This window comes from Chlamydotis macqueenii, chromosome 24 (assembly GCF_036417535.1).
Source record: "Chlamydotis macqueenii isolate bChlMac1 chromosome 24, bChlMac1.mat, whole genome shotgun sequence".
Classification (NCBI taxonomy): domain Eukaryota; kingdom Metazoa; phylum Chordata; class Aves; order Otidiformes; family Otididae; genus Chlamydotis; species Chlamydotis macqueenii.
The window spans coordinates 5,251,565-5,379,266 of NC_141579.1; the positions used below are offsets into that span (position 1 = coordinate 5,251,565).

Genomic DNA, 127,702 nt, shown 5'->3' on the forward strand with positions numbered 1-127,702 from the left:
ATGTTTCCTCTCTTCCAGTCATCGGGGACCTCACCAGACCACCACGACTTCTCAAATATGATGGCCAGTGGCTTGGCAACTTCATCCGCCAGTTCCCTCAGGACGCGCGGATGGATCTCATCAGGCCCCATGGACTTGTGCACCTTCAAGTTCCTTAAATGATCTCGAACCTGCTCTTCGAGCACTGTGGGCGGTTACAGTAATAGTTGGGGTACTAGTTAAAACAAAACAAAAACCAAACAAAAAAAACCACTCCAACTTACTATATTCGCGTGTACTTTTCCCATAACAAAACCAAAAGAAAATCTGAGAAAGCTTCTCATTACCATGGCACTAGAGGGTAGTGTTGTTCAGCTAAGTAGAAGACTTACTGTGAGTAAGAAGTATTAGATGTTGCAAGGCTTGTAGAGAGGGAAGTGTTGAGGTATTCCTTGTTTCTGACAGATTTTAGCCCCTCTGTTCACTAAACTATAAAAAAAATTATATGCTGAGAAACTTGCAACCTTTGGCCAAAACAAAACTTGCATTAAAAAAAAAAAAACAAAACTCATACAATTGTCATAAAGGGCTTACATTCATTCATTTAATTCTGGACCTAAAGACAACAAAACTTTACTAGCAGCATCCTCTGAAAGCTCCATGGTCTCCCTTCTGAGCTTTAGTGCTTCATTGCAATTAGCATTAGTTTGCATAACCATGTTAACCACCTTCTGGTTCTACACATAGGTGCGCGTCATAAGCCTGAAGTGCCCATATTTCCCTACATTCCTTACCCAGTTTGTCCCAACACTGGCCTACCTGTGAAGACAAAACTTCCAGTACTGTGTCCTGAAAAAATGTTTGGTATGGGAGGACTCATGCTAGATCCAGTGACAGAAATAGAAGTTCCAGTGCTCGCGGTCACAATCCATCCTCACACTGGGCAAACACTGACTGTCGGTGGGACATACCTCAATCCTCTTACTGGCATGTTGACACCTTTGGAGATTGGGGGTCCTATGACTGAGCCAGAGGGAGGCAAGATTGTTCCAATACTTGGAGTTGGCTTGGATAGTAACACTGGTAGGTGAATGCTTTTCATGATTCACTAAGTGTCGTATGCACTGTTCATTTAACCTGCCCTTAACTGATTGATTCAAGGCACAGAATGAGCCTAAAAAGTCTTTACGTTCACCTCACACCTTTGCCTTTTGCTGTCAAGCAAACTGTAGAACAGGTGCATAGCTTAGCTTTTACAGACAGTAATCCTTCTCTTTTCTAGTTTTATTTTACAGTTTACCACTTTGAAGGTCAATAAAACTATGCAGAGAAACTGAGACATATTTGAGGTCATCATTCATTAACTATGACACAAACTACTGAAGTTGTTTTGACTCTTAAAGGCGGTCGAATTGCTCTATTAAACTATTAAACTAAAGTAGCATGAAATGCATTATTTAGAGGCAGGGGGTGGGGGGGGGTGCTGAAGCTCTAGCTTTTTAAAAAGCATTTTCACATACCTATATTCTTTATGGGACCCTAAATAGAAGTGGGGACCTTCATCTTTGAAAGCTGAAACTAGAAGGCATATTTAAGAACACTTTGTGAGCCACGTGATTTTTTAAATGACCTCAAACTTCACCCTCCCGCGTGTGTCCCATTAGAGCTATTTCTGCTTCCATTGAAGTAAAAAATCATAATGACGAGTTGCCAGATGATGTTCTGACTCTCATTTCCTGTTCCTTGACTGTAGGAGAAGTTATACCTCTAGGTGGGCTGGTGAGTCCTTCCGGAAATCTAATGCTTCTTGGAGATTCCTTCACCGAACCTCTGAGTGGGAAAATCGCCCGGGTCCATGGAGCTCACCTCCAGCAAGACAAGGTGCTGCCCCACAGTGGAAGTTACCAAGCAGTCCTGGAAGCTAACTGGCTGGTATCACAAACCCATGTGGTGAATGCTCTAAAGGAGTTTCAGGCATCAGTTTTGGAAAATACCTGTCTAGTAGCAGACAGACTAGCAGCACTAAAGGCTTCAATAGAAGATATGAAGAAGTCTTTCACCACTAGGTTTTACCATGCAATACATTGCTTGCAAAGCCTGGAGAAAAAACAGGAAATAGCTTCATGTCTGAAGAGCAACGGTGGTAAACTGGGTAGGTATAAAACAACCAGCCTGTTTTAAGCAGTAAACAGGTGTCATTACACCAAAGGCTACTTCTATCACAAGATTTGGCCATCAGCACTTCAAACTTCTAGGAAGTTTTTTGTCAAAACAGCCAGTCCAGCAAACCTTATGATGTACTCAGAAAGATGTTATTTGGAAGCTGCAGCAGAAATAACAGTCTTGTAAGCCTCTGAATGTGAAAGTAGTTCTTCTCATCACAAAACTATGTTTCTTATCTTTTTTTTTTTTTTTTTTTTTAACAAACTAGGTATGATCAAATACCCTGGCACAGAGATGTGTATCCCTGCAGTTTTTGGAATGAAAATCCCAGATCCTGGTGGGTCCAGTTTGGTGGTGCCAATTCTGGGAATAGACTGTGACTGGAATACTAGGCAGCCTTCCCCACTCGCAGGAACCATGGAAGACAGAAATGGAAAAGGTAGAGCAGGAAATTGAATTGGATGTTGTAAACAATAAAGAGACAAGGACATGTTATTTTCAGAGTAAGGAAATCACCCTGCCAAAACAGATCAGTTTCTACCTCAACACTGAACTGAAAATACCAGTTTTCACAGCGTGTACATTCAAAACAAGCAACACAAAAATAATGGTGAAGGAGAGCTAGAACTGACACAAAATTACATTGTGGCTTTCAGCCCTTCAAAAATTTACTGTACTCTTTAGGAGAACTATTCTGATGTTCTTCTCAATGATGGAGTGGTAAATAGATGCTATCTGAACATGAAGGTCTGCAGTGCCTTAGTCCGACACTTGGTACGTAGCATTTACAGCTCAGGAAGATTCAGTTTGTTTTTCATTAGGCAATTTGAAATCATTGTCAGTTTATTTTGAACTTTAATAAAAGATGCTCACTAGGGCTGCAGCTGGAATTCATTATCTAAATTCTCAGCATTATACTTCATTTTTCTTTATCCACAGGCCTTGTCCCCATTGTTATTGGTGCAAGAACCATAAGTCCGATTACAGGTGAAACTGGGCCTGTTATAGGTGCTCAGACCAACCCCTGGACTCACAATGTAATTCCTACTGTTCAGTCTCTTGGAGCTTTACCAAGAAGAGCTACAGATCCAGATCTGGTAATTGCAGCTACAGCAAATTATCTTTACTTACAGGTTTGATATCTGTGGGAAATTCTTTGCTGATGCTTTTCCACTACTGAGATGAAATTTCACTTCTTTCTATGCCCCACAAATAGTATCTTCTTATAGTGCAAGATGAACTGAAATAAACATATGTCATTTTACTTACCTCTCCTCTTTTTGTTATCTTTTTTTTCTCATTTTACTTATCTCTCCTCTTTTTATTTTCTGCTTTTTCTCTCCCTTCTATCTTTATCTTCTTCTGCTGATCTTTGTACTTCTATTTCATATCCTCCCCCTATCCCGAAATACACATTGCATTTGGACATGAATTGTAACATGCACAGACTTAGGACTGCAAATCATTCATCCCACGTAGCAGCAAAGTTTGATATATGCTGTCAAAAGCATTGAATGGAGATTTCATCACTAGCTCAACAAAGTTTATAACATTCCTTCACCTTCCTGCAAATCTGAGCTATGTCTGTTGTTGCTTTACAGCTAGACTTTCTAGAAAAGGAAATAAATTCAAGGCATATATACTGGCATTGCAGAAGAAAAAAGGAAGAAGGGCTTCTTAAAAAGCTGAACACTCTGTTTCTTCATGTCCTTGATGCTGCAAAAAAGGGAAAGGCGCAGAAGGTATGGCGCATTCATTTTGCAGCTAGCTTCAGGAAAGTTCTTTAAACATTCCTTAAGGAAGCCTTGTTCACACATATCAAATTCAAATATCACTGACGCTGCACCCAGGATGGTGGTGTTCTGAATCCAAGTCAGTTCCCTCCCCAGTAGGGTACAAAAAAGAAAAAATGTAAATGGAGATGTTGCTACTTCAGTGCAACCATTCCCAACATAAGGGAATAGTGTCAGATATCCTAACAGAATGACCAACAGTTCAAATTCAGCATGTGTCTATACACAGCAAGGACAATACAATTAATAGTGGTATCAGTAACAGGATATTTTCAATCAGTTTCTACACAATCAGAATAATTAAAAGACTAGGAAAAAGCAATAACCAAACTAGACAGCTTCTTGCTCTCATCTGTCAGAGGAAAGAGTATCACAACAGGTCACTACCTCACAAGTTTGCAACGTTACTAAAAATTCACTCTTCTCTTCCATTCCTTACAGATAAGATACAAGGAGAAAGTGAAAGACATAGAGGAAATGTGCCATTTTCTTAAAGGGTCCTCTCTGCAGGAAGCTGAGAGACGAACCTCAAAATATTTTAGTAGCCAGCTGGCCACCGAACTATCCCTGCTATTCAAAGGTACAAAGGGTAACTACAACCAGAAGAAAGCAGGCAGGGTCGTACATAATTTTCTATGGTCTTTGCTCCCTGTGACAGGTTAGCTTAAGCATTAAAAATTACTTATGTCCTCCTAAAGCAAGGCAAAACAGAGATGGGATCTGAAGATTGGGTGTTCTAAAAGATAGAGAATGTAGATGTGGTGAAGGCACATTGAGAAGGCATATTACTTCAGATTTGCTCTGTGATTTTCCAGTAGATTATCAGGTGAGTGCTACAGCTAATATTTGCTGTTTATAGCTGACAGAGATGAAAAAGAACAGGAAGTACAGGTTCTGTTGGAGATCAGAAAGGCACTGGAGAAGCTGATGGAGTTCACTGAAAAGATGCAACTAGAAGAACAACAAATATACATGCAGCTGACAGAAAGAGAAAAGCAAAGGAGCCACATCTCAAGTACTGAGACAGTAACAAACCTGAAGCTCAGAAAGGTGAGGTCACTGCTGGATTGGGGCGAACATCCTCAGTCTCAGTCCACAGAATACTCTGGTCTACCTTTTAGAGGCACTGTAAAAATGAAGGCTCTGTAGCCAGTACACTGTGATATTTCCAGTTCCAGAAACTGCTATGTATAAAGAATTTCTCCTTTCCCACCTGGCCTTCTCTCAATCCCAATCAGAAAAAAAAAAAAAAAAAAAAAAAAAAAAAAAGTGGAAAGACGCGTCAATAACAAAAAGAAATGGTGAAAATTCCAGTCGTCCTAGACATCCATCACTCAAATATTTAATGAGAGACTTTTGCTGGTAGCAATGTCTCAAACTGTGTAATAGAAGCTGGATTTCGTTAATGAAAGAAATTCAATGGAATTGTAGAACAATCCCTTCTTGCAGGGACTGCTAATAAATATCTAAAGACTTGTAAGACTTCCACACAGGTAAATCCATATTCAGCCCTTGAAAATATTTTCAGTGTTTCTCCAAATAAGTGTTACCTATTACTACAGAGAATGCATCTGTTTCTGTCCAAACAATAGTACCTGAAGTAACCACAAAGGTTTTTACTGACTGAACAGTTGTCAAATAGACTTTACTGAAATATATTCCCAGGAAGCTTTTCTTTGTCCCTTCTTTACATCATCTGCAGTTTCCATGACGTTTCTTTAAGGGCTACCCAGATACTAGTGCTCTAGAGTAGTTAGAGTTACACCAGCTTGGTAGTGACTTTCTGGATTATGTGTAAGAAAGCAAATTAAAGCTAGGGTTTGCAATTCATTTGAAGCAGATTTATATTTTGTATAATTTCTTCCAGGTCATACTTGCTCTAGCCTCTGAGTCTCAGGAATGTATACTGACACAACAAGCTAGTGTGGAGACTGCGTACACCAAACTGGAATATTTGAGGGACTTGTCAAATATCCAAACGCAGCAGGCAAAGGTACTGATTTCACCTTAAGGCAAATAAAAAGTAGTCACGTTACTTACTTTCTAACAAAAGCACGAGTAGTTGCCATGTTCTGAGAATATCCATCCAAGAATACTGCTGCAAGAAATCAGAGGCCTGTAAAATAACAAAAAGCTTAAATGAGAATTGCAAAAGTTTATTTATAAAGTACATATCAAACATTTTGACACTTGGAAATTTAATTGAATTTCACTTTGAAAGGCAGTTTTTCAACAGCAGGGTTAAAAAAACGTTAGAACAGAATAGCATAGGGTATTTAAGTTGGAAGGGATCTCAATGATCATCTTGTCCAACTGCCAAGTTGTCGGTTTGTCTGTTTGCAGAGAGATATTAAACAGCTGGACACTTGAAGTTCTGTACTTCCTATGGAAGAAGCAAGATACTAGACATTCCACAACTCCTGTGAACATTTTTTTCTGGATGCAAAATTATTTTCAAAAATCCTTGAGTACAGAGGATCACAAGTCCTCCTGTCTTACAGGGCCCTTTCAAATCTCAAACTATAATGTCTTAAGAACTGCAGACTCAAATCCTTTTGACAAGAGAGTCAGTGAATCTTTCCATTAATTAAACAGTCTCAGGATCTGATCCTTACTCTTTGCATTAACTGGTTTCCACATTCAATTTTGGACTACTTACAATAAAAAGATTAAAACTAATGCACTTTCCTAATCCTCTTTCCCGTTTCAGCAGAGTCGTTCCTTTAACATTCCCTGGGAGGTGTCTCTGTCTTCCTCTTCTGCTCTTCGATTCCCATGAGACCATGACTATTAACTAAATTTCAGCTTATTAGTCCAAATGAGATTATTAGACCACAACATTGAACAGAAAGCATTTTATCACATGTATGGCACTTACAAATGGGTTCCAGAGAATCTGAGGACATTAAATACAAGTAATGCAGTTCAAATAACATCTTACAGCTTTTATATCAGCTTGAAGGATGTGTAAAGATCTGGGAGTTGGGAGCTGTGGGACCATAACCATTGCAAAAGGCTTTTAGGCTGCTGAACAGTGCTGTAGCTCCTTATTGAGTCACTGGACAATTTGCTTAGGATGGCTATGAGTTGACAAGATAAGGTTTTCATGAGAAGGCAAAGAATGTCCAGGATGCTTTTTTTCAATGATGTTTTTGACAGACATGAAATGGCCTTTGTCTACTTTGTGCTGTTTCAGGTGCTTTTCTCTGGGGCACAACAGTGTTTTGAAAACTATCAAACAACCAGATTTTATGGCATTAGTGGGATCTCAAATAGTACATGTAAGGCCATCCAACAAAAGCTGGTCCCGCTACTCAAGTCTACAGTTCAGATGCTGGAGGAAAACAGCGAAAGTACTGTATCACCTGAGACATCAGGTAAGAGAAAATATAAAGGTACTGTTAGTTACACTATTTTATTCTGGCCTTGAAAAGCATGTTGTTGGAAACTGTCAGCTTTGGAAATCTGGAAAGAGATTCTCCAATCTGACAGCTGAATATTAGACTTTTGTTCCACTTTGTAAGAATTAAAGATCTCCTGGGAGTTAATGAGCAAACCCTCTGTCATTTGTGTAAACTTGCTGCAGGGTGGGATCTGCCCTGAAATAATTTTTAAGGCTCAAAGTTTCTCTTGCCAGGCCTCACAAAAGTTAATGTATATTTTGCAAAATTATTAATGTCTTTCTCCACATTTAGAGGGTTCCTATAGGTGCAACTTCATTAGACTAACTTGTTACAAGCTGAGAGGTAGCTATAATTCAAAGGGAAGACTGTGAGAAAAAGGTGGCACAGAATTTGATTTCTTGTATTTTCTACGTATCAGATTTGAGCTGGTTTACCTGGCAAACTTAAGCGGGATGCTTTAATCTTTGGAAATAAAAAATGCATTGTGTTTATGCATTGATTTATGTATTGATATGATTATTATGTATTGATTTTCATTTTAGTAATAGTATTTCAGTTCACGTAACTTGACTATTTCTGGCATAACTAAGGGTGAGATTATAATTATAATATTTCCAGTACAAGAAGATGGAAGAAATTGTCAGTTTTATTTTAACTCCCATAGACTAGCATTGGTGATTAGTAAGAAAAATTAAATGAACCAAAGTAGAGAGATGTGCACTTTCAACTTATTTCCTCTAACAAGAATCCCTGTAGAATTCCTACATCAACTGCAGGCATCTCTTAATTTATCTGTCTGGAGAAAAACATGAATTGATGAGTATGGCCTTAATTTTTTTTTCCATCTACTCATTTATGGTTGGGACAGATTCTACACTGGAAATGACTGTCTGGATAAGCAGCAAGAAGATTATATTGAGTTAAAATTTATCTGCTTTTGAAGTTTATTTGCACTTGAAAAGCAACAAGTGGTATAAATCAGGTTTCCTTTCTCAATAAGCAATATAAATAGACTTTCAGAATTCTCATATCCAGATCAAGACAACTATCAAGGAAATATTGATAAAACACACTTTTTGGTTAAAAATATAAAGCTAATCTGGTAAAACACTCTTTTGTGGAAATGTAACTAGAACAGACTATAAATGACTGTTTGGTTTCCTTCCAACCAGGAACACTGCTACTTTAACTACTGAAGAGGGCTACGAAGGTGATCAGAGGGCTGGAGCACCTTTCCCATGAGAATAGGCTGAGACAGTTGGGGCTGTTCAGCCTGGAGAAGAGGAGGCTCCAGGGAGACCTGATAGCGGTCTTCCAGCACCTAAAGGGGGCTGCAGGAAAGATGAGGAGAGACTCTTTGGTAGGGCCTTCAGTTGTGACAGGACTAGGGGTAATGGTTTCAAAACAGAGGCAGGTAGATTTAGATTAGATATTGGGAAAAGTTTTTTTACACTGAGGGTTGCAGAACACTGGAACAAGTTGCCCAGGGAGGTTCCTGGAAACATTCAAAGCCAGGTTGAGACTCTGAGCAACCTGATCTGGTTGGCGATGTCCCTGCTTCTTGCAGGGGGGGCTTGGATATGATTCTATGAATGCTGCAGAGTTAAGAGAAAAAAAAAATAAATCCAAAGAAGTGTGTCATAGGGTTTGATTGTACCCAAAATATAATGATTCATCAATAAATATATTCTCTCATGTTTCTTCTACAGGCTACTCATCAAGGAGTACTTTAAAAGCATCTGCTGCTCATTCAGAGGCATGCAGGGCTGAAGCAAGTCAGGAAACCACTTCAGCATCCATAGTATCACCTGTTCTGCCCACTTCATATTCAGAAAGGATCAGCCACATACAACAATACATACAGATAAGGTAAGAAATCCTTGCTCTGCTTTGTTTAATTGCCTCTGCATTTTTTGTTACAAAAACATATTATTTGCAAGTTTGGAAGATTTTCTCCCCAGAAGCCTTATATTCAGGTTTTGTGTGTGGCTCAACAGAAGATACCTGTTACAGTCTACTGCTTGTTCTCCAGACAACGTATGTATGAATGTGACAAGTGCCTCATAGCAACGAGTATATAAAAAGGAGTAATTTATCTTCAGTCCTGTCTCATGCATATCTGGTTGTAGGTTTTTCTTTGAGAAGCATGCTTGTGAACTGGCACGTCTGGAATTGTCCTTATTGACAGAAGAAATAAATACTATATTTTCCTTTTATGAATCATCCAAGGCTAAGGAAAAGGACTACCATAAAGGAAACTGGGTAAGGTTGACATTGCATCAGCTTAGAGTTCTCAGCTGATACACAAGGAGTGAAAGTTTTCCATTTCCTTTTTGAATTCCTTTCAATTTTCCCAAGTCACTTCATCCCTTCAGAAAAGGAAACTGAAGAAAAAAGTTTATTAAAGAATAAAGAAGTCTTCTGTTCTGACTACTGCAAAGCAAAATAGAAACTAAATCAGTTTTTCTTTCTCAACGTTAAGGCACAAGAAGCAGTGGCCTCACTTTCAGTAACACTTGGGTACTTAATCCCACAGAAAATCAGGCTACTTATGTTACTTAAATGAACATAGACATCTAGTTTCTGTCTGTGTTTTTTAGATCTTGGGCTCAGCATGACTCAATTCTCATTCCTTCGATGTGCTTGATCATGAAGATGTTTCAGTCAGGATCTCTGTAGTTTCAGGGGATGAAAACCAGTAAAGGAACAGAAGCAACTGGCACAAAGGATTCACTTCTGAAAGAACTGTCAGAACACCACCACCACATTGAACAAGCCCTCCGACAGAAACAACTGGAAGAAATCAAGCATTCAGGCCTCAGCTCAGACTTAGCAGTGCCCAAACAGACCCTGCATTTTCTGGAGGAAATTCCACATCAGTTGTCAATTTGTCTCCTTGGTTTACAAATCCCAGATTCTAACTTCATTGAACAGCAAGTGAGTTTACGGCATTTTCTTTATGCTACTCCTGCTATTGTCACCTCACTGCTTTGCAAGAATGAATGTAACCTTCACTAGGTGGTACAAACACATATACTAGCTTTAGGCATTACATGGGTGGCTGTATTATCAGAGCAGCTACAGGTCTCCCTGTACTGGACTACGTATTTTAATGCTCAGTACAAAGGACTTTATGAAAGAAAAACAATACTAAGTTTTAAACTATTATCACACAAGAAAAAATACTCACATTATCAGTATGAAGATGCTGTTTTTCCTCTAACATGTCCTGGGTTTTACTACGACAGTAACACTAAGAGACAGCCATTGAGGCTTTAAAAGTAGAAAACCATCTCTTTTAATAACAATTTTTCCTCAAAATATTTTGAGTTAACATCTCCTTTACACTCGTTAGCTTTCTAGAAGGGCTCACTGCCATTTCTGCAAGCTGAGTGCTCACCGATGGTGGGGCCTTTTAGGTCTTACTACTCCACATACCCACAGATCTCATGTTACTCTCTGACAGAAAAACATTGTTAGGGAAAGTTTAAAAGATGTTTAGGCAACTTTTAGAAAGTACTTCTGTGTGAATGAATGCCACCTTTGAGATACCCTTTCTTATACAGGCAGCTTTCAATATAGCAAGGAGTCATTTTACAGTCACATTACCTAAATCTGTTCCTGGAGCATATGTCTGCCTATCTTTTCTTAAGCTAATGCCAAACTTTTTAACCTGTTTCCTGATTGCACCTAACTTTGCAGGGGGATAGAGGACTTGAAAACAAAGTATTTACAAATTTTACTAAAACAAACAGACAGGTAGAGGAGAAAGACTTTACAAACCCTTCTGAGGAAAAACTGCAGTGTGACTCCATGATTTACTAAGTAGAAAAACTTTCCCTTGGAGCTTCTACAACATAGAGGAAAGACTAGTCCAAATTGACTCGTGCTTCCCATCACAATTTTGTAGGAAATCAGACTTCACTAGTTCTGGTGACCATAGCGCTATTTGTTGGTGTAGAAAATCTCTACTTCTCTTTTGCTTAACAGAAGCTACATTCTTGGGAAGTTGAGCATTCACCAGACTCTCTAACTCAAATACTACAAGTTTCCGCCGTGAAAATAGTGAAGCTGGAAGCTCTGCGGCAAGCATGTCTGTACAGAGTCCTGGATGTCTACAGCAACCTTCAGGTAGAGGCATTGCAGGCCTCACTCCTCCCTGCATGAACCTCACGGTAATTCACAAAACCCATAAGCACACAGATGCCCATCCTGACTAACAACCTACAGGATATGCAAGGCACACAGGCTGAGGCGCATGTGAAGGCACATGGCAAAGTGCAGTTACAGTAACTTCTTACACAAGTCAACCCAGCAGAACTCTGCTATTAAAAAGCCCTGCTAGTTAAGCCCACTATAAACCTAATACTGGAAGCAAGTTCATTTCTGTACACAAAATTTATTTGCTCATATCACTGTGCTTACCCATTTCAGATTCTGACTTGCCCTGAAGGTGTGACAAGGATCCTGAACAGTTTTGACTACAAAAGTAATGGTGAAGAAGTAGCTCAAGAGGTCGCTCAGACTAGAGAGAAAGAGCAAGTAGCAAGAGCAATGGCTTTTCTCCAGAAGCATCACCAGGAAGGGGATTTGCTTAAAGGTTTAAAGGAAGAGTCAGAAGCTGAGCTGAGAAATATGCAGGCACAATTTAGACTAGAACTTCAAACACAGACAGAAGAAAAGGTACATCAGCTAAAGCATTGGTATTGTCATTTGCTAACAGCTATACAGAGGGACAAGATAAAATCTCTGACCGTGTTATTTTAGATTGTAACGTTTCATGTGGTTCACAAGTATTTGACTCACGCTGTCAAGGGAAACTTTCAGAAGTCCCTTTTTAAATGGATGGATTCCATTGCTCTTCAGGGTAGTTCATTTTTTCCCCCTCTGGATTCCTATTGGCAAACCTGCAGTGAGAACTGGAACATTTCCACACTTTCACAAGTCTGCAAGTAATCTGTAAGACTTTGTAATGTTTTCTTCCCAGATGCAAGACAAAGAAATGCAAGTGATCCAGGAGACTGAAGGAGAGAAGTTAGGGAACCTTGTGGCGTATTTCATCCTATCTCAGAGACACCTGCGGCAAACAGTCATTATGCTACAAGACTGCTACAAGATCAAGACAATTGCCTTGAGGTCCCAAAAGGAAAGCACAGGCCTGGGACAGCTTGTTGTAGAAGTAAAATTCTCTTGATAGTTTGGTTTCGAATCTGGAACTCCTCCAGTGTGTTGTTACAAAACTTTAAAGTTTACAAACTTCTCAAGAATTGTGTCTGTTTCTAGCAATGAGATAGCTAACTCCAGATTACAGTATATTATACCATTTGGGTTTTTTTTAGTGCCAAAAAGAATTGAAAGTGTCTTGGGCTTAGCTACTAAAGATCAGACACTTCAGGTCCATTTTTTAACGTAGATTTACTTAAGGCTCCTTTGAGAGTCTTAAATTTATTTTTTGTAGTTGTTGTTTTGTTATTTGGGTATTTGAAAACAACAACAACAAAGGGTGTATAGGACTGCAAAATAACGTTACCTAGCTTCCTTTGATGGCATTTTCAGAAACTCCGACTCTTAAATCTGTTCTCAATGTATTGTATGAGAAATAAGATAAACAAAGAAGATTCACACATTTCATGCTATATTTCACATGACCATTTTATCTTTCAGGAGTTATCAAGTAATGATGATACCAGAGATATTTTGCATCTCCTGAAGGACAACACAGAGTATATCTTTTTAGTGCTGGAATTTATACAAAATGTAAGATTATTACAACTGAGAGAGGCACAGTTTAAAGAAACAGTCAGAAGCCTAAAAGGCTGCATCCAAGAGAAGGTAAAACTAAAAATATATTACCTAGAAATTTTATTCAAAAAATGATAAATAATTTGCATTGCTATTGTTACTTTGCAATGGACTTTGTTGTCCAAGTATCAGTCTTTCCAGAACAATACCAAGATCTTGTGGCTTTTTTTTGTTTGTTTGTTTTTTTTTTCCTTATATATGATCTGTAGTTTGTGGATGAAGCTAACATCATAGCAAATGAACTGAAAAAATTTAGAGAACAGAAAATGAGAAGGCTTGAGGAACAGCTGAAACTCTTCCTGGAAAACAGAAGAACAAAGAAGAATATTTCAAGTAATTTTGATCCATTGCAGGTTAGAACACAGCAAATGCCAAATGTTTTCTAACTGAACAGGTTGTATCACATGCACAGTATAATGCATGAGATCAATGGTACAATGTTAATGAGACCATGACTGCAGCTGTATTGTGTGGATTATGTCCTGTACTATGAGATTCATTAACAGATATATGAAGAAAATGGTTGAATGTAGAGATTAGGAATGTAATACTTCAAGAAGCTGGAAAGGGATAGAAGTACAGTTTTCATAAATAGGCTATCCCTCAACTAAAAGTATAAGGGAACAAGAAAAGAAAGAGCTTAACAGAGTTTTCTTCTTTATAGAACAAAAATGCCACCTCAAAAACAGAAGAAATAACAGAAAAAAGAAAAGACCTCTGGCAGACTTTCCAAGAGAAGCATCCAAAACTTAAAGAATGTCACATATGGCAAATATCAGATGAAAGAGCAAAGCTGCAGGATCATCTGCTCTGTGGAGAACAGAAGAGCACGATGAAGGCTGCAGAGTTCGGTTGTATAGCATGCACTGAGCAGCGTGATAGGGTACTGTGTGACCACCTCCCTTCACACAACTCCGCTCCAGTCTTTTGAGGGTTTATTTTTTTGCCACTTTCTGATCTTCAAGACTTACTGAGAGATTATGAGGACTAGTACTCCAGAAATGCCACATCTAGTACAGAGTGCTAATCATTATAGAGCCGGAGAAAATTTAACAGCAGAAAGCACACTAAACAGCTAATGTCTGCCCTAAATAAACTTCACTCCATAAGGTGACAGTCTGCTGGAGGAGTCTGTATTTGCTGCTTGATATTTTTTCTGGCAATTCAGTAATGTGCAGGAGCAGAACTTTCTAAAATACAGACCCTAAGTTTATGCATGGGGAGGAGTAAAAAAAAAAGGATACATAGAACCAAATATGAAATTTCCATTGTGCTTTTTATAGGTACTTCTTCATCTCTGTACTTTTCCTTGTAGAACTCGATGCAAGAATGCAGTGAAACAAAAGCTTTCTTAGAAAAGGATTTTCATACAGATTTGCAGAAGTTGAGAATTAGACCAGAAAGAGAAAAAAAAGAAGAGATGCAGCAAAACAACAGTCCTCTATCATCCATCACCAAGTCTTTCTGGATTCCAGGGATACATCATAAGGCAGATGACCAGCTCCTGTTGTTCTTGACCAAGAGTAAGTTTGGTTTGTCACAGGGGACTCAAGTGGCCTATGATACTTTTTTGATAGTGATGCATTGCCTGGGGGTATTAATGCATTTTTCAGCTCAGAAGATACCAGTTTTCCACCCTCTCAAGTAAAGGCTATTATCAAAATTCAGATGTAAACCTGAATACTTATATGGGTGTTTACCTCTTCTAGGACGCAAATAAAGTTAAACGTCTTACCTAGATGATGTTTAACCACCTGCAGAGCTGAGCTTATTCTGTCCTGAGGGCTAGCAGGTCCGTAGCGGTTTTCTTGAAATATCAGCAGCTGCTTGAAAAGTAGTAGAATTTCCTTGTCTTTGGATTGAAAAGATTTCATAGGGATCAGATGAACTATCACACATGATCACTTCCATAATGTTTCAGAGCCTTTTCCAGCACCTTCTCTATGAAGTAAACAGCTGTTTATTTACTCATTATCTTGGTGAAGTGGAATAGCAAAATCCTGGAATTCAACTAAGCACAAAGAAATAAAGCAAAAGAAAATTTACAAACCTCTGTATTTTCAAACCTCTTCCAAAAATTAGAAATTTAGTCAAAAAGTACAACTTTTATTACTAACAGTTGATTTTTAAACTGACATGTTAGGCCCAAATACTACACTAATTCAACGTTAGCTTATGGAACAACAAGAGGAACGGACACAAACTTCTGGAATTATTTGCAGTCATTAACCAGCATATACTCTTCTCACAGATATCAAGGTTCTGAAGCAGGCAGAACACCTTATGGCATCCAGAATCATTCTTCTGAATCCACAGTTCATGACACCTTCTCTGTATGGTAAAAACCTTAAGTCACTTTATTGGCTGCTGCTAGAGTGCAGAGTGCACAAAATGATCTCACGAGAGTCTTCTTTTCCTGTTAACTACCTCCTTTTTGCCTGCTTAACAACAAAATACATGAGCCACATGTGATATCTGCGTAAATAACTTGCCTACAACTGTGAAATAGCAATGATGTAGTCCTTATAATAAACCAAATACTGGGCTTAGAGCACTTAAACAGGTAAATGTTGTATTCATTAGCTGGGAAAAAAAAGCTTTCTTCTCTATCAATTCTGATGAGATATGGATTTGACACTTTAAGAGAAAGTTACTATTTATAGAGTTAAGGGCAGATAGAATTTTTTTTTCTCATCAATAAAAATACATTGGTGACAAAGGTGACTTTGTTAGGGAAAATTGCAAGGCCTATTCTGTAAGCAGGCCAAACAAGAACTAAGGGACTGAGAAGTGTTTGGACTTGGGGTTTTTTGTTTTGAGATTTTTGTTTTAATGAAGATACCCTTCTTCCTGTTTAAACAGACTTCCACATAGTATTTGAGGTACATGAAAAAGGAGAAATTTAGTGCATTGGATAATGTAAAGAGTTTCAGAGAGAAAGATATTTTCTCTGCAACGCTAACGTCTTTGCCAATATTTCAATGTCATGCTACAAACAGTAAAACCATTTACCTGTTTCACCTTACTAATCTACATAATTCTAATGTGAAATGTTTGCTCAAAAAAAAAATGTGGTAACAGATGGACCATTTAGGAAAGCAATTTTTTTTATTTTTATTTTTATTTTTTTAAACACAGGTGGTGACAAAACTACATCTATAAAAACCTCTTTTCTTTTTGGTCTTCTGAAAGATGTGAATGATGAGCTCCAAAGTCAAGCAGTGGCAGCTGGACTACTGGAAAGCAAAAGGCTGGACAAAGGTAAATCTCACTTCTGTTCTTTCTTATATGAAAGTCAGAATTTGAGTGTAACATGAAGGTTTCTGTTTCACCATTCAGGTAGCTGTTAGTTGTGTTTATTGTGACAAGGTTTTGCTGGACAGACATCATAAAGTTACTCTCGTCTTTGGAGGGAGTGCTCTACTAGCAAAGGAGAAAGACTCAGAACACAGAATCACCCCTGACTTTGCTACTGATCAGCTCTGAGGCACACAGAAGCAATGTCACTTTTCTAGGCCTATCAGAAATTAGCTATCAGAAATTTCCCTACGAAGAGTGAAATTTGGTGCATTGTGTAAGAGTATTAGGCACTTCATGACTCTTAAAAGAATTCATAATGCATCAGGGCTAAATTTTATATTGAACAATTATATTGTGAGGTGAGAAATGCAGTATTTTATACAGTTGTATTTCAATGCTACCTCTTGAACAAACAAAATGAAAATTGAAACCAATTAGTCTAATGAAATGCTACCATTCTTGCAGAAACAGCAAGTACTTCCCAGGGTATACAGGATGCCTGGAAGATTCAAGAAAAAGAACTAACAGTAGTTGATCCTGCAACCCTTTCTACAAGAGAATTTGTCATATATCAGTATGGCATCTCCATCCTACAGTTTCTCAGATTTCACATTGATGTAAGTTTAAAATACTAATATTTAGTAATCAGTGCTTCCAAAAGACTAGTTACCAAAAAAAATTATTCAGCCAACAGGCTACTTAGTGTTTACCAATTATAAGCTAAGATCAAGTAGAGAATAACCATTGTGCAAACATTAGGAATTGAATTCCATTTATATTTTCTCCACAATGGTGAAGAACTATTTTGAATACAAACCTCTGACCCACAAGATCCACGGTCTGTTCTTACATTTGTTGTGGCATCTTTCTTGAGATCACTTGGTTCTTGCTTTACCTAATACCTGCATACTACATAATATTGTGACAAAACATATTTCCTTCATAACCTGGAGCAAGGATACTCTCATTTTCTTTGTACAGTTCTTAGCACGCTACAGTTTTAGGTTAGGTAAACTCTCCAGGGTCTTTCATAAAAGTATCAAGTAAATAATAATTAAAATCATGGTGACTACAGCCAGAGCTCCAGGGCTGGAGTACACTTTCATTTACTTAATTAGACAACTGACAAGGTGAACTACTATAATTTGCTAGCGTTTTTTTTTAAACTGTCTCCATTTTCATGTGGTATTTGTTGGCTTTGTATACCCCCTGCAAATCAAAGCTGGTGTTTAAATGAACTTATATATCATTAGCCCCTCTTACTTTGCAGATCTGATGTGCGTACACACTTTTTACAGAAGTGTTTCTCCTTTTCTTTGCAGGCTCCAGAAATTAACCTGTGTGTTGCCTCCAGCATACCTCCTAGTAATGCCACAGGCAATGCCTTCAGAAACTCTTTCTTTTATCAGGTTGGTCAACTTCACATCTAGTCAGTATATGCAATACTGTCATATCCATTAAGTTCTGAATCTAGGAAGTAAAATGCAGAAGCGTTTCATACTTTTCAAGTCACAATAAGCTTGATGCTTTCTAGGAAAAAAAAATATTGATATAAGAAATCCTCAAATGTTAATGGTATGCTCCAGATACATCTGAAGACAAACTTAACATTAGAGCACTCTAGGATATTGACTTTGAATATATGTTTAATGTGAGGGTCATACCCAAAGCACATTTATTAAATCAGATCTGATTACCCAGTTTCTCATGTCCAAATTCTACCACTTCCATTTCTACCAAATTCTCTATAGGTCAGCTTTATAAAAGTCAGCAAGTGTATCAGTATTTTACTTGCTATAATTAAATTACAGAATTTGAATATCTAGTATTATTTCTAAAAATCTGGGATGTTGAGAGAGAAGTTTTCTAAAGTTCATGACGTGTAAATATAATAACATCTAGAAACAGAGAATACAAGAGTTCTTTAGATCTGCATCATAGAGTATTAAGTGAAGTCTTATGACAATGCTGCTGTCTGCCCCAGCACTCTAACATGAATCTTAACTTCATTAATATTGAGATAAACCATTGGAAGAGTTTGCATCAGCTGAGCTGACTATTGCTGTGCCCTTGCCTCAGCTCTGGATATTTGTTCCTTCTCAGAATTCAAAGAACAAACTATTCATTCTAAGGGACTGCCTGAGTTCTGTAGGAAGTTTTCTTCTCCTCCTCGTGCACTGCTTAGCTCATATCACTGCTGCTGACTTCAATCATGACGGCAACCCACTCTTTCTAAGGCTTTTTTATCAGGTACATCGATATATTCCAAATGTAATTACACTGTAGCAATGTTCTTTAAAAATTACCGCTTTAAAAGTGATGGGCTTAACACCTAATAAAAGGAGAGATGAAGTAAGATAGTTATCTATTACCTGAACTGCCATTACAGTTACACAGTGACTGTTCACAGAAAGATTCCTATTCAACTTTCAAAGAACACTGCATCACCGTAGTTGAAAAATTCACCATATAATCTATTAACATCCTACCTGCTTACAAACAACACTAAGTCAGAAATATGTGTTTGTTCCAGTATTATTACTACTACTGTTTGATTCTGTCTCCCCTCTCCCCCTTATTAATGTCTCTAGTCAGTGCTTACCTGTAAAGAATTGTGTTTGACTGCTTCCAGGTTTTCAAAAAGGGTTCTTGTTTTCTAGGCACTAAAGGCTTGTCTTAGTGAAACATTCTCTCTCAGACTCCAGCTATCAGCAGTTCTCCAGAGTGATAAATCTCATAGGATAAGTCAGATGTTGCTGAAGGATGAACCATTCTCCAAGGAGGAAATAAATCTCATCTCCCAACTTTTTGAGGTTAGAGTGAAAAGCCCCACAGACACAAAAGCCTTTGAGAAGGTAATAGAAAAGATCATGAGACCTGGTCTGACTAAAAACAAGCCATCCCTATTTTCTTACTTTGTTACAAAATGGCAATTTAAACTGGCTTATAGACGCCTGCCGCTCCAAATAATTGCTTGATAAGGTCAGACTCCTGTGGGATGTCAGCAGAAGCTCTCTACGTTATTTAAGCTCCTGAACTTAGAGGTACTCTTTTTTTTGCTTTCTGCAAAGAGATGTTCATAAGCCATGTAGCCAAAAACCTGCTCAGTCATCCCCTGAGCACCCAGATCTAGGATTAGGTGTCTCATCTGCACAATTATGGTAGAACTATCACGACTCAAACTAGAGCTGGTGAAGAGAAGGGCCATTTCTACCATCAGAAACAGGTGTGTGCTTAAGCATCCTCAGGGATATGGAAACGCACAAGCACTTTGAGCTACTTGCACATAAGGCAACTCAGCTAGGATCAGAAGGGAGACTGCTGCCATCCAGGGGGACCTCAACAAGCTGGAGAAATGGGCTGACAGCAACCTCATGAAGTTCAGCAAAGGGAAGTGCAAAGTCCTGCACCTCAAAAGTAACAACCCCATGCGCCAATAGATGCTGGAGGCCACTCAGCTTGAAATTAGATTTGTAGGAAGGGATCTGAGGGTCACAGTGGACACAAAGTTGAACATAAGCCAACAATGTGCCCTTGCTGAAAAGGTGACTAATGGTATCCTGGGCTGCATTAGGCAAATTACTGCCAGAAGGTCAAGGGAGGTGATCCTTCTATTCTACTCAGCATTAGTAAGGCCCCACCTGCAGTGCTGTGTCCAGTTCTGGGCTCCCCAGTAGAAAAGAAAAACGGACAAAGTGCCACAAAGATGATTAAGGGACTACAGCATCTCCCCTATGAGGAAAAGTCGAGAGTGCTGAGACTGTTTAACCCAGAGAAGAGAAGACTCACAGGGAAATCTATCAATGTATATAAACATGTACAGAGTAAGCATAAAGTAGATCGACCCAGGCTCTTTTCAGCAGTTCCTGGTGACAGGACAAGAGGCAATGGACACAAACTGAAAAACAGGATATTCAGTGTGAACTTTTTTTTTTTTTTTTTTTTTTTTTTTTTACTGTAAGGGTGAGCAAGCACTGGAACATGTTGCCCAGAGAGGTTGTGGATCCTCCTTCCTTGGCGACATCCAAGAGTAATCTGGACATAGTCCTGGGAAACAGGGTCTAGGCAGCTCTGCTTAAGTAGGAGGGTTGGACAAAATAACCTCCAGAGGTGTCTCCACCCTCAACCATTCTGTGATTCTGTGGGAGGCCATAGCCACTGTTTTAAGCACAATGCTAAGAAAACTTTTGCTTGCTTTAATATTTTAAGAGCACATATCCTGAAAAGTGTGCAAGCATCAAAGTGAGCTCCCATATCTTCAGCTGTAGATACTTAGAAAATATAACTGTGTTCAAATGTAAAAGCTACACAAGCAGTTGTTATTTTCATTTGAAAAACTTCGTATCAGGAAAAATTATTTGGATTCATGGCAATCATTAAGATAGCAAAAAAAAAAAAAACAAAAACAAAAAAAACCCAACAGTTCTATGAAAAATACATTTAAAGAGTCTATTAAAAGGCTTAACACTAATATGCTTTCTCCACTTCTGTGCTTGTTCCACAACACATAAAGAACAACTTCTTTGAAGTACCATTAAATGACAAGTTGCTTGTGAAGAAAAAAGAGCATTTCCCTCATGCCTCAAGCACGTACGAGAAGGGCAGCTTTGGATGTATGACATGGTAAGAATGATTTGATAAGAGGTATTATTAACTGCTGCATTAAGACAGCAACAACTGAACAATTTGGGAGGTTTGATGCAAATCACAGCACCACTTCATCATGACCTCACTTTATACTACAAAGCCAATATCCATAACCTCCTACATCTAGGTATGTTGTATAAAGGATAGATCAGATTTGATGCCAGGGTATGTCACAGAAAGACTGATTACGTCTCTGTAAACTACCCTCATTTTTCTCAGTAACGGAGAAGTCCAGTTCCAGTGAAATTTGTCTTTCTGGTTTACTCTTGTGAAGAGTTTACAGATATCACTTTAACAGTGGCATTTCTACTGTCTGATTTTAAGCATTGCTTTCCATTTTTTTAGCTTTGAAGAGGAAACCTGCCCTTACTTCTCCCCTTCAGAACTTGAGGATGAAGTCGATGCGTTAACTGAAGAGCTGGTGCATGTCATAGAAGATGAACACCAGTTTGTAAACAGTAAAGGCAATGAAGACTTGCTTTTTTACTACCTTGAAATAACTAGTTTGGAGAAAGACTGTTTGCTAAAACAAATAAATGCATTAGAAGAGAAAATAGTCCTAGGCAGAAAGTTCTAATGGTACTAAGACGATTTGGTGGTTTGGTTCTACATTAGTCCTTTGCATTTTGTCCTCAGGCTTTAAGCCAAAGTTAATCCTGTATTTTTAACTATAGTGTATTTTTCCATTTCATATTAAAGGCTTACTAAATTAAAAGTGAAAGCAATTCTGTAATTTAAGTTACAAGACTGGCTATATCCAAGAGGTGAAAAGAAACATTGTTGCAGAAGTTCAGACTGAGCATTTCCAGGAACCAGAGCAAAATACAGAATCACTGGTAAGTCTGCTTAGTGTTAGAAAAATACACGTTTCTAAAGTAATATCACTCACCTATAAGTTCTGAAGCCTCTGCAAACACCAGCTGTTACATTTTTTCTTCTGGCTTCATGAGACAGTGAAAGCTATAGATACAGTCAACCCAAGTAACTGTAGCTACATAATTACACATCAAGAGCAAGAGAGAGCTCCACCACTGAAAGCTACTTGCCTGACCCAGACAACCTTTTCTTGTTCTGAAGTCAGTGTACTTCAGCTGCTCTGTAGTATCACCTATACAGGAATGCAGGTCCTGCATTGTCAAAGACTAATCCTGCTCTTAGGCTTGGAGAGAGTCTTTCCTCCTCCCAAATTCAATAACCAAACCCCAAAACACATGAAACATTCATTATTTGCTGATCAATGCAACATTATCTCTTCTCTGACCACCACGGCCTCTGGTTTAGGTAAAAAGCAAGAGGAGAAAGAGCAGAGTCACCTAAGATCCTTCCTTCCCCACCAGTACAAGAATTCACAGAGCCACAGAACGAGATTCAAATTATTTCATGAGTCATTGAATACCCTCAACAGTAATGCAGTTACTTCATTATACATCAAATATTCAACACTGAAGTGGTTGGATTATTATAACTTCACAAATTGTGTAGCCACTCCATTCGCTCAGAATTGCTACATTGATTGCTCGCCTCTTCACCCCACAAATGCTTATTTTGATCTTGCCAGGAAAAAAAAACTCACTATTGATGACAATAGAGGGATTGAACTGCTCAAGTACAAATTCTATTACCAAAATACAAGAATTAGTTGGAAACACTGCTTCTGACTTACAGCAGTGAAGAAGCCTCTGCCCACACCTTATTTACCCAGTTCAATCAACATCCCACAGATATTGCAATAAGTAACACAAAAACAAACTTTAAAGTTAAGTCTCCTAAAAAGGAAATTACCTTTAGCTACAGCAAGTGTAGGATTTTTACTTTTTGCGTAAGTGACCTACCAAACCCTATTAATACCAAGTTTATTGCAAAATTCTTGTGCAAAAGTACATGTGATTGATGGGGGTTTGTTCTGAAGAAATACAGATGAAGTCACGGCAAAGCACGACTATGAGAATAGTCGATTACAGCCCTTGGCCTCCTGAATATTCCCACCCACATCATTATTTTGCACCTACAGTTTAGCACAGCAAATGTTAGCTTTTCACACCTGCTATGAGATTTTAATTAAAATGTATACTATGGGTTTATTCCTTCCTTTTTTGTTTCTGTTGTACAGCTAGCCCTTCAGCAACTGGTTCCTTGATGTTTCCTTTACAGGAAACAAAAACAAACACTTCCCCTCCAGAGCTACTTATTAGCAGGTTTTTTTCCATCATTGCTTATTAGGTTATTAGTCATACTGCAGCAAGTGGAAATGGCTGCAGTAAGTGACAGCCATAGGTATTTTCATGAGCTACTAAGTGTTGGCAAACTAGTTTAGCATTTTTACCAGATTACCAGCAAGACAGAAGCTACCGTCATAACTTCTGTAACCTTTATGCCCCACAGTTTAATCAGCAGGCAATTATCAAGTAGGTGACAAGTAGCCAGTAGGAAGACATACTGCAAGTCAGAGCAAAATTATGTTGATTCTGATCGTCTGAGATCACATTTGTTATTCTGTACTGGAAACAACATCCCAGAGCATAGTTTTGAAGCCTGGTAGGATTCCAGTGAGTCCTTTTCCACTGAAAGTGGAGTCTCTGTCTGGAGTTCTGGACTAGCTAGAAGACAGTTTGGCTCCAGTTGCCCAGAGCTGTGAGGACAGCTTCCTATGGATCACAGTATCACAGACTGGCAGGCTAGACATCCTTTGAAATAACAGCTCCATCATTCCACAAAGTGATGTGTTAGTATTGCAGCTTTCCACAACTGTAAACTAAGTATTCACCTCTTTCTTGCCCCTGAGGCTATGTTTTTTCTGACAGATTAGCTACAGTCTAGACTCAAAAGCCTAGCTGGAGCCACAAGGTAGTCTTTCACAGCTGCGTATACCAAAGTTTCACTCAAGGGGGACGATAGAGGTGATTCTGCTTGTGAGGGGTAGATGTTTTGCTCCCAGTGCAGCTGCCCTTGCTACCTTTGCAAAAAGGAAAGCATTCAAAGCAACTTTGAGGATGTTATTCTCTTCCTTGACTTGCTTGTGTTTTCACCAAAAAGCTTTTTAACTCCCTCTAGGGCAGTGATAACAGATAAGACAGCTTTAAAAAAAAAAAAAAACAAAACCAAAAACATGAGTAGATTTATTGATATATGCATTTCCTTTTTAACTTACAAGTAGACTCTCACATTCATTTTCAATCTTATGTTAACATTAATAAAACATTTAAAAGGTTACAATAAAACCCCAAAGTTGCATATGTACAAAGTAAGAGACAGGGATTAGACAGTAAGTGCTTTTGTTTCTATGAAACTTTGTAGTGCCAGCCTTCATCCCATACCATAGCTCAGTGTTTCAACAGCCTATGACAGGTGCAGCCACAGTTCTACCGCTTGGTATTGATCCAGTGGTATCTATCAACACGCGGTCCTGTGAAAGCAGCTGTTGGCCTGTAGACTTTGTAACCCCTGTGCTGGGCATAGTATGAGCCATCAGTCATGTAAGTCTTCCTATGAAGATACTGAGACCAGGGTTGTATGGGTGCCTTGCAGTAGTCACTGAACTAAATAGCAAGAAATAAGATAATGTTAAAGTGTGTTTTGGAAAGAGGGGAGATTAGTCTGGCCATCAGTTGTTAAGTCTATCGTATTCTGTCATGAGGAAACCTAGAGGGCCGTTGCTAGCTCTTATCAAAAGCCATGTATTATTACTACGCGCTTACCTGGTAGACACTGTTAGGATTGCTGACAGTAGGGATAGCTTTCGGCTCCTTGTTGAAGCTCTCCTCATCTGAAGAAGTGCCTGAATGACAGTCTAGTGCTGCTCTGTCAACAGCATAACTGATCTGCTGAGGGAGCTCTGGGTTCTCCTGTCCTTCAAAGTGTGCAATTGTGAAGGGCCGGTTCTTCTCACCATATCTGAAAGTGACTGTATTTGTATAATGTAGTCTGCACTAGCATTATAGATATTTATTAGTAGTCAGCAGACACTAACACTCTCAGACACTAAGACTCCAGTAAGAGAAACTTAGAGTTGATTGAGTTTGTACAGGGCACTTGACACATGCTAGTCACAGCTTCTCAACTCACCTGCAACACACCTCAAATGGATCAACCCACAGTGTCATCTCTTTTGGCAAACCAAGCTTATTAAAGTCTACATTACTCTCCACACAAGCTTGCTCCAGCAATGGATCTCTTGTCTGGTGTTTGTTTATTCTTATACACCTAGGTACAAACAAGGTACAGTTGGATTTAGAGATTTCCCTTCAACTTTCTGAGTTTTGCTTATAAACAAGTACATTTTAGTTCACTATTTATTTTCTCATTACGTTTACCTGGTTGATACAAGTTCTCACTTATAGTCCCAACCAGCAAGTTAGGCTAACTGGCTAATTTATAATCCCAAGGAAGGTTTTTTAAAAACACATAATACAGCAACTCACTTCAATTATTTTAAAGATAATTAAGAGCAATTATAACAATTCCATCAGTCAGTTTAAGACTACTTGAATTGTGCATTGAAGAAGTCAAGTACTCAGAGGGCTACTCAAGACACTCTGCATAATGTCTTAAGATTTCCACCTCACACATACACTGTGAAACCACTTGCAAAACAGGTGCATCTTTCACAATTAACACTTCTTCTCTCAAGCTTAAGGGATAGCTAAGTGGTTCTCTTTCAATTTTCTGTCACTTATTTCCAATTATGGGCTCCAGGCACTGAAAGGGTACTTGCAGCATACTGAATGCCATGCAAAGGCTCCATTCCCTCTCCTCTTCTCCTAAGGCTCCTCTTACCTGAAGGCTTGTCCTCTGGATGGATTGTCCAAGTACCAATGATTCTTATACTTTTCAAACAGTATTGTTGTCAGCTTAGCTGCAAATTTCTCCATTTTATGCTTGCTCAGCTTGTCTTCCCTTTTCACTAGCCTTGTGATGAAGAAAACCGTGGCAGCAATTTCATCTTTCATTTTTAATTGAAGCGCACAAGGTGCTTTAGCTGTTGGATAGTCATCAGTAGAGATGAGACACTACACTTGAGAGATTTAATAACATTAAAATACTATCAAGTTCCAAGGACAGATATTGCAAAATCTGCATAAGCCATGACAGATAGAGGCTAGATAAGCCCAGTTGCCAAAGAGCTGATAACTTTAGTTCTGGGTAGCAAAACCAATCTAATGCATTACTAGAAGGTACTCACACTAAGCAAGTTAACAAGGTATTTAAAAAAAAAAGTTAAAAAAAATAGTACTCCTTATTACATATCTCATAGTACAGTCAACAATTAGCAGTTCTTACAACTACATAGCTCTTTTACACACAATGAAGACCACAAACATTACCCTCTCAGATCAGAGCTGTCAAAAACCTGATATATGCTTTATAAACACCTTCAAAGAGCCAAAAGAAAACAGACCCAATGCTACTGTATCACTTACACAAGAGAGGAGAAAAAAACCCAACACCCAAATTCTCCCTCACTCTTCTTCTAGTACAGCTTGCTTAGGGCTTATATAGAACAGGAAATCATGTGGCTCTGAGGAATGCAACAATATTCAGGTGTGCACCATTAGGCTAATTAACGTGCTGGTTTCAAAGCTATTTCCAATCCACTTGATTTTATTCCAATATCAGCTCCTTATTTTAGGGTATATTTACTTGATTCAGTACTGTATTCTGTTGTGTCCATCAGTCTATCTCACAAACATCTGTGAAATATTTGTGAAATATGTACCAAGAGAAAAATAGGACCAGGTTTATTAATTAATTATTAATATTGCGCATGACTGCTTCTAGCAGACTTTATGCAACACAGTTACTTTCCTTACAAAGCCCTCATATTTGGTATTATTTATTTTGAAAATTGTATGACTATGTATTTATCATAACATTAATCTTCCTAGTGTCACATTATTAGTATAGCTTTTTTTTCATTTTTGAGGCATTTCATACAGGGAATGAATGGCTCTGTTAAAGAGTTCATACACAAGCAGTCTCTCAAATGTGAGTGCTTCATTGTTTAAAACTTCAGGCAATAATTAGCTGAGGCACATTCAGAGAACAGTTGATGTGTTCTTTTTGCCTTTGCTGCCTCAGGAATTTGTGTCTCCAGTGTCAGATATCAGGAACTTTCAAGACAAAAGAACAAATTAATGTAAAAAGAGCTGAGTATTTAAACTGTTTATTAATTTGACAGTAGATGTTGCAGCCAAGCAATTCAAGTGCTTATATTTCAGTCTTGTGACTAGATTGTGATACAAGACAGAGGATAAGAAATAGAAGGCATGAAGGCACAAATTCACAGAAATACACGTCTTCAGAGAAGTGTACCCTAACCCATGCATTTCTGGCTATTTCTGGGTTACTTTTCTCCTCCACTCACACAGTTAGTTCCTTGCTCTTCACAGTTTCTTTCCACATCACAGAAATAGACAGTTTCATTCTTGACTCACTATATGCCTTATGGTGGATTGTCAGCTCTCTGAACAGCTGGAACAATCTTCAATCCTGACAAGCAATGTCTTGTAACATTCTAACTGCAGGATTTACTCATACCCCTGCCAGAGCTACACATTCCTGAGAAGCATTCCAGCATTCTCCTCTAGCCACCCCTGAGGTCCCCATACATTATTTCCCCAAGAGATCACACTTGCTTCATGAAGTTTCTTAAATGTCTAAGAATTTTCTACCAGAGCTATAAACAAGTAACTCAAGGCTTTGCAGAGGAAAAAGCTAGGGCACACGCAAAGTGTGAGGCAAATGCAATGAACGGATCCCTTTTCTAGTGTCTTTACTTCTAATAAAACGCAGCTGGGAGCAACTACCACAGACCTGGGGTTTTTTAATTCTGCTGACAAAATTGGTGTCCAGGAAAATATCAAATGAGAGCAAGATTTGCCACCTAAAAATGACAGATAATGCACATAATTATAGTTTTTTAAGTTCTTCTCAATAACAGCTTAGTCCACTCAGTGTTTCATGCACAATCACAGACATACAGATTGTGATTCCTCAGGGATGATGCTGTCTTTCTTGGCAAAGCTTAGGAAGTTCCTATTTAGTCTGGTTTCTTTGCCTTCATGTCATTCTTTCACAATATCATATTATAATCTAAAAAAAAAGATATGACTTCTTCCTATAAACTTTGTTTTCCTTTTATTCTTGAGCTAGCAAGGCTAAAATAACCTTCCCACTGCAAAAGAGCAGCAGGTGTCATAGGGAGTCCACCCCCTGCCCTAGACTCCATAATTTCATCCTAGTTTCCATGTGGGATCTGACCCTGACACTGTTCAGTTTCAGGAGTTATCCTGTTACTGTCTTTTCCTCAATAAATGCCAAGTTGGTTTGGATCAGTGGGACACATCAGCTGATGGGACTTTCAACTGTCTCCTGTCTTCCTACTCTCTCCAACTTGTCCAGGCAGGCCTGGTGAGTTAGGAAATTCTGTGACAAGAGAGTGAAGTGACCAGATTCCACAAAGGACAATCAAAGAGAAGACTGAATCCCTACACTACCTCCTTTTGTTGAGTTACTTGTTCCCGTAGTTAACATACAAACTGCAAGGCAGCAGTAAACAAACTCTTCACCTGAGAAACCAGATTATAGCAGCCCAATGAGTCATGCAATCTGGTGCTATTTCCTGGATGTTATGAGGCAAAACCCCAGGCCAAACTGCATTTGTAACAACAAACACAGGAAAACTTAAGAAAAGTTCTTGGCAATTTATCCAGTTGGCTCTAATTATTAAGTTTGTCATCGATACAGAAGTAAGGTTCTGAGAACTTTTTAACTCGGTATTTTTAATATAATGCAGGAGTTCAAAAGTATTTCTGTTAATGACACAGAAAAAGAATAGCAGAGAGTATTTCTGGCTTCTCATTTCAGTGACAAGAAAAACTGGCTTTTTTAATTAGGTAGATTCATTGAACTAAAATCCCTCATAATGCTGTCAGTTGACACTGACTTGAAGAAAATGTAGCCCTGTGTACTCTATTTGGATAATAAGCAGCTAAGAAACAGAATGTCAAATCCAGAATTTAAACAGTCCATCCCAATGTGAGATCTGTTAAATAACAGTCAACAAATTGTGCTCCCACTCATTCCCAGTTGCATCCAAACAGAAACTGTTAGCATCCTAGCAGATTTTGCAAAAAAACATAACGAATTGCCAAGTGTTTGGACTGACATGATGCATGAGATAAATGAGTAGACATGTGCACCTTTTGTTAAATGGTGCTGTTGATTTTAATCCTTATTAAGAAGAGGGAAAAAAAAAGACACTAAAAACCACTGCATTACGGTGCCTGGACATCCATGGGACTGATCCAGAGCTCATTGAAATCAATGGAAATCTGTCCAAAGACTTCAGTGGGATTCAGATCAGGCCCCTAACTCAGCACAAGCATTCTTAGCCAGATTAAATTATGGGTCTCCTGGGTCACCAGGCAAGCCTAGGCATGAACTACAAAGGGAAATAGTCAGACACAGTTTCTCTAGTAACTGCAGGCCAAACCAAGAGCAAACACTGTTTCCCTAAACACACTACTGGCAATAGTCACCTCCGCAGAATTTTTCACTGTTTTATTGATTGAAAGGATTGAGTACATGGAACTAACAAAACAAGGTGCAGCTTACTAGTAGCAATCTTCCCTGTACGAGCCATTTGATTTTTGTGGATGATGGATGACAGACAATTTCTCCAGGTAAGCAGCTGAAGTTCATAACTATTGAGATAAAAATCAGTAAGCCTGAGTTATTTCCGTATGGGAAAACATCCTAGGTAACAATATTTGCAGAGAAAAGCACTTTACATTTGCTTTGTCAGGCTATATACTGTCCTTATAACATTCAGAAGTATCATGTAACAGCAATGAACAAAAAATAGTGGTGCTGCATGAATACAGCACTAATTCAATTGACTATGCCATTATGTCAGAGGGCAGAAGAAACCTCGTATCTGGATGTTAAGAGCTTACACTTTTATTTAAATCATGCAATTTCTGGGCAAATAATTATTTTTGACTGAAACAAGACAGAAACTGACTCCAATCAAAGCCGCACATTAAAATTTTAATATGTTGATTGCTCACAATTTTTCCCTTTTCAACTTATATAAGCAGACACTTTTGGGGCCTGATGGAAGGGCTTACATATAGATATTTCAGAAATTCACCATGTTCCAATTCAGGTTTTCATCTTTACTTGATTACTTAGCTACTCAATGAGTGTTCTGTAAAAACCTAAGTGATAGGTACTTACAGATATTTTTTCTGCTTGAAGATTTTACCATGAGTACTGTATTTTATTATGCAAAGCATGCATGACAGTATAGCAGAGCCTCCTGCCCAAGGAAAACACTCACTCGTGTAAAAGGTCTTTGAAGCAAGGTCTATGAGAACATCCATGTTGTGCAGGTAAGCAGGCAAACCATGACGGTGTGACAAAACAGTGTCACACAGGACAGATGCAGGAGATAAGATGTAACTGCTGAGGAGGTGTATTCCACAATTACTATGAACTGCCGTTGATGGGGCTATGCAGCAATGTTTAGCACTTTCTAATATTTTAATTCAATTCATATTACAATATAGGAATTGGGAAAAGCTTAACTTTGCCTTAAGAGGATCTTAAGTATTTGAGCACCACATATTATGAGAATTTAATTTAAGATCTTTTAATTTAAGTCTTCGGTGATTTAAGCAATAAAATAAACTTAAAAAAAAAAAAGACTGGTGCTAGTCTAGCATGTTCTAAAATTAAATAGCAAAGGAAAGACTGCAAAGCTACCTAGGCTTATTTTATGCCGTCTAAGAGCTATTTCTGTAGCCTTGTAATTTTTTCCGCTAACCTAATCAAGAGTTGATTACTTTTTCAGTTCTTTCTTGCTTCCTATTTGCATGCCATGATTTTCAGAAATTACAAGACATTTGAGCCATCCAGCTGGACACAATTTACATGGGCTTTATTGAGGTATGCAGTTCTCAAAGAGGGTGGGATGCTTAGAAATTTCTAAAGGACAAGCTCTTCAAAAGCATCTCAGGTCAATCAGATACCCTAAACCACTAGACAGTCTTGAAAGTCTTACTCTTACGATGCTTGTGGATCACATCACCAGCCAAGGACCACATCTTGCCACTGTTGCTAACATAGCAGGGAGGAGCATGCTTTTTTTCTCTTGCAGTTCCTCCTCCCGCAAAAAAAAAGAGGCAATGCAGAGCACAAAATGTCTTAACTCCTGCTCTGCCTCATTGCCGGTGTGGCTAGCATGGAGCAAAGGACGGCCTAAGGAGGGAACAGCCAGTGTTGTACCAATCCACGTGGGCTTATCTATCTGCCTTCTGCCCCTCCAAACATAACTGGCAGCAGGATGAGGTTGTGTTGGTGCTAATTTGTGAGTAAGAAAAGAGCAAAAGGTTATTTAGAGAAAAAAGACCTGAAATGCAAGGGAGTGAAATAACTGCAGTGCGCTGAACAGGTTCTATGGTGGGGATCACTGTTGGGTGAAGATGTGCAGCATGTGCCTCCCACTGCAGCACAGTGCCAGAAGCACAAGGCATTCATTCTTTTGAGCTGTTGGTCTGTCTTTTTTCAGGGCCTCCTTCTATGAATAAAATGAGGCTGAAGCCCCAGCATCCAGATACCAGCCTAGAGGTGTATGCCTGGGCTGACATATGTGACACTAAAGCCTGGATCACCTTTGGCATCTGTGACACGACCTGTAGCCATATGTCCACAGGAGCAGGGTGGAAACTCTGTGTGTGCTCTGTATTGACTTTGCCCATAGAAACCTCTTTTGCAACAAAGCTTCCTATGGCAAGAGCCATCTGCATGTTTCAAAGCAACAGTCCAGTCTCCATGCACAAGCCCCAGCTAAGTGACCATGACAACAGAGTGTACACAAAGGTTCCAGGCATGGGGCTGACCCACAGCCCAGGCTGGGGACACTCCAACCCAAGAGCCCCAGGGGAAGAGATGGGGCACCCAGGGGCCACCTAAGGAACCATCTCCAGAGACATACGGTCAGTGAAAGACTGCTGCGTGCTCAGTGAATAGGTTGCTGTGGTAGCCATGGAAAAGGGAAGGACATGAAGAGTGAAGAAGCTAGCTGTCTTTCCCTTTCCATTAAATTTTTTGAAGTATTTTGTTATAAATGCAGTCCTTATCAGTATTATTACAAGGTAAGCTTCTTGAGGGTAAGTCCTGAACTCTTTTTATGCATTTTAACAATAAGGCATTTATGGATGAAAGCTAGCAAAATTGTTTAATTTGCGGACAAGCCGATCCTTGAAAGCTCACAGACTCTGTCTCATTCCTGATTTAGGAATTGCCTGATAAATCTGTGTAAAATAGTTATATCACATTATTAATTCCATACACATGTATTAGACACAAGGCATAACTGATTATAAGTACTTACACATATTCTGTTTTGTTCTGCAGAACGAATTTGCTAATTTCTTTACCTACCACAAATTAGTGTAAAAGGTTTGAGCAGCCTGACACCTAACTACCAGCGTGATCTGCGTCCCTATATTTTTCTTTCTACAAAGCTTTCTGAAGTTCAAGGAATCAGTGAAATGTTACCGTTCTTACTGCTGCTATAGTTACATGCAGTTTCTTCTGAAACCTTTAAATGGAAATTGCACAAAACCTGTGCTGCAGGACATGAACTGAAATGCTCCAACTAGAGAACAAGGATAAGTAGGATCACTGTGACATAAGCACACGCTGTCTTGGCCCAAATTTGCAGCTGTATTTGCAATTCCAACTCTGAATACACTTAGCCTGCATTCATGCAGCAGGGACTGCATGCCAAGGTTCTTCTCATTTCCCATTACTATTTTGGTGCATTAAAATAATTTAAATGTTAGTATTTCATTGCTTTGTCTTTGCACTCCTAAAATTATCTCTGTGATGCATCCACTGCAGTTTTGAATTATTAAGAACAATTAATTTGTGATATAAAGACTTTGGATACAGTAGAATAACACGAAGGGTGATATGACAAATATTTTCCATTATTGTCAATTGCTTGCTGTTATAAGACTGCTTGTGGAGGCAGAGTATGTTAACATAATTATTGAAAGTGCTTTCTTTTTTTCTAGGTTTGAATGCCATGACCCCATCATAAGAGTAGTGCTTGGTTTGTAGGCAGTGTAGTTAAGCTGATTGTATCTGTTGCTTTGCAATCACTAACTTCACTGACATCAAAACAAGGCACAGGATTCCCTGCCACAACCTCAGTACAGAAAACTGCACTAAGGATTATGACATCCTTATTCCTAGTGCAAAATTATTAATGCTGTTTATTCATTTACAACTTTATTTCCAGAATTTTAGCTGTCTAACAGAAGTGTATGGTATATGTTGCCAATATCAAATGAAATCTTGGATTTCTTGAAGTTCGTGCTAAAATCCTTAGGAACTTTCCTGGAGCAAGAATGCTGTCTGTTGTGTTTAAATCCTTAAGCCACATGAAGACTTATTGTATACTTAATTATTTATGCACCAAGATTGGACTAATATTTTGTTGTTGTTGTTGTACCCTTCAGTTTATTTCTAAGGTATTGGGAAGATAATTTTCATTTAGCTTTCATGTCTTATTTAACAAGCTAGCAAGTGAAGGAGACTTTGATCAATGATTAAATATTAAACTCACAGTACACTATAAATGTTTTTTACTCTGACCACTTTGCTTAATGTTCAAGAATGTTAATAATGGAGAAAATACTTAGTAGTGCTAGAACCTTCTCTAAGTGATTTTTATTCACAAAATTCCAGTCTTCATCAAACTAGCAGCTGAAAGGGAACTGTCTCTTACATCAGCCTAGTTACTAGGCAGTGTAGTTAGCTGATTGCCAAAAGCAACAATCACTAGCCACACAGCCAGGTAAAAAGGTTTGGAAGATATCTCATCAGAAATCAGATGTGTGGGAATTTTGACAAGAGAAGCCAGATAGACTAATCTCTTTGCAGAAGCATCTAACAGATAGGCAAGACAGTGAAATAAAACAAGTTAAATGTACTGGATTGCCTCTCATGCATGCAAGAAACATGAATGTATTTGTTGAGCCAATTTAACTGCACCTTATTGTGTGATACACTTCATTCACAACTGATTTGCATACAAAGACACTAAGAAACATGAGAAAAAATCAAAAGGGTTTTTTCTTACCAAAATTTGCAGACATCAGCTCCCATTCTGATTGTGGTCCTCTCAGCCTTTCATTTGTCTAAGGCCACTGTTTTCATGTTCACCTCTGTTTACTCTTGTTGAATAAATAAAATTGAGGCCTGCAGTGGCAGCTATTTCCTTTTCATAGAGAGGCCTGAGGTTAGACTTGAGTGCAGATGGCCTGAAGACACTTGAAATGAGATGTACAATGTGGTCAGCATTATGGTCTTCCATGTTTACTGTGACAGGCAGCGTGCCCCTTACTGTGCAGCTGGGTCCAGGCTCCCCAGGCATGTCTGTGCTGCTGTGTTCCCTCTGACATGGCTTCACACCTTCACTACAGTCCTCCCTCCTGGCACTCAGATGCCAGAGATGGCAGGGAGACGGGAAGGGCCACAGCAGAGACGTCATGGGTACCTACTGTAGCAAGTGGCAGAGACTGGGACGTGCCAGTGGCACAGGCAGCACTGGGGACCTGCCGTCCTCTTGCTAAACCTTTGTTCCCCGGGTTTCTGGGAGGAGTTAGTTCTCAGGAATGAATAATGACTCATGCCAACAAGCTCTGAATGACAGAAAAGCCACAGTCCCTATTGTGCACAACTGAGATATTTCAGCTGATACCTACCGTCTTGGGATGCAGACACTGGGATCACTAACTTTCTGAACAGCCCCAAAGTACACTATGGCTCTGTTGCCCTCTGTGAAGGATGGTGGTAGTAGGAGTACTTGCTCATTTGCCTCTCATTTGTCTTATTTAGAAAGTGAGAAAAATAGTGAGAAAGAGAGACTCTCAGAAACTCAAAGCATGGAGAAAAATAAAGTAAAAGAAAAATATCTTCAGCAGGTAAGAACCACTGATCCCGACTCTTTTTTCATTCATTCACCATGTGTCATTTGGTGGAATACTAAAAACTTTGGAAATAACATGATGAACATTAATGAAAATCGCCTGGATCTGGCCCACTCTGTGGTTTGCATGATGCAACCCATTTCTTGATGGTTAATTTAAACTTATTCCCAATTGGGTCATGCTGGTTTGAGGCAGGGCTGAAAGCAGTAGGCTGTGTACTTAATTTCTTCATGGTAAGCACATGTCTGTTCTGATTTATAGTATCTAAAAGTAGACAACTAAGAGTGCCCAGATTCAAAAGCAGATAATTTGGGGGGGTGGGGTGGGGGAAACACCAGTGCTGCAAGCACTTTTGCACACAAAATCCTGGCATAGAGGTGCTGGAGCACAGCTCAAGTTTATTTCTTAGTTGTCTCACTTATTAATAGATCTCCAATACTCTATGCCCAGCATTGGCTAGTGCAAAGAATTCATCGAGTGAGAGATGCGGGAAATTTGGTAGTGGGCAGTTATTAAATCAGCCTTCATAGAAATGCTTCTGCTTTAGCCTGTCACTTAGGGACGGACAGGTTTAGGTGATATTTTTAGAGAGATTTAATTCAAGAACTGCTACACCAAGCCATTGCAAATTTTGTAGAAACTACTTAGCTGCAGAACAAAACGTAGATTTTAGCAAAAGTCAAAACTGAGTTTATAGTTGTAGTTTATAGTCTTTCCAAAGGAACGTGTCACTGGGATATTGTAGTGCCTTTCAGGTTGGATCCCTTTGGACTGCACAGAGCCTTCTGACTTAGTGGGGTTTTACAACAGCTAACATCAACCCAGTATGCAGCCGCCCACTCAGCACTTTAGTTAACCATTCCTGTAGTCTGCAATTGGTGGATAGGATCAATAAAATTTACCATGCTATGAGGTATAGATACTCATGTTTATGCAGTGACTCACACATTAAATTGGCCATGAAAACAAGCAAAATAAGTGACATGATATCCAGATCACTGAAGTTCATTTCCTGCAAAACAGTGGGATTGGACCAAGTATATAGAGCTTGGGGTTTCTGCTACTACTTTGCCAAGAAAAAGAAGATACAGACAACAGTTTTGCTTGGTGTTGAGACACTGATACAAACGTCCACTGAAGTCCCTATTAATCTAACCAGTGATTTAGTGTTCCACAATACATACCACGAATACAATTCACACAAGTAATGGAAACTAAGACAACTATTAAATACTGTAATAACTTTTTCAACCTGACTCTGTAATTATGCTATTTTTTTTCTCATTTTAGTAAAACACTCCACACTTTTACTGAAGAGCCTCTAGTCTATGTTTGGGAAGCAGGCCAGATGAGAGCAATCTGCAAGAGGGGCAGAAAGGTGCTGAGGTCTGCAAGTCTTTCCTGCAAGTCAGCAATCCTCCTTTTCGAATTAATAATTCCAAAATGCATCTCATCCATTATCATCAATTAGCCTTCCTTCTGAATTCTGGCTGAAGCTAACAACAGTTCCCTGAATCTTCCGTTCATTTTTTTGAAATTCAGTAATAACAGATGATAGCAAGGTTTTGCAGCTTTGGGCATCTAGCAGCCGTAAAGATGACTGATTAATTTCAATTATACTTTATACAACTACAGGACATGCTATAAGCCTCACATAAGTCTAAGAAAATTAAAATCAATGCACTGAATGAAATAAGGATAATGTTCACATTATTATCAGTCATAGGTACCATTTACTGTTCAAATCTAGACTTCAAACTTGATTCAGACATTCAGCTGCTGCAGCATGTCCCCGGGAAGAGCAAAACCTGGAAGCTCTGTTGCGCAGATCTGGGAAGTAAATGTTGTCTCCACAGTGGTATGGGGACAAGATTTTTTAGAAAGAAAGCTTAGCTGCATTAACACTGTTATTTCACAAACTGACAGTGGATTTATTTATTAGAAATGATTGTTTTAATTAGTTAGCTAATTTCATATTAAATAGTAGTGGGCACATGGCAAAAAAGCTGTTGTCTTTTAGACGTTTATTTCACTGGCCTATTCTGTAATTCATTAATCCCCACAAGCTTTACGGGACAGTTTATTATTAACAAATATATTTCAAAATTATAAACACTGCAAATCTGAGTAATCAGTTTAATGCATCTAAAATAGGAATGCTTAGCTTGTATGAATAGATCTTTGCATTGCTAGACATTTTTCCAAACTGGCCACTTTTTCTTTTGATCTTGGTCTTATTTGGCTATCTTTAGTCAGTAATATGCTGAGATGTGCTCCTTTCTGGCATTGGTTGAGGGTTTTCCTGAAATACTTCTTGGAATGTCTGTCTCATAACAAATTGCTAGGAATTTATGAAAACAATTTAATACGCTTTTACTCAGCTTAGACAGTGACATCTCACCGTAGCTGAAAGCTATTCATTTCCATAAGGCAAAAATATACAGTTGTCCTCAGATGTCAGGGAAGCGGAATGCTAAAAAAATTCTCAGTATGAATCTATTCTCCTTAGGAAATTATTTTTTCTTCCAATGTAAAAAGAGATGAGCTTTCACAAGTTCTAGGATGTGTACTTCTCTTCTTGTAGAGAAAAGAACCTAGATCATTGACTGAAAAGAGTAATTAAATGTCGCGTAGTTCAAAACGGGACTAAATTTGATCACCTTTGAAATTATCACAGTTTTAAATCACTTCTACAGGATAGTAGAGATGGCTTAATCCAAAGATGCATACTGAAGACAAAAGTTATCTCTGGTTGCACCTCTCAGATTAAAAGTTTTTTGTAATGAATCATTATGCATATGTGAGTCCTGAATTACCCCAATTTTATAATCTTAAGATGCTACAGTATAGTATTTGCTAAATTTAGTATGTATATTTACCTTGACATTTGGAGTGATTCCTTCTGATTTGAGGAAGGAATGATTATTTCAAACCTCATGTAAACCTACGAAGAGAAGGTTGCTCTCCCATATGGTGTGTTTTCAGGATCTCAGGAAGAAAGAAAAAATCAAAGTACTTTATCCAGTAGCCTGTTACGCCTGTTTTTGCTGTCTGTTCACTCTCATTCTCAGCTACAATGAGAAATTTAAAGTTTACAATCAAGTTAAATATTGGATGCTTTTAATTCATTTTTCTGACCTTACTGTGGAAAATATATTTCTTTTCAGGCCAGGAGAGGAGAAGAAATACTAGCTTTTTGGAGGAAACAGAGGGAATAAAGGATTGCAGTAAGTCTGATTCCTTTTTATTGTGGATGCATCTTAAGGTTTGTGCATGCTGACAAAATAGGCAGCATTCAAAGGACCATAGTCCAGTGTATAAGGGTTCATGAGATGTGGCAAACTATACCATGGTATCAAAAGCACCTCAGTTTGCACTGAGTAAGCACACAGAAAAGTTGGCTTTATTCAACAAATTCCCTAAGCAAAGAGGGTCCTCTAAGCTGTGTAATTCTGAAAGTCTCAGGCCATACAGTAGGAAGCAATAGGCATAGAAGCTAAATGAAGTTTGAGCGAGCTAAACTTATTTGAGCGAGCTAACTTATTGTTATTCGGCAATTTCCAATCTAAAAAACTGCAAAGAGTAAGACAACGATATTATAAATACGTTAAAGTGTTTGAAGGTATAACTGACTGTTTCTTGATGCTACGTTTTATTTTTGTACAGGTATATCTATAATTTAGTCAGCTACAACATGCTGCCTTGATTACCTTCTCCAAGACAGCAGAATAGAAGAGTCGTTGAGAATGGATTGCGTGTCTTCTTGCAAACTGCCTCAGAAGAATGCCTTTGTACATCACAGAAAATGTGAGGATGCTTGTGGGAGGAGCAAGTTTAATACAACTATGTGTAAGAGTCTAAATTTACCAGTTTAATATGCCAAAGAAATCTTCACAGCTTGTCCATTGTTAGTCACTTTGATTTTTTTCATTGTTCTCTCTACATTTTTTTCCACTGAAACACTAAAACTCAGTTTATAACAAAGTCATTAAACTGGCTGCAGGTTTCACATGCTCTGCTTCCTAAAAAGGTCCCATAAACTAAATCTGAGGAATAAAGGAAGAACTCAATTTAGGGGTTTTTATTGTTATCAGTAGTGAACTCCAGATTTACTGATATATAGAGGTTTTGCTTGGTCTGGCCGGATGTTTATCAGGAGAAGAAAATTCAAGAATAAGATGTCTGTATTACATTAAGGCACTTCTTTCCTTCATTCGTAATTCACAAGATACAAAGCAGAGATAGATGAGTTTGTACCACATATAAGGTTAAATGTCTGTCCTTACGAAGAACTACATATCCTTATTAATACAATTTCATTACTCAGTAGTAGAGAGTAGAACTGAAATTTTAAAGCTGATAAGTATAGTGATTTAAGAAGTAACTTAGAAAACAAGATTTCAAAGGATACTTTCAGAAATGACGTATTCATTTTAGACATAAAAGCCTCCTTTTTCTTCCTCCTTATTTAAGCTATTATGTTGGTTCATATTAAGCACTTCCTCTTCTCAAAGTTTATTAAAATACTGAAGTGAGTATATCTGCTTTGTCCAAATTCTGTGCATTAAAGCTAGGCCTGAAACAAAACCTGAGTCTCCTTCCTTCTGACACGATAACTCATGAGTTTTATACTATGGACTACTCAAGTGCTACATTAGCACATTAAAAAAACCCAAACTCTTTACTATTGCTAATGCAGTCTTTTGTTTCAATGTTTGTGTAAAGCTGTCTTCCAGGATAAACAGTAAATTTAGAATGAACTAGTGATAATTAAAAAGTCTTTCTCTCTTTTTAGAAAGAGATAATTTCTCATCCACATAAGCCAAGAATCGAAACTGGTCAAATACATTAAATAAAATACTTAAAGTAAGTTTGGTTTGTGGTTGATCTTTTTTTTCCTCTGTCTAAATAGCTGGGCCCTATTTTGGGAGGTAAAGATGTTCTGGTTTTATTACTATTTTGAAAATAACTACTCAAGTTACAAAGTTACAGTCTTCTCCTGTATTAATACCTATTATTATAAAGTTTAGACATTAAAAGGCTGAAAGTCTGCTGCTACTGTTCCCTAGTCTACTCCTTTACTTTCTATATATGTTCCATTTATTTCTAAATAATGGTTAAGGGAAGGAAGTGGAAGCTTAGACCTTTTTTTATATTATTAAGACTTTAATTTTCCTATTCTGGTTGGAATTCAAAAAGTTAGGAAAAAGACGCATTGTCAAAGTGTTTCCGTTATTTCTGAAAGGGTCAGGAAATACCAGAAAGCCTGTTCCTTTCCAGTGCATGCCTTGGCTGAATGAGAGAAGAAGCACCAGTGTGAGCTTATCAGTGGTATCACACTGTATGGATGCTTTCTTTGGTTATATTCTCCCAAATATTAAGAAGTTTCCTTGTTTATTGCCCTGCTATACATACAAAAATAAGCAACATATTATCTCATCATGTCATGTTGCATGAGATGACTTATTCAAATTATTTGGAAAGTCAGCCTTACAAATACTGACATACAAGTCCAGAGCGAGGGTTTGATTCTGAAAATCCTGCCTGGATGCACTGCAGCATTCTTGTGGAGCATGGTTGAAATTGTCTCTGTCATCATACACATCTGTAAGATACAGCTGGTAAACTAAGCCTTTAGGAATACCTGAAAACTGGAAATATGTGGGATGAAATGACCTGAAGTAGACTTCCCTCAAGTTTAGGCCAGTGACATAAGTGCAATAGTTGCTGAACTAGGCAGTAAAGGGTTCCTTAATTTGTAACAAACGTTGGCCCTGAGAGTGCTGACAATCTAGTTTTGTTATGTCCGACAGTTTCCTTTCTGGCATTTGGCTGTGACCTCCTGAATGCAGACACATGCTGTTATTTTTCACTGTCAGTAAGTATCTATTACAACAAACAAGATCCCCACAGTTGTCAGGTAGGCACTATGCAAGCAGAAACACAAGTTTAAGGTCATCCACGGTTACTGTTATTCTGGGATTGAGAAGAACTGGAAAACTACCACACCAGAACCCCAGCATATTTTGGCTACCTGCAGTGTTGCACTTGTTTTCCCTTTACGCTGTCTTTGCCAAAGGGAATCTCTCTTTTTTTTTTTTTAAATAAAAGGTAGTTTAGTTAACTAGCCTTGTATATGTAAGTCATTTCTCGAATCAGGATAGATAGGATTATTATTTTTAACTAGTGACTAGCTGATTCTTTTCACATTTACTGCTAATACGTTCCACTCCATACTGTGAAGTCGAGGCAGATGCTTTTGCCCATAAAGTACATCAGCACTGCCCTGCCTGTCCCAAAATCTTAATCTCCTTCCTCAAACGTAGTTGTCAGTCAGATGGGAGCTATGAGGGCAGTCCTAGAGGTGTGTTTGGGCCATGGGCCAAAATAAAAAAAAAAAGTTAAAGAGAATAGCTACACTTTTTATGAAGTTGTTCTTTATTCCTAAAAACCACCTCATCTTTGAAAATGCTGACAAGGTACCTCACAGCCCTTGATTCAGCAATTTCTTCCTTTTAATGAATGCTATTTAGATTATTTAAGCGAGGCGGTTTTTCTCACACTGGCACCAGTTTCAGCAAGATGGTGTCATTGAATATCCACAACTTAAAGGCTAAGCAATGAATCTGCAGCTTACATCTTCCTTCCAACTTCACATATGGATGTGAAAGCTGAGAAATGACTGATAACAATTCATTATGAAAGCAAATATCTCAGGAAATACTGGGCCTTAGGTGGAATTAATTTCTAGCATGACTGTTACCTCCAAAGTTAGCTATAAAAGAAAAATAGAAGTATCTGGAACAAGCAAAAAGGCTGAAGGGGTAACGTCCGCTGAGGTGAGCAGCTGCAAGAGTAGGTAGAAGGGAATGACCTACAGAATCCTTCCTTCCATCATCGGGTGCTTACAGAAGGAAAGCTTAAGCTGTCTTGAAGCAGTGCCAAGGACAACTGGTGGAGCTTTTGACCTGAAATGATAGTTAATTGCATAGGGACAGTTAAGATTCATGCTTTATGTAGCAGCTTATGGCCTGTGAAGAAAGCTGTAGTCCAGTTTATTAAACTACTGCATCTTTTCTTTTGAATATTTTAATCTGAAAAATATGCATCACTGTTTACTGAAGCAAACTCACCCAGAGCATGGGGCACTGATTACTGCTGTATTTAATTAGAATAATTGTATTTTTTTAATGGTCTGCTAGCACTCATTACTAGGAAATACGATTATACCCATTTTACTAATGTCTCATAAAATATTTATAGTCTGTCTTGACCAAGACAATCCCTGTTTCCAATGGCAACTCAGATGAATGGCTGAGAAAATATTTCATATTTTGAGAAGAGCTACATTTGTCAAAATATTTTCCCTGGACTCAACACACTCCCTTCCCACTTCTTTTTCCCTTCAGTAGATCCTGTTTTTTCTTGTTGCTCATCTTTTTCCTGATTTCAGCAGACTCATGATTTATGTATGTCTTTTCATAGGAGCTTCACTTTCCAAGTGTTTAAAAATAGAAATAATGATTGCTTCCTTTCCAGTATTTGGGGAAAATAGCTTAAGCAGTTCAGTGCTTTGGGTGTTTTCACTATGTTTAACTATCAGCTTGGGGCTTTCGTAATGAATTTGTGTTGCTTTAAATCCACAAATCAATACAGATCTTTCAATGTAAAGTTATGTGTATTGATAAAAAGAAAAAAAAAACACATTTCCTTAGAGAAATATGTTAAGCTAGTATAAAGCACTTCTATAGTGATATATAATTACATCCCTATTGGGAATTACATTGGAAAAGCTTTCGAAAAATTCCCAATAAGCTACGTATCTTTACCAATATAATTACATGAATGCAATATGTGTGTGTTGAAATGGTTTCAGCCAACTGTTTTGTGCCCAACTGTAGAACTTAGTGAGGAATTTGGAATGTGAATCCTGTGCTGTACTTCACCTGATGAAATGTGATTTCTCTGTTAGTTTGCATGTTGCCTCTGGAGATTTTCTCAGTGAACTTTTCTGTAAGTCCAGATACTTGTAGGAACATGATTTTGTGTGGATTCTCTGAACTAGTGTTCCGTGATTTTTGCTTTCTACAAATATCTAGGCATTTACAAGGCATCTCTGAATTTAGATATCTGACATGATGACATAGACCAGGCTAAAGAACTCTGCACCCTGGCAGCTATTTCACATTGACTCTTTGCTGTAGAACCAGTCAAAAAGTAAAAATCCACGCCATTTTCAGCACATTAGTGTGCCTGTAACCAAAATGGAATTGCTTCACTTTTCCTCCTTTCTCCTCTACAGATTTTTCTGTTCCCTTTCTTCTTCAAGTCTGCTTCATATTGGCTTGTGGTTATGGCCTACTTAAAAATAAGTCCACAGAACAAAACCAAACTTTACGTTTGAGACCACACTGCTGTGTACTTGAATGTACAAATAAAGATGAAAACTTTAATGTGTTTTACTGTACCGTGGAAGAAATTCAGGAGCCAATTTGGTGCCTGCTAACACCACAATACCAAGGCTAGCTAGGATAAAAAATGCTAACCTGTTAGGCGAACTGGTGCGTACTTCAGAGGCTGTCCAGGGCTAGCGTAATTCGATTAATTTCTCTAGTTTGGTAATGCCTGTGCTGAGTGGAAATGGTGATGCTGCAGCGGGGGGGGCAGCACGGACGGCGAGCGGGCACCTCGCGGGCGGGCGGGCGGGAACAGGTGTCGCACGCGACGGCTGCAGCAGGTACGGAGCGCGTGCGCCTCGCGGGCGGGAAGAGGCGCCGCGCGCAGGGAAGCGGGGGTCACCAGCGGTCGCGCGCCTGTGTGAGGAGGCGGGCGGGCGTCTGAGGGGAAGGGGAGCAGGACCCGCCTGGGGAAGGGGCGGGCGGGCGGGGGTCGCCGCCGTCCGGGGAGCGTCCGCGATCGCCTCGGGGAGGGCAGGCGGGCGGGGGCATCGCCTTCGTGGGGAGGGGTCCACAATCGACTCGGGGCGGACGGGTTTTGGCGCCGCTGGGGAAGGGTCCGCAATCGTCTCGGGGCGGACGGGTTTTGGGGAAGAACCGAGCATCTGAGCTGTCTAGACTGAGTTGCAGGACTGATGTCAAGCCTTTACTAAGCCAGCTTTCATTATCTTGAAGCTTCGCTAGGTACATTCTTATGCTGGAGGCTCCAGAGCTGGACGCAGTACTGCAGGTGGGGTCTCTTGAGAGCGAAGTAGAGGGGGATAAACCCCTCCCTCGACCTCCTGGCCACGCTGCTTTTGATGCAGCCCAGGCTGCGGTTGGCTTTCTGGGCTGCAAGCGCAGGTTGCCGGCTCACGTTGAGATGCTCAGTGACGGAGGCGGCTCCCGGCCCCGCGCTTCGGCTGGGGGGCGTCTTTCCCACTGTCATCTCCCACCCGCGTAGGGGCTGCGCCTGGCCCGGCCCCCTGGCCCGCAGCCCGGGGAGGGAGCAGGCGGCGGCTCCTCCCCGCGCCCTCCACTTTCGCCCGGCAGCCGGGCTCCGGCCAGTCGCAGGCGCTGGGCGGTGCAGCGCTCCGGGCGCCCAGCGCACGCCGAAGGATCCGGGGACGATGCTGGGGGCAGCGGCCCTCTGCGCCGCCGCGCTGGGCTGGGCTGCGGGGGCTCGGCTGCTCAGCGGTAAGGCTGCTCCGCGGAGCGGGGTCGGGCGCTGAGGGGCCGGAGAGCGCGGAGGGTCGGGGCACGGGGCTCCCAGCCCGGTCGAGGCTCGTCCCCTGGCTCCGCCGGCCGCTCTTCTCTTCCGCTGAGAGGGTTTGGCTGCCTGGGGCGACAGGCAAGGATGTGCGCGCACTAGCTTGTGCTGTAGTTTTTCCTTCCTGACTCCAGCTGCCAGCTGCGGTGTTGGAGGTGTATTTCTTTTCATGATTCTTTTACTTCTCAGTATAATTGACTCATCCCTAGTCTTGCATTACCAAGACTCACTGAAGTCAGCAGGCTTTGAGGGAGATCCCGTGTAGGTAATGAGGAGACAAGGGGAAAATACGAGGAACCCTTTCAGCATTGGTTAGAGCTACGTGTCCAATTGTCCTCTCTTACCTAAACTATATGTGGAAACATAACTAGCAATGAAGTCTAGACAGTCATCAACTATAATAAGTTTTTCCTTACCTGAAAACAATGACAGCTTTGGCTAATAAGACAGGGATTTTCTGCCAGTTAATGAGGAAAAAAAGTAGAGTTTGTGTATCAGCTAAAAACCCGTGTGCAGTTTGTAACACTATTTCTAGACAGTTGCTGCAGTTTTTTAGTAACAATATGCGATCTGTGTTTTTCTTGTGTCTTTCACAACAGCAATGGACATAACCCTCAGAAGAGGTAAGGTTTTTTTGCCTTTTTCACTAAGCCTGCATGAGTGTTAAGCTACCAAGAGAAACGTGGGTTATGCCTAGAGATGTATTTTAAAATATTGCTTTTGCAGTACAGCCAGTTTTAATTTCTGTGTAAAAATGGTAGCAGACTATCATTCTGAGTACTTAACTGTTCAAAAAATTCAGTACAAAAGGTGTTCAAATTCTCACTCTTAAAATGGCCATGCAGGAACATGTAAGAATAAAGAAAAGCCATCATATACCCCGTGGAGGGGTTTATAATGACCTGTCCTCACATTCCATTTGTTCTGAGTATGTTACAAATGTTGCTATTTTTTTTCTTCTGTAAAAACATGTAGGTTAGCAGATTGTGTCTGTAGTGTGTTTGAAAAGAAATATTTACTGCGTAAAACAAAACTGTTTGTTTCCACAGTCTAAATATTGGGACTCTTGTGCTGAGAAACATACAAGTGCATAATTTTAGATTATGTATCTTTTCGCTTTGATCTTTACTTTCCTTGTAATCAAAATAAGCCATGCTGCTTCATGCATGAGGAAGTCCTTGGCTTATGACAGTCTGGAAACAGACATTGTTTACTTCCTGGGCAGTCAGTAACATTGCAGTGCAGAGCAATGCTTACAATTCGGCTGTGTGAACATGTCTTGATACACTGCAGTATATACTCCATGAAACTGTTACATACACCCCAGAAGACAAGTTATTGTTTTCTTTGGTTGTGTAAGGGGTTGTCTAATTTTAGCCATTTAAATTTCTTAATAATAATAATAATTGTTAAAAGCCTTCTTAAACACTTGTAAAGGAACTCTTTTAAAAAGGTTGCACATGTCGGCTTGCTCTCTAGCACAGCATTGCTTTTTTGTAAGGAACTCCTAGGGTCTTCAAATTGCAGAAAATTCATGAGGGAGCTGAGAAGTGCAGGACATGAAAGAACAGTGCTGTGCAGATCAACCTAAGCTGTTACATGCAGTAAGAAAATTTTGGAGATGCCATTTGCCAGTACAGTAGTACAAGAGGCTTTCTACCTGTGTTGTATTTTCCATATAAACTATTGTACATTGCAAAACTCAACCAAATAAAACTATTAGCTCTCACTTTTTGTACCAACAGGCGTAGTTTCTGTAACACGTTTCTTTCCATTACTGCAGGACAGACAATTTGCCGGGGTGGAACACAGCAACCATGCTACAAAGTAGTTTATTTTCATGATGCTTCACGCAGGATCAGCTATGAGGAAGCACACCTTGCCTGCAGAGCTGATGGTGGACATCTAGTCAGTATTGAAACAGAAGCAGAGCAAAGACTGATTGAAAAATTTATTGAGAGTCTCTTAGCTTCTGATGGAGATTTTTGGATAGGGCTTAGGAGGAAAAAGAAGGAGGCAGACAATAGTACAGAGTGTCAGAACCTCTACTCCTGGTCAGATGGCAGCTCATCCAAGTTCCGGTAGGTACCCATGAGTGAGACTGGGAAGCAACGTGATCAGGGACTGTCACCTGCTTTTAGCAATCAGAAAGGATTATTTCAAAAGAATCAAGCAGTGTTGTCCCAGCTGTCATCTGTGTTCCTTCTGGAATTGCTGGGCTCTGGTAGTATCTCCAGAGAGGGATTCATCTCATCCAGATGTAAGGAGACGAATTACCCTCTAGAGACCCCGCTCTCTTTGTTGTTCTATATAAGATACCTAGAGTGTCTACTTGGGCTAGAATGATAATTTTTGATTGCTAAAAGGAGGCAGAAGAACTAGAGATCTGATCTTAAAATTCTCTGATGACGCAGGTATAAAATATGTGCTTTGACCTGAGAGGTCCTGCACTTCAGATCCCCTGAAGTTTTGACCTCAATGACCTGAGTAATGGGCCCTTGTACTTGCTGAGGGACTGTGAGACAGTAAAATTGGAGAGCTGCAATATTTATTGTAGACAGGAAAAATTAAAATTTTCACAACACTTGTTAGATTTCTGCCTCCTTGTCTTAAGGTAAGCAGAGCCACAGCATTTGCTATAATTAAAATATGAAGGCAATGACATTTACAACCAATACAAGTTTGCTGGAGTTGTTTTAACTACTTTCACATTTCTATTCAGCGTAGAACCAAATTGTGTTTAGCCTCGAAAGTTCTGCTAAATTATGATTTTATTGCAATCATGAATCACAGTTTTCTAGACAAAAGATACTCTTAGATCCAGGCCTACAAGATCTGCCTTTCTGTGGTACGGAAGTAGAAAATGTGCTGTAAACATTGCCAGGTTGATGAAAGCCTTAGCAACAAAGTGCCAGTGTACAGTGAACTGCAGGTTCAAGAGAGTTTTACATGGCAGATATTTACTATTGAACCTGTTGCTAAAGTAATTTTAACAAATCAGACTTTACAATGTTCATACATTATCCTGATCCTGCTGCATTTACAGTGATTGAACTGCAAATTTCACGAAATAACCTAAACATTCTTAAATATTTTATGGCAACATGTCATATGTATGACAAGTCTGGCTTTGCGTTCTTCTTCATATTGGATATGTGTGATGGTTTAGCCTGAATTACCACACAGTTTCTCGCTCACCCTTCCCCTCCCCAGCGGGACTGGGGAGAGAATTGGGAAGGAAGAAAAACCTGTGGGTTGAGATGAAGACAAGTTTACTAAAATAACAAAGGAAAACTACAATAATAACAGAATATAAGGATATTGCAATATACAAAATGAACAATGTACGATTTCTCACCACCCGATGTCCCAATGACCGATACAGCCCGTCCCGAGCAGCGATCACAGAAACAAAACCGAGCGGCAAGCAAAGGATCAAAAGGGAGACAGCCAAGGTAGAGGGGACGATGCCAGGGAATGACAGAGAGATGGATGCCAGTAAGGCAGATACCCACCCTGGCCAACTCCCACTTATGCACTGAACATCACGTTTATGGCATGGAATACTCTCTTTGGCCGATTGGGTCAATTATTCTGTCTGTCTTTCTCCCAGCTTCCTGCATCTGCAAATTAGCGAGACTTGGAAAGCAGAACAGTGTCCTTGGTCTCATTCACAACAACTCGTATCAGAGTGTTTATCAATATTCTTCACATTCGAAATCCAAAACACACCAGCTACTGAGAGGAAAATTAACTCCATCCCTGCTGAAACCAGGGCAACATGTTTAAAAATACCTTGTTATTGTGTCCTTTATGCTTTGGGAACTTTATGCTTTAAGAAATTTTAGTTACTCTGTGCAGGAGGAATAAAATAGAACTGCTTTTAGTACTGTTCAATATATTAAAGTTTCTCCTGTGGATACTGGGGGTAGATAACAGGAAGTTAAAACCAGATCTGCTGCTGCTAAGAAACAGATGTAGCTTTATTGCTTTTCATTGGTAAGACACAGCTTATTTATGCTAAAAGATAATGCCAAGGAAAACATCAGGGGTGTGGCAGGAGGGGAGCGTTAGGAGAGGAAGGAAGTAAGGGAGGAATACAGCATTGTAATGATTGAAAAAAATACTTCTTTAACATGTGTGGAGTTTTTTACCATGTTGAATACCTTGGTATATCTGGAATTATTTATATTGTATGGATCAGTTTTCTGAAAGTGCTTGGCATGTAGAACATTGTTTGTTACAAAAAAAAAAGTATTGATAATTTTTCAAAATCAGGACATATTCTTAGAAATGTTTCTCTGAGATGCATAAATTGCCTTTTCAGTCACAATTTTATTAAAGAGGGCTAAGCCTCCTTCCTGTGTATTACTTGGAAAGGCCTACACAGTTTTCCAGTGGTGAAGTTTATTATTACAAAAAAAAAATTATCCACAAGACAGCATTTTTTCATGTTAGTGTTTTTCTAGACAGAGAAAAACAGCTTCTGCTCTAGCTTTTTACTTTTCTTATTAAATAGGTGTCAAAATTTTGCAGGCATTGGACACTGAGGCCAGAGAGCAAAAAAAAAAGTTTTGACAGATGATTTTGCACAGGTCTACAATTGTGTAGAGAAAGTCAAAGTTCTCCTGGGCTTTTAATCAGCCTTGCAGAGGAGTTTCAGGCAGTGAGGTACTCAGCCCTTCACTCCCTAATGTTTGTTGAACACTTGGCTCACTGAGTTTTCTTTGCAAATTACGAATTCAAAAAAGATAAGATACACTGTAAAAAAATGTATTGTTATTGTTCCTACTTTTACACAGTGGAAGCAGGGGGTGAGGGTGAGGTGGGGTGTGCTGAGCTGTAATCCTATTTGATTCTGCCCTCTGTGGTGCCCTGTGTGCTATATTCCCATCTGAGCTTCTGCAGTACCATGGAAAGTGACGTCAAGTCTTACTTGACGTGTTTGTTGTATTTTCATAGGAACTGGTATGTAGATGAGCCATCCTGCGGGAGTGAGATCTGTGTTGTGATGTACCACCAGCCATCTGCCCCACCAGGTGTCGGAGGTCCTTACATGTTTCGGTGGAACGATGACAGATGCAACATGAAAAATAACTTTATTTGCAAATATTCTCTTGGTAATGAGTCATTCTGTAGCTTTAAAAACAAACCTGCTCCCAGTCCCTGAGAGGAGGAGTGAGGAGACTGCAGTAACAGATAGGGAAACCTTTTCTTAGCTTCACTGGAAAGATCTGGTGGGAGACAGACATCTTTAAATTTACGTAAGTCCTGGGGAAAGGAATCTCAGTATCTCATATCTGTAGCTACTTGCCTCGTGGCTTATATGAATTCTCAGAGGATTTTTATAAAGTATTTGAGATCTCAACTGGGGTCTGAGAGAGAGAGAGAACGCTAAAGCAGGATGTTCATGTTATTAGACTATATTCAGTACACTTGGTCTCCCTACTCAAGCTTGTAAGGAAATCGTGCATGTCTTTTTTCTTTTAAAGAAGCCAATGAATGCTCCAACAGAGAATTCTCAAAGAGTTAAGTTACAGATATTTGTTTGGGGCTTTTTAAAACGATTTGCTGACTTTTAGTAGAAATACTCTCTGTTACATTCATTGTCAAGGGCACTCGCAGACTGAAAACTTACTGAGCAAGAAGCTTCCCTGCAGTTTACACTTACCTCGTGCTAGTCTACAATTGATTCTGCAGGAACACAGTCTTGCTGTTCTTGATGGAGTAGCCGGGGCCACTAGTCATGCTGCTGAAATCTGAGAAAAGGACTACGAGTACTCCTTACATATCTTTGCAGTCTCTTCAATCTCCTCTCACCCTGACTTTTCATGAATCTTAAGCTCTTTCAAATAACATCTGCAATATTAATTAAGTTGCTTCTTTCCAGATATTGCAACAGAGCCCTTGAACCCAGTATTCCCAGAAGAACGCCATAAGAAAGATGCTAATCTAACAGTTGTAGAAGCCAAAGGTATACTGTACATTCAACAACTGGCTTGTTCTCTCTCTAACTGTGTAGGCTGACATTCCTCATGTGTGGCTGCAGAGTCAACATTTCAGTTTGAAGTGTTTGACCCTAAATGTAGAAGACTGAATTTAGACAACTGCATCTGAAAAAAAAATCTTCCCTCAAATCTTTTCCAGTATAAACCTAAACTCATTGCTTTGGCTGCCAAAATGTTCTAAATCTAAAGCTGTGCAAAGTATTTTGGTCCTTTTAATTTATTGAATCACTTTTGAATGTCTAAATTGTTAATGTTTTGCTGGCAAGTCTATTATTAACTATGAAAACCTTCCAATTTCTTCTTACGACACTGACTTCCTCCCTGCAAATTCACAGATCACAAAAGATATTTTGCTCTCTGAAATCTTTTGACTAGGGGTTCCTAAGCTTTTAAAAGACATCATATCTCATTAATTTGCTCTACTGTCACTTTCTTACAGGGAGACAGTGAGGCTTGTTGGTTCCTCATCTTGAAGATTTGAGCTTATTTTACTTTAACCTGCTTAACTAGATGACAACTCTCTGTTAGACTTGTTGCCTTTGAGAAGAAGTAGATCTATGATTATGAACAGACTAGAAGCCCATTGAGGTGTGATAATGCTGCATTTTGCAAGTGTTAGTTTTTCTATGAAGTTCTGTGCATGTCAAATGCGACTGGAAGTGAATAAAAGCCAGAATCTCATTTTTACCTCTAGAACCTGTTCAGAGTCTTGCCTATATCCTTATTCCAAGCATTCCTGTGCTGCTTCTCCTGATGGTCATTACAGCCATCTTCGTTTTTTGGCTTTTTGCAAAGAGGTAAGTGACATTTTTGTGTAAGAAGTGAACCTGTGATATCTTGTCCTGGCAACCATTTTACAGCTAGCTTCAGGATCCTGTAAGATGCTCTGGAGAGGACTGCTTTCAGTCAAATAAATGTTTTAAAAGTGGCATGAATGCTCCAGGCTGAGTTACTTGTGAAGTAAAATTTTAAGTAAATCACATTATGCCATTTTATTATGTTCACAGATATATAGTAGTTAGGGAATAGTGTAAAAAAAAATAATTATTTCAAAGTGTTAGCACTTAAGTTTTCTTTTTAAAGAAAATATTTGAGTTGTCGGAAGATCCCCTTCAAAAGTGAAAAACATAGTGATAGAAATAAAAGGATGTATGTTTGGTGCAAATAATATTTACTAATTTCCCCTCCTTGCTTTCCCTGTGTGCATGGTACCTCTGGTAGGGATGATGGCTGTGGTTTTGGGAGTGTCAGTGTCAAGTTTTGCTGCCTCAGCATCTCAGCCAGCAGCAAGGGGTACTTCAGCAGGTCCTGCCATGGGACTACCCCAAGTGTGCAGCCTGCTGCCACACAACTGGAAGGGCAAGTGATAACAAATGTCATTCTGAGTCCAGGCTCTGAGTGTCAGCTTTCCTCAAAGGTCATCATTAAATCACTGTGAGAGAGGTGTGGTATTGTGTTGTATTTGCCTCTGTAAAAAAGCATATTATGACTTGTCCTTTTTTCTCCATCCCTAAGGAGACAGGAGCAAATAGGTGCAAGTCCAAAGGAGGAAGATGCATGGCTGTCTAACTCCAGGAGGAACAGTCCAAATCTGGATATTTACAAAGTAATCAAGAAGCAATCAGAAGCAGATCTGGCTGGAACCAGGCCTGACACTAAGAATTCTTCCTTCCGTACACAGGAAGATAAGGTGCTTGACAGCTTCTCCAGGGATTATGTTGATGGGACAATGAATGCGTCAACAAGTGGCTTTGTGACATTGGCCAGTACTGAAAGTGGCTTTGTGACCAATGATATGTATGAGCTGTGTGGAGATCATGTCGGGAGAAGCAAGCAATCAGCCTGGATGGAGAATGAGATTTACGGATATTAAGGAAATGGACAAAAAAATCCTGGAATATGGATGACAAAGTGAATATCAATACAAGTTAACCTACCCTCCCTATGCAATTGTTTTAACAATAGTATATGTGATGTTTATCGTGGTTTTGCATTGTCCCTGTATTCTTCTCTTTTTTTGGAAGAATACGGGTTTTTAAAGATCCAAACTGAAAAGAATGTATATATTTGGCTTTGCATCAAGCCCCCTTTTGCCCCAGGAATGGCTTGTTAATCCCCTTGATTCTTTCTTGTACCCTAAAGATTGCCTTTGAAGCTAAAGGACAGTCCAAAATCCCTAGTTATTTAACTGACCAACTCATCTTCAAAGGTGTTGAAAGTCAGAGGCCAATCACTGGTCACACTTGGCTTCTCATAGGTGTCCCCAGGAAAGCTGCCATGGTTGCAGGTTGGTTGTTGTTTCCATGCCAGCCCACAGCCCAGCTGTGCTGGCCTCCCTCACCATCTGCCTATGACGCTGACAGACACTTCACAACAAGGACAGTAGTGTGGTTTCTGCTTCTTTCCCTCCCTCCTAGTTCTTATTGCCAAGGCAGTGTATGTGACTCATGGCACGTAACTGTGTGTTACTTACAACATTAGGTTAGTTTTTAAGGAATTCCAGTAAGTGCTTCGGTGTCATAAGGCTAACTGTGTTCCCTCACTTATCCTCTGACAAAAGGAACTGCAAAGCAAGGAATAAGGGAGCTTTCTGCAATGCTAAAGGAAGGGAATGGGGTACTCCAAAGCATTCTGATTGGTCTTGGGAATTACAGCAGCCTGGTTAGCTCTCCAGAGATGCTCTAATTTGGCCTAAATGACAAAGTAAATATTGATTCCTTTCTTGTAGAAGGAATAGCCAGTTGCAGTTTTATTCTAGATCTTTTTTCCTCCTTGGGCCTGTGACGTGTACTGAATTCCATGAAAACTGACATCCTGATGTTAATCTCCATAGAGATGGAATTTATGAAAAGGTAGATGAACATAAAGAATTGGATTAAAACCAACATTTTGACAGGTGTATCCTTGGTCTCTTCTCTTTTTCTTGGCAGACACTAAGCGTCTTTTAGGCACTGAAAAACAGATCAGAGGGAAAAGCTCAAGCCAGATGTTGGAGCTTAGGTGTGTAAACATGTAAAGCCATATTTTGGTAACTGAGTGTGTGCCCTGGTCTCTTGAGCTGCTGGCTTATTGAACTCGGGCAAAGTCAGCTGCATGTGCTAAGCATCCCTGGGAGTTATGAGAAGGCGAGGTAATTTTATAATTTCCTTTCTTTGAGAGCTCCATTCAGTAGAGCATCATAGCTGCAGAGGAAAGTTGACCACGAGAGGGCATGTGTGCTCCACAGTTTGTGTCATTCAGCCGATTGCTGAAAACGGCCTGGAAGAGCTACTCTGTACCAAGGTTTGTGAGAAGCACTTGAATCACTTCTGTTGAAGTGCAGCAAAAGCCATCAATGGCCGTTAAAGGCTGTTGTACAAAGAATGTTTTTGTGACTGCGGCTCCTCTAGCAGCGTTATTAAGAAATGTTTTTATAACCTGAACTTTCAGGCCAAAAAATGGCATTGTGGCACGCAGCACAAGAAAGTTTCTGCAAAAGTTTTCTATTGCAAAGACAAAATCTGACCTAATTATTTATTTTGCACCAGTCTTGTGAGATTTTACATAGATGAAACTGAGTAGGAAGCAAACATTTTATTACTAAAACTTTTATGTAGAATAAAGTGAGAATTAATATTAGGCAATATTTTGCACAATGTAGAAAAAGTTACTTTTAACACACAAAGCTTGTATCACACTAGAATTATTGTCTGGTCAGTGTTTCAGATTTCTGAAAAAAATTAAGCATCCTATAGGGTGAAAGGGGAGTGAAATTTCACAAGTAGTAGTAGCTCAGGATGACGCCATTTTCTATTCAAGTAGGATTATGGTAAGCTTGCTCATGCACCTATCAATCGTTTAAAAGGGTGGATGTCTGACTAACTCTATTCATCAGTTAGTCATTGCCAGAACTTCTTAAGGGGGTAAATAGAACAGTAACAGCACGGTTATTATTCACAGCAGTCTAAGTCAGCAGCGTCATCTCAAAATGTCATTCCTTAGAGGAATCTCATGAAGTACAAGTGCAGTGAAGGACAAGCATTAACTTTTCACAGAGGTCTTCAGTTCCCTTTGCAGAACAGTGGTTGCTGTTTGACATAACAAATTTAACCAACTTGCGACAAGTATGAGGCAGCTTCAGATGTAAGACCTGTATACAAAGGGAAAGCAAGAGATAGAAGTTTGTTTCTTGCTTTCTTCCACTCGCTTCTTATGACCACATGCTGTTTTAAGCTGTATTTGCATCCACTGCACTCTGTTTGTAAAAGATCTGTGACTGTTGCTGAACATGCAGCTGATTGAACAGACACGTGTGCTCTTGTACCATCAGCTTTTGGACATGTCTTGTTTAGTCAGTGGAATTAAGCAAAGCCTCCAGGGCCTCTAACCGTTTTATGTCAAAGGGCCTAACAAAGATTCCAAATCTGTCTTTCCAAGTGTATAGGAAATAAATAGAATGGGATGGAATAGAATAGTTCAGTGGGAATAAACCTATAACAATTGTCTAGGCCAACTCCCTGACCACTTCAGGGCTAAAAGTTAAAGCGTGTTGTTAAGGGCGTTGTCCAAATGCCTTTTAAATGCTGACAGGTTTGGGGCATCGACCACCTCTCCAGGAAGCCTGTTGCAGGGTTTGATCACCCTCTCAGTAACTAAATGCTTCCTCATGTCCAGTCTGCACCTCCCCTGGCACAGCTTTGAGCCATTCTCACGTGTCCTACCTCTGAATTAGAGTAAGAAGCGATCAGCACCCTCATCTCCACGTCCCCTCCTCAGGAGGCTGTGCAGAGCCATGCGGTCGCCCCTCAGCCTCCTTTTCTCCAAACTAGACAAACCCAGAGCCCTCAGCTGCTCCTCACAGGACGTGCCTTCCAGCCCTGTCACCAGCTTTGTTGCCCTCCTCTGGGGGCATTCAAGGACCTTTGCACCCTTCCTAAACTGTGGGGCCCACAACTGCACACAGTACTCAAGGTATTATGCAACGCTGATCGGGATTTGGGGAGGCTGATGAACTAAGAAAAGGCATCTTTCTGATTGGGAATGACTTGGCCCACTGGAAATGCTGCTGTCAGGGAGAGGGTACTTCTGTCAGGAAACTATGCGGAGTACCCACAGAGTCTCTGGTCCAGGTGCAGCAGCCCAAGCTCTTCTGGCAGCTTTGGGGCCGTGGAGACTCCGATTCCGAGAGACAGCTGGGCCGGACCCGCTGTTTCTCCTCCTGGTGGCCTCAGCCCCTCTCCCGTGCAGAGCCGAGAGCAGGAGGGGGAGCTTGCCCCCGGCCGCAGAGGGATGGGAGGGATCCCCAGAGCAAGGCGGAGGGTCCAGAGCAGCGCGGAGGACCACGAGAACGGCCTAGAGCTGACCGGGAAGTGGGGGGCAAGGCCCGGGCGACCGCCCCGCCGCCGTGGCTACGGTTGCCATGGCGAGGCCCCGCCCCCGCTGACGCGCGCGGTGACGCGCGGTTGGTGGAGGAGGGCGGAGGGGGCGGGGCGGCGCGGCTCCAGGGCGCCGCAGAACAGACCCGGAGCCGCCGCCGCCGCCCCCCGCGCCCAGCATGGTAATGGCCGAGCCCCGGCGGCCCCCCCCGCTGCTGCTCCGCGGGCTCGGGCCCGTCCGCGTCGGCTTCTACGACATCGAGGGCACGCTGGGCAAAGGCAACTTCGCCGTGGTCAAGCTGGCGCGGCACCGCATCACGCGCAGCGAGGTGAGGCGAGGCGGAGGGGGCGGCGGGCCGCGGTCGTCGCCCCCCCCCCGCCCCCGCCCCGGCCTAGCCCGGCCGGGCCCTTCCCCACGGTCCCTGGGGCCTCGGCCGGCCGGGTGCCCGCAGGCGCGGGAGCTGTCGGGGTTTGGAGGCGGGAGGCGGCGGCCGTAGTGCTGGGGGGGGGGGGGGGCGGGCTGCCGCAGGCTGTGGAGGGGGGAGCTGGCCCAGCGGGGCGCGGAGGGGCGGCTGGCGTTGGGGTGACGGGGCTCCGCTCCAGGCTATGAGGCGGCCCCGAGGGCCGCGGGGCTCCGCTCAGGAGCGGAGGGTTTTATAGGGGGGTGGGCTGGAGGGCTCGGCGGGAGGCCAGCGGCAGAGCCGTTGCAGGCTGCTTGTGCCTTTTGTCCCTTCCAGCGCTGGAGCCTCCTCCTGTAGGGGAGGCGGGTATTTTATTGACTTGAGGTGTTCGGCTGCGGCCGGGCTTTGGAGCAGGAGCTCTGGCCGCCGTGCTTGTTTTCTTGCTTTCACCTTCCTGGCAAGGGCAGCGATAATGTCTCCGAGTCTGGCTGCAGCGGGGTGCCCCGGTGGCTCAGGCCGCGGGCGGTGTGGGGCTGTCCCGGGAAGGATGCTCGGGTTGAGAGGATGCAGGGAAGGGCAGCTGTTGGCTTAGTTCGTGAGCGTAGCCACCCGAGAGTGAGAACTTTCTGCTAGTAGGGAAGGTTCAGACCTTGTGTTGTGCCTCCTTTCGTGTCCTGAATGTTTTATGGTTTCCTGACCTGCGAATTTTTGCAGATGAGCAGTCCTTTTACCTCGTAATTTCTTTTGGCAAAGGAACTTTTGTGAGCGTGTGTGCGTCCTGAATGCTTCAATACATCATCCTGCCAGTTAAGCAGATTCAACCACTTTTAGTCTCTTTGTGCCCCCCCCCCCCCCAATATGTTCCTTGGTGATTGCTAGCGTGTAGTTGTTAATATTTTACGCTTTACATTAAAAAAGACTGTAAGTCCGTGTGGATAAAATGTATCCATGTTTACTTCTTAAAAAACAGGTATCTAATGAGAGTAATGGCTTTGAAAGATCAGCTTCCTCTTGTATTTTCTTCTTAGGTAGACTTAGTCACTACACCTAGAGGTAAGCTTTTTGTGAGGCTCTATTATGGTTGCTTTCATTGTTTACTGAAGAAGAGCTTACCGTGTTGCTCTGTACTAGACAAGAGTAAATAAAATATTGTCTGAAGTACAAGGTAAAAAACTGAAAAGACCTGCAATTATTCACTTATTGTAGTCATGTGGTACAATCGTTCCTTACAGGAATGAAAAATGCCCTTAGTTTGGACTTCAGTTAAGGAAAACAAACCTGCAATGCTAACATTGTTCAGGCCGTGCAGTGATGGATGAGCTTTGCATCCCAAGCATTAAAAGAAATTTATCTTGTTGTCTTACTTATGAAGTTTCACAATAAACTGTTAAGTATTTTAAATCCTTCCTTGCTATTACTGAAGAGCCAAGCAAAGATCCTGCAATGTTAGTGTTCTCTTCCCAAGTTTGATGCCATATACCAAACTTCGAAACGCTTTACTTCAAGATAGTAAGTCTCTGTTAACTTTTTAGTTCTCATTTCTTTGGCAGACTGTGGGGATGAAAACTTTAATCTTTATTTTTATTTGTAATTTTAGGAAGTGTATTTGTTTAGTATTGTTCAAAATAATAAAGGTTACAGAAAACTTAAAGCTCCCGAACTCCAGTATGATTTTTTCCATCTATGTCCTAAGAACTTGCTGGATTCCATTGCATTCTAATACAGTCTTGATTTTTTTAAAAGCAGCTTTCCTTTGCTGAGGAGGCTTGCGTCCAATCTGAAGCCTTTTTATATTCTGCATGATTTTTACAGCAGATTAACCTGTGCTGGAGTCTTCTGTCAAGGTCTTTCATTTTTCAGTACAGCTACATTTACTTTGTGCAGTAAGAAATACAGGAATGTTTATCTGGAACTTAATTGCTGAGTTAGTTGCTGGAAGTATTTACATGGTCTTTGAGGAAGAGGAACTCTATTAAGATCACTTCTAGTGTTGTCAGGGGAGATTAATCCTAGCCAAATGCTACTTTGAATAAGCCCTTCAAGTTTGGACCACCTCACTTGATTTTGTGTTAGTTCATTATGAGCATGAAGTGTAAGTCCTGCTTATTAATGTTTCTAGATTGAGGGCTATTCACATTTCAAGCTTATTCTAAACTGTTGCTTAAATTTCTTGAGTTGCTGACTTCTCACATTCATCTCTGCCTTTATTAATCTTCCACTGGAAGAATATTTAGCTTATTAGGTTCAGGAAAGGCTGTACCTGCGTACCAACAGGTGTGTAGTGCGGGAAGATCTGCACTATGTTGCTGTTGAGACTTGCTTAGAAAGCCCTTTTTAAAAGGACTATTTCCTTGTCTGAGTTTCTCCTGAGTCTCTCTAATTGAACCCTTTAAATTCGGAACCTGTTTGTTGTTGGGATTTTTTAGCACCAGTACTTGGAATTTTTTTTATATGTCTTTGACCTATAAAAATATTTGCCTTTTTTTTTTTTTTTTTTACATAACTCTGACTAGCCTGTCAAAATAAAGAAAAGATGAGCTCTTATTACCTTGAAAGGTCAGCACTTATGGATTATGTACAGAATCCATTCTTTTTATGGAAAACCTACATATCAGAATATAAAATGGTAACTTGAACTGAAAAATAGTAAAAATAGTTGCCATAAATTGTTAGCAGAAGATACACACAAGACAAGGTAGTAGATGGTGTGTGCAAACTCAGAAATCATAACTTGAATCCTATATTAATGCAACACTAAAATTGCATTACTAAGTAGTCAAACAGAAAGCAGTGTGAAAGTTAGGGAAAATGGGGGGATTTGTATCTATTTGTAGTAACAGAGGTAGTTCATGACCCTCTGTAATGACACTCCATATGGGGTGCCCCAGAGGGGGGTTACGTGGTTGAATGTGACCTTTGCTTTGCTTGTTGTTTGTGTGTTTGTTGCCAGTTAAGTTAATGACACGTGCTTTCCTGCCATGCTAATTTATCCTGCTGCCGAGAAATCCTGTGATCTCAGGGTAACTTTTGTTAATGAGGCATGCACAAATAAGCAAAATGTTTCTGCGGAAGGAGGAGACTAAGAAAAGAGAACAAAAGTAATGAGAAGCATAAAGTACAAGAAGATGGATATTTGCTTCTAGTGAAAGAGAGTGATGTGTGAAATAATGAACAGTAATTAAAAGCTCTCTGAACAGATGAAGGTACTACATAGAAAAAAGCAATACACTTTAAGGATGAAGGAAAGTCTTTGTGAATAGGCTATGTGTGAAGGAGTCACATTCAGCACCCACCCCCAGAACTCTGTAAATAATATCCCCTAAGGATTAGTTATCTACAGAATACTAGCCATTGCTCCTCAGGTGAAAACAAAACGCTTCTGACTAGTATGTCCTTACGGTTCACAGTTATGCTTTTAGCTGTCTGGTATGTTAAGGTGGTTTGCACTTAACTCTGAAAATTACCAGGTCCTGAGAGAAGGTGTGATAGTAATTAAGATGCGAGTGTGCCTAGGTATGTGTAAAAGTGAATGATAAAAGTAGAGACAGCAACTCCCTGTGCTATACGGCATGCAGTTTAGGTTAGTGGAGTAATTAATTGGGAAAATTACACTATTAAGAAACAAACAAAAAAAAAACCCAAAACCCAACCAAACCAAAGGCTCGGGGTGCTGATTTAACTGCTTGCAGCTGTGGGCTCTCTAGAACTGTTGCAAGGAGGAGAGGAGGAACACGTATCAGGAGGCAGAGTGTGGGAGCTCACAGGTGGATGGGGTTGAGCACAATGTGCTGCGCCCTAAGGGAGGTTAACGCTTTTCTAAATCTCTGGTATCCAAACACTTTGCTGTTGCAAATTGGAGTTGCTCCAGATTGCAGGAAGCTGTGTTTGTTAATTTTAATGCCATTTTTCTACTTTTAGGATATATTGGGTTAACAACTCAGATTTAATTTCTGTAACCTGCATGAAACCTTAAAGGTTGCACTGATGTGGACGAACCTCTTTTTGTATGTTAACTTGTTAGGCCATGTTGGGAGGGGTGTTATGGTGTAGGGGCTTTTGAGGGGAGGGGTGTGTATGTGGCTTTTTGGTGTGTGTTTTTGGTGTTTTTTTTTTTTTAAAGACCAGACCAGTTAGATAATTAAGTGAATAATATTAAAACAATTAAAATTGAAAGCTGGAGTAGCTGAAGGATAGAATAACTCTTTTTTTTTTTTTTTTTTTTGACAAGCATTTCACCTTCACTGCTGACAGTTTCAATTCCCAGATGTCAGATGAGGATTCAGCAAAATGCAGTTCTCTAGGCCTTTAGTAGAAGCGGGAAGGAAGTGTGTGCTACTCTTAAAATATTTTTAAATTAGAAGAAATCATGAAAGTTGTAAAGATATTTTGGAATTTAAGTCTTTAAGCAGTAAAAACTGGTGATAGGGGAAGATTAGGGAAGGAAGGGGATTCCCTCTTTTTTTTTTGGTCATTTAAAGTTTGTGCTAATACTATGTATTGATGTTTGGTTAGGATTTTTTGGTTTGTTGTATTTTATTTTCCTTAGCAGAAGTGGTACCTATTAAAAAAAGCCAAAACTAGAGTCACAAAACTTGTGTAATTGTCCTTAATTTGGCATGTGCCTAATTGGAGTTGGTAATGATTGACCATAGTAGAGAAATGAGAATTCATTTCTATGCGCAGTTAGTCTCTCTGCGCTGTCTTCAAAAGATGAAAGTGATGTCCCAACATCTCTGCAAGATGCTAGTAGTTGTTTGCAAGCTATATATTCAGGAACAAACCAGACTTTTCAGATAAGGAATTGTTCCCTATCTTGAAGCAGCTTCTCCACCTCTAAGAATTACTTCCCTTTTTCCTGTCATCATGACACAGCTGAGATTATGGACAAAAGTGAGCTGTTACTGTTGAATGCACTGTTCCTTCTCACATCATTATGAAGAAGTTGCTGGATGTTAAGTATTTCCAAGTGTGTTTTCTCTAAATCGTCTATGGCTCTGGCAGGATGCATGAAAATCGAAGATTTAGAATAGAGTGAGATATCTAATCTGCATTTGACTGTGGAAGCAGTGGTGCCAGCTGCTACTATGCTGCTTCTCCTATAGGAGCCTGCCAATATGTGCACATATATAATATACACATTGAGAGTTGTACGAGGATTGCAAATAGCGAAATTTTTTCCTTCAAGTAGGTACATCCTTTTACCTTCTACGTTCAAAACCAACCACTAAATAGTACCAAATAACTCCACGTTATAAGAATTCAGTATTAACTGACTTAATAAAGAGCATTTTATTAATGCTGTCATTACTGTCTTGCAATATCTTCATAAAAACGTTTTGTGTAAGTATTCATCCAAGTCCTTGATGCATTGTTGAACCTGAATACCCAGTGTGTAAACAAAACAGATCTTTCAGACTCCAAAGCTATAAATGCAGAATACTTTAATCAGTGACATGTGTTAGTGTTACAATTTTGGGAGTAGCTGAGTGATTGTATAGACAATATAGAATGTTACTCTGTGCCTTTGTGAAGCATTAGCCTTCTGTGACTTCTAAATCAACCATCACTTGTGGTCTGGGGGGAGGTAAGGAAATGTTTCAAAACTATTGAAAGAGTATTTTTCTGGAGCCATTCTCATCCAAGATATGTGTTACCTGAAGACTTGTTTTCTTGCTCCCACACCTTCAGACGAAGGATTTGGTTTCAGTCTTCCAACGGTTTTGGGAATTGTTGTGTTTCTAACTGAGTGCAGTGAGGAGATAGGACAGGAAACTTCTGGAAAAGGAAGAAAGTAGGAAACACTGGTACATGAAGCACTGTTCTTGGCCAGAAAACATAGTGAAGGTTATAGCAGGATTTGTAGCCGTGCTTCCCAAATTTATAAGACTGATTCTTTTTTTAAATGCTTCTTTACTCTAATGAAACTTTACTAGTGGTTGCTCAGGAAGTAAGATCTGTTCAAGGATTTTAACCGTGTAAAGATCAAAAATGTCTTCTGCACATTTTTATATAAAATTATTTACTTCTGAGTAACCAAAGTGATTATATAGTTGCATAATCTTATTAACCTTGGAAAACATAAAACTCTAGTAGGCACTTATTATTAAGAAATTGACATGGAAATGGAAGTATTTAATTGTTAAAACTGAAGAAGGACAAATGAGTTATCTAGGTTTTTCTAGGGAAATGGATACTCTTGTTATCTGGGAAAACCAAGTTTAAAAACTTTTTTTTTTTGTTGGAACTTTATGGATGTTAGAAGCTAGAAACTGCAGTATTCAGAATAATACTTGATATCTCTGGAGGAAGTTGGCAAGATAGACACTTGTACATAGGCTTAGAAGAAGCTGTATTTGAGATAGTTGTACTTTCAGTAAAAGGAACACTCAATTTTTAAGAGCAAACTGTGGAAATTCTGAACTATACTGGAAAAAAAAAAAGAGTGAGTGTACTTGTAAAGCTAGATTTTTTTCACAAGGTGAAGGTGATGGGAGTCGAGTTTCGTTGGAAAAAGTAGCACTAGCAAGCCACACAGTCGCAGAATTCTCCCCCTCCCCTCTAGGAGGGGGTGAGAAGTATAGAAGAAGGAAATATAAATATTTGTGCTGATCAAACTGATGATAGTCTGATGGATAGATAAACAGAAAGCAGGCTGCTGTTGGATTTTTGTTTGTTTTGGGGTTTGTTCTTGTTTTGTTTTTCAAATTGTCCAAACCCCTCTTATTTATTACTTTGCTGCAGTTTCACTTTTTTACCTCCTCTTTTGTGCTAGACCTAACGTCTTTTCTTTGAAGTCCTGTATAGCTCTGCTTTTATTGCTTTTCTGTACTGCACACATTTCCTATGTGCAAGAACAGTAAACACGAGAAAGATACTGTATTTTTTGGCTTGCATTTGGAGAGAGCTTCGTAAAACCCCTAGCTCTGGGGAAAAAATGCAGAGTGATTGTGAGGTGAAATTAAATGAACCAGAGCCAGGGAAGGAAGCAGTCTTAAAAGTTGCAACTGATACAAGTTTTAGGTAAAGCTTTTACACTGTATTGTCTATGTGAAGAAATAAGGAGGTGGAGGAGAAACTGCTGTAAATACATCAAGTTACTGACAGGCTGATGCTGTCTATGTAAGTCACTGTTCTAATTTGATTGTCATTAAACTGTAAATACCAAAAAAATGCTGCAGGATTTTTTTGCATTACTTTAGATCAATGAGGGAGGCATTTAGACTTTCCTGAACACCTGGTCTATCCAAGATCGGAGATACATCCTTCAGTCAAGTGACATGGTATTACTATTTAGTGATAGAAATGCAAGATTGCTACAGATCAATCTTTTCATTGGTTTGTAAATAAGAAATAGTGGGCTCCATGCCTCTTAAATCTGGAGGTCAACCAAGTAACAGGTACAAACTTGGATAGATGTGGAGAATGAAGGAGAAACTAGCTTGTCTCTGATTCCAGAGAGACAGTATAAAATAAGTTAGAGGAAGTGGAGAAATGTGACACACGGGTTGTTTTTAATAAATATTTCCTGATGTATGTTTAAGAATTTGGTCTGGTTTTAGTGGTTTGGTTTGATTACTTTGACATTTTGTAACTTTCTAGTGAAGTAATTTCTTCTTAGGCTAATAAATTGTGCCTGCAAAAAATAAACAATAACCAGAAGTCATTTTATTAGGTGTGATCTTAAATTAGGCCAGGGAGACTTAAAGGTATGGTTTTTGTGTGGTGTTTTTTCTTAACCTGCATGATTATGTGATTGTTTGCATCTTCTGCTGCCACATGGCATGTAATCAGACCAAATAAGGTATCAGCTTGCTGTTCTGCCTTTGTAAGTGAGCAAAAGAGAGAACCAGGTGAGAGAATGAGCAGTTGCTGTAGGGAGTAGTCAAAGGGAGTGCAAATCTGGCAAGACCAAGTGGAAAGTATGCATTTGGATAGTTGGGTCCCATGCATGTTACTGTTCTTCTGCCTGTCCCTTTTTCCTTGCATGTGTGAAGCCGGGCCTTTGTTATCAAGTTTTATACATATACCAAGTGTAAGAGAGCTAATTAATATTGTAGTTGGAAGGATGGGAGTTGGATGAGGAGGTAACAAATAGGAGCAGAAGCAGGTGATCCACATGTTTTTATTTGCATGGCTTATGGATAGTGTCTTCATAGGCAAAAGACAGAAACTTTCAAAAGGAGATCTGTAATCTTTTAGGACTTGCCATCTTGACTGTCACTGTTCTGTATGCTTCTCAGTGTGCAACGTAGAGTGATGTGAAAGAGGGCAGAGTTAGATGCATTATGGAGAGCACTGTAAATTCAAATAGCTAGCAGAAGACAACAGAGGGAAGCATGTTTTGAAAAGATCAGGATCCCTGAAATTGCTGTATGTTATATTAGAATAGCAGGAAGTTGCAGAGAGCGGAGGAGGAGGAGGATAGCAGTGTGGAGGGATTGAATACCCTTTTAGGCACCACTTCTTCCAAAGTGTCCGCTGTTACCTCTTGAGGAATAAAGGCTATGGAGTAACTTGCGAGTAATGGCGAAAATGTTGTGGGATGTGAACCTTTTTTCTTGTTTTCTGTCTAATGGCTATATCTACTATTATTCTTATAAATTTGTATTGGTTTTGATAAATCTAGTTTCAGTGCATTCTACATTAATCGGACATTGTTTAAAAAAAACCCCACACCTATCTTTTGGAAAAAAGTTTTTAAAGATTGCTTGCTTTGAAAAATAGTCTTGTTTTGCTTCAGCTATGTAAAAGTGCATCCTGCATTTTAAAAACGAAAAAAATTTTTAACTGATTACGAGGCTAGATCAATTTATTCATTCGTAGCAGAATCTTCTTTTTCTGGTGGTTTGGGAAGACGAGTGACTTTTGAAGAAGTTATCAAGCAAAAGCATACTGAAATGAAGTCAATAAATAGTTAATTCTGAATTCAGGTGGGTCCATAATCAGCCATACTGGAGATAATGAGGTTCACCTCCTGTGAATTTTTGTCTCCTGCATAGCAGCTGTCTTCTATAGTTCAATAGTTTCTGAAATGCTGTTATAATTGGAAGCATTTGTGTGACTTACATTGTTTGCTCCTGCTTCAGCATTAATAATGTGATATTCAGGGTGAATAAACACCATTTATATACTCAGTACTTTTAGTATTGTTATCCTTTGCATGACTTTTATAGCAGCTACATTTTTCTTCTTGGTTTAATTTTTTTTAAAATGTGTTCTGTTTGAAATTTTTTGGTCTCTTAAGCATGTGTAGTTATTTGCAATTCACTTTGCAGGTATTGGCTACAACCAAGGTTAATAGGAGCTTTTCTAAACTAATTGAGATCTGTTTGCAAGGTGTGACTGACAGACGTACTTGTACAGAGTTTTTTCCCCTGAACAGATGAACTGCAGATGTTCTTCTATAGTAGCATATTAATTACTGTTCAAATAAGCATGTAACAGTTGAGGCTACATGGATCCACCATGTTTTAATTATTTGTGCGGAGCTAACAGTTTTTCTTTTAAAATAACATTTTTAATTTGTGAGATTCAAATTGGCTGCCCTGGCTCCAGAAATGGATGCTATTAGGCTTTTTAAGGAGATTTTTGTCTTTACAACATTTCTCCATGAAGGGTCCTCAGTTGTTCACACCTGCTGCTGATAGAAGTGTTCTGCACCTGGGCTCATTAGAGCACTGACCTCCATCAACTGTTCTGTCTTCCATTTCTTGTAAAACTTTCCTTTTTTGACATGCTGATATAAGTGATAGTGCTGCAGCCACTTAGTGGGACTACTGACATGTTTAATGTTGTGCTTCTATATTTTGAAGTGTGGGATGTATATTTCTGAGCTAGAAGAAAGCCCCCTTTATCTGGGATAACATTATTTGCTTTATGATGAGGATAAACTGATGATGAAAACATTGGGGAGTTTTAAACTCACTTTTGCTATTTGTCTGCAGGTGGCAATAAAAATCATTGACAAATCTCAACTGGATGCTGTGAATCTGGAGAAGATCTACCGAGAAGTGCAGATAATGAAAATGCTTGATCATCCACACATTATAAAGCTCTACCAGGTATGGTTAGCTGTATCTTTTTTCCCTTTTTTTCCCCTTTCTTTTGATCCTGTATGAACAGTTTGCTCTACACCATGACTTCTGGCACATCAGCAGTCCGTGACAAGCTCAGCTTTTGTGGAATTGACTTGCGTTGGATAACTATTTTAACTTTTTTGAAGGTACATCAGTTGTGGTCTTTTTCATTCTGTCATATCAATTAGGCTGTGTGTGTTAGATACTCAAGTGTACCTGAAACATGCTTAAAATACACAGAAGGTTGTAAATTTTGTTAGTGAAGGAGCTGAGTTGGAAATACTTGGTGATGAGACTTTGCTGTCTGTTAGTAGACAAGGTACTATGTGAGCTAGAGCAGAGTAGGAATATTCAGCGCAATATGTCTACAGTGGGTACTAGCTGGGAGGATCTGTGTGATATAGTGGTTTTCTGTAGTTAAGTCTTGGCTCAGAGTGCAGATTGAGGAGTATTTGCAGCCTTTTTTTTTCTTATCCAAATATGATAACACATGAGGATACATAAATACAGATTGTGCAGATGTGCTTGTGCTGTAAATGCACACACCAGGCAAGAGCTTCCCAAACACTTTATCTTGAAGTGCATTTACTAGGAGATGGATAACAGGTTCTTTGGATTTATTTTTGCTGGAATCTTGCATTTCACTTGTTGTGGGTATGGACAAATTGATATTTATCCTAAAGTGAATTATGTTGTGGAATTGAATGCATCCCTTTATAACACAAGGGATGAATAACTATGGTGCAACAATGTGTATTTATCTAAGAGAGAAACCTGCACTTGTGATAACGCATACAATTGCAGACAATGAAAACTTTTGAAGGTTTTTACTTGTGATATTTTTTTCAGTGTGCATAGCTTGTGTAGTAAAATATAGGTTAGTTTTATATTGTTTCTCTTCCGTTTCATTTTCTGCTTCTGCCAGCATATGGTAAATGTTTGAGGCTGCTGGCATTTCTGCTTCTTGCTTTTAAGGCTTTCCTGAGAATATTCCCTTTGGGCTCTGTTTGTTAGTGTTCTGTTTAACAAATTGCATGGTGCTTCTGAGATACTTTTCCTTGTTTCAAATAAACCTAGCTCAACCATCAAACAAAGATTTGTGCATGCTAAAACCAAACTTAGAATATAAGTTCATTTGACAACATCTATAAAGACAACATGAGCACTCGGACCTATGGTGTTGGAGTTGTTCTACTGAATAAAGACAAAGACCCTGGTTTAGACTTGTTTAGCTTTAATTTGCTGTTACAGGAAAGAGACTGGCACTTTCTCTTTAAAATATCGATTTGCTGAGTGGATCAGGCCTTAGAGAGTTAAATTTCTGACTACCTTGAGTAATATCTATCACAGTTCCTTCTGAATCAATGACAAAACGCAAAAATGGTAGTGGCGAATCTAAGAATAGTTAAATTAAGTTTGGAGGTGTGCAAGATCTCTTGAAGAGGAGGGTAATGGTTAGGTGGTGCGTACCCCTTTACTGTTGAGAGATTGGCTTGTTAGAAATGCATTTGGTAGACAGATGAAATTATTTTTTAAATAGCCTTCAATCAAATTATCTCACTAGTTTGCTTGTATAATGTGCCCATCACTGTACAGTGTCCACACTACAAGTTTCTTAATTGTCTCCTGTCAAGGAACTACTGGGGATTTTCAAGAGTTAAGTTATGAAGCTAGCAATCTTGGCTCAATTTAGAATGGTTCCATGTATATGTAATTCACAGGCTGTTGTAGCTTCCTATCTCCAAATGTTGGTTTACAACAGTCTTTACGAACTGTTTTGCCTTCCAGATACAGCCATCTCAGTCATAATATGCTCAGCTGTTGTAGAATTAAACAAGGGTGCAGGAGAGACTGAAGAACTGCCATCTTGTTCTGTCTGATGGCTTGTTGGTTTTCTGGTAATTCTGCTGGTTTTATAGCTATACATCTTTCAGGATTTTCCTTTTTTTTGTAAGCATTCCTCTAAAAAGTTTATCTGTGAGCGGTCTTTTACTACTTTGAAACTTGTGCATAAATAAAATGCAAAAATCAAATTCAAGAAGGTCTTAGCCACAGACAGCTCAGGCTGAACTATTTTACAGTAGTTATTGAAATAGGCCCCAAGTGTGCTGGGTGTTGAAATTGTTGTATTGTACTAAATGGAAGTACTAAATGACTTCTTTGTTTTGAAGTAGAGGATTTTCACTTTCAGTGTATCTCTTGATTATGCTATTTGTACAATGCATTCCTGAGTAGCTGTTTAAGCAATTGAGGAGATCATTAGGAAGAAAGCTGCAAGATAACTGACTGGGCTGCCTTTTCCCAACTTATGTCATTGAAGTATGGAATTTTGAACTGTTGGGTGAAATCTTTCTGTTCAAGGCCATGAAGAAGTGTTCATGGAAAACTTTTTCAGCCTTTCCCTTATCCTCTTTCTTTTTTCCTATCTATCTCTATTCCTTCCAGCCTCCCATGTTTCTGAATTGTCAGTAATCTGTTCTTGTAACAGGAAGGCTAGAACTTACCAGAAGAGAGAGCAGAAGATGCTTAAAGTTTGGTGGGTTTTCTTCCTCCCCCCACTAGAGGATATATTGAGATGTGGTAGTTCTGTAGCTGTACTGTCCCATTGTACAATGGGATCCTGTGATGTGGTGCTTTTACCTGAATTTTGCCAGGTTTAAGACTGCCCATTTGTTTGTGTCTTTTTTTTTTCTTTCTATAACTAGTGAACTGTTGGTAACATAGGTCAGCGTCATCCCCAGTCTTCTGTCCCAAGCACCAGCCATCAGCATGTTAGAGAAGTTGAGCAAGGGAACTACTGTAGGCCAATTCCTTAAATGAAAGTCTTTAAACTGGCTGCTGAGGATACTGTCATTTTGTGTTAGTCACTGGTGGCTGAGAATCCTATCCACCTCCTCCTCTGTACACAGGTGTTACAAAGTATTTAAAGCTTATCCTTACGCCTAGTGTGCAAATGCTCCCCTTGAAATTGTGGCAGTAAGGTGAAAAAACAAAGTGAAAGATTGTGATAACTGTATGTGCAAGACAAAGACATCTTTGCCAGAAGAGAACAATGAAAATAAGTATTCATTTGGGTGTTTGTTTGCAGGAAGAGCAAAAAGCAATGTCACATGTGATTCTCTATCAACAGGTGATGGAGACCAAAAGCATGTTGTACCTTGTGACAGAATTTGCCAAAAATGGAGAAATCTTTGGTAAGCAAGAGAATATTTTCATGTTCAACATTTTAATGGTAACTTCTAGAGTTTAAAAATTGTATTTATCTTGCCCAAGGATCCCTTTTACTGTAGCATATCACTTTCCTTTTTTTGTCAAGAAATGCTGTGATAATTGCCACTGTTTCTCATTTTAGAACTAAGAACTTCAGGGAAAATTTACAATGTACACTAACATAATTAAAAAGTTTAAAATTACTCATGTTTCTTTAGCAGAACAGTGCAGGATAAACTCTCATCTCAACTGACAATTACCAGGTTTTCAGCATTGAGTTAAGACCAAAAACTATATTTAAATGTTCAGCCTGATAATAAGTGGCCAGCGGCACAAACAGTATTTCGGGTAAACTGAAGAATCTGTTTCTTGTGCAGTTATGTACTGATTTACCAGACATGATTTTTTTTAATATGTTTTCAGGAAGAACATGGGGGCCAGGAGAGGGTGTCAGGGTGACCTGGAGTAACACTCATAATAAATTCACATTAATTCTTGTTCTTTGGATCAAACTCATCACTCAAGCAGGACTTCAGTGTTAAATTTGTGTGAAATACAGTAGTTTATTTTTTTTTTAGTTTTAATACTTCATGATGCAACTTTTTTGTTTTGTAATGCCCAACTTGGACTGCAATAGAGATTTCCTTCTGTTTCTTTGGAAAAAAAGTGTTAGTTAAATCATACAGGACAACTATAGTATATAAATATTCTGAGCAGATAACACTTCACACTTGCTCAGCCCTCTTTTAGTGTACATGTTTGCTTAAATTGCAGAACAATAGTGAATCCTTTAGGATTTTGAATGACCAGAACAATTGAGGAAGCTTACTAAATTTTAAAATATTCTGCTCCTGATTATGTAAAAGGGAATTTGTGAAGTAGCTGTGCATCAGCCTTTACTCTTCCCAAGGGCTATGGAGTGAATAGTAAAAGTTATTCCACGCTCCTGAGGCTTGCGTTCTAGTATTGAAGGTGATTCCTACACTTTCTCTCCCTTCTTGATTGTGGTAATGGGCACAGTAAAAAATAAAAAATCTTCTGCATAGGTAGCACAGACCTAGTTATGGCAGCCAGGGTGTAGCCTTTGAGCTCTCCTTCAGTGTCATAACTCTAAAAAGTCAGGCTTATGACATCTGCTATGCCATTATCAGTTATCTCTAGGGCTTTTTTCTTATGTGATTGTATTCCATATCCGTGTCCCAAGTTACTATTTGAGATTTTTCTAACATACTGAGGCTAGGGTAGCAGTGAAGTCCTCTTCAGGAAGGATAGGCTGATTTCCCCCCTCCCCTCCTCACCCCCGAACTAGCTATATATGGCAATGCTCCATTTTAGGCCACAAAGAAACGTATGAAATGTGCCACTAAGTAGTTAAATGCATTTTATTTTGACCTGTGTTAGTGCCTTTAACTTTAAAATGCGCCTTGGTGATCAGAGTACAGATGCTTTTTTCAACTCCTGCACATGTGACAAAAAAATTGAGTGAGCCTGTGTTCTTCTGACCAAAGATGAGCTTGCTATTCATAAACTTGTTTGAAATGGTCAAAAACCTACAGAATAGACAATGTTCTAATAAGGCCAGGATGATTAAAATACCAAGAATTTTACTCCCATTTCCGTATACAGCATGTTAGCGTAGGTCTGTTTTGGAGTCTGGTAACCTTTGAATATCTTATGCTTTTCTCAGGAATGTGGGTTTGTTTGGTTTTTGTGTTATGTTTTTCTCTGAAGGAAGACCATGGTTTGCCTTACACTGATGGCCAGCTGGAAACACTGAATAAGAAGAAAGGGAATTCTGTTTTTCTCACCTCCTAAGCTGCTATTCTCAAACCAGTGCTAATCTTGAAGCCCAACCATGAGTTGCAGGCTGGCATACAACTCTTGCCCCCTACCCCTTCTGAAATATTCCCATTCATCTTACTACTTGCCTTGTGAACTACAACATTAAAGGTTGTTTATCTTGCAAGATTTGTATGCAGACTTGCATAAGTGATTAGCATAACCCAAAAATCTTTCTAAAAATTACCTTTGTACCTACATCAGGTTAAGATTGTATATTTTGTGTCGTTTTAAGGTTTCATATATGAAACATTCTCAGTACTCAGTCAAGATTCTGTAACTATTAAGTCGCATTTACATGACCAAAAGGTTTGGGTTTTTTTGTTTGGTTTTTTTTGTTTGCTTTTTTTTTGCTGCTGCTCTATGTAAGAAAGTGAAGTGGTCATAGGGAAAAAAAAATTAACAGAAGGTAGAAAATACAGAAATTTAATCAGCATGGCTAAAGATTCTAGAAGTATCTTGGATGGTGACTTTTTGCTTTCTTATTTGTCTTGGCTTTAATGTGTATCATTTCCTGTAAAACTTTGACTTAAACTCTTAGTTAATTCTGAAGAAGCAAAGCCTTTTGGGCTTTGAGATTTTCCCTGTTTGCAGATCCTTTAATGTGTGTTGCAGACACAGTTTAGCTAATTCTTAGACCTTGTTTTCTCATTAAAATAATTAAGGAATCTTTCTGGGTCCATTATTAGAGACTTAATATTTCTGCACAGGCTTTTTCTAAATTATTTTTTTTCTGATTTATTGAAATGATTTCTCAGAATGGCTTTTGTAATTAAGGATGGGATATTCTGCTGTTATATGTGTTTGTCACTGTTATGTTTTTGGAAAAGAAAACAGAAATGAGGTAGCAGCAGAAGCATGCTAGGACTTTGGAGGGGTGGGGAAATGTCTTTTCTAGTTTTTCTGAAGGCTCTCAGACAAAGTGCACTACAGCAGTAAGTGCTAGGTAAAGAGCAAATGGTCACTGTCCAGCAATATGTAATAACAACTTTGTTTTAACTTTGAATGATACCCAGGACAGTGAGTTTATTTTCCATGAATGAGTTTAGCGTATCCTAGTAGAGTAACAGAAGAAAGGCATAGAAAAATAGCAGAGGAGCTGAAATATCTTCAAAGGTAAAGAAAATATTTTTAGCTGGAATATTTCATGAATAGCAGGTAGTGTTGCTCTGTGTAGGAATTGGACTGTAGTGTTAAAGTAACAACCTTTCTTGCTTAATAAAAGCTAATTTAATTAGTTTTATGCTTGATACCTAGGCACTTAAGAGTTTTCACATGCATTTTAGTTGCAGTAAGAAAATTGGAGTTGTTGGGAAAGTTTCTCTAAAACTGTCACTCAACATCACCAGGCAGAATGAACTCAGAGGGTAATGGAATAGAGTTCAGCATGTAGAGCGCCCTTGGTGATTGGAGCACAGATGAGGTGGAGCCTGGCTGATCTTTATTTTTCACACTGGGGGCAAGAGGGATGGATTTCATGGAAACAGAATTTAAATGTTCAAAGTCCCTTGTTGTGTGAGTTATCTTTTTTTTTTCCCCTCCACCTTTAAGTCCTTGTCATTGGATTGTTTGTGTCATAAGCAGGATATCATGTCCAGAGCAACTCTGATGTAACTGGAAAGTAGAGAAAGCTTCTTGTAAAGCAAGATGGTTAGAAACCTGTGGAACCTTTAGTTAATCAGTCTCCTGACAGCATTTAAGCATTGTGCTCCATTTTGTTCTTTGACTAACCTTTGACTGCACATGAAAAAGGGCTTAAAAAAACCAAAAACTAAACAAAAACTTACTCTAGCTTTGTGGCAAGAGCAGCTTATTTAAGTTTTTACTCAGAAGCTAGTGAGGTGGGAGAAGTACAATGAGAGAGACAAACTTCAGTTTACTGGGGTTGATCTTCCTGTATCTCCTCTCTGTAATCAGTAAGGAGTGAGAGGCATCTCAGAGGGCTGATTCAGAGCTTTGACTCACCCTCCAGAGGAGCCTCTTTCTTCTCTGAGTACAGGAGGAACAGAGAGAGGTTAGACTCCCTAGGCTGAAGTTAGCCTTTGTGATACTCTTCTGAGTAACTTTGCTGCTCAGTGATGTACCAAATTTGTGAGAGTTTATAGAAGCCCCTTTTCAGTCTTCTGCATGAGTAAGATACTCTAAAGATGCTCTTCAAGATAGTTGTCAGTAGTTGGTAACTGCTAAATGTTCACTTGATACCATGTCAGGCTTTCAAGTTCATTGTGAGTAGCCTGGTATTAAATCTCATTGAGTCTGTTCAGCTCTGCTAAACCATAATTTCATAGTGCTGACTGCTAGTTCGACAGGATTGCTTTTAACTCCTCTCACATTCTTCACTGTCTTCATAGTTTCAGTGAAATTTTCTGTACTCAACAGCAGTTTTGAATTTGCCTTTTGCCAGTAAATGTCATTGCAGTAAATAACGTGTTTAGCCTAGACACTTCAAATGCTGTTAACGTTTTAATTTGTTTTTTTAAAGATCTTTAGACTTAATAAAACATTTGAATTAAAAAGGTTTCAGTTGTGCTTAATACTTTACAGATCTACAAAGTTTTTAACTAGCTGTTTCTGCTATGTTTTTAAAAGTATCTTTACAGCCACCATCTTGCAACCTTCTTCAGCATCTCTCACCTGAAGTATCTAAAACAGCTGAGATGCAAATTATCTGTTAGCTAAACTAACTACTGTGCACCTGTTCTGAAGGGATAATTCTCTAGCTTCTCATCAGTGATTTTATATTACAAGAGCCCAGACTTCAGAGGGGGAAGCTGACTATTAAGCCTAAAACCAATATAATTATTCAGCAAGGGGAAACAGAATATTCAAGGTTTCAGTTATGGTTGGTTCTACCCTCTCTTGCTTGCTATCTGGCATACTACATGAGCATTTTAAAAGCAGTAAACATGTCCAAACTACCAGCTTGTGTGATTAATGTGTAGCTTAACAATTGTAACTATTTAAAGGCATATGCTACTTTTGGCTGAAGTTTAGAAGCGGTTATTTTGATCTTGTCCTTCAGTTTCCTCATGCGGGCTCCTGCTGAGTTTTAGCATAAAACTACCAAACAAGTGATAATAGCACAACTTCTTCATCTAGGACTCCAGTAGAGCACTTGACACATGACAGGGTGACTGTACCTGTATATGTACTTTTCTGGTACTTCCTTTTTCTACTTCATGCAAGAAACTTGAAGGAGAGAAAGACTAAGGAATAGTTCAGAGGCAAACATTTCAACTGCCAGACATGGTGCCTGAGAAGAACAACTTAACTGTATTTACATACTCACTCTGCTATCTTACATCTTACAGTTGACTTTCCTGATTTTTTTTTTTTTTTTTTCCAGAGGTTCCTTCCAACCTTTAGTCAGTTTTGCAATCGGACAGCAGGCTGCAAGGACCTTGCTGCCTTTCAGGGAATGTACAGGAAATAATGGGATGCTGTCAGGCTATAGTATTGTGCTAATACTCCTATTCTTACACGGACATCTCTGCTTTACTCTGAAGAACTGTAAGATTATTCTAAGACTTTCACAATGAAAACAATTTTTATTTCTTACTCTTCCCAGATCCTAGCCAGGACATCCACCACCTCCTTTTAAAAAAAAAAATATTTTTGTGGAATGATGGTAACGCACAGAAATGCAAAATAAAGTTCTGTAGTCAGTCCTGTTTACGCTCTGCCTCTTTTGTCCTAAAGGGTGCAAGAGGCTCTTGTGCATTTACAGTGTGTGTCCCATGGTTGTATGGGAAAACATATCAGTCCAGGTAGTTGGATGGAATGGATCTCATCTTCTACACATACAAAATCAAACATCTTTGAGAAGTAGATCTCAAAGTAAATCTCATTCTGGACTAGCAAAGCACTGAGCTTGCAGAGAGGCTGGTCACTATTTGGAAAAACATTTCTTACACAAAACAGCAGCAGTGAAAACACTACTGCATTACATATGTACAGTAACTAGTCATGCAAAGTGTGCTGTGGTTGTGCAAATGAAAAAGTAACAGTACTATTATAGTTTTATTGACACTTTTCTGAGTGTTTCTCTTGGAAGCATGCAGTAACTGATGCACAATTTAACCAAAGTGACCTAATTCTGTTCTGTATTTTGCTGTACTCATTAGGGAAGCTGAAGTAGTGTTCTTTGCTTCTCAAACCAAATTTTGCAGACAACAAGATTCCCTTCATAACTAGTCCTTTACAATACTGCAATATCCCGACACAGTCAATATAGAAGACAATCCTACAAGTTTTCTAGAGTATTTCAGCATAAATATTAAGCCTTAAGGAGACGTGTTTGATAGTGTAAACCTCTGTACTTATGATGTCAACTTCTCAGCATCTTGCACCTGTTTAAGTGGAGAATAAACTTGAAGTAGTTCCAGAAATGCTTCCACATGGAGACATTCAGACATATCTTTGATTTCTTAGAGTATTAGTATATTTAGTTGTGTTTGTATGTGTAAGAACCTAGTTTTATCTAGCAGTTTGTCCTGGACCATTTCATAGTGTTTTGAGCAGAGATGCAGAAAGCTGAACCGGAATGGGCTTGAGCAGCTACCTGCTATGTCCCAGCCTTGGCACAGGATCAGCTGCACCATTCTTGGGAACTTCCCTACAGAGAGATTTGGTAACTCTCCTAGACAAAGCTATTCAGGATCTGAGTTTTTTTAATTATAAAGATTCTTTCTAATGTTTAATGTAAATTTCTATAGCTGAAATTCTAGCAGATTTTTACTGCTTATGTTAATAGGCATTCATAATAGCAATATGATGTGTCCCCTAATATGGGATTATTTATTCCTTACTAAGCTTGAACTGAGTAAGTGATGTCCTGACTGTCTTACACTGAACCTACATCACAGAAGAGTTGAGTTTGGAAGGGATTTGTAGAGAATGTCTATTCCAGCTCTGCGGCTCAGAGCAGGTTCAACCAGAGCAGGTTGCTCAGAACTATGGATGGAGGCCACAATCTCTAGCCAACCTGTTCCAGCATTTGACCACCTGCACAGAAAAAACCCCTCTTTCTTAAGTTTAAATTAAATTTCCTGTATTTCACTTGGTTCCTATTGTCTTTGGTACTTTTGCTGAGAAGAATCTGACTTTGTCGTCTTCTTCCTGTGAAATACTTATACACATGATAAGATTCCCCTCTGCGCCTTGTCTTCCACAGCCTGAACACCCACAGCACTCTCAGCCTCCCCTTGTATGACAAATACTTCAGTCCCTTTATCATCTTCATTATCCTTCACTCTACTCGACTTTGGTATATATGTGCCTCTTTAACAGAGCCTTAACATACCAGATTTAGTATGTGTACAATTGTCCACCTAAATGAAGGACCATATATTAAATGAAAAGCATTGACCACTGGGTTTGCCAGACAATGTCTCAGTCACATATATTGAAGTAAATATCATCTTTCAGTTGTCCAGTAAACAAATGTACTTTGGACTGCTGAAAAGGCTGGACAAGAAGCTGCCTTGTGATAAAAGACCTGTTGCTTTCTGCTGTGGATGCAGCTGAATCTAGGATAGCTTCTGGTTTCAATTTTATTATAGAAAAATGGAAAAAAAAAAAACAACAACCCTACCATAGAAACATGCAGCCATAGGGTATGACATGAGGGTAAGAGTTGTCAAAGGATACGTTTATGAAAGCATAGGTAGCTTTGCTATTTCAGTCTTTGCAAGGTGCAACTGGGAACTTTGCTCTAGGCGTCTGCAGTCAAAACTAAAGAGTCATGGTTCTTTGCTCCAGAGGTATATACACATGTATTCAAACTGTGTCCAGAGTCTAGCTATTGTGGCAGAATGTCTCTAGCATCTCAAAGTGGTTTCTGTAACCCAGGGGCTGGCACACTGCCTGTATCCCAGCCTTTCTTATTTGCAAATTAGTTAATGCACAAACAGTATCCTTGCACGTAGCATCACCTATTTAGACTGTGGTATGTTCTACTTCTCCAGAAGAGAAAGGAGTGTGTTTCAGAATAAATGACCTATTCTATGTGGATTACTAGACTTGCTGCAATACTTAAGGCCAAGGTGGTTTGGAATCTTTAAATAAGTCCTGACAGCCTAGAGCCATAAAAGCAAATGACAGCTTGGATTCATTAACTTGTTTGCTGCATTGCTAATAAATGATGGATTAACAGCTTAAAGGGCTGGCTTGCATTCAGTGTAATTTAGTTTGTGCCTTTGATGTCTGACTTCACCTTGATATCATATGATTTGTCAGTCACTTTGTGACTGAATGATATTTAGCTTGCAAATATTACGATCGCCCCTTACTGCCAGGCTTTTGTTTGTTCTTGTGCTTTGCCAAGATAAACCAGCTGAAAGTCTATTAAGACTTAGGTAGGTTAGAAGCTCTGAAGAGAGTTTTCAGATCTGCAGGTTCCAGAGATCAGATCTAATGTGCTTTGCTCAAAAATGTTCTTTGAGGGATGCTGAAATGAGTATACTGCAACTGAGGGCTCTAGTCTGCCATGTCAGATAGTTCAGGAGCAGCCACCTCTGTGCTTGCAGAATGTGCTTGGGATGTAGTAGCAGTAGCGCATAAAATCCTGTCAGTCCCACCACAACTAAAATAAAGTTACGTTATCTTGGTAATGGGGTATAGAACTTTTTCCTAAATGATCCCCCTATAAAGCATATTTGAAATAAGCCTATTTTACTGAGCATATCAAGAAGATAGTGCATTAATGATTGCATTTGTTTATTTACACCATATGAGTGAAAATTGAATTCAGAAGTCACTTTGATGATCAATATGACACTGTCTGGAGCACTTAATGGCAGTGTAGTCTAGTGACCCAAGTGGCAGCAGAGAACTCAGGATCTGTAAGAACGCGAGATCAGTGAAGCAGTCAGTTTCATACGATCCAACAACAAATAATTGTTCATGTTTTTCTGAATATTTGCTAAAATCCTCATGATTTCTTGGTGGGTCTGTGCCATTTCTTCCTCAACAGCATAGTTCTTTCTCCTTACCTCTAGTAAGTATGAAGCAGAAGTACATCACTGTATGAAGTTTTCCTGGAAATGTATTTTCAGGTTTTAGAGTGTGCTTAATGTGAGCTGCTCTGGCCTTCTCTGCTTATCATAAACAAACCAGAAAAGCTTAAATGAAAATGTTGCAAGCATCGATAAACCCCATAAACAATATTTTATTTTAAAAACAAACAAAGGAAAAAAAACACCCAAAACCAACCAACCAACCAAAAAAAAAAAACCCTACAGCCTATCAAAGCCTGGTATTCTGCTTTGGCATTGCATTGGGCAAGATGATCCTTTTTGGATCACTAACATTACATAACTAGTTTAGAAGAAATGATTAATCATTTTACTTATGGATTTTGTCAGAGATTCTTATAAATAAACAGAAGTAGGGTCAAAACCTCTGTCACATCATGTTCACTTTTCAGCTTGCAGAGGAAGCAGCTGTTTTAACTGAATTCAGACAGACAGAAATATTTGCGTCAGGTGGTTTGTAAATGATGATTCCAGTTCATGAGACTGTCTCTATAAATGACAATTAGGAGGGGCTGGTGGCAGCTCCAGCAGTTTAGTTCTTGCTCACTGTTTTTTTGTTTAATTTCAGTACTAGTTGTGATGTAGCAAGTGGTTGGAGATTGCTACGCGTGTATATGCTCAGCCCTTCCCTGCCGTCGCTGGGTACGATATCTACATGTGCTGGCTGCACCTTGGCCATTAACTGCATTCTCTGTAGGATGTCAAAGACAATTCTAAAACCGTCCTAACAGTTGACTCTCTGATTTTTATGCCTCGTAAGAGAAAGAATAGAATTGACTATTGAAGCTGTTTCTGTCAAGACTCACACAGCTGCTGCTTCACTTGATTTTGTTCCTGAGAATAAATGAAGTCTTTGGTTTCAGAGCTATCATTTGTTTCAGGGCTAATGTTAGTTTTTACAACGTAATCAAATATGGAAACAAAATGTTCTTTCTGCTTGTGATGCAATAAAGACAAGAGAGAGGTCAGGATGGGTACCTTATGGGTACTTGTTTTATTTCCAGAGAAAAAGTAGTTTTAGCTACCACACAGCCTCTGTTGAGGCTTCAGAGGGAGAAGTGTGACATGAAGTTTGCATGAACTGATAAGAGGCTAAAGCTTAATGTACCTCATGATGGTGATGCCAGTTATTGCAAGTATTTTCCATTCCACAGGAGTTGTGTTATATGAAAATATTTATCAGAATAGTCAAGTAACTATAAAAGAAGAAACAGAGAGTAGAGGTTCACTATGCAGCAGCTTTTTTTTACTCTTTTTTCCATTATTTTGGAGGGGAGGGTGCAAGAATAATGAGTTGGAAACTGGGATTGGCTGAAATACTTATTGAGTTTCCTAGTGCTAATTATTTGAGAGAAATAATTTAGTTTCAGGGTGGTTGCTTGTTGTCTAATCTATTCAAACCTGCTTTATTTTAACAGATTACCTCGCAAGCCATGGCCGTCTAAGTGAATCTGAGGCCAGGCGCAAATTCTGGCAGATCCTCTCAGCAGTTGAGTATTGCCATGGTCGAAAGATTGTTCACCGTGACCTGAAGGCTGAAAATCTTTTGCTTGATAACAACATGAACATCAAAATAGCAGGTAATCAGAATGTAGATGATATTCAGTAACACCTTATTTTTATGAACGCCGTTCCAGTAATGCAATTGCTGCTGCCCAAGATATCCTGCTGTGCTTAAGGTACAGAAAATCAGAGTAGTAATACATGTAATATTTTTGCATTATGGATATCACAGTCCATGTAGCTAAAATAATTCCTAGATTAGCTCTATTATACTTTCAGGGAAAAGGAAATAATTTTTAGAGTTATAGTAATTTTTTGTGGGTGTCATAACATGTCTAGAACACTGCCAGATGTTCAGGTTAAAACAGAGTTAATCAAATAACTTCTTTCAACATTAGAAAAACTCAAAAATGGAAGCTTATTGGTTTTTTTTTTCTCGTTGCATGCATGATTTCATTTTAATTATAAATTTAGACACAGCAGATGTTGCTAGCAATGGAAATCATTTTGTCGGTTGTCAACTCAGTACAATTTCACAAATCCTTCCATACTGACTTTAGCCCAGCGACACTTGAAATGGGAAAGCTAGATAACCTCTTGATTTGGAGGATGTTGAATTTCAGTCATCAATAATATGGAAGCAGGAAAGAAAGGCTAACTGGTGTAAGAAGCTGGTTTGTATAGGAGTAAGCTTGCTGTTTCTGAGAAGAAAGTGTGAGTAGATAGACAGCCAGGCTGAGAAAGGTAAAGTGATAAAAACACTTCTGTAGATCACTGCTGAATTATTTTACCCTTGAATTTCTTCTCTGGCATTTCTGAAATGGATGAAAGGTATCTTGACCTCTAATGCTTTTTACAAATATAAAGTTACAGAAAAGTGTTAAATGTTTCAGCAGCTCTCTAAAAGATGCAGTCCTTTTTGTCTATGGAGTACGAAGACAATGTCCTTAAAGATTTTAAAGGAAAAGTTAACACCTGTTTAACTGGTTAGCATCTCTGTCACAAAGATTCACCCCCTTTCTCTACAATACTGCACCAAACATTGGGAAGACTGGGCAATTAATTCTGGGGATTAACTTTGCCCTCAGGAAAAATCTTTTAAGTCCTTTCAAGTCATCTTTATCAGAATGGAAAATCTACACGATATTTTAAAACGAGCACTCACCTTTCAGATGAAAACTATTTATTAAGCAAGAATGTTACGGTCTTTAAACTTAGAGAAAAGGAACTCATAGTCTTTCCAATTTAAAAAAAAAAAACAAAACACAACCAAAAAACTGTAGGTTATCTTTCTCTACGAAATGGGATTTTACTGATGGACTGAAGGATTTCTTATCAGTCTGTGTATTAACGGAGTAACTTTCCCACATCCTGGATATGTTTGTTGCTTTTTTATTGACCTTTGGTGTTGTCTGTACATTTTAAACATTCGTTTCTTCATTCCTTTACCACCACCTTTCCACCCCTAGCATCTTTTTCACATGGTTTAATAGTTTACAGAAAGGTTAAGTAGCAGATAAATTAAAATAGAGGAAAAGGAAAATACAGCTATGTGAGTTCCAGGACCATGATTTTTCATAGAGTATTTGGCTATTTAGCTGAAGAAAGCTAAAGAAACAGTTTGGGATGGAGATCGTGTCTGGACTTTATAAAAAAAGTTGCCCAAGTATAACAATTACGATATCACTATTATCTAATAATAATCACTAATAACATTGAGAATGAATTGGTGGTGATGTCTAAAAATTCTGAAAACTGATAGGGCCACCTGCACTGTTTGCTCACAACTGTTGATAAAAAGGCTGTGAATTTGACAGTGAAAAGATTTTGGTACTCTGTTGAGCTTTAATCTAGTGGGTTCATCAGCACTACCATTTGTAGAGTATTTTTACTTTTCTCATTTCTGATTTCAAACTTGCATTTATTTCTAGCACCTACTGACAGTCATAGCACCTGGAGATTTATGATTGACACACAGTTGTATTTACTGGGACAACGTATGGCTTCAGTAAATACTTTGTCTAAGAACTGCAAGTCACATGGACCCCGTTTACTATGAGTAACTGAAATAAATACAAGGGAATTTTAGTGCTGTTGTTAATCTGTGCTTTCTTTCCTCACCTTCTGATCTACCACTCTTCTCCCCATTTTCACCACCACATTCTATCCCTTATAATTTCTTTTGCTCCACGTCAACGTTCTGCACTGTAGCTTGTCCCGTTCAGCCTGGCATAGTTCTTCAGAACTCCTCAGGGGCCTCAGCTGTGCTGGAGCGGGCCTGTATTCAGAGGTATTCCTTTCATGGATGTCCTTAGCACTGCAGGGATGCAAGTTCCCTGCCTCCCTGAATGCTGCAGTGGAAGCATGACACAGGCTCACAAAAGCACTACTTCAAAGGCATCTCAGGAGACCCGTTAACCGAAGAAAGGTTAGAGACATTAACTGTTCTGTCGCAGGGAGTTTCAATGCATAGGTTCTCCAGGGACTCAAATAAAAGCATTGATAAATGGTAGTTAATAGATTCCATCAGCTGCTGCTGCTGTGTCTTTCCTCTTCTTAGCTGCTCTTGTGCTCTCCCTCTGTATTACAGAAAAGTTAATTACAGGTGGTCTGTATGTAAATTATCACATTAACTGGCAGTGATTCATATGGTCTGATTCTTTCAGGTATCTTTGTCAAGCTTTATCAGATCGATAGCAATTCCCGTGTCCAGCGGTGATAAAGTAGCTGGAGGAAAGTTATGACTGCTAGAAACTTTGTAGTGATTTGTGCTGAGTCAGTTGTTTTACTTTTCTCTGTAAAGCAGATAGATGATGAATTCCATAGAATCGTTTATCTCCAGTTTTGGAGTTATCTAGTGCTGTGCAGATCCCTGAGAACAGTCTCTTCCAGTGGTTCATATTCTTCATGGTTCATTTATCAAACTGTGGAAGAACAAAGGGCAGCCAGGATCCCAACTCTGGTAGCTAGAAATACTCTCTAATTCCAATTAATCTAGCAATTGAAAAACGACACAGTAACTGATGAATTATTTTGATAGAAAGCTCTGCAGTGTCAGTGTTGGCACTGGGTACCAGCACTATGCATGGGGCTGTCCCTTGCTGATCACTCCAAGCAGCTATGAAATCCATATAGATACTCTTGGCCATTCCAGGCTCTTCCTAACTTCCAGTGGACCTTTTGATTCACACAGATGCTTCTAAGACTTTTATTGTAGCATTTACTCTTCAAGCATACCACATTGTTTAGTCAAATACAGAAACGTATGTAAAGTTTCCTCTGCATTTCAGCTACCAGGAGAATAAACTAAGATTCAAAAATAAGTGGTCCTAAAACTGCGAGCTGATGAGACTTCCGCCTTTTACGCTTAAACAAGGAGGCTGGACTGAAATGTAATAGTTTTGTGTTAAAATTGCTCTAAAAGGAAGAGGGTAGATCTAATTCAAAGGATCTTTCTTTTCAGTCTGAGTAACTGGACAAGAAACAGAGGATGCGTAAAGATCTTGAGGTGAGAGCTTTGATAGACTTATTTTCTAAAAGGTACTAGGTAGTTGGGAGCAAAAGCCTCAAATTTAAATTTTAGCGTTAGTAACATAAAATAAGGTATTTATCAGCCAAAATGTCCACTGAGAAGGTTGCAGCTGAAGAACGCCATATTGGGCGGTCTCCATCAGTTCTGGCGTGGGATTTTTCAGCACTAGTGAGGTACACCTTCTTTGTTTTTCTCAAAGTTACTGCCTGTAGATAGCTGGATTGTTCATATGCCCTTTACATTTAGCTGGTTTTTGAAGGGATCATAGGGACTGGATTTCAGTTACTGATCACTGATACGCTATGCTGTCATCAAATGAAACTCGCCCATTGTCTGTTCAGTGGAACACCTGTGCATTTGTGAAAATTAAATACAGCTTTGAATTAAGGATGGAGTAGTGAGCTTCTCTCTGTATACTTCCAGCCCCACAAAACTGCCAGATTAAGATGCCTTATAGATGTCTGCAGAAATCATGCCATCTTGATGGTAAAGCTACTGTGTTTGAACCAGATCAGGTAGGAGAGACTGTTATTTTGAAGTAGGTTGTAGTGCTGGTTTGTCTTGCTGGTGGACAGTAAAATATGCATTGACGTCAGAACTGGCTGATCAGCATTCAGTTCATGAAGTGGGTCAGGTTTGTTTGTAACACACTCATACCTTTCCTTTATCAGTACCTCTCTCCCGATTATCTCCTTTGCTCGTACTAACAAAAGACCCATGTGGCTCTGTGAAGCCAGGCAGATTTAATTCTGTTAGTAATTTTAGAAGAATGGATTAATTAGAGCTCTGAAGCTAGTACCCCTTCGAAAGGATTTTTAGAGGTACAAACGAGAGACTCCCTCATATTGCTAGATGCACAGCAGAAGTTGCAGTGGCTCTGGCAGGGAACTTCCATTTCTCAAATTGCAAACGGTTCTGAAATCTTAGTCTGTTTCCATTTGTAACGGGAAAACAGATTCCATTTAAATGATGTATGTTGAAAAAATTATACCTTCTAAATTCAAGATTATTCTAAAGGGGGTAATGAGGTTGAGAAACAAAATACCGCAAATGTTGAGAGCCAATATTTGCAGATTGCACAAACACAGAGTTTATTCAAATGAACACAATGCTGCAAATGATTGTATTTTTTTAACGTGCAGATTCAGGCAAATGTTAAGAAGATAAAGATCACTCCATTATATAATCTCAGTCCTCTGGTAACAAGTCCAATTTCAGTCCTTTTAGAATTCTGTGGCTGGCATATGGTTTTTTTTGAGGGCTGGCACATTTTTCTCTTGAACATCAGTAATAGTAATGTTCTTGTAATCCATTTCTCTGGAATGAGAAATCTTAACAATGTTGTTAGGTTAAAAACTATTGCCTTTGATCCAGAATTATTACAGTAGATCAGCAACTGCAAAGCAGAAACAAGGTGGAGGGCGGAAGAGACAGAATGAAAGACTAGTGATTCTTTTGTAGTTAATTGAATCCTGGCCATTCTAACACCCCAAAAAGTGGGACAACTAAACTGACAGAGCAATAATTAAAAATTGAGGAAGGCCAGTGCACCAAGCATCCAGTATCCTATCTAAATTCTGAACTTCTTCTCTGAAATAGTTTTCATGGATGCTATTAATTCCTGAGTTCTTAAGAAATGGTTTAACATCATTTGAAGACACAAGTGTAGAAAGCATGATGGAAATAAAAAGAGGTAACCATAATAATTGATGGACCCTAACAAATAATGCTGATCTCCCTGCACAGGCAACTATTTTGTCCAACGATACAATATAATAGGATTTCTAAAGATAAGAGCAGATTGCTGAAATATGCAACACCGGTTTTAAGTTCTGTGTTACATGAAAAAGTCCAGTATGAATTAGTAGGTATCTCGCTCTTACTGTGCTTTGTATTGTCAATGCATGCTATTTTCAGCAGAAATTCATAACTGAAGGATACTAGTGTTCCTTCCTCATGAAAAAGGGAAGAAATTGAAGTTTCAGAACTGCAGATCCAAAGACAGAATGAAGGAACCATTTTCTAGGTTTATTAGAGACATACTCCTAGACAACGAGGGATTCCATATTGAGTCAGATTCTATCTAGCACCGACAGGGAGAGTATCCCAGACTGGCCATTTTCTGCAGCCTGTTCTATTCCCCTTGTACGCATCCCTACCTTCAGACTCCAGCAGCCATACTAATACTGTTATATTAGTGCTTATACAGAGGGCATCCTTGGCTGCTCCTTCTAGTATCAATTTCTAGACCATTTATTCATGGATTTGCCTAATAAAACTTAGTCGTCTGTGCTGTCACAAGACCATCAGATGCAAGCCAATTGCTGCTGTTCCACCCTGTCAAGCACTGTCTCAAGTCTAAGTAAGTTCTGTAATTCTATTGCTTAGATAGGGAGCAAAGGTAACAGCCTTGCAAGGATCATACCATTCAGTTCTAAGATGTCCTTGCTTTTGAGCTACTTTTGGTAACCATAAATAAAGCAATTATGTGTTATGAATTTAAGTATGTAAAGATAACAGTAAAAAACAAAAAAAAAATCCTAATCCTAACATAAACCTGAAACTTCTCTTATATACTCTGTTTTATCTTTTGCTGTTCAGATTTTTTTGTGTTTCTTTTTGAAGTGGCTTCCATGTGTTCACATTCACCAAACAGCTAATTTAAGTCCAGTCTGGATAGCCAAAGAGTTTCCCTTTCTTAGGAACTGAAATCTTGTGTATTTAAAGCAGGTCATGCTTTCTGTTGCTGTGCTTACAAATATACATATATGTACTTGTGAATCTGATACGAAGATTTATGAGGGTGGCACCTGAGCAGGAGCTGCAGTTCAGCGATAAAGATTGATCGTTATCTACAGTACTTAAGAGGATGTTGAAAACCTGACAAATTCAAGATAAGTGAAGGGAGAGATCAGATTTAATGATGGCAAAATGCTTCTCAGAGAAGAAATTGCTTCATGTCTCCTGAAGTATTGTCAAGGTTGCCAAGCCAATTATGTGGCTTGGAAGAAAAGTTTCCTCAAAGAGAATAAAAAAAATTCACAACAAATGTCTAGCTGTGATAGGAAAAAGGAAGGTGACATACAAAAATCGGGGCATTTTTTTGGTAGAAGATTTTGTTGTTTCCTCCTCTGTTATTACAGCTGAAGTTGCAGTTGTTTCAGAGCTGAAGAAGGACATAAAGGGAAGAATAGCATGAATGTTAGATTCAGTGTTTCCTATGTGAATGTGGAATCTGAGCTGACCTTGGCCGTTTGCACCTCCAGAGTATGGTGACATGCCAGGATGCCATTGCATAACTGTTCATGCAACTGTCAGGCATTCTGTGTGCTGGCAGAGCATGACACTGTTACAGATCTCGCGTGAAGTCTGACCTTCAAATAGTCTTTCTGGCATTGTAGCCTTCTTACTGATACGCAGTAGGGCTCGCCTTTGATTATGGACAAGTCCCAAAAGTTCATTGCTGTGAGACTGGGTGTTGGATTTTTTGACTTTGAGCTATTACAGTGTTTGAGATTTAACCTCTTGAGGGTTCTACCTGTACCAGATATTTACAGTACTGTAAGATGTTCTCTTGTAGCAAGGCATGCTAATTACCTGGAATACAATATTAATTTAGGGACATTGGGTTAAAAGGGTAGAATTAAGCTTAAATATTTTTCTGTCTTTTAAGTTTACGGGCTGATTGTTGGCAATGCAAAAATAGATGAGGGATAAGAGCACTGCATGTCATCACAAAAATGACAGCTCATCATTAGCAGTCAGCACATGGATACGTCAATCTCTAAGGAGCTAGAGTGACTGTAGATCTGATTTAATCAATCAGTGTTTCCAGCAAACTCAGTCATTTGTATTTAAACTAGAGTTTATCTTTTTAAAAGTTATCAAATTTCTAGTCAGATTTTTAAAGTAAACAATCCACCAAATACTACTATATTGCCCTAGAAGATGATTCTAAATCAAATCTGTTAAGCTAAGTCATGAAATATAACAGTTTTGAAGTTATTTATGCCCCAGAGCCCCTTTAGCAAGCAGTTTGCTTAAGTCTGAAGGCTCTGATCATCATCTTTCTTCAGTAGATTCTCACAAATTTTTTCTTCCAAACTGAAATCATGGGCTGCAGCTCCTTATTTGTCACTAGGATCACTTTAGCAGATTTGATGTCAGATACTCCCTCTAGGTCTAGCTTTGAAGGGAGGATGACAAGGCTGTCTAATGACCAAATCAGATTTTCTAGAACAGATGTTTACTTGTTCAGAACAAAAGCATTTTGGAGAGGAAGGAAAAAAAGTAAAACTGCAACAATGTGGGAGATGTATCTATTACTGTTTTCTGTGAAAGCATTTAATGGGTATGGTTAGTTTGAGATGAGAAGTGAAAAGGATTAATCCTACAACTGTGGGTGACACCGAAGAGCTCCATGGATTGAATTACTGTAAGCAGATCTTATTCATGGAGTGTTAAGGACCTGAATCTGCAGAATTTTTGTTGTAGAGGAATTGGCATGCCAAGTTTCTACTGACGTTAACGCATTGCTGTTGGTGTTAGCCCTTTGTAATAACCTTGCAAATCACATCCCACAGGTATTTTGAACTTTCCAGAAAAGAGCAGGAGTATTCTGTTCCATACTCTCTCTGCTGCATATTGGAAGTGGGTGTCCCAAAATTACTCCCATGGTTAGGCTTTATCTGCACGCAAGGGTTCCTGCAGTAAATGGTGCAGTTAGTGTTCGTGCAATTGTCAGCTCTGGGAATATGTCCTGTGTAGCTGCACCAAGGCGCTTTGGGATCACATCCAACACAGATAAGGATCGGATACTTTTTTTCTACAAGAGGAATTACAAGAATGGCTTGGGAGTTACTGGCACCTGAGAGATCTAGCTCGTCTTTGCAGCAGAGTTACTGGACTTTACCTGGAGTGTAGAAGAAGCTAGAGCAGTTACTTGCCCATTTATCTGTGAAGCAAGACTGAGTTTTCAGAGTACCTGCAGATCCAAATTAGAGGTTTTCCTGGGTGGATAATTACTGGGTTAGTGCAACCGGGAAAAGTTTTTGACAACCCAGTATGGAATTACCTGTAATAAGTAATCTGTAATGGGCTCAGCCCCTGGCCTAGTTTCTTTAAGGGGTCTAGACAAATAAAGAGAAGTCTTTTGGCAGCTTTGGGTTAGACCTAGACATTTCAGGTGTGTGGTCAGGTAGTTGAAAGTAGATGTAGCTCTTTTTCCTATGTTTTCAATATAACCTTGCTGCTGCTGCTAATTAAGCCAGTGTTTTTATCATCCAATCATAGACTAGCCTGATAGGAGTAGCCTGCTTAGTTTTAGACTTGATCTCTTATGATAGCAAATTCAGAAATCGCTGCAATAAGATCTCACAGAATGGCTAGTTTATTTAAAAGAAAAAGCAATTTCTGATCAGTTGTTGAGACAGTGATAAATTATGTGCAGAGTATCGGCCTGTATAGTTAACACTTAAGGAAAAAACACATGAAGCCCAGTGTTTACAAAAGGAAATGAGACTTAGTGCTTCCCCTTATACTCTGATGTATTTGGGTCACAGTACTGAGATGTGCGCAGAGCACATGATGTACATTAAAGGTAGCAGAAAATTTACAGCAGAAGTAGAACATCGGATTTCAGGCCGTGGAAATGTTGAGGCAAAAGTTTCCAGCAGAGAGTGACTGGTTTCTATTTGCTGTTCACAGAATGACCAGGCACTTCAGTTATCCTTGGCCCCGTACCTGGGTCAGTCACTGATTCCTTACTTGAATTTGAGCTAGTCTATTAACTTCTCTGTTCCAGTGTCCTCACCTGTAAAACTGGTATGCTGTTTCACACCCTAAACCCCCGATAAGTGAGACAAACTCTTTAATCAGTACCTTGAAATTCCTAAATACAAACAGCTGATGTATGCATGTTGCAAAATACTTTTAAAGATGCATTTTTTTTGTGGAAGAACACCACTGAGAACTGGTCTAAGTGAGGTTAGACTTTTATATTGTATCTAGCTCTTCCTTCAAGATTACCACTAGCAAGCTTTAGAAAAAAAGGAAGGATAAAATGAGGACAGAATGATGTTGATTGTGTGTGTATAACTGTGGCTGATCTACAGTTACCAGTTGCTTACCTGAATCAAATAGACCACCAACACAAGGTATGTAAAAAAGGCTGCTGCTAAATGGAATAGTCACTGGTTGTATTACCTTACAGTGCGTGTTACCTACGGTAGAGATTTCCATACTGAGAGCTGGACGGTTGCATAGTCTTGATTCTCTATTATTGCCAATTAGTGTATCTCATTAAAGGTAACTAAAAATATCTGCTTATATTAGTGGCACTGTGTAACACAATGGAGAATCAGCAGTGCGATGTAGTAAGGAGCAGAGGTGAGGAAGGTATTAAAGAGGTAGTCTTTTTAATAAGAATTAACCAGTGATACACAAAGACTTGGAATCTCTAAGTCTTGTAGATTTCTTGCTGAAATCTTTAGTGATCTCATAGTTAAAAGAATTAATTATAAGAGCCAAAAGGCCTATGAGATCGTGCTGGTTGTATATGTTTCCCAGATAACTTTTGAACCTGACAATTTGACAGAGAGCAAGAACCTCAAAAGGCCAAAAACATTCCTGCAGGTTCATGTATAGGTGTTAAAGCAGTGGGTGGTATGTCTTACCTGTGGAAACAATTGTAGAAGGAGCCATAAAAATGATAAGAGGGCTGGAGCACCTGTCCTGTGAGGACAGGCTGAGAGAGCTGGGGTTGTTCCACCTGGAGAAGGGAATGCTCGGGGGATACCTTATTGCGACCTTTCAATATTTAAAGAGGGCTTATAAGAAAGATGGGGACAATCTTTTTAGCAGGGTTTGTTGTGACAGGACAAGGGGTAATGGTTTTAAACTAAAAAAGGCTAGATTCAGCCTAGATATAAGAAAGAAACTTTTTATAGTGAAGGTGTTGAAACACTGGCACAGGTTGCTCAGAGAGGTGGTGGATGCCCCCTCCCTGAAAACATTCAAGGCCAGGTTGGCCGGGCCTCTGAGCAACCTGATCTGGTTGGAGATGTCCCTGCTTCTTGCGGGAAGGGGGAGGTTGGACTGGATGGCCTTTAAAGGTCCCTTCCCACCCAAACTATTCTATGATTCCGTACCTTATTACATGCTAAGGAAAATCTTGAGAGACAGAAGGAAAAAAAAAAGCTTTAAAAGCCTCTTCAATTCTGATGTTCCCAAAAATACTTCTGCCTATGTCCATTTTTGATGTATGTTGGAGGAAGACTTCTATTAAAAGAACTACTGGAGCTCTTGTGTCCTTCTGTTAGGAAGGCAGCCAAATACCTTTAATGTTAAGCTCTGTGTAAGTAGACCAGCTTAATTTCCATACTGCTGCTCTAGAACAACTCCAGGTTAACTTTATCTAAGCCTGGTAAGTTTTTGTTTAATATCTCTGTATTGCTTTGATTCCAAGGGCTTTCTCGTGGTTTTATAGCTCATGAGGTATGACAAAGAGAGCCAGGCTCTTTCCTCTGAGTAACACAACTTACACAAATAGAAGGAGATGAAGTGGTACCAGCAGTGCCTGTACTGTGTCTGGTAACCACAGTGTTTATCGGTTTTGCTATCTGCTGATCAGCACCGTAGTGTATTAACATGCCTCTGAGGTATTCAGCGCTTGATAATACTAAATCAACAGCCTGATTACTCTTTATCAACACTGTTGACTTTCTCAGGATTCCTCGACTCACACCAGCATGCAGTATTACTTTGCAGGAGCCTGGTTAGCTACAATGGTAAAAGCATTATCAGCTTAAGAAAAGGAAAACCATCTGTCACCTTCTACTGCATAGTTTGCTCCAGTGTGGAAAAAGTGGCAGGGAACAGTGGAGCAAGTATTTTGATTCATGGTGTGCACATGCGTATCCAAACACTGTGCTCCAATGGCTTTTATTAAAAGCTTGATGAACAAGAGCCTTGCGTATCAATGCTGAGAGTGTCATGGAAGGAGTGTATTCAGAATGGGTATCTGCAGTGGATATAAGAGGGACTATTAAGATTCTGGCAGAAAGAGTAAAGAATGCTAAAGCAAATGATGCATGAACTAAGCAAAGGGAGCGGGAGTGATGGCAGAATATAAGAGGAACTGGAGGATCTGAGCTGTGAAGAGCTGCAGAGACACTGGGAACAGTGAAGTGGAGTGGAAGGCAAGAGAGCTACAGATCAGAGCACCAGAGTGTGGTAGCAGCCACCTGAAATTCTGCATTTTGAAAATAAATTAGTATTAGTTCAGTCATTAAGCCAGCTTCCTCAGAATTAATGCTGTTTGCTGTATTGTTCTAGGGAAAAACAAAACAAAACAAAACCAACAACAACCTGGGAGAACAGGAACAGGGGAAGCTTTAAAAAAATGGCATCAGACTCCCTGTGACTTCATGTCTCTATGCAACAGTGGCTGTCATTTGGCTTTTAACTATTGGATTATTACAAATAGTGACTAATAATGAAGTCTTCATGGGACCCATGTCTGGTCCCATATTAAGCCATATAAAGAAACATCTAAAAGAACTTCTTAGTTGTGGAATGGTAAATTTCAGTTGTAGATTGAAAGGGCTATAGACAATCCCCATAGCAGAGTTTCCTTCCTGGCAAAAGGCTTTGTGTTTTCCCAGGCTTGTTGCTTTTGGCAGAGTTCCTTCCTCCCATCTCCAAACTTCATGCTTTTGTTGTCAAAATTTGTTGTATACTCAGGGCTAGAGAGCACCTAAAGAAAACTCAGGAAATCTCAAATCCAGTACTGAATCTCAGATATCTCTTGGCAAGTAAATAAGCTTGCCAAGTAAGTATGCGTGATTGTCAGTTTGTTGAATTTTAGTGATAGCTGTTTATAAACTTGGATTTAGCAAACTGGTAGAAGTTTACTCAAAACTCCTACAGGTTGTGGACGTTTGCAGGGTATTTTAATAATTCTGTAGTTGTCATGAAAATAGCAGTATAGGACGTTCAGCATCCCAATTAAATATTTTCAGTGGGAGTAGTGATAAAAAGATTTGTGATAGAGCCTTTCAGGAATTAAAGTGAGCTTTCAGGCCTAGTCCATGCATATAATTATTCTTTGTCATGCAGCTAGAGTTTGGAGTGACTTTTCCCTTAATTTCTCAACAGATTTTGGATTTGGAAATTTCTATAAAAGTGGTGAGCCTCTGACGACATGGTGTGGAAGCCCACCATATGCAGCCCCAGAAGTCTTTGAAGGACAGCAATACGAGGGACCTCAGCTGGATATCTGGGTATCGTTATTCTTTTTTTTTAACTGGATTCAAGTCAACTTTTAGGAACGTGGGACAAAGGAATCCTCTTTGATTTTTCTTAAGCTGCAGACAAGCTGTTCCTCTTCAGCTTTATTTCTTGGGTGTCGTAAAACGCCTCTTACCGTAGAATGGAGTTGAAGTGACCTATCCAGGTAGCTCTTAAATGTACACTGTATGTGTCTGTTAGTCCACTAGAGGAAAAACTGTAGCTCCTCCAAAAGCTTTCCTGACTGAATGAATGAACTTTACTTTTTTTCAGTGCATTTAGTATCTTCTGTGTTAAGTGGCTGTGAGTAAGTGGCTTGTAAGGCTGTAAGTTCTTGAGGTTAAAGGGATTCTGAGCTGCTGAAACACAGGAGAGATGATGATTGCTTTACTCTTTGAGTTGGAAACAAGCACGTTTGTGCCACAAACATTTCTACTGCAGGCAGCTTTGTGTTTTTGAATCTGTGTGTCTCCATGCATACTGCTCTAATGGAAGAGGATAGAGAGCACAACCCATGTTCTTATGCAATGGAACAGGGACTAAAATGAACTGAAGAAGTTCTGTGCACCCTTCATGCATTGTCAGAGACTGCTTTTAATTCCTAACTTGGTTTTGTGTGGGGTTTTTTGTTTGTTTTTAATTTAGGCATTCTGGTACTTACAATGATGGTTTCATATCCTAAAGCAACCAGGGACAGTACAATTTGGCAGTCTCTGCTCTGGCATCAGGTTTGCAGTGATAATATTGCACATAACAACACGGACACTGACATTTTGGTCAGAGCCTGTTACACAAACAGGACAGTTTATGCAAAGTCACCTTTCAGCTGCTAATCTAATTTAAATGAATTTAGTTGCATTAACAGATAAAACCTGTGATTTTACATACACATACTTGTGTGTATGCATGTACCTCTATATACATACATATATATGTATATATATAGCTAGATAGATTTTTGGGGTTTTTTTAAAAGGCTAGAGCCTTTCTGAACCTTTAGTAACTGGTAAATAAACGTACAGCAGACCTCAGCTACACTTACTTTTTCAAGTAGCACAGGCACTGTTTGAATGTCAAAACTGAATCTCTGAAATTTGGTAAATATTCTTTAAATATATAAGATCGTCAATCATAACCAGAATCTGCCTGTCTACAAAGAAAAGTGCACCTGTGTTTATATTTAAGATAAAATAATCATCATCTTCACTTATATTCTGAGATGAGTTAAGGATTCTGTATCTCTTTGCAACATCCAATCACAGAACAGGTCTGCTGAAAGGGCTGAGCTTGCAGGAGGAATGCAACAATCCACAGTTCAGTTTTTGACAGGTTAAGGAAGGAAGGAAGTGACTTAAAAATATAGATTTAATTTTAACATTTCTATGTACTTACAAAGTGTTCAGGTGAATGCTGAACGCCTGCTTTTCCCTTTGAGAAATGCAGTGCTGTGGCTGTTTACGCCAGCTGATTGGCATGAGGGTCTGGTGTGGTTATTTCATCTAGTGTGGCGCTATATTTTTTTGGCACATACTGCAAGACTGTTTCCACTTGCAGTGCCAATTAACTTGCCTACTTTCAAAAATGATCTGGCAGTTGGAGGAGAGCTCTTGCCCAGATTCTCCTTTTGCTCATATTAAATAATCCCTCATGCTCAGCACTGCACGCAGCAGTGCAGAATTATTAGTTGGTGTTCCCCTGAAACCTGACTGTTCATGAAGTTACCAGTGTGCCTCTTACCCGTGCTTTTGCAAATTGGTAAATATAAAAGGTTTCCGTTTCTTATTTTCAGTGGCTGCCGTTTGAGGTTTGGTTTTGTTTGAACAACATTGAGATTAATAAAAAGTATCTCTAATTCTCACCGGAAGTTGGGGCTCACTTTTCAGGTATCATTCAGTCCTCTGCGTGGAGCTTCCTGCTAGCAGCCAGAGTCCCTAACTCATTACACTTCAGCTTACCTTCTTATCAGCACAAGGTACTGCAAGCCAGCTCTCTGGGTTAGGTGAGAGTTCTTACGGTTTAGGGATCTTCAGAAATCTAACAAACTCCTTTTTTTATACTCCTTTTTTTATATTCCTGTTTCTCCAGAACAGAATTTTAATTTTTGTTGTGACAAGATTTGGCTAGCCAACCTCAGAGACATTGCCTGTAGCTTGAAAAATTAAATGAATATTCTCCTTTTTACAGAGCATGGGTGTCGTTCTTTATGTTTTGGTCTGTGGAGCATTACCTTTTGATGGACCAACACTTCCCATATTGAGGCAACGAGTTCTTGAAGGAAGGTTCAGGATCCCTTACTTTATGTCAGAAGGTAACATTGCATCCTCTTATGCTCCTGGTGTGGTAAACCTTAAGTAAATTCTAGAATAATCTCTGTTGCAATACAGAAAAGGGTGGTGCATCTGCACACTAGACTGTGGTATAGCAGACTATTCATTTGCAAAGAAACACAAATAAGCCTAGGTGGGCTGTATGCCTTTGGAGTTAGGCTGCTGTTAGGCAAACCAACCCATTTTTCCCTGCACGGTGTGTGGAGATTGCAGTGTGGCTGTGCCTGTGGGGAGGGAGAGAGTTGAAATGGAAGCGGAAGGATATGTCATCCTACTGTGAACAGAAACACAGGGGTGCAGGTGGAGAGACTTATTTGTGTAGTAGATAGCTTTTGTCCTGCAAGGCCATATACATCTTAATGTGGAAAGAAAATATGCTGAGAGCAATAGTGCTGTCATACCCAAGTTGTGGATTGGGCATTTCCTAGTTTTTGACAGCATGTGCTAAACAAAAGCAAAAAAGTGCACAACCAGTTCATATGCCGGGTTCTTTGTCATGTATCAGGCACTCCCACATGTGACTGAGAGATCTTGCTCTCACTTAATTGCCTCATCTGTTCAGTTTCACTCTGCCTTATGCGTGTTCAGACAAGAACAACTTGGGCCATTTTTACACAGGGTTTGATAGCGTCTTTCAGTTTCTCTATATTGAAGCGTGTCTAAACCAGATTACTTCTAAACAACCTTTCAGAATCAAATCCTCTTTTGATATGCTACTTTCTGTGCTTTTTTAAAAAGAGAATTAAAAATATGTTTTTCAGCCCTGCCGCTAAGGGTTCTGTGGTGTAAAATACTCTGGTCTTCCTCTTTTCATTTTTTTGGTGGCATATACTCCTATGCATCACCTCTGAAATGTGTAGGTATAGTGCACTTGGTTACTTTTAGCAATGCCATTACGGCACCATGGCAGCCCCTCAGCTTCCTGGGCACATTTTGTGGCTGGCACTGAACTGTATTGGGTTTCTGTGCCTTTGCTCACATAGGCATTGAAGCTAAATCCAAGTACCTTTGTGTGAGTTGCTATCATTGCTGCTGTGTCTGCAGCGTAGATCACCTGTTTCACAGGCTATTTGCTACTCCCCTTGCTGATCACGTGGTGATGCAGGGAGTGGGCAAAGGTGTGCCTCTTAGCAAAACAATGAAAACAAGAGAGAGAAACAGGAATAAATAGCCAGAAATCTATCTGTAAACTATTTGTCATAACTACCTGAATGGACTGACTTGTAACAACTGTACTGTAGCCACATCCTGGTCAGCTAGAAATGCATGGCAGATTGAAAAGCTACCTTAAAGGAAATTACATCGGCTTCCTATCATATACAAACTGCATGTTCATCTTGCGTGCCCTTATCTTCCAAAAACCAACTGAGATCTGAAGAAAAATGTGATAGTTTTAATGCTGTCTAGCATTTAGTAGTCTGAAAGCAGCAATGGTTTAGTGTGTTCAGAATTATTCTGGCATCTAAAGCTACTGATTGTGCTTTGGTCCCGGAATTAAAACAGATAAACCTTCAGACCCATGGGCTACTATTCATAGCCACGGAGGCATTGTTTTTTCCTTTGTTTTTGTGACCACTAGGGTGGAAATAAAACAAAAAAAAACAAAAAAAAAAAATTCCAGACACTAACCCTAGTTTTTCCCATCCCTTGTTCTATAAGCCTGGATGAGCTATTTCAAACTGTGCTGGAGAAGGATGCTAATTACTCCCTATCACACTTCACAGAGGTTTTTTTGAAGCTTTATCAGTTAATGATAGCACTGTACTTAGAACAGCACAAGCAGCTTCAAAGAGGTATTAAATATTACTATTATCCTCATGTGGGAGCTGTCTAGAAGGAATGGCAGTTAGCTGTACCATACATTTAAAGAAGCGGGGGTTTTGTCTTTCTTAATGTGACTTTTAATCTTGTTTTGAGAGATTGTTTTAGCCTTTAGGAAGTGTATTTAGCACAGAAGTTAGGTAGAAGTAAGGCAGTTTCCTGTTGTCATACTCTATATTTGTAGGTCTTAGGTGAATGTATGCAAGTACCACTTAGCGGGTTGGTGTGTTTTTGGTTTTTTTTCCCCCAACAGAGTGTGAACATCTGATTAGAAGAATGTTGGTCCTAGACCCATCCAAACGGTTAACTATTGCTCAGATTAAGGAGCACAAGTGGATGCTTATAGAAGTTCCTGCACAGAGACCTATTCTTTATCCACGAGGAGAGGAGAATGAGCCTTCCATTGGAGAGTATAATGAGCAGGTCTTACGGCTAATGCACAGCCTTGGAATAGACCAACAGAAAACTATTGAGGTAAATTAGACTGAAACCGGTCCTGGGCAGGACTCCTGTTTTGTTTTTATGGTTAGAACTTATTACCTGAGTTGCTTGTGACATTCTGTAACAGTTGGGGGCGGAGGGGAGCCAGAACTGGTGGTATATTTTACCTGGTCAGACCCTAGCAAGAGCATACATTTGAAACATGCTACACTGCTGCCTCCCTGTCCTACTGATGTCTCAGCAGACTGATCGGGAAGAGGAGAGACATCCCTCCAGAAAGTTTCCTAAAGATTATCCCTAGCGAAGATAAGGCGTCTGTGTTACGCAAACTGCAGGTAAAACATTGTGCAGTAGAGCCCCAGACATCTTCACCTGTGTGCCTTATGCTGGCTGGCCACAGCCAGCTATTTCAGTCCAAGACATCCTTTGCACATAAAGGAAAACATGTGAATGAAAAGGCAGTGCTGTGAAGAGGGGATAACTCCTCTATGTCAGGAATCCAAAAGAGAACCTATGGAAAAGAAGAATGTGTTCTGGTCACCTATCCAAGGACTAGGTGCTGTTCTTTCAGTGTGGTAACTATTTACTTTCATTTAAACAAGCAGCACGCATTGCAAAAAATTTGAGGTTGCAATTGCTTTAAGCTAGAGGACGCACAGAAATATAGCATCCACTATATAAAAAATGGTAGCCCAGTAGGTCTGCCTGTTAAAACTTACTGCTGCTTACAATTGGTAGTTTCTAGAGATTTGTTTGTTAGCTAAGTTAATTCTTAAGCACAGAAGTAAAATAAAGGAGCCATATGAGGTTCCACTCTGCTAGATTTCCCAAGTGGGGTTGGATAAATCATTACTTGTCAAATGGAGAGAGAGGAGGGGATATCAGAACTGAAAGAAAATTAATTTTGGACTTCTAAGAAGGTGTAAAATGAAATTTAAAAAAAAAAAAAGGAGCATAAAAGCAGTGAGCAGTTAAATATCTCTGTCCAATCCCAAATCATGCTTCTTACAAAACGTACATGCCAATACTCCCTGTGGAGTTAACACAAGCATTTCCTTTAGGATGGTTGATACTTTAAACCATTGTGGATGGAGGTTGGTAGTTTTAGTACTTTCTGCTAGAAAAGACTAGTTTCTCTACTTTGCAGAGAGGCTCAGTTCCCCATTGCTTCTAGTGACTTGAAACGGCCAATATATTCAGGATGTCGTGGAGCTCAAAACCTTCTCCAAGTTCAAATCTTTGAGGGTTCAGAGTAGCACCGGAATGTTAACTGCAAGTACTGTAGCAGCCCAGAACATAGCAAAGTCCTGTGAGCTTGCCTGTAAACTAAGGTTGATGCTTTTCTTTGCCTGGCACTCTAGTTTCAAACTTTCTCAGTTCAGGACAACGTTTGCTTACTCCACTGCCTCTTAAAATATTTTTATTTATATATATATATATATATATATATATATATATATATATATATAGTTTTCTCTCTAGATGGCAAGTCTTTATTCTTCCTGGTCTAAAGATGATGCATATTTGGCTGCAGCCACACTTTTGTGCTTCTCTTTTTCAGTCTCTGCAGAACAAGAGTTATAACCACTTTGCTGCTATCTATTACTTGTTAGTGGAAAGACTCAAATCACATCGGAGTAGCTTCCCTGTGGAACAGAGACTTGATGCTCGTCAGCGGCGGCCAAGCACCATCGCTGAGCAGACAGTAGCCAAGGTAAGGTCTCATTCTAGCAGAGGTGGGCTTAAAGCTGTGCAACCCATTGTTCTCTCTCAAAATGGTGTTTCTACAGAGATTTGCTTAGAATCCATTGCTGTTTTCTGATTTCTACAGTATGTAGACTTGCATCATTATTTCGGAAAGACTTTTTTTGGATTTGCCTCCTGTCAGAACTGTATGGTGACATATCAGTTGTTTAGCATGCCTCCTACAATTGCTCCTGCCACCTCTCCTCTCCACCCCTGGGGGAAAAAGGAAAAAAAAAAAAAAAGCCCAAAATGCAAACAATGGGGTTTGGCTTTAATGGGTATCTATGTGGTTTAACCTTAACTCCCAGTTTATTTCCCAGTTAAAGGGAAAGTAAGTACTGTGCTTGTGCTTCTAATTGGAACACTTCAATTTTTAAGAATTTCAGACCTTTTACTGTGAAGTCATGAGTTTAAATGTTAGAGAAATACCATTTCTGGAGACTTTGCAAAGCTTGGAGTGCCTTTAATGTGATTGATAAACGAGCTGTTGAATTTATGGAGAGCTGTGCTAGCATGGGGGCTAAAAGCATGCAGGCTCTACTTACTGTTATAAACATAGTCACTCTAAAGGGACCTGTTGAAAATAAAATTACTTTCTCCCCTGCTGTTCTCTTGATATGCTTTCTGTCTCCCATGAAATGAAGCATGGCAGAGAATAGTAAGGAAGTACCCAAAAGAAAATACTAGGATCAACCTATCAGGTTAAGAAGCCAATTCATTGTGATATCTGAAGTACCCAATAAAAATATCACTCTCATGAGACTCTCAATGGCTTAAGGTTCAGGGATTTGCTCCCAATAATGTAATTTCTTTTAAAATTTGCACCACTTTTTCCTCCTGTGACCCAGCAAGAGTCCAATTTCATGGGAAACTTCGCAGCATGGCTGCAAAACCTCTATGTGCGTAGAGCAAACATGATGACTGACTAATTGATTTAAGTCTTGAGGATGTCACGTGTATGTTATCAAGAGCAATTCTGGTTGCTCCTTACATCTGGTGCCAGCCCTTCTATTGCAGAAGCCTGTCCACTTAGTATCCTCTCTAATTATACCGACTGATTCAGCACAGGCTCTGAGGCTATTTAGTCTGCTTCTTCCCCAGTAATTTTCTTCAGAAAGAAAGGTCATGTACAGTTTACCGTGTCTTATTCCAATAATTCTCAGGTTTTTGTTTTTGTTTTTACATGTTCTTTTGTTTCATTAAGATACACATTGTACAGCTTTTGATTTCTATTAATGCATAACTGGAAACATGAAAGACTTGGCCTACGATGACTCAGATTTATTGTGGTCTCAAGTAAATATTCTCTCAAGTTCACAGCCTCCTAGGTACTGGATTGCTGCTGCATAGAACAAGTGCCCAGACTCCACTTCAAGAGAAATCACAACCATGCTGCTCTTTTTTCGCTTGAGGCAGCAAGACACTGTTCAGTTTTGGATCCTGTTGAAATGAAAGCTAAATCACTCCAGCTTTGAAAACATAGGTCCAGGAACAATATGGCTGACAAAGATTAAAACCAGCTATTTTCTTAGATAGTAGTTCTAATGATAGAAAGATGCAGTATTCAAAAGCAGATTATTAATTATAATATGTACTAAAAGCAAGTGGAGACAGATAAACAAGGAGGAAGAAAAAACCTACTAGAAGTTAGTCCCTTATTGTATCAAGTTCTGGTACTTTATAGCCATATTACCACTTTTTCCTCAGGACTGCAAGCAATCTTCAGTTACCCTGAGTAACAAGATAATTTGTTTTCACACATGGTGGCACCACAGGCTCCTGCATAAGGCTGCTTGCTTCCTTTTGGACAGGCAAGTTGTGTGGATACTGCACTTCAGGAATTTAAGGCTAAGAAACAGTGAAAACCCCTGAAAACCCCTGTTTTCCTAATTGTGCCATCCATGCTTGCCTTCCCTGAGGCACAACTCTCCCTTCAACAGTGCTCCCTCTGCTAATGCATCTTATTTCAGATCCAGACTGCTCTGTTCTTTCTCATGCTTTTTCCTACAGGAATCAGTGCACCTTAGAAAAGTCCTTGAAACTAGCCTTATACCTCTTGGTAATATTAAGGGGGTTTGTATATATAAAGGAATTGTTGCATGTCAGAAGTTGGAGGGCACCAAAGGGTCCCATACACTGTCTTTACTGCTAGTAAATGCTCAGCTTCAATAAGTAGCTAGCTCAATGATATCTGAGATTTAGTGTTTATTTGTGGGGGTTGGGTTTTTTTTTTTTTGGTGGGGGGAGTGGTGCTTTTTAAAAAGTCTAAGGACTAAGAATATAATTCATCAAGAATGAGGAAATAAATCTGACATTTCTCCTGCTTTGGAAGTGGGCTAAGTATTGTTTATTTTTAATTTGTGACTTTGTATGTTGTTTTCTACCTAAAATTATTCCTATTTTGAACTTCTTAAAATCTTTTTTAGGCACAAGCTGTGGTACCTTCAGTTAACTTGCATTCACAAAATGCAAGGTTACTGCAGTCTCCAGGTCTTCCCTCACCTTCAGGAGCAGAAGCTTTTTCATTTCCTCCATCCAGCTGCCAGGGAGAGACAGCATTTATGGAGGAAGAAAGAGTTGAGACACCAAAGGTACAGCTTAAAATCACCCTACGGTATTGTCAAAAATCATTAAGGCTAAAAAAAAATTGTTGCCTTTCAAATTACTGCTTAGTAAAAGCACAGGGAGTGGTAGTAGCTGTAGCTCTTTAATATTTAATTGAAGATGAGTTCCTTCGGACAGGGTACAGTTCACAGTCCTAGCACAAAACTGTCAAATTGGAGCCAGAGCATTTGCTAGTCCAAACTAACGTCACTTCATTGACCTTGGTACGCCTCCTGTGTCTTGATACTTGCAGGTAGCTGAGCTGGAAAACCCTGCTCCTTCTTTGCTTTCAGTAGCTTTTTCTCAGAGACCCAACGTTCTCAACCTGCTCCCAAGCACTAAGCATATGCTGTCCCCAAAACTCTGGTCTCCAGAAAGTTTTCATTCCTGGATAAGCTCTCAGGATAGACACCAAGTCAAACACAAAGACCTTTAGTATCTAAACACCTGATTTGTACATTTCTTGTACTGGACAAAATAAATTTAGGGAAACAGGCACCAATGTAAGTATTCCTTGAACAGCAGAGTTCTAGGTATTCCAGATTCTTTTTCTACTTCTCTCTTACCTATAACTTTTAACAGCTGTGTCATTTTTTTTTTATCACTAATCTGTCTGTTGTGTTCTTTGCTTACATTCCAAACTTACACCACTGTCATTTGTAAAAGAAAAATCAACCTACAAAAGTGGGTTGTTTTCTTCTTCTTCTCAAAGATATTTTTAAGAGCCCTGGAGACTCCTCAGATATAGCTTCTAATACAAAGGGTTCACTGTAAAGTATCTAGAGTAACCTATTCAGCTACTCCTCCAAAAATTCAGACAAATGAGAATAGGAAGGTATAATGGAATCTTCACCATAAGCTTCTATTGCCAGCTAAAGCAATATAATACCATGCACTTAAAATTCCCTATCCCTACCTATTTCACAATAAGCCAGCCAACAGAGTTATATTTTTGTTAATTTTTTTTGTTGAATGATAAATAGCCAGCAGGACCTTCTGAATGTCAAAAACTGTTAGAACTGCAGCATCTCAACAGGTTGTAGCAGTTTTCAGCTAGGCCTTTTCTGTATCTAGGAATGCCTATACAGGCTTCACCAGAGACCATGTAAAATTGCAGCTCCATCTAATGGGTTTTGTTTCCAGTAATCAGACTGGAAGACTTTGTGTAGGCTTTCCACACCTCCACAGTTAACAGACTTAACTGAACTCAACTAATAGGATGTGACAGCTCCACAGCCTTACAAATGTATGGTTACAGCTTAACCCTCTGAAGGGAGCTACAGTCTCATCCATTCTGCCACGCAACTTTGAGGTCTGTGACAATACTCTGCAGGGTAGCAAAGCATAAGTGAAATACACGGGAGTTAGCAGTTAGACCTTTGTGAAGAAGGGGAAATAGCTTTAAAGAATTACATTTATGAAGTATATTATTAGTCTTATGAAGCTTTTGCTGTTCTCTCTCATATCACATCACATAATAACTTTAATTTCAGCATATTGTATTCTGCCCAGTGCCAGCTAGGGGTTTGATTTCATGCTTGCCATTTTGAAGCTTTTATTGCTCACTTACTGCTTAGTTACCAACACTAAGAGTGTGGCCCTGGTTCTCATCACTGTTTTAAGTAACTCCTTGTGTGGTCTCTTACAGGTGGAAAACAAAAAGCAGTTCAAAGACATTTAGAAATTAACATTTCAAACTTTATTTTGCATGCCCTTTCCCCTTTATAGATGTAGTTTGGCCAGAGCAGATCAACAAATGGTGACTACAGTGAGGTGTCAAATCACAATTGACTTGGGAATACTTGAGTGTCTTAAGTATTATAGAAAATGTCTGCTAAAGACTTCCAAGCTCTGATCCATGTGCCATGGTAAACTGCAGAAAGCCATCTGCCCACATGGTACTGGTTCTCTTTCTCTGTTCCAGCAGTTCACTAAATAGCCTTTCCACTGCTTTTGCTGCCACATCAGTAGAAGGCATTTGAATGGGGAAGTCACAAATGGAAAGTAAGGTTTGCAGGAAATTAGGCTTAAAGATAGAATCCATTACATTAAAATAGAGGCAGCAGATCCAGAATTGTCCTGTGCAAGCATCATCATTTTACTGATGCTCAAAATATTTATAGCTATTTCTTGATACTGCTTTAAATATTTTCCTAGAGTACTACCATATAGTCTGCTTGCAAGACCATTTGTTAACAGCTACTGTTAATGCAGTGAAGCCTTTTTTCCAAACATTTGTTTTCAAAATACCAAAGAATTTGGAAGAAAATTCAGGAATGGTTCAGCAACGGTTTTGCATAAAATCACCTGTAGCAATGCCAGATTTTATGGATTAAAGAACACATTCATTTAGCATATTTTACCCAACCTGATCCTACTTGTGACTTGTGCAACAGGACACTAATTAGAGCTTCTAAGGTATTACTGAACAGAATCCATACCTCAAAACTGCATGACATGCAGGCCATGGCCCTCAAAACCCAAGCAGCTGCATGTAGCCAAGAATTACTTAAGGTACAGAAGGATTCAGGACAAACTGATTTGGAGAATAAAAACAAAATTAAAATCCTAGCAGTATTTTAGGTTGGAAAGGTACTTCTAAAGGCCTTCTAGTCCAACCTCCTGCTAAAAGCACATCTAATTTAAAAGCTGGGTCTGGTTGCTCAGAGCTTTGTCGAGTTGAGTGAACTCAAGGAGGTGGATTCCACAGCCTCTCTAGGCAACCTTTGTTTGCAAAGGAGCACCATGAATCGAATGGACTTCTGCTGGAAAGGGTGCATGTATTGTATTATTCTCAAGCATACCTCTGCCACTCTGCAAGAATTGTACATTCCATAAATATTTATATTTGTGACCAAGCTGGCAAAGGTTTTTAATAACTCTTTAAAAAAAAAAAAAAAAAAAAAAAAAAAAAAGCAGACCTGGAGAACATAATACTGTGGAAATAAGAGTATTTAGACTTAGGGAGCTGAGTACTAAGAGAATGTCAGTGGTGATCCTACCTGGCGGGATTTGTTTGTTGCACATAATGCTTAGCAAGTCTGTCTTACTTCAGTAGATTATAGGGGAGGTTCACGCATTTTAAACATCCAGGCTGCCTTCAGTCTACATGATAGGCAGAGACTTCTTGCACTTTGGGGTGATGCTCTATGCATATAACTGAAAGTTGTCCATCTTCTCCTTGTACCATTTAGGTAAATGGCTGCCTGCTAGATCCTGTACCTCCTGTGGTGATTAGGAAAGGATGCCAATCACTGCCTACCAGCATGATGGAAACTTCTATTGATGAAGGAATAGAGACAGAAGGAGAGTCAGAAGATGACCCTGCGCAGGCATTTGCAGCCCTCCAAGCAGCTCGCTGTGGCAAGCGACGTCACACTCTGGCAGAAGTTACCAATCAGCTGGTGATGATGCCAGGCACAGGTACAGAAGGTAGCATGGACATCTCAAAGCTTATTTCCTGCTCTCGGCACTCAATCTAATAAGCCCAGGATGATAAACACTAGGTTTTAAGAGCGACAAGCACAAGACAGTTTTTTGGTTTTGTTACTTAGCATTCGCTATAAAAGCCGAAGGTGGGGGGGGGTGGACGACCAAACTTTAACAGGACACCCCAAAACTTGCTGTACAGACAGTACAAAACCAAAGCGGCAAATACACAGCTGGCTACAGTCATGTACAACCCCAACAGTAACCGATACAGTCTAGCAATTTGGCTTGTTCTTTTTCACATAACTAAATGTCCCCAAATCGTTCGTCCCCCAGAGATGTGCACGCAGAGGATGACAGTGGGGAAACAAAACCCTCTGGATTCTCAGGTATTCCAAAACTAGTGAGATGACCAAGCCTTTCAGCTCAGGCTAAAGTCTTGTCAGGATTTATCTACAGGGGAAAAAAAACAAACAAAACAAAACAAAAAAAAAAAACAAAAAAAAAACCCACACAAAAAACGACCCCACACACCACACCAAACACTCTCCAGACAAGCAGTGAACATCATCTGCATAGCATCTTATTGCTGCAATAATGTAAAAAACAGTAGCAAATCTCCATTCTAAAACTGCAGGTGTTAAATTACAATTACTTTAGGAAACTTGATTTTTTTGTTTCATCTCCTCTAAGAGTCACTGTTGGCAGGAATATCGTGAGCCTATGGCACTTCCTTTGCTTCGCTAAATTACTGCTGCACTTTCCTTTTATTCTGGCTTTTGGTTCTTGTCACAGGGAAAGTCTACTCATTGGATGAAAACTCATCTCTGGGCAGTATTGATTCAGAGTATGACATGGGATCCATTCAGAGAGACGTTAAATTCCTGGAAGACACCCCTTCCTTGAAAGAAATGGTGCTAACTAACCAACAAGCACCCGGAATGACAACACCTTTCATCGGTCTGAGACCTGCCAATCCAGCCATGCAAGCACTCACCTCCCAAAAGCGAGAGACCCACAACCGCTCTCCTGTCAGTTTCCGAGAGGGGCGCAGAGCTTCTGACACATCTCTCACACAAGGTAATTATAACCATCATCATGACCCATTACACCTAGACATGGTAGTAAATGTACTCCATACACAGAAGCACCAAGCCACCTTGTGACTGGGTTGTTACTCAGCTTATCTCATATTTGCTATGCTAACCAGATATGAATTAACCGATTTTCTGACAAGGATTTTGCACAACTCATCTCCAGGAATTGTAGCATTTAGACAGCACCTCCAGAATCTGGCACGAACCAAAGGAATCCTGGAACTGAACAAAGTCCAGTTGCTGTATGAACAGATGGGATCAGAAGAACCTTCTCTGACATCAACTGCCACCCAGTTGCAGGACCTCATCAGTAGTCCACCACAGGTAATTTAAACTAGAAATGAAGTTCAGTATTTCAAGTGTTAATGCTTTGGGACAGATAAGAAGAGGATAAGGTGTTCTGGAGATCTGAAAAGAACTAATTTACAGATGAAGTTCCCTATTGTCCTTTCTGTCTTCTGCAGAATAGAGAACAGGCATTTGCAGGCTAGGCTTTACTATCCTCATGGTGTCAGTGAGATGGTCTTGTTAGCTTTCCAAATCAAACATTACTGCTTTTAATCTGAAGGGTGTTTTAGACTTAACAAAGCCCCTTAACATCTTTCCTTGTTGGAGCTGGTCTGGTATAACTTCAAGAAGTGCAAAAGCTGAGTGATAACAGTTAGCCTGATTTGCCTAGCGAAATGCTAAATAGCTTCTACCAGCTCCCTAGTTACTTGTTTCAAATGGAACAGGTCACAGCAAAGAGGAATGATGAGTTTCTGTTAAACCCCAGAAATAAAATGGGTAAGAAGTACACAGGCACTGTAAGCACCTAATGTTCCAGATGAAGCCTGCAATTCTTAAAGCTCCAGCTGTTACTTTCTGACTGTTGGAAAACTTCAGTTCTGACAGCCACAGAGTTCTAACATTTTCACAAGAATCTCTCACTTGATGTAAACATGCTACAGTGCTCATGGTATTCTCATGACAGCACTTTACTCCCCCCCTATGTCAGCACTCTCCAGCTTGCTAGAGATGCCCACTTCACGTGTATCCTCTCCACTGCTATTGAAAGCTTTTTCACTCACCTTCTGTTTTGAAGCTGTGAAATGAGAGCTGCACAAAAACACCTTCAGAGTTTGGATGGTTTTCTAACCCTGTACATTTACTATTTCAGAGGGCAAGTCAGAAAATACATTCTATATAATATAACTTTAGTTACAGATGTAAGCCCTTGCCATTTTGCAGCACAGATAATTAAAAGCTTTTTAATTTAGGCTCCTTGCCATGCAGTGAAAGTGGTGAGTGACACTAGAGACCAGTCCATATGGCAACTATGAAGCCTCTGTCAGGGGAAATCCTTAAAGAAAGGGTTGAGGCAGAAAGACCTTTTCTGGGATGAAACTTTTTCCTTTTCTCTCTGCAGGAGGAAGCATCTCAGCAGCAGCAGGATGCTGGATCTGCTTTCCCTAATGGTGCACATCCCCCATTGTTATCCAGACGGCAGAGCTTAGAAACACAGTACTTACAACACAGGCTCCAGGTACCATACTTCCCCTCCACTGAATTAAACAAGTTGTTGTAACTACGCAGCAGACGAGCCTTTTAGATCTTATTACTCAGGAAAATCAGTCAAAGGCTCTATTAGCGGAGAACAGCTGAATTTGAAATTAGCTGTATTTTTCTTTTCTCAGACACTGACCCTAATTATGCAAAAAGTATACTATATTACTGCTGCTTTCCTACTCAGTCGGTTACTGTATAGTGTTGTTAAGGCAATTTGAAGTAACTGCTAGTGAATACATATTGTCTGTGTTACACCCCAAAAAGGTTATGCATCAGCATCTGAGAAGCCACTTCTGACACCCTGGGGCTTACTGTTTCTCCCTCTGGTTTTTGGTTGGTTGGTTGGTTTGGTTTGTTTTTGTTTTGGTTTTTTTTTTAACTAATTTTCATATAGCTTTAGTTTATATTTTTTTTTTCCAGCTTGCAGCTTCTCTTCCAGTAGGGAAGAAATCTTTCTATGGATTTGTATGGTACAATCTATCATGCAAAGATATTCTTTGTCTAAGGATTAGAAGCCAATAAGCAGTAGTAGCTGTGGTTGTAGATAGTAGCTCTATTGATAGCTTCTGAAAATGGAGCTGGGCAGTTACAGTCATAAGGGTAGACAAGCTTCTTTCACTCGCTTTCTGGACTAATGCATTAAAGCAACTGCAATTTAAAACAGCACTGCTTTTCTTACAGAAACCCATTCTACTATCCAAAGCTCAGAATACTTGCCAGCTATACTGCAAAGAATTGCCCCGGAGTCTGGAACAACAGTTACAGGAGCACAGGTACAGAGCTTCCAAACTATGCAGATAAATTATTTATTCTTACTTTCAAGAGTAATAAAAGAATGGGAACAATTTTTGTCCATTTAGAAATTCTTTGAAAAATGAAAGCTTCGTTTTAAAATTTGTAAGGACACAGTCCTTCTTTTAAAAGAGGAACAATAATCCTGCCACGTATTTACAAATCTCTGTGCTATGAGCTCTCTCTATCAGTTAATGCTACTAGGGTGCAGGTAAACTGCAAATACCTGTATGTTTCATTTAGTGCTAATGGGCATAGAGAACCATAAGAGGATGTTACCCTACTACTTACATTGTTGCACTTAATTTCACTCTCATCCTCCCAACCACCCACTGTTTATAACATATATATTGCAGTATTTATTGTAAGTCAGAACATGGATGGTGTATTTCTGCCTGCTGGGAAGCCCTGCAGTCATTTATGTATTTCCTGTCTCATTCCCATGACCCAATAATTTTACAGTAAACTAAATCAACTTTTTCTTGTCATATAAGATTAGTTTGGAAGTGACACTCCTCTGAAAAAGTTAAAGAGTGAATAATTTAAAGTGTCTCCTTATAACTGTATGTATTATAGTAGATAAAATTTTAATTGAAAGTTAAAGGGCTGTAAGCTCTTTATGACCTCTTTTGGTAATCGTTAAACAAGTAAGCAAGATAGATACAAAAGGCAGTTACTATCCCTGAGTTTTGCTAAAGAATCACTGAAAGAGAAAGAAATATAACCTAGCTACATGGTGTCTAGAACAAAAAGACTGCGGTAAGAGGTATGAAAATACTACTTCATTTAAAGAATGCACAAAATCTACAATTACTTTTTAGCTTATGGCCACTCCTGACAACTGTAGAGTTGATTAATCCTAACCAAAGACTTACCTAACAGCACTGAGAGCAGCTTGGTGTGCTGCTTTAAGAATAGGAGGTCTGCATAGAGAAATAAGCTGGGAAGCAATAGATTCATTTTCTGAACACTGTCGGCTTACGTCAGCAGTAGGTTTCTTATTTCTGCATGCTTTGGGAATTGGCTGGCAGGAAGCCTCCACTCTGTTGTATCACAGGAATTTGTCATAGGTAGCTATAAACCTTGCTTTGTGTTGTAAATTCTTACTGTTCTGTAAAGAGTCAAAACCATGGAGTTTCATAGAAGTTCATGGGGAGCAGTGCAGTACAGAGAAAAAGAACATGGGGGGAAGGAGACTGTTCATTTCCATGAGCAGCCAGCGATACTCAAGTCTTCAGCTCTCAAGTTCCATAGAGCAGTGAATAGCAGACAAAATACAAATACAATGCATCTTATTCGTAGCAAACAAAATTAAACAATACATGGGGTTAACTTTATTCCACAGGAAAAATTCCCTAGGCGATTAAAAAGGTTATCAAAAGGAGGTCTACAAACACATCCTCTGCACGTTTGCTGAAAGGTGAAGACTGTCATCTGCTGTAAAATTTAGTAAACCAGATTGCCCAGGAGTTTCCCAATTCTGTACTTTACTCCTTGCTGGAACTATTTGAGTGACTAGCACGCAGGACTCATGCTAGCGCCTTACAACTTGAAACGCAAAAATAATTGCTGTTTATGTCCTTGATTCAGGCTGCATCAGAAGCGACTGTTTCTCCAGAAGCAGTCCCAGCTACAGGCCTATTTTAACCAGATGCAAATAGCTGAGAGCTCATACCCAAGGTCAAGTCAACTGCCACTTTCACGTCATGAGGAGCAACAACAACAGCAGCAGCAGCAATCAACCCAGTTCAGCTTGCAGCAGCCCCTGAGCCCTGTGATGGAGCCTTCCTCAGAACAAATGCAATATGACCCCTTCCTCAGTCAGTACCAGAAGGTACAGCTGGATCCACTGCCACCCTCCCAGATCACCAGCTCATCACGGTTGTCATCACCAGTCCAGGTGCAGCAGCCGCCACAGTCCTTACAATACTCCTATCAGACTTGTGAATTGCCTGTTGTCACCTCTTCTGAGCCAGACTACCCAGACCAATGCCAGTATTCCATGGACCCAGCACAACAGAGCAGCGTAGCATTGCCTGACAGCCAGAGCAGCTCAGCATCTCCTGAGTCCCAGCCAAACTATGATGCATTAACCCTCTCTGAATTGCCTGGACTCTTTGATTGTGAAATGATGGAGACTGTAGATCCCCAGCACAGTGGCTATGTCCTGGTGAATTAATATCATGAGGTGACTAACATGAGAGTGGAAGACAGGACAAATGGAGAAGCATGTCAATTTTTGGTTTTTGTTCCTACCCCAAAGTTCATGGTAGTTTTTCAACCCTTGAATTAACAGGAGAAGTGAAAATCCACCTGATTGGAAAAACAAAACAAAACAAAACAACAGGAGGTGGTGAGAAGCGTTTGGCCACTAGCTCCTCTTGCTGGTGGCAGGGGCTAGAGAACAGATAGTATAGTTTCATCCCACAAAGAACTGGTTTGCAGAGAAGGAGGCAAAATGAGCGAATTTTAAAGGAAGGAAATAGCCCCTTCTAAAAAAATTGGGGAGTTTGTCAGCATTCATTTAACATTCACTTGGAGAAATGAAAGTGAGTGCGCGTTGTATTGTACTTCTTGGCAATAAAAGCAATAGTTTTCATTGAAATTCAGGGTAGATTTTGGTCCGCGCTGATAGCGACTGTAATACTCTTCAAACAGTAGCATGAGGTGGAATTAAACGAAAGTTGCACTTTGGCATCCAATTGCTGATTAAGCTACTGATCTGGAACTACTCCTTGGTAAGTCTCTGAGATCACTAGGCATCTCAGGCAGCCTCCACTTGTAAACAGTATTTCCCAAGCCTGCTGAGGAATTCTTAATTGTCTACTAAAGGAAGCTTCTTAATCTCTAAGTGACATCTTGACTTTGTCAAAAGATACCTGGAACGGACACAGGGCACCACAGTGGTTTGTAGAGACCTCTGGGATGGGGATCAGAATATTAAAGGGTAAAGGATTAGCTAACAGAGAGATAGAAGGTAAGAAGTACAATGAAAAAAATCAAGAGCTGCAGCCAATGGCATTTTAAAAAAATAATCCAAAAAAATAATCCACCTGGGTGGCTTTTGAACTCAGCCCTTTTAGCAGGCAGGCCTTTGTGGATGGCTCGGTCTTGGAGAAGTTCTGATCACTGGAAAGGATCCATCTGTCCTTCTGTTGCATTTTAAAAACAAGCAAACAAACTGTGTTTTGAAGTTGCAGTATGTGTTGCTGGTGGTTTATTGAGCTTTGTATATTTGGACAATTATTTAGGGTTTTAGAACTTAAGGATAAAAACAATGAGCTTAAAACAACCCCTGTGAAGTGATAGTGCTGTGCCTTTTTCAGTTCTTTATCAGCCTATATGCTTTTTTCTGAAGAAAGTAGACAATACCCCATTTATATCCTTGCTATAGCCAAAGTCCCTTCAGAGCACACGTTCCACCATGTGGAACATAATGTTTAACTTTCTTAGCGTTTTGATTGCTCATGTATATATAACATTGAAAGTATTACAGCAATATTTAGCATCACAAACTGTTGATGTATCAACCATTTCAAGAAATACTAAACTCAACAAGCAGTTGTGTCTCCAGAACTTTCAGTCATGAAATGCAACTCATAGGAGGATATTTAGGAATCTGCAGAAAGTTTAGCTCTCTAGTCTGGGTTTGCTCTGTAGCCTTTAAGTATTGCGAGACATTACAGGATGATAGACAAACGCGGCTCACAGCTAGAGGGTTCAGCCCTTTTCTGAGCAAACGTTAAGCACAATTGCAGTTTTATTAAAGCACAAAGAATAGCAGAGAAACTGTGCTGATCACATCTGTAGAAAACACCACTGTTTGCTGGAAAGTTTAGTGAGCTAAGGTCTTAGATACTAAAACTAATGAGGGTGTAGTCACCAAACTCTAAGTCTGGGTATTCAGGGCATATGGTCACTTAAAAATGAAATGGGTTAAACAGCTAGCAGAAGGAGGAAACCAGCAAACAAAGTTCTTCTAGTATTTGTCGAATCACAGAGCCTACCAGGCTAGAAAAAGGAGGTCTCAAAGCTGCTCTCTTTTCCTTCACTAGAAAGGTGGATAATCAGCCAGCATTTACAGCAATAAGACTGCATTTAAATGTGGAACAGTAGGACTTCAGTCACTGCATTGTAATCTGCGTGAAGGAGGGAAGGGTTTAACGAGTGACAGAAGGCACCTTGCTTCCTGTATACTACCATTAGAGAGGCAACTCCTGTTGCTGTGTAGCCTGCTCTGATACTGGTCCAGTTGTGCAGCTGGACTCAATCCGTAAGTGCTCAGCTTCTACCTCTGATTCCCAAGGCGTCAAGCAAAGGAGAGTTTAAAGAACAGGGATCGTATCCACACACTACTTACATGATGCAAGATAAAGAGGGCTAGAAAGCTTTGCTTCAAAGAGCTAAGATAGAAAAGGTTTTTATTTTGTGGCTTCCCTTCAAAAGGAAACTCATCTGAAACAGTAAATAGTTACGGAACACAGAAACCCCTGTGACACCTTAAGTAACTAACGAAGGGAAACAGCTTGACAAATACTGCAGCGTAACAGGCTAGGCATTTCACTGCTGCAGAAAAAGAAAGGGAGGCAACAGAGTCCTGTTCTGTCATTCCTTCTTCCCTACCCCACGGCATAATAAACACTTTCTGGAATTTTAATATCTGACCAAGCACTCGAGGAAGTATGCGGTGAAAACTGCTACCAGGACACACAATACCTATGGAGACAGGCCCAGTTCTGCTCCAGGAGCTGGGTTACTGCCATAACTATAACCACTTCCTTCCCCATCCAACTCCAGGATACTGTAAATTTCAGGACTCAAAGATAAAAATAATTCTGTTCTTGAGCTCTGCAATTCATTTATCAGGATGTGCCAACTAGTCAAAGCTCATTTGAGCTTTGCAGTGCTGGTAAGGGGGAAGTTACAGTGGTTTTTAATGTAGTCTAGACTGACTCTTCCCCTCAACCAAAAGCATATTTAACATTTCGTGTAACTTCCTTTAAGCCAATTAGAATATAAGGCTTTAATGCCTTCTAATATGGCAGAGTACCCGTTGGGCACTGCTCATACTACTTTGAAGTGACTTTTTTGTTCAAGTCTATGTACGTCTAAGATTAGAGAAACGTGTACACTACTGGTAGAGTAATTACTAGCTTTATTATCTTGTATTACAGACTCCTTTGAAGAGACTTTGGTGTGATGTATATGGGGTAAAAAATTTCATATGGAGAAAAGTGCAATATGTGTGTGTGTGGTACGTTCTTTAATGTATTTTTTTAAGGAGTTAGAGGGTTTAGTCTCTGCTTTGGGATAAATGCACTAGTTTTGTGAGCTCCAGTTTAGCAAGTTCATCTGTAGTATTTACATGCAACTGATATGCTGGACTCTGTAAAGCAATTACAGTGTATTAATACAAAATAAAGAATATGTGCATTTCATTTTTAAATATCTAGTGAGCTAAAGCAGCCCCTGCCATTGTGTTCTTCGCAGCCTCTTTATGGAGGCTATTTTCTCTCCAAGGCACCAAGCTACAAAGGACAAAAAAAGAAAATGAATGTCTACTGCAAAGGCTGGATTTTTCTAGACTGAAGTTTGCTTCCTATCATTTTGACATACTTGGGTGTGAATGGTTGATACTACTCATTTTTCAAGGCAAATATGAAGGGACAAAGAAAAAAAGAAAAAAGCTGTGTTTGTTCACTGCCTACTATGCCATGGAATATCAAACACTTCAGGAGCATGCCTCCAGCACAGGCAAGGTCATCTGTCAGTGCTGTATCACCTTGACTTGGAAAGAGGAAAGTTGTTCTCTAAACTACTACCATTTTTGACATTTTTCCCACATTAATCGGTATACACTGTCCAACAGGTGATACAAAAGCAGTTTAATGCCGATCATACAATGCTAAACCATAGGAACACTGTGTGAAGGGCATGGGGGTTTGGGTACTGCCTGAGGGACTCCATCATCATTTCCCTAATAACAAAATCACAGCATGCCACCATGTCATCCCATGCTCCACTGAGAAGTACCAGTCCGAAATGACCAGAAAAAGCACTTACAGAGAGAGCTGCTTGGGATCAGAATAGTTACCTCACAGAAAGAAATTAAATTTTTCTTTTAGACATCTAGTGGAACAGTGTCCCCAAGACTCCAAAGTTACTGTGAAATTTCTTGAGGTTAGATTTTTTCATCTGTCTCCTGTTACATCAAGTGCAATTTAAAAGAGATGATTGTGTTCACCAGAAAGATCTGCTTACCTGCTTTTCTAACTTTCCACATTATCTTTACTTATAAAAACATTCCTTCTCTGTACATCTACAATATTTGTTTTAGCAGCTCTGCAATGCAAAGCAGTTTGGGACAGGATGAGGCAACATCAAAAAATTAAATCAAATCTTTGTTGGGAAAAACAAAGCTTCTCATTTTCTCACTAGAAGAAACAGACCCAAATGAAAACATTGTCCTAAACTCTTTAAATTAGATCTCCTTCCTCTGTAGCGAAAGGCGGGGGGGGGCCCACAGGGAGAGGCAAGGGGAAAGGGATAGGTCTTTGTTACAGCCATTCTGGATAGCATAGGAGCAGTTGTTAGGGAACTGAGAGCAGGTTTTTTTTTTTTTAAGTTACTTTCCACTGACTTTTAATTCTTCATAGAAAAAAAACCAATTGGATTAGTACAATCTAACGCTATAGATATAGTTATACCATGCAGTGTCACTTACAATGGTTGTATTTCCATAGGCGTACAGGACTGTATGTATTAGATGGTAATAGGTGTCAGTACCACATGGAGAGTTTACTGACTGTTCCCAACTTAAGAGTTTTGGAAAGGTACTCATGCAACACTAAGTTACAACTAGGTCCTACTGAGCTAGTTATACCACAGTTGCCCAGAGTCTGTATTTCTGCAGGCCACATACACGCAGAGTTTAAGGCAGACAAAGGATCGAGGCACTGCATGGGACACCGCAGTCTGTTGTACAGACTGGAAAACTTTGTGCCACAAAGTTGTTACAGGACTTTCCACTTTCATTAATAGAAGACTCATTCAAAATTACTGAAGAGGAGATCAAGAAACAGTAGGCAAAGTTGTGGAAAATGTTTCTTCTGTGGAATCAGAAACAGTAAGATTACCCATGTTTTCCCACTCTCTCACTTCTCTGCTCGGACAGCAAGTTTGAATTGGCCTGTAAGAGACCTCCTGGAAAGAAATGCCCGACTCTCGAGCATAGAACAAGATATAGATATTCATTAATTGCATCCTGTTAACTACTTTTCTTAAAACCTTTTACCCTGATCTGAGGTATAATGACTTACTTTGACTTAGCCTAAGACAATCTAGGACTTTCCTCTTAAGAGAGAGGCTTCTTTCCTTTCGAACTGTAAGCAACAGCAGTGAGAAATTAATCTTGCTCTGTTGCTTGAAGCACTGCACCACTGTCCTGTTGAGGGTGAAAACTGAAAGTGAAACATATCTGTTCTCTGGTAATTTAGGCAGAAAGTTTACATTCACAGAGGGAATGGGCAACTCCAGAAGACGCCCTGTGGAAAAGCAAAATGCTATGCTCTTCACAGAGGGAGCAGAGACCAGAAGATAAGTAAGAAGGAAAATGTTAGTTATTCTGTAACATTTAGGTTCTTCTGTAACAATAGGACTGCAATAACAGTTAAATGACACAAAAGGTCATGGGCGGGGTGTGTGTGTATATGTGAAAAAGAAATCTTGATAGCTCTTTTCTCAACATCACTAGCAACCCTCTTGTGACTCTCAGGGTTTATTGAGGAAACCCTTTGTCCAATAGGAAGACAAGTGTGATGCTCAGAGATGTGTAGTACCCAGCAGATTGACCTGTCTTCCCACACTGAAACTGTCCCTATAGCACTTGTGTAGTGACCTCAGCTATAACCGGGTATAACCAGCTGCAGCTGAGCAGTTAGTGTGACGCTCTGGGACACAAAACACTTTGCAACAGAATTAGGAGCTTGGTTTGTAACAGCACCAGCCAACTGACTGATCATCTTCCACATTCCCACGAATCAGAAGAGCCGAGAAGCCGTTAGACTGCACACCCAGACAGGGTACTAGTAATGCTGTGCCTTAATGCCACACCAAGCTTGACACATTCAACGTATCCCTTGTGGCTGCTTTCCCACATACCCTGCTCCTCTGCCGACTCCTAAAACTCCTGGTACAGTCTTAGGCAATGATCCAGGCGAGAAGGGTGAAGCACCACATCTGCCTGCATGCCCTGCTTAACCAGAGTCAGCCAGAGATCACAGGACGACTCAAGCTGCACGCAGATAGGGCCTGTTAGCCACTCCTTCCCCAAGAGCACCACAAACAGGCTACATACAGGGCAGGAAAAAAAAATTGCTGATGCACTTTCCCATACGGACAGTCTTTCATTGCTAGCAGTCAAAAGCGAAACCAGAGAAGGTCACACCTTAAGGGGTTACCTCAACTAACCTTACATGCTGTCTGGAAGACACCCCTTTCCCCCCTTAGCAAAAGCTAAGCCCTCCTTATCCCAGTGGAGACAGGAGAAAGCCCTCCCCCTCACTGGGATAAGTTCTGACTTACAGACTAGGTCAGAGCCTTTAAATCCCTCGCAGAGTTGCAGAGCACAGCATTTCCCCGCTGGGCGTCAGGCCAGCAGAGCTTTCCTTTTTGCTGTTATCTGGCTGACAATGCTCGTTTAAGTCCCTTACAGATGGATCAGCAGCCAGGCTGTCACAGGAACACAATACACATGAGGCAGCAGCTGACTATCAGCAGAGTTTATGCATGGGGTGAAAGCAGAATGCATGCACATCTCTGCTGCTGATTAGGCTTTTACAATCTGAGCCTAGCTTTAAAGCCACATCTGAATTTGGTGTGTAACAACTCTATGGGTGTGAGCTTCAGCTTCTGTTCACCTTGCACCAGAGTCCTAAACACATTCAGGATAAGCCTTGAAAAGCTTTGTCCCCAAGTCCTTTTGGTATAGAGCAAAGCAAAGGGGGTTGGTGGGGAGAGATTAGTTGAAGGAAGAGAGGAGAGAAATCCCATGAAATAACTGGTGTGTTTGAAAGAGGGAAAGGGTGAGTGTCTAGGAGAGGGGTTTTGCAGGAGCAGATAGCCCCAGCTAGGAAATACTCTCAACAACAGCTCAAAAAGACACAAACCCCCACCCACACATGCACTGCGAAAACCTGATCCTCTGCACGTACAGAGCAGGAAGGACTTCTGCAGACCAGAATGCAGACATATGGCCAGAAAAGCTTCAACAGTGATACAGCCAACAGCTGGAAGCTTTAGTCCTGCAAGGCTTCAGCCGAGTCTAGACACTGTTCCTTCTAGTACAGCCAGATTTGTATACTTAGATAGGTAAACAGCACCAAACAGTAACAAGGCTACATGCGTTTACCTGGAGCTGTACTGACTTGGGCACTGGAAGGACACACTTACCCAGCGGCAAAACAGACCTGGCCAATTTCCTGATCCAAGGTAAGAGCAGCTTTGTTGGCTCAAGATCAAGTGTCCCTCCCTCCTCAGCTCTGCTTGCTCAGATACCAGGTTGGGATTATCTGAAACATCACAGACAAGCTGCAAAGCTCAGCGTAGTCCTCACAAACAGCATTGCCCAGTCCTGGGCTGCCCAGAGGAATACTCCACATCACAGCCATGATGCTTCCCAGCTTGTGTCAAGCCCTCCACCAGCTACATGCAAAGGCTGCAGCATGCAACACCCATGCTGGTTTGCACGTTGCTCACATATCAGGGAATTGTGACACTTGGAGCAAAATATCATCACACTCACAGGAGTCATCCGCTTTACAGCGACAGCCAGCACAGGACTGTTTGCATGCAAATACAAGCTAGTTTTCTTCCTACAGCTCCTCCCAAGAAGCAGGCTTTCTCCCACAGCAAAACATCAGGCCCATAAAAACAAGCACCGAAATAATAAATGCTTCACCAGCACCTATTCTTGACACAGCACCAACACAGGTAAGTCTGTGTCATGCCTACTTGAGCATACCTTCATCTAGCCCTTGTGAGGGGCGAAATGCAATCAGCAGAGCAAAGCTTGAAGTGGAGGAGCAGTATGCAAGCCAGGCAAAGCACTGTCTCGGGCCATGAGAGAGACTTTGGAGGTTTTACCCCCTGATGAACTATTGCTTTTTTAATTGGGACCACATGCTTTTTAGATTCAGTTCTTCTCCTGTGCCCCTTCTCAACTCAGCCTCCAGCAGATGAGGGGAATATTCCCCTCCTGCTGCCCACTGTCTAGAGAATTGTGACATAAACATGGAGGGTGATGTGAATGGAGAATGAACATCCAGGTGTGAAAGCACGGAAAGGAACAAAGTGTGGGAGAAGGGCTTTAAGAATAGAAGGTGTAGGTGGCATCTAGATTAACAGGACATTCAGAACCCAGCACATGGAGAGTTAATCCTGACAGCTCAGAGAATAGATGGGGGGGTAGAGGGGTGAAGTAGATTGGAGACTGATCCCTGTTAGCTCCTAAAGAGGTCAAAAGGTACATCCAAACCCAGCATCTCGCCACAAATACTAAAGTAGGGAATGCAACCTAGATGGAGACTTGCAAGTATACTTAGCTGCTGCTACAGAGGATGTGACTGAATGCAATGCTATAAGACAAGCAGAGGGTAGAACTTAGTATCTTAATTTGTGTATTTTCTAATGAGGGAGTAGAGCAGGACTATTTAATCATCCATAAGAACACCCTACACATGAAACTGAAGAAGATTTAACACTGAATATAAAATTATAGCAGAAATTAATTCCCCCCTCCTCCCTTTCCCCCTTCACTACTGGACATGCAAAGTGCAAAACTGGAAAATGGTGCATAAGTTCTGTAGCCCTGACCCTGATGGGGACACAATACAAGGAACATTGCCAAGCAGGTCAACTGAGTGTAGAGAATTGCAAGTTAAGACCACAAAAGCATTGTGATTTTTGCTTATTCTGATTATTTTCTGATGGCAATATTATATTACGTGTTTGGACTGGAGGTCAGATGGCAGAAAGCTCATTTTAAATATGATGAAAAGAAACTTCTAATTGGGTGAATCTCACAGGGAAACAACTGTGAATTAGGTAAACAAAACCTCAGAGGAGTAAGAATCGGGAAAATGAACGGCAAAATAAGGCAGCTTTAGCTGCTAAAGCAGCAGCCAGCATGGCACACGTGTTATTTTGGCACAACAGAAACAACAGCACCAAGGCAGACAGGAAAAGGAGGAAAAGATAAACTGTTGTCATAGCATTTTACATGATAACTAGAAAAAGACAAGTAGTAGTGTGGAACAGCAGTGATAAAAACAGGTGCCAAGAGAATGGATCAAAAATTGAAACGTGCAGAAGAAGAGGCAAGACAAAGACAAGTCGCCGCCCCAGCAGGCTGTCAGACTGTGTACACGTTTACATTTTATACTTAAGTGGACAAAAACAGCCCACGGCAATGAATATTGTCTGACAGAAATTCATTTTTCAGAGGGGTTACAGAGCCTTCCAGTATTCATATGTGAGGAGGAGGAGACTCTGTTTTGTATTTGAAATTGACACCCAAAAAACTCACAGTCTACATGCTAAATGGGAAGGCCCTTTTGTAAAGCTAAATGGATGAGCCTCTGGCATTTAATACAAATAACCCTCCTTACAAACAAAGGCCACAGGCAAAGGAAGAAGACACAAGAAAGAAACTGGAGCAGGACAATCAGCAGGGAGGTAAAAACATGTAGGGAGGAGGGGGAAAAAAAAAAAAAAAATTAAAAAAATCCCAATTGAAATCTTCACCAATCAAGGGAAACTCTCTCAGTGGGGATGGATATGCTTCTTACTGTTACTGGCAACTGCAAAATAGTTACTGTTTCTGCTTTCAGTGCTTTAAGGATTACAGGAGGTGATTGCAAACCACCCGTACTATTGTTTACACCTCAACATACAGAGAATAACACTGTGCCACTGACTAAGGTTTCCAAGTCTAAAGGAATATACTCTGTGTGAACTAAACAGGATACTAACCTGATCTAGACAAGTTATTCTGTTTTTCAGTGGTTGAAAATTAGTAGAACAAAGAGTAATTATAACAGAGCATGGACATCCAGACAGACAAATTTTAGGTTAATCAGACTGTAAAATCCCAAGACAGAGTGGAAACTGAAACCGGGGAAGAGACATGTAGCTCACAATGTTGTCTAATTTAAAAGTCCCCTCATGAAAAAATCAAACCTACAATTTCAGCAACAGAGAACATCATTCAGTGGCAATAATTTACTGTCCACAAGCTGACATCAAACAGGAAAACTGTGTAATATGTTAGAAAACAAACAAATATTGCAAAGGATGAAAAGTTAATCCTGGGGGCTCAGAGAGTAAACCGTGGGGGCTGGGAGGGGGGGGTAAAGATTAAGAAACTCAACCTTGTTAGCTCCTAAAGGAGTCGAAAGGCATATCCAAAACCCACACAGCACCACCAGTCTAAGAATAATCACAGAGATGCAAGCAGGATGCCCTAAGGCCCCATCCCTGTCCTCAGCATCATCACAGGGAATCCCAAACAGACTACTACATGAATATATACACAACATAGCAATATGCTCAGGAGCATGTGGGTACAAGGGCGTAAGCAATTCAAGTCAGGCTTGTTTTAAAATAAAATCACCTTCCCCTCCTATAAGAACTCACACTGTGGTTTGCTATATTGCCAGAACATTCTTATCTGCATCCGCTTCTGAACAACACAGCCTATGTGTGGGATCTTCCCTTTCCCACCAGCCGAAGACTGTAGGAGTACGCCACAGGAACCTTTGTCACCTCCCACCTGGCCTCACAAAGCTACTGAGACAAGAGGGGCAGTTCAGTGCATGGGTCACAGTGGCTTCTTTCAAAAACTGCAAACCCAGGCAGACAGCTCTGCTCTGCTCCAGTTACGCTCAGCTCACATCAAAGCAGCTTTTTCCAACCCAAACTGCTGGAGCCATACTTCTTAATCAAAGCTGAGACTGAAGCACACACCAGAAGCACTGCATGACAATACCAGGATGCCCAAAACACTCTGTCCAAGCCTGAACTGCTGCTAAAAAGAAAATGGAATTAGGCTGTGAGACACTGATTTCTCTTTGCTCCTCTACAAGCATTGGTACCAATTACAGGTTATTCAGGGAAAGGAGATTGAAACACCAGATCTTATCTTTCCAGTTCATTTCAAAAGTTCTATCTGTCCATTTTTTCAAGGCTTTCCAGAAAGGAGTCAATACAATACCCCTAATGGGAAGGCTCCATTTCCCACAGAGCTGTCACTCAGTGTTAGGAAAGAGTTTAAATATGGTGGTTTGAGGAGAGATCGCTTTGCTCAAAAAGGTACTTATATGCAGTAATTTTCTGCAAGGAAAATGCCTTAATATGGTCTTATGTAACAGTCCCTGCTGAACTGACTTATCAGCCAATAAAGGCTACAGTGTTTTGATAAGAATCCATGTGGTGTTGGTTTGCAGAATAGGAGCAAAATGATTTGCACACGGAAAGCTAATAGGGTGTTTGTTCCCAAAATACTCACAAATGGACATTTACTTAGCTGGGAATTATATGCTCAGTTCTGCAAAGGTTAGGCGCATTTAGGGAATTCATAAGCTCTCTGCAGCTTGTCTCCTGCAGGTTGCTACAGCAGAGAGAAGCTGAGAGAACGCAGCTGCTGACGTCAATAGAGTAAATAATACCATGTACCAAAATCACCTGGGTATGCATTACCCTTTCCACAGAGCCTGCTGAGCACACTGTGCTGCAGAGCAGTTTGGGAAGCCCAGGTGTCTGCTTGCATGGAAAATGCTAGATCAGATCAAGTAAATATTCTTCAGGACCACCACCCTCCCAACCAAAAGTAAATACACTGAGCTTTCAGGGCTCAGGGTTACCCCTTTCTTTGAAAGCACAGTAATCAGCACCATTTCTCAGTTCATGTACCAAGAGCTGGGTACTGTGATACAAAGACACCAAGGAGCAAAACCCCTCGGAAAAGAGCAAAGGCAACCTTTCCCTGTTCTAGGACAGGCTTTTCTGTCTGCCATTCACAGCTTACACATCTTAGTCACTTGGAGAGGCCACTTGGCTGCTGGCCTGGGGAATCAGGAGCTTACATGTACACAAAGGCAGCAGAGCTCCTTTTTTTTACAGCTCTGCAAGGCACGGGGTCCTCGCCTTCAACAAGCCAGCCCACCGAGTCTGGTCTGCATGAGGGACTCGCAGCGCTGGCCAGCAAATACTGTCAGGGTCTCAGACCACACCATGCAGAAAGCAGTAGGTACAGTGACAGCAGATGCTGCAGGCAACTAACTCATCAAATACCTGTACGGCAGAACCCTCCCCACATCCACTCAGAAAACCAGCATCAAAGCTGGAACGTGAGTGCACAGTACCTCCCAAACTCCAGCCCAGCACCCCAGCCACTAGACCACCCTGCTTCTCCAGCAAGCTGGGTCTGCTGCTTTCAGAGCAGGCAGAAAAGGAGCTAAAGCCAGCGGTCCTGCCTGTCAGAGCTCAGGCGCGTGCTCCCACCCCAGCTTCCCAGCCTTGCAGACTGTAAGCTCCGAGTGTATCAGTCTGTCTGAGGTGAAGAGGGGAACAACAAAAGGAACCACCACACAGAAAACTTGGCTTTAACCTCCTTCCCCAGCTATACTTGCTATGAGCAAAAGCAGGAGGATGTTATTATTAATGCAGCAAATTAGTGGCCGAGTCCTGTTAGCACTGCTCACGTCACAGCAGCTGCATTTAAGGCTGTTAGAGAGATGTATAAATTATTCACACTAATCAGGGTGCTGACAGCAAGATCTGGGGGCACAGCCAGGGCAGTAGCTGCAGCTATCTGCCTGCAGTACCTTGTTGACTGGAGGCCAGCTGCTCTCCTTTCTTGACAAGCGTTTCCTTGGAGCGGTTGCCATGCCTACACATCTGTCTAGGCCATCCTACTTGTCAAAACTTTAAAGTAACACAGCACAGAAAGCCAAGGAAGGTTCTGAAGTGCTTTAATCCTTTTCATGCACTGAGCAAGCTCTTCATCAGAGAGATGGCTGGAGTGGCAGCAAGCCAGAGAGGGTGTGCAGAGCTGCTGACGGAAATAGAAATAGCTGCCCAATTTCCCCCACCAAGGGATCCTCTAACTCCTCTGGGTGCAGTAAGGTCCAAAAAACAAACACCAAAAAACCAACACCAAACAACAACAAGTGCACACACAGATAAAACCCCGAAAAACCAACAACTCTACACTAGGAGTCCTGGTCCAGCAGCAATTGCCTAGAGCCGGAGTCACTGAGGCACAAACCAGATAACCTTGTGCCCAGCAGCAAACGGTTCCCTCTCAGTGTGAGCCGCAGGCTTACAGAGCATCCTACTCTCAATCTTAGAAAAGCATGCCGAAAGCCATCATGCCTGCGCACAGACCTCACCACAGCAAGGCTTATTGCTACAAGGCATATCAGCTCAAGATTCTCCCTTTCTAGCCACAAAGTAAATCACCTTTTTCCAACAGACACAGCAGAGCACTGAGGGTCTCCACAAGCACCCTCCAGCTGCAAGATGTGATGTCCAGACCCGCACCCTCTGCTCTGACAGAGCCAAGCCTATTCAATGACCTGCACATTTCCAGGCAGCCTGGCTCAAGGACTAGATTAGGCCATGTCAAACCAAATGCTGGCTGGGCATTCCTGAACCGAGCACACACGCACGTGTGACCCTGCTCCTCCCTGGACCTGTCTGACAGATTGCACTGCCCTGAAGGAGCAGCTGTACCTGGCACTGAAGTGTTGAGGCTCCCACCAAGCTGAACAGGACAGGAGAAGTTAACCCTGTATGTTTACACCATTGTCTGTGAAAAGAAAAGTCAAAACACACGTACTGTTTCCCTGGAAAGGCTCTAACAAGAGTGAGAGCAAGCAAAATCAACCATGGTATCACAAAGCCAGAAGGCTATTCTTCCCCTTAATACTTCGGATTGCCACATATCACTCCGATGCCGAGCTCCAGTTAAACAAGCGAGACCCTGACCTCCTCCTAGAGCCAAATGGCTTTAACCTTTAGCTCTTCTAGTTTCACCAAGGCCCTTAACCTCTAGCTCCACAAACATTCTTGTGGTCCCAAGCACTTTACCTTGTTTTATTCAATGTTTATTTCAAGTAATCACATATTTGAAGAGAGGCCTGAGCTCTGACTCAGTACTGCTAGTCTAAAAAGATCTCAGTTCCCCTGAACGATTTCGCCTAAATATTGATAAATGACAATTAACTGGTGCACTTAATACTCCATAGAGCAAGATGGACTTGGAGAGCAAACTCTGAGTGTCATTCACTTCATTTCAGCAGAAGCAGTTACAATGCCAACAGGAATTTTGGGGAAGGCTTTCCAAAATCACTGTCAGGAAAGCTCATGCAACCTACTTCAAAGAGCCTAAAAAGACGGTCTGCTCCCTGAGCAACCATTTCTTGAGCTTCAAGAAGCCCTGATAACTCCCTTCTGACCTGCTCAGATGATAGGATTTGATCAAGAGAAATACACACACAAACACAGCAACAGCAAAAAAACCCCAAGGGTTCATAAGCAGCTCACGCATGTCTTACCCTTGACTCAGAACTGGAGGCTGAGTAAAATGTACAAAGTGCAAGAAATACCCGTACATTTTTGCTTCATTTTGAACATGTTGCCTAGAGCCCTGGCATGACATATCCAGATTTTTGTCTTTCCCTGGGGTATTTGTCCCTGAATACCAGTCTTTAAAAGGGCTGATTTTTATATCAACAGTTCTTAGAAACCACAACAGCAATTTTTTTTTTCTCCAAAAGAATTAATTGTAAACTGCCTAAAAATAAGCCTGGAAAAACCCAAGGGGGAAAGCAACGTCTACTTCTGGCAGCTTTATTACAGCACTCTCTGTACTGTGTGGCCTCCATTGTTCCTAGCTGGGTCACTGGGGGATGATAAAGACACCTACTTCACAGGCCAAGAGACCTCCTGTAGTCACCAAGCAGCCCAGAGACATTCAGTTACAAAGCTACAAAGGGAAAGAGCTACTCATTTCACCCGGTAACTCAAAAGACCTATACTTAGTCGCTGCTTTTCCACAGCAACCCTCCCCTCTGAAATCAAGTTATCTAAGTAAACAAGGGCATCCTATTTCCCCTGAACAGAGAGCAGTGACTATTGGTATCTGACTGTAGGTTTCCAGGAACCACCTCCCAGGAAAGGCTAGAAGCCACTCAGGGCAGGGACTCTGCAGTCTCTACAGCGCGCAACAAAGACGTTACAAACAGGATACAGAAACACAGCACCAGCATCACAGGCTGTGGTTACAGGGAGTCACTGGTGTTGTGGAGCCACCAGCCGTTTCACCAAGCACAGCCCTATCTCACACAGCACATGCTCTACACAGACTCAGAATAAACAAGGCTCTCCACAGCCAGAGGTGCAGCTTTCCCTGTCCTGCCAAGACACCAGCCTATCAGGCAGCAACCTGCTTCAATCAGCAGAGCACCTTTAAAGACCTTCGGAGCCCTCAGTCACGCTTCAGCTGCCCTCCTCACTTCCCCTCCAGCCAGCCAAAGAGCCTCCTCCTCCCAACACACCTCCACCACACAATTCCTCTGGTCTTACCTCCATGCCTCCAGCTATCAGCAAAACCACACAGTCACCATGTGCTCTGCCTGCACCCAACTCAGCCACGGAGAAACTTCTTGAGTGCTCTCAGGGACACCCAGGTGGTGGCAATCAAGGCTTGGTAGCAGCAGCCAGGATGGCACAGGTGCTCCAGAAGCACACAATGAAGGCTGAGGGCTGTGCTGCTCACCTGCCCAGAGGCACGTGGTGTCATGCTTCGGAGGCTGTGCATGGTGTGACTGCTGCATACCTGCAACAATTTACATGTCCTAGGGGTGTTCTTGGTGCAAAAGCTACGGGGTTGAGGCCGATGTGATCCAAACATCAATTTTAGCAGGCACAAAGGAGAGCTTTGAGAGGACACAAAGTAACACATACAAAAAGCTCTTTGTTATTACCAAATGTCCTAGTCTAGGGAGAGCATCTCTCAGAGTGTGATGCTGGCATCTAGGGTTTGGTTCATAAAATAGAAAAAAGTCAGGATGTTGCCCTCACAGTCACTGTTCCTATGCAAAGGCCTTCCCCATAAGCAGCAAGGACCCTAGGATCTGGGTCATGCTGAGTTTCACACAATAGCGCAGAACGCGCTCCTCTAGCTCTCTAGAAACGCAGCATTTTTTCTGGAGTTAAGACAGCATGTGAGGGATTAATGGGCTAACACACCAATTCAAGCTGTATCTAAACAGAAATAAAAATGACCAAAACATTTCTTAAGAGGAGAGACAGCTGACAGCCAGTAGCATCTGATCTGCTGCTGCCAACAGGCAGTTCAAGTACCCAGGGTGTTTGGAGGCAGGATCAGCTGCTGCGTTTTGTTTTCAGTAGTGCCCTTCTCCCTGTTTTTGCAGTAGGTCTCAGTCACAAGGCAGGCGAGGCTCAAAGTTTTGCTGGGAGGGATTTGTTCTGTCAGAGGGCATTCTGGAGGCAGCACTACTAGGTCTGCAGTGTGAAAGGACAGAAATTCTCAGTAATTAAAAAAAAAAAAAAAAAACAAAAACCTAAAAGTAACACTCCCTAGTTTATAACAAAAGAAAATATCAAAAAACTCAACACCAGCTCTGAGTGGTTTTAAAAATCTAACTGGGAACAATCTGACTTTTTGAACCAGACTGTGAGGATAAGGGCTTCGTCATTAGTGATAAGCTTAGCTCCAGGCACCAAGGGTCTTTCCAAGGTCACACAAAAATACCCAGCAAGTGAGATGGTG

At 40.1% G+C, this 127,702-nt stretch overlaps 3 protein-coding genes across 4 annotated transcripts; 2 read left to right on the forward strand and 1 right to left on the reverse strand.

The window, feature by feature from the left end:
• Nucleotides 1-24,447: 24,447 nt before the first annotated feature.
• On the reverse strand, nucleotides 24,448-26,034 carry BTG4 (BTG anti-proliferation factor 4). The gene is made up of 4 exons (XM_010116380.1): nucleotides 25,862-26,034; nucleotides 25,151-25,288; nucleotides 24,784-24,979; nucleotides 24,448-24,624 (listed from the first exon to the last, which is right to left on the reverse strand). The coding sequence occupies exons 1-4, from the start codon at nucleotides 26,032-26,034 to the stop codon at nucleotides 24,448-24,450; spliced, it is 684 nt and encodes a 227-aa protein (XP_010114682.1).
• Nucleotides 26,035-44,656: 18,622 nt separating this feature from the next.
• On the forward strand, nucleotides 44,657-53,705 carry LAYN (layilin). Its single transcript, XM_086766198.1, has 7 exons — nucleotides 44,657-44,723; nucleotides 45,396-45,419; nucleotides 46,580-46,877; nucleotides 49,759-49,916; nucleotides 50,687-50,770; nucleotides 51,499-51,601; nucleotides 52,320-53,705. Exons 1-7 carry the CDS (start codon nucleotides 44,657-44,659, stop codon nucleotides 52,675-52,677), a joined length of 1,092 nt encoding a protein of 363 aa, XP_086622324.1. The 3' UTR covers nucleotides 52,678-53,705.
• Nucleotides 53,706-56,285: 2,580 nt separating this feature from the next.
• SIK2 (salt inducible kinase 2) lies at nucleotides 56,286-114,284 on the forward strand. Of its 2 annotated transcripts, none has more exons than XM_086766151.1 (15): nucleotides 56,286-56,487; nucleotides 66,504-66,620; nucleotides 69,766-69,829; nucleotides 80,137-80,298; nucleotides 92,910-93,034; nucleotides 95,226-95,349; nucleotides 97,443-97,663; nucleotides 99,192-99,344; nucleotides 101,803-101,967; nucleotides 105,175-105,412; nucleotides 106,205-106,489; nucleotides 106,670-106,830; nucleotides 107,915-108,031; nucleotides 108,736-108,827; nucleotides 110,437-114,284. In XM_086766151.1, exons 1-15 carry the CDS (start codon nucleotides 56,338-56,340, stop codon nucleotides 111,023-111,025), a joined length of 2,763 nt encoding a protein of 920 aa, XP_086622277.1. In that variant the 5' UTR covers nucleotides 56,286-56,337; the 3' UTR covers nucleotides 111,026-114,284. The 2 variants fall into 2 exon arrangements, with proteins under 2 accessions (XP_086622277.1, XP_086622278.1); XM_086766152.1 differs by having other exon boundaries at nucleotides 105,175-105,403.
• Nucleotides 114,285-127,702: the final 13,418 nt, after the last annotated feature.

Coding starts and splice junctions, on each gene's coding strand:
- BTG4 (XM_010116380.1), bottom strand. CDS start 26,034: ATGAAAGATGAAATTGCTGCCACGGTTTTCTTCATCACAAGGCTAGTG. Junction 25,289..25,861: donor TCCAGAGGACAAGCCTTCAG/GTAAGAGGAGCC, acceptor GTTTGTACCTAG/GTGTATAAGAATAAACAAAC. Junction 24,980..25,150: donor CCATTTGAGGTGTGTTGCAG/GTGAGTTGAGAA, acceptor AGTCACTTTCAG/ATATGGTGAGAAGAACCGGC.
- LAYN (XM_086766198.1), top strand. CDS start 44,657: ATGCTGGGGGCAGCGGCCCTCTGCGCCGCCGCGCTGGGCTGGGCTGCG. Junction 44,724..45,395: donor GGGGGCTCGGCTGCTCAGCG/GTAAGGCTGCTC, acceptor CTTTCACAACAG/CAATGGACATAACCCTCAGA. Junction 46,878..49,758: donor GGCAGCTCATCCAAGTTCCG/GTAGGTACCCAT, acceptor GTATTTTCATAG/GAACTGGTATGTAGATGAGC.
- SIK2 (XM_086766151.1), top strand. CDS start 56,338: ATGGTAATGGCCGAGCCCCGGCGGCCCCCCCCGCTGCTGCTCCGCGGG. Junction 66,621..69,765: donor ACATTATAAAGCTCTACCAG/GTATGGTTAGCT, acceptor CTCTATCAACAG/GTGATGGAGACCAAAAGCAT. Junction 99,345..101,802: donor CTGAGCAGACAGTAGCCAAG/GTAAGGTCTCAT, acceptor AATCTTTTTTAG/GCACAAGCTGTGGTACCTTC.